The sequence below is a fragment of the Melanotaenia boesemani genome, chromosome 13 (genome assembly GCF_017639745.1).
Source record: "Melanotaenia boesemani isolate fMelBoe1 chromosome 13, fMelBoe1.pri, whole genome shotgun sequence".
Taxonomy (NCBI): domain Eukaryota; kingdom Metazoa; phylum Chordata; class Actinopteri; order Atheriniformes; family Melanotaeniidae; genus Melanotaenia; species Melanotaenia boesemani.
Genome location: NC_055694.1, coordinates 32,705,953 through 32,847,611, shown reverse-complemented (window position 1 = coordinate 32,847,611; position 141,659 = coordinate 32,705,953). Strand labels below are relative to the sequence as shown.

General features: G+C 40.9%; 9 protein-coding genes across 17 annotated transcripts in view; 5 read left to right on the top strand and 4 right to left on the bottom strand.

The window, feature by feature from the left end:
* Positions 1–31,759: 31,759 nt before the first annotated feature.
* On the top strand, positions 31,760–33,808 carry pdyn (prodynorphin). The gene is made up of 3 exons (XM_042003893.1): positions 31,760–32,099; positions 32,450–32,586; positions 33,039–33,808. The coding sequence occupies exons 2-3, from the start codon at positions 32,464–32,466 to the stop codon at positions 33,606–33,608; spliced, it is 693 nt and encodes a 230-aa protein (XP_041859827.1). The 5' UTR covers positions 31,760–32,099; positions 32,450–32,463; the 3' UTR covers positions 33,609–33,808.
* A 6,095-nt stretch (positions 33,809–39,903) lies between these two features.
* Positions 39,904–48,701, bottom strand: gmeb2 (glucocorticoid modulatory element binding protein 2). Of its 2 annotated transcripts, XM_042004900.1 has the most exons (12): positions 48,598–48,701; positions 48,374–48,477; positions 47,454–47,636; positions 44,963–45,117; positions 44,657–44,742; positions 44,407–44,531; positions 44,208–44,311; positions 42,770–42,927; positions 41,699–41,767; positions 41,466–41,603; positions 40,990–41,112; positions 39,904–40,869 (listed from the first exon to the last, which is right to left on the bottom strand). In XM_042004900.1, exons 4-12 carry the CDS (start codon positions 45,100–45,102, stop codon positions 40,250–40,252), a joined length of 1,563 nt encoding a protein of 520 aa, XP_041860834.1. In that variant the 5' UTR covers positions 45,103–45,117; positions 47,454–47,636; positions 48,374–48,477; positions 48,598–48,701; the 3' UTR covers positions 39,904–40,249. The 2 variants fall into 2 exon arrangements, with proteins under 2 accessions (XP_041860834.1, XP_041860833.1); XM_042004899.1 differs by lacking the exon at positions 47,454–47,636.
* A 3,156-nt stretch (positions 48,702–51,857) lies between these two features.
* On the top strand, positions 51,858–59,217 carry tpk2 (thiamin pyrophosphokinase 2). Of its 2 annotated transcripts, XM_042003147.1 has the most exons (9): positions 51,858–52,072; positions 52,156–52,397; positions 54,191–54,254; positions 54,335–54,465; positions 54,559–54,677; positions 57,854–57,986; positions 58,070–58,166; positions 58,248–58,340; positions 58,383–59,217. In XM_042003147.1, the coding sequence occupies exons 1-8, from the start codon at positions 52,003–52,005 to the stop codon at positions 58,292–58,294; spliced, it is 903 nt and encodes a 300-aa protein (XP_041859081.1). In that variant the 5' UTR covers positions 51,858–52,002; the 3' UTR covers positions 58,295–58,340; positions 58,383–59,217. The 2 variants fall into 2 exon arrangements, with proteins under 2 accessions (XP_041859081.1, XP_041859080.1); XM_042003146.1 differs by having other exon boundaries at positions 58,248–59,217.
* Positions 59,218–61,470: 2,253 nt separating this feature from the next.
* On the bottom strand, positions 61,471–72,536 carry LOC121651181 (rho-related GTP-binding protein RhoA-C). 2 transcript variants are annotated; one of them, XM_042003153.1, is made up of 5 exons: positions 72,437–72,536; positions 69,954–70,109; positions 66,742–66,862; positions 66,521–66,651; positions 61,471–62,294 (listed from the first exon to the last, which is right to left on the bottom strand). In XM_042003153.1, the coding sequence occupies exons 2-5, from the start codon at positions 70,107–70,109 to the stop codon at positions 62,121–62,123; spliced, it is 582 nt and encodes a 193-aa protein (XP_041859087.1). In that variant the 5' UTR covers positions 72,437–72,536; the 3' UTR covers positions 61,471–62,120. The 2 variants fall into 2 exon arrangements, with proteins under 2 accessions (XP_041859087.1, XP_041859086.1); XM_042003152.1 differs by having other exon boundaries at positions 72,406–72,510.
* A 687-nt stretch (positions 72,537–73,223) lies between these two features.
* Positions 73,224–82,679, top strand: tpx2 (TPX2 microtubule nucleation factor). Of its 2 annotated transcripts, none has more exons than XM_042003139.1 (17): positions 73,224–73,321; positions 73,829–73,964; positions 75,140–75,253; positions 75,381–75,498; positions 75,917–75,979; positions 76,105–76,230; positions 76,670–76,779; positions 76,882–77,030; positions 77,187–77,358; positions 78,191–78,332; positions 78,482–78,704; positions 78,800–78,895; positions 79,705–79,875; positions 79,963–80,109; positions 80,184–80,295; positions 81,218–81,384; positions 82,496–82,679. In XM_042003139.1, exons 2-17 carry the CDS (start codon positions 73,853–73,855, stop codon positions 82,604–82,606), a joined length of 2,133 nt encoding a protein of 710 aa, XP_041859073.1. In that variant the 5' UTR covers positions 73,224–73,321; positions 73,829–73,852; the 3' UTR covers positions 82,607–82,679. The 2 variants fall into 2 exon arrangements, with proteins under 2 accessions (XP_041859073.1, XP_041859072.1); XM_042003138.1 differs by having other exon boundaries at positions 81,200–81,384.
* A 2,965-nt stretch (positions 82,680–85,644) lies between these two features.
* On the bottom strand, positions 85,645–108,866 carry plod1a (procollagen-lysine, 2-oxoglutarate 5-dioxygenase 1a). Of its 2 annotated transcripts, none has more exons than XM_042003136.1 (19): positions 108,506–108,866; positions 106,439–106,530; positions 106,151–106,284; positions 105,139–105,302; positions 103,336–103,448; positions 103,023–103,086; positions 100,225–100,322; positions 98,742–98,843; positions 98,480–98,611; positions 95,899–96,020; positions 93,774–93,878; positions 93,444–93,569; positions 92,277–92,418; positions 92,052–92,165; positions 91,790–91,855; positions 91,603–91,707; positions 91,324–91,470; positions 88,867–88,992; positions 85,645–87,175 (listed from the first exon to the last, which is right to left on the bottom strand). In XM_042003136.1, the coding sequence occupies exons 1-19, from the start codon at positions 108,588–108,590 to the stop codon at positions 87,020–87,022; spliced, it is 2,193 nt and encodes a 730-aa protein (XP_041859070.1). In that variant the 5' UTR covers positions 108,591–108,866; the 3' UTR covers positions 85,645–87,019. The 2 variants fall into 2 exon arrangements, with proteins under 2 accessions (XP_041859070.1, XP_041859069.1); XM_042003135.1 differs by lacking the exon at positions 88,867–88,992 and adding an exon at positions 88,502–88,627 and having other exon boundaries at positions 108,506–108,864.
* Positions 108,867–110,184: 1,318 nt separating this feature from the next.
* kiaa2013 (KIAA2013 ortholog) lies at positions 110,185–116,783 on the top strand. The gene is made up of 3 exons (XM_042003140.1): positions 110,185–111,496; positions 112,861–113,714; positions 116,622–116,783. The coding sequence occupies exons 1-3, from the start codon at positions 110,539–110,541 to the stop codon at positions 116,667–116,669; spliced, it is 1,860 nt and encodes a 619-aa protein (XP_041859074.1). The 5' UTR covers positions 110,185–110,538; the 3' UTR covers positions 116,670–116,783.
* A 9,719-nt stretch (positions 116,784–126,502) lies between these two features.
* On the bottom strand, positions 126,503–137,749 carry LOC121651180 (polyhomeotic-like protein 2). 4 transcript variants are annotated; one of them, XR_006012403.1, is made up of 8 exons: positions 137,422–137,748; positions 136,366–136,528; positions 134,181–134,259; positions 131,672–131,783; positions 130,199–130,325; positions 129,552–129,798; positions 128,190–128,586; positions 126,503–126,732 (listed from the first exon to the last, which is right to left on the bottom strand). XR_006012403.1 is itself a non-coding variant. In XM_042003150.1 (7 exons), the coding sequence occupies exons 2-7, from the start codon at positions 136,501–136,503 to the stop codon at positions 128,432–128,434; spliced, it is 858 nt and encodes a 285-aa protein (XP_041859084.1). In that variant the 5' UTR covers positions 136,504–136,528; positions 137,427–137,749; the 3' UTR covers positions 127,389–128,431. The 4 variants fall into 4 exon arrangements, 2 of the variants coding, with proteins under 2 accessions (XP_041859084.1, XP_041859083.1); XR_006012404.1 differs by having other exon boundaries at positions 128,376–128,586; XM_042003150.1 differs by lacking the exon at positions 126,503–126,732 and having other exon boundaries at positions 127,389–128,586; positions 137,427–137,749.
* Positions 137,750–140,624: 2,875 nt separating this feature from the next.
* LOC121651172 overlaps positions 140,625–141,659 on the top strand; it is a 19,159-nt gene continuing 18,124 nt past the window's right edge. The window contains exon 1 of the mRNA XM_042003137.1: positions 140,625–140,895. Coding sequence (XP_041859071.1) covers positions 140,753–140,895 — 143 coding nt within the window. The 5' untranslated portion in view covers positions 140,625–140,752. The remainder of the gene's footprint in view (positions 140,896–141,659) is intronic.

Sequence of the window (141,659 nt, the reverse complement as noted above, 5' to 3'; positions counted from 1 at the left end):
TTCACACACAATAGCTGAACCTTGCACCAACCATTTCCTGGTATCATCAACAAAATCATTTACATACAAACATTTTGCTCGGTACCATATGTCATGCTTTTGTGCTTCTTCAGCAGGCAATAAACCCAACAAAACCTTTTGAACTTGGTCTGTTTCTTCAGACAAACTTAGAAATGTTTTAAACCTATCTTTTACCTCTTTTACACACCTTTCATCTTCCTTTAATGCATTAATAGCATGTTTAAATTTAGACAGTTTATTTAATTTAGTCTTTCTTTCCATTTCTAAATTGTTTATTTTTTCCAACAAAGCCTTAGCTGTTAGTTTTATTTCTCTTTTTTCCATTGTAGCACTGTGCGCTTTTACGTCACCGCGCAAGTTAAAATCAAGGTCTGAGTCCGTACCCGCAGTTGATTCCTCTTCTGCCATATTGGCCAAAAGTTTTAAACTTGTTCATAAACGCCCGAAACGTAATGTTTGTGTCAACGCAGACGTCGCGTATCGACGTGACACAAAGTTTTATCCAAAGCTGTTTCGCATCTTCTACCAATGCATTGGTTTTACGCATGTAGATTGATTGTGTGTGCACACACTACTTAGAATGGCCATTCACAAACTTCAGCGCTGAACCACATACCCCACTGGTGCGTTGGCCGGCATAGATGCTCAGATGTCCCGACGTGCGCTGCTGGGAATCCCGACGGCTCCAATGGCTCGATCCGCTGCAGCCATTTGCCCCGACACTTGTCCTAGTCCAGATCCTCTCGCCGCACGCTCCAACCACTCCAATAGCGTCTTTACGCATTGCGTCTTGACACTTGCCGGTGTTGTTATCCAGGTGGCTCCAATAGCCCAATCCGATCGAGACAGTTTTCTACCTAAATGTAGCGTTACTTCTACAACTTGCTACCGGTTGTGATGTTTTCGGCTTTTCCTACGTGTATACTCTTTGCTTAATAATGAATGAGTATTATGAGTAGTTCAAAAGGTAGTCGTATATCCATGTTTCATTTGTCATATAAATTCCAATAGAATCAAGGTAACTTTTCAGCATATAACATTCGAGTGCAGTAGAAAACTGTTTCCCTCACTTCTATCACAACACCTGTTGGGAATGATGCACGGCCTTAAATGACCCCCCATCCTCCTGCACAGGTGCACACAAAATCAAACATGACCCCTACTGGTCGGAGGAAGAACCAAAAAGAAAACATGGCTCCTACATATTGCTTCAGAAGTAAAAAGATCAAACAGACAGAAAATAACTGTTGCTGTGGGCGCTGTGTTTCGTTCACCTGGCAAAGAAGCTGCCCAAGGTTCAATCCCGAGGTCTCCCTGATCCACTTTCTTATCTACTTGCTGAACAATAAGGACACTAGAGCCCACATAATGTTAAAACATAAGAAAGTAACAATCCCTTCCAGTTTTTCCTTGTAAGCAGGTGCTGTGTGTTGCTGACCCGGATCTTTGCTCTTGGTCTTTCCATGGTGAATTCTGACACCACACTTATTCTAGAAACATCTTTCACAGACTATGCTTCTTCTGTTGGCTTCAGCTTTGTGTCTTTCTGCATCAGTTCTCATAGCCCTTTTACCATTGTCTGGGTCTTTATCCAAATGATCCATCCAAGATGGCAGATGGCCCCCCCTCCCCTCCTCAGTCTGCCTGGGGGTATTCTCTTTGTGCAGCACTTGTAGCTTCGTTGTGCAGTGCTTCAGGGTGCTGGCCCTGACACTATTGCATGTCTTCTTTCCGAGCTGTCATCCATTCTTTCACAGATGTCTATGGGTCTTCCCTCACCACCAATGGGCCTTCTCCATGGTGAAACAAACATCAGAGAGCAGCAAGCAGCAGCTGCAGGAACTACGCTAAGGTGGATATCTGCAACCACACTAATGGAAACCCTTCTGCATACTCAGCAGGGCTATTCACCCCTTAATCTGTACACCTCGCCTGAGTGGGGCGGCAAAGGCTGATTAGCCTTCACCTTCACCTGCAGAGGGATTCCAGCTCTCTGGTGGCTTAATGTTCTTGTGTGTAAATGTGCATTTTTTTATTTTAAAAAGAAATAGTAAAGAATTAGAATAAAGCTGAGCTTTTCCACCGTACAAATAGGTTTCATATTGTAAACAAGATGCAACACGACCACACCCATGACCTCTGTCCACCGGGGACACTATGAAGATGATATTGTTAGTTGTCTCATAGCAGAAGTTTGTGGGCTGTTGCTGTCTGGTACATCTAGGAGAGAGAGCAGTATTTCTCCCACCTGGCAGGGTGCCTATGTTTGAGGTGTTGAAATAAATCAGTTGTTTTGGTAGAAACAGCCTATAAACTAATTTAGCAACGTGTTGTTACTTGTCTGAGGTGGCAAAACAGAACCAGCTCTAAAACACTGATGAGACGGAAATTAAACCTTCTTCTCTAGCTTCCATGTTTTGTTTTGGGTTTTTTTTTGTTGTTCTTGTTTTTTATTTGTTTTGTTCTTCTTTTGCATGTATGTGTTTCTGTGAGTGGGATATGAGCAGGGGGAAGCTGTGCCCACTATAAACAACGGAAGCATAGCGTTGGTGGTTGAAATCAAAGGCAGGAAAAAGATCCTCCAAGTGAATGTAATACACTTCAGTAATCTAGTACATAAAACAAAAATAAATTTATTATAGTTACAACTTCATATGTACAAGAGGGGAGTGAAAAACAGGGATTGGATCCTGTTGACAACTAAGTTTGAAAACAATAAAGACCTTGAGATTTTGAGTTAGAAAGAAATGGTCTCAAGGCTGCAGCTGCTGAGTCGTGATCATTGCTCGAGGTTTTTCTCAGATTTACAATAACGGGGGCTGACTTGACTTTTGGGTGTTGAATTACATTGTGGTAATGTAGGCACTGGGTTTTGGCATTAAAGGAAATAAAAGTTTATACTGTAAAATAACAGTTAACTGGATGCACTGATCCATGAATATTTTAAATTCATTCATTCTCTGTACCGCTTAGTCCATTACGGGTTGCAGGGAAGCTGGAGCCTATCCCAGCAATAACAGGCGAGAGGCAGGTACACCCTGGACAGGTCACCAGTCCATCGCAGGTCAACCATTGACTAAAATGGCTGTGAACAACTGCAGAAGCCGTGGAGTAGCCGTAAGACTCCGCACATGCACACGGTGGAAAGTGGGGGTAAGGCACTCTTTTTTTGTCTCTGCGGCCATCAGACATTTTTTTAATGTTTGGCCGTTCTCATTGCTTTTCAGTCTGCTTTTACCGTCTAATGCTTTTTTCTTGTGTTTTCACTAATTTGAGTGGATTTTTATCTACTTAGCTACTTTTTTTTAACTGTAGCTGTGTCTTTTAATGTAAGCTGCTGGACAAAATCATTTTCACCTTTGGAGATTAATAAAGTATTTCTATTCTATATTGTAGTGGTTGCTGTGGTACGGAGTACAAGTTGTTAGAGTAGTAGAGACACTGCACTTCCCAACTTCTGGTCCCAGCCTGGAGCATCACGAAACAGCAGCATCTTGCTTTATGGTACTGCGTGACATGCCAACAACTGGATATCAACAGATGATTCAGCAAAGAAACACAAGAAGACATAATTAACAACATAAGAAAAAGAAAGAGAAAGTAGCCCAGAGATAAGACAAGAGTCAACATCAGGCTTACTTTTACTGACTGAAGAAATCTCAGAGAAGAGACAGGATGAAGATGACGCTGAACTAGCCAACGTTAGGGGAGATCTCAGAGAAGAGACAGGATGAAGATGACGCTGAACTAGCCAACGTTAGGGGAGATCTCAGAGAAGAGACAGGATGAAGATGACGCTGAACTAGCCAACGTTAGGGGAGATCTCAGAGAAGAGACAGGATGAAGATGACGCTGAACTAGCCAACGTTAGGGGAGATCTCAGAGAAGAGACAGGATGAAGATGACGCTGAACTAGCCAACGTTACGGGAGATCTCAGAGAAGAGACAGGATGAAGATGACGCTGGACTAGATGTTGTTAAGGGGTTCCAAAGTGTAAAAATCTGCCAAATTTCAGTAGTGTTGCTTAAAAATGATCTAGGGTTCAGATTGTGAAACAAGGCCTGCAATCATCTTTTCTTATGCTCTTCGTTGGCCCTGTTGGAAAATGTCATGAAGTTAATAAAATATGTGTTGAGATTTATTTATTTTTGTACTGCATACGGTGTAAAAAATGTTTACCCTTTTCTTGCTTTTTTTTTCTTTGCATGTTTGTCACACTGAAATGTTTCAAATCATCAAACAAGTCTAAATATTAGTCAAAGACAACACAAGTAAACAGAAAAAGCAGTTTTTAAAAAAAGGTTTTGATTATGAAGGGAGAAAAAAAATCCAAGAAGAAAGTAAGAAATCACTTAATCAGGACCTCCCTGAAAAAATGAAGTAGACCAAAAGATCCTCGAAAGCTAGATGCTAGATGCTGAGATCCAAAGAAATTCAGGAACAAATGAGAAAGAAAGTAATTGGGATCAATCAGTCTGAAGGAAAATATTTCTAAAGCTTTGGCACTCCTGTGAACCACAGTGAGAGCCATTATTCACAAATGGTGAAAACATGGAACAGTGGTGAACCTTCACAGGAGTGGCCCACTGACCAAAATCACCCCAAAAATGCAGCAACGACTCACCCAGGAGCTTACAAAAAACCCCACAACAACAACCAAAGAACTGCAGGCCTCATTTGCCTCAGTTAAGGTCATGGCTCCACTATAAGAAAGAAACTGGGCAAAAATGGCCTGCGTGGAAGAGTTCCAAGACAAAAACCACTGTGGAACAAAAACAGCATTAAGGCTCATCTCAATTTTGCCAGAAAACATCTTGATGATCCCCAAGACTTTTGGGAAAATACTCTGAACTGATGAGACAAAAGTAGACATTTTTGCATGTCCCATTACATTTGGCGTAAAAGTAACATCACATTTCAGAAAAATAACATCCTACCTACAATAAAATATGGTGGTGGTAGTGTGATGGTCTGGGGTCTAGGGGGAAATCATTTTTTCACATTTTTTTTCTCCCTTAATAATAAAAACCTTCGTTTAAAAACTGCATTTTGTGTTTACTTGTGGTTTATTTTTTTTGTTTGTTTGTTTGTTTGTTTGTTTGTTTTTTCAAATATTTAAATTTGTTTGATCTAAAAATTATAAGTGTGACAAACATGCAAAAAAAAAAAAATAAATCAGGACGGGGCAAACACTTGGTCACACCACTATACATGGTGTACATGTTTAATATGATGACTGATTCTATCTCTTTATTCACTTTTTTTACTTTATCATTTTATTAAACTTATAGTTTTTATTACAAACTCTTGTACTCTTCAAACAAAACCGGTACTGTTTTAATGTGTTTCAGGCTACTGTTAAGAAAAAGGCACAAAGTGAAATATATTGTCACACTGTCTATCCTGCCCTAATATTTATTCACATGAATCCCAGCTGTATTATTATTATTATTATTATTATTATTATTATTATTATTATTATTATTATTATTACTACTATTATTATCTAATGGAGGAGCGCATGGATGCAGCGACTTATGGCTCCCCATTCCAGTGCTCTTTTCTCTTTCTTTTTCTGTCATTTTTCTTTCTTTTGTGCACGACTGGTCATGCAAACATCCCGTACACCTGCCAGATGCTTTTGGATATCGGAAACCAACACCAGATATCTATTTCGAGTGACTTTCACCACACGCACAACATTCCAGACGACATTGCGAGACCACCGGACTCTCCGTGGATTGTCGTCGGGCCTGGAAGGCGGTGCAGACGGAGGAGGGAGAGGAAGCAGAAGCGGGGCTGCAGGTCCGGCGTTATGCTATGGCTAAGAAAACAACCTCACAAGCCACCTCTTCCGAGCCTGTATCTCTCCAACGCCAGATCCGTGGTACATAAAACGGAAGACCTGGAATTACTACTCGCTGGAAACCGCTGTGTCCGGGATTGTTGTGTACTGATTATCACTGAAACCTGGCTTCACCCGGACATAAAGTACATGTCTGTTAGATGTCGACCTTTTTTTCTGCCGAGAGAGCTGACTGTTGTTATCGTCACAGCTGTGTATATTCCACCCGACGCCAGTGTAAACACGGCGCTCTCTCTCTTGCTAAACACCATAAACGAACAACAGCGGGCTCATCCCAACGGTGTTCACATTATTGCTGGGGACTTTAATAAGGCCAAATTAAAGACTGTACTCCAGAAGTTCTACCAGCATGTTAAGTGTGCTACAAGGGGGGAGAACACCCTGGATCATGTCTACACTGACATCAAGCATGCATACAGGGCCGTACCCCTCCCCCACCTCGGACAGTCAGACCATCTTTCCCTCCTGCTTTCCTCAGCCTACACCCCCCTCAGCCGTAGCAACAGGCCCACCACAAAAACTGTAACAACCTGGCCTGAAGATGCACTCGCCAGACTCCAAGACTGTATCCAACAGATAGACTGGGACATGTTTGAACAACAGGAGCTGGAGACACTCACAGGAACGGTACTGGACTATATTCAGTTCTGCATCGGGAATGTGACTGTGGACAAAACCATCAGGGCTTTCCCTAACCAGAAACCCTGGATGACCAGCCAGGTCCGCGCACTCCTCAGAGGCCGCGACGCTGCCTTCAGGTCAGGGGACAGAGCACTGTACAGTGCTGCTCGAGCTGACCTGAAAAGAGGCATAAAAAGAGCCAAGGCGGACCACAGGATGTGCATAGAGTCCCACCTGTCCAGCAACAACACTCGGGAGGTGTGGCGGGGCATACAGGACATCACCAACTTCAGAGGTTGTGATGTGTCGACAGCAGATCAGAGTGCAACACTGGCAGAGGAGCTAAACTGTTTCTTTGCCCGGTTCGAATCTCAGCATAATGCATCTGCTCCAACCATGCCCCCACCCACACCCACACCCCCATCTGGCTCCCGCACCACCCCACTCACCATCCAGGAGCACGATGTCAGATGGGTGCTCCTGGCAGTGAAAACTAAGAAGGCTACTGGCCCAGACAGAGTACCGGGCAAGGTGCTCAGAGCGTGCGCCCACCAGCTCGCCCCCACCTTTACCAGGATCTTCAACCTCTCCCTGGATCAGGCAGTCATCCCACACTGCCTCAAATCTTCCATAATAGTCCCGGTGCCAAAGAAGTCTCCCATCAACAGCCTGAACGATTATCGACTGGTGGCCCTCACTCCGGTAATCATGAAGTGCTTTGAGAGACTTGTTCTTCAGCACATCAAGGACCATCTCCCCCCAGACTTCGACTCCCACCAGTTTGCATACAGCGCGAACAGATCCACTGAGGACGCCATAGCTGTAGCTCTTCACTCTGCGCTGAACCACCTGGAGCAGCAGCAGAGCTACGTCCGGATGCTCTTCGTGGATTACAGTTCTGCGTTCAACACAATAATCTCGGACAGATTATGCACAAAACTGGACACTGTTGGCCTCCCCCCTCTCACATGTGCCTGGATAAAGGACTTTCTAACAGATCGACCCCAGACTGTGAGACTAGGTCCCCACCTATCCTCCACCAGCATGCTGAGCATCGGCTCCCCACAGGGCTGTGTGCTGAGCCCCCTCCTGTACTGCCTCTACACCCATGACTGCAGGCCGGCCCACAATAACAACCTCATCGTCAAGTTCGCTGACGACACTACAGTGGTCGGACTCATCTCCGGGGGTGATGAGGCGGCCTACAGGGAGGAGATCCTGAAGCTGGCTGCTTGGTGTTCTGAGAACAACCTCGCTCTCAACACCAAGAAAACCAGGGAGATTATCATCGACTTCAGGAGGCTCAGCACAGACCCAGCCCCCCTCTACATAAACGGCGAGTGTGGAGAGGGTCCACACCATCAGGTTTCTTGGTGTCATCATCTCGGCCGACATCTCCTGGTCAGAGAATATCACGTCAATCACCAAGAAGGCTCAGCAGCGGCTACACTTCCTGAGAGTCAGGAAGCACAAACTAAACTCCAACCTGCTGCTGACCTTCTACCGCTCATCCATCGAGAGCCTGCTGACATACTGCATCACAGTATGGTACAGCAGCTGCACTGTAGCAGACAGGGAGAGGCTACAGAGAGTTGTAAAGACAGCACAGAAGATCATTGGCTGTCCTCTCCCCTCCCTGATGGACATTTACACCTCCCGCTGCCTCAGCAGAGCCAGAAACATCACAAATGACAGCTCCCACCCTGGCTCTGATCTGTTTGCCCTGCTGCCCTCTGGGAGGCGCTACAGGTGCATCAGGACTAAAACAAACAGACTCAAAAACAGTTTCTTTCCAAAAGCAATAACTGCCCTGTGAACTCCTGTAGGACTTCAAATGTGAAATACTTGGGACACTAACGACATGTGTGCAATACTTTCTGTCATGTGACATGTACAACATATCATGATACGTGCAAGAATACTTTGAATGTGCAATATATTTTTCTGACTTGAATATGTTTCAGTGTAATTTATATATTTTCAACTCGAACACTATATACATGTATAGTATACAAGTATATACGTCATACTTATATCTGCAAATAACTCAAGGAGTGTGCACATCTGTTTATTTTTGTAAATATTTTATACCTTAGATCTTTTATTTATTTATTTATCTTTTATACTGCTTTCTTTGCACTGACATTGGTGATAGCTTAATCTCATTGTATATGTGCATAATGACAATAAAAGGCATTCTGTTCTATTCTATCATTATTATTATTATTATTATTATTATTATTAAGCATCACTTTGAAAGTTGCAGCCTAAGGAACTGTGGGATTTAATAATCTCCTTTTTTTTATAGAATGCTCCTTTGTTGCCTATTCTCAAGGTCAAGAATTAATGGCCACTTAGAAACTACTGTGTCATTTCACTGTTATCAACCTTTGATTGGAGCTTTTTCTCATTTCCTTCATCTCCACCGATGACTTAACATCATGCTGCATTTGTTTTATCCTCGCAGTAGCAGGTTGAAGCTTGGTTCACTTGCAAGTGTGAAAGCAACGAGGAATTGACACATCGTAGCACATTTTGGATAACTTGCTGCCTCTCCAGCTCAAGGCCGGCTTTACGCAGGGGCAAGAGGGGGCAGTGCCCCCTCAAACAAACATTCTGCCCCCTCAATCAAATGCGCCGAAATGGGCAAATCTCTCCAAACGCTCTCTCCCCTCTGTACTGAACTCTGTGTGTCGGAGCTTCACAGGATCCATTGTACTGTCTTCAACAAGTCCTTCCCACCACCACAGAAAACAACCAATCAGTGTTTAGTATGCAAATGAGTTGACATACAGCCTGATCTTGCGGTGTCATATTTCTCCCCCTCGTAGAGAGAGCGGCTGCTGAGCTCCAGCGGTAAAACTTATAGAGTAAAGCTCTGTTAAATGTGTTGTAGCGATACTGAATAAATACTTATAATAACAGACGTATTTATTGCATCTATTCTGTCAACTGGGGTTTGTTTCTGTTCTATTTAAACGTGTCTACGCCTGTTAGTAGGAGCAGTGATCAATCACGCACGGGCCATAGATGTGACTGCCTCCTCGGTACTAGACTGAGGGAAAACGAGCTGCGCATATGAGACCCCTCAAGCTCCGCCCAGCCTTTAGTTCAGCATGCTAGTTTGAAGAAAAAAATAACAGAAAGTTTCACTCTACATTCCCGCTGCTTTCAGCAGTTCAGCTCAGAGCTTCATGTATGCCTTGTTGGTTCTTAAAATTTTGATGAAGGATCATTTAGTTTTTACTCATTTTCATTTATTATTATCATTATTTCCCCCTGAAGGTTCACTGCCTTATTTTGGTAGGGGGTTTAATTTTTTGCTCTGTTATTGTTGTGCTTGATAGTTATGATTCTTTAATCATTATGGTCTATATACAGACAGAAACAAACACACAGATAGTTGAGTTTATTGTTATTAGTTTCAAATTTATTCAAAATGCTTAGACATCTAATGGCTGTCCAATAGGGCAATTGTTATTTTGTTGGTTGTTAAAGCTTTGATAATGGATCATTCTTTTCTTTTTTCTTACTTCATTTTGTTATTGATATTTTCTGTTCCCCCCCTGAGGGATTGCCACCTTATTGTGGTCAGGGGGTTTGCGTGCCTCAGTGACTCTAAGAGCTATACCAGCAGGAGCTTTGGTTTCAGGTGGGACACCCAAGCTGGACAGGTCTTAGAGTAGAGGCCTGACAAAGTGCAATCCATTTCTTTGAAGTTGGACTCCACTAACAGCACAGTTCCGTTAAAGAAACACTTAAAAAACAACAACAAGAAAATGCTGAAGTATGTACTCATAATGCCCCCTTCAAATTTATGCCTGCCCCCTCATGTATGCATTCCTAGAACCGGCCCTGCTCCAGCTGCTCATGCTGGACAGGTCCGTCTGTCCGTCCGTTTGTCTCAGTTTGTTGTCAGTTTGCTGTCAGTTTGCTGGAGGTATCTGTGATGGGTTGAAATCTATAAAACTTGTGGATCCAGCCTCCCTCTACCCTGCATTTTTCACAGTAAACACAGCTGTTCCACAGATGATGAATCATTGATGTGAGAATTTCTTTGACATGTAAATTACAATAAAATTACAGCTCTTGAAAATGTGAATAAATATCAACCTTGTTCTAAATAGTGTAATCGTTCAAACAAACGGTGTGCGTGAGTGCATGTGAGTGAATGTGAAAAGCCTTGGGAGTGGATTAATCATTTATCGAAAAAACAGCAGAAACAAACACTGTCATGTCCTTCAGGAGGCGAGCAGAAACCTCAGTCTTATTTGGTTTGGTGGACCGGAAGCTGCTATTTGACGTGGCTGTCGCCCAGAGACGCTCTTCTCTCTGAAAGCCAGTGCACTTAATACTGATCAACTGTTTAAATAAATAAGAAAAAAATGACTGGTGTATATGATGAAAACACACAGTATCTCATTCAACGAGTACTCATTTATAACAAGCCTCCATCATTTGTGTTACTATGTTTTTACTTTCATCTGTTTCTGCATTTTATTTTATTCAGGCCTATTTGTTGCATCCGATGACTTCTATCAACTTACAGGTTACTGGACTGAAGCTTGATCTTAATCTGCAGTCGGCTCTTTCTTTATGTGAATAATGTAAAATAAGATGAAGATCACATATAAACATTTGACCCCAGTTTTGCCTGTTTGATTCAGCAAGTCAAACATGCAGTTACAACCAGACTAGAGCTAAAACTTTCTGTGATTACGGGGGAGCTGAGGGGAGCTCGGTTCCCCTAAAAAGCAGAGGAGCTCCCCAAAAGACGTTCAGCTGATACTTTGTTAGCACTTTACATTACACCATGGTAATACTATGATAATAATGTGGTAACATAATAGTAATACAGAAGAAATAACTGGTTAATACCCTGTAATTACCAACGTAATAACCAGGTTATATCCTGGTAACACCGGGAACATCATGGTAACAATACACTAGAACTAAAGTTACAGGGTAAGAAGGGACCTGGAACCTATGAGAGGGAAACAAATGTAACAATAAAATAAAACTTTTAAGTACTCCTGTACCCTTATTCAGCTGCTACGCCTTAACGGGTTTTCCATTTTTAAAGTCCTCTTCAATTTGTAAGGTTGTTGTTCAAGTAACTGCCAGTAATGCCTTTTGTCATTGTTTCTGGTGCCGTTTGCAGGAGCGCAGTTTGGTGCAGATCGGATGAGAAGACGTAGAGTCTTTAGACTGTTATAAGTTTAAATTTGCTTGCAGACTAAATGATGGACTGCTGCCCCTAATGCAGAAATATTTCAGACTGCAAGTACCATTCTGAGTGATTATCATCACCAGAGTTTCTTGGTCATCCAGCTACAGGAGTACATACTCTGCATATTGAGAGATCCTGGAAGACATTTAGGTAAGCTACAGAGAATGTTTCCAGGTAATATTTCTACTTTTTGATGTTTGGTTTAATTTAATGTTACCATGAACTAAAATTGAAACATGTAATTGGTCATTTTACAGCCCTTATTCATGTTAGAAACTGTCCATTTGGGTTATTATGACATTTATTTCACTATAATATATATATATATATATATAATGCAGTACATTTTGATTTACAAACACTAAATCAGGAAATCAGGGGGTCTTCAACCTGTGGCTCCAGAGCAGCAAATGGTTCTCTGGACCTTCCACAATGGCTCTTAATACGAGGCTAAAATGCTAATGAGTTAGCTAATGTTTTTAAATGTAGGTATAATAACATGGAGGGTTTTTTTGTTTGTTTGTTTTTGTTTGTTTGTTTGTTTGTTTGTTTTTTGTTTGTTTTTGTTTTTTGTTATTTGTTTTTTGTTTTTGTTTTTGTTTTTTTTAGCAATTTTTCAGTTTGTTTCATGGAATAATTTCATTGAATTTCCACATAATGACATTAAAGTACTGGAAATATGTTTTAATCTATTTTTCTTGTCATTGGGTTGGAAACTATGGGCTTTAAAAAACTAATATTAATTTTCCACAAATATCTACATCCCATAGAAGAAAGTGTCTACTGCAAAAGTTTTATGTTTTTCTTTATTTTAAAAACTAAAAAAAGAAATAAAAATGTGGTTCTTCAAAAATAATAAATTTCCTATAGCAGGTATTTATCAAAAATTCTAAGTTGTCTTTTTTCTAAAAGTCTGGTAACATTTGCGTCTCTAAAGGAGTTTTATTTAGCTGTCTGAGGGGAAAATGGCTCTTTGGATTGGAAAGGCTGCAGACCCCTGCACTAAACACATAAACAGGTTTAACAGCAGTTTTCTCTTTAAACAGCAACAGTTAAAATATTTCTTCATATATATTTATAAAATCAAATATTTATGAGAAAGAAGGATGAAATGTTCAGGATTTACTAACTAAAAGGTAAAAAGTCAGCAGGATGAATTTAAAGCTGTGAAGCTGCTTCCTTCTAAACACAGAAGGAACAATGAATATCAGCATCAGGTGAACAGACAGAAAGCAGGATGAGAATCTCACAGCTTCTAGATGGTGAGGAGAGAGAAATATTCACAATATGCACAATAACTTCCATCCATGCACCTTCACTGCTTCATTATCCAGATTTCTGGATATAAATTCTCTAAACTTTCATTCTTAGCTTGACTGTTTAGCTTCACCTCTGCACCTGCAGCCTCCGCTACCGGGAGTTAAGGGTTAACATCTCGTTTCCGGGTGTAACGTCAGGTCTGTAGATGTAACTATAAACATGTGTGGTATCCACAGAAAGTCCAGAATCTCAGTAAAACCATTTCTATCACCAACAAACACAGTTAAGACAACAAATAATTAAAAGAGCAGCTACACAAAGTCTGAAAACATATGTAAACACAGACGATGTCTTCCCATGAACACGAACAAACGACTCCTCTACTGAAAGCTCACATCTCACAGATTCCACAGCTGGAAGTTTCATCTTAATATGACCAAGATTCACTGAACCAGAGGCAGAAGAAGACCCGATTTATGCTGCACGTTTGTAAAACATAGTTATAAAATATCTGACCTTTGCTGTCTTGACTTAAATCCACCAGGATAAAACCTCATTTAGTTTCTTATTGTCTCATGGGTTTTGACCAACAAATGTCGGTTCTTCTTCTTTCTTAAGTTCCAGACAGAAAACGTCTCTTCATTTGAATAAACCCGCTCTCTCCTGACGCGGGTGAGCTGGAGCCTATCCCAGCATTTTAGCAGGTGAGAGGCAGGTACACCCTGGACAGGTCACCAGTCTGTCGCAGGGCCAACACAGATATGGACAAACAACCATCCACACACACATTCACTCCTAGGGAGAATTTAGAATAACCAACTTACCTAACATGCTTGTCTTTGGATGGTGGGAGGAAGCCGGAGAACCCAGAGAGAACCCACGCATACACGGGGAGAACATGCAAACTCCACACAGAAAGGCCACCACCCCCAGGTTAAAACCTCCCCCCAGCCAAGGCTTGAACTGGCAACCTTTTTGCTGTGAGGCTGCGGTGCTAACCACCACACCACCATGCAGCTTTAAATTTACAGAGAAAATAACTTTCAAGCTGAATTCATTTAAACTTGATGATGCAGGTCAATTTTAGTCATGTTCCATATTTTTGTTCAGCTCTTTAATATTCATCCTTCACCATTCACTTTGCTCCAGGCTACACATTCACATCTTCAAACGTCTCATTGCACACAAAACCAGTGTTTGCTTTTGTTCTGAACCTGAGTCACACTTGTTTATCAAGGCCAGTCTTTCAGCCCAAAAATAACAGCTTACTTAATAACACAAGTGGCCGCTCTGGTGTGGGCATGTTGCTGATTCTGCGGCTGAAGATGACGAATGATGCTGGGGTTGAGCTCATCAGATGTTTAAAAATACAACTATATATATTTGATTTAATAATGGGTGGTACATGCTAGAACTTCCAGACGTTTACAAATAATGAGTAGCTGGAAGGAGCAGTGAACAACCTGAGGTTATCTTGATGGCACAGTTAGAAAATTTTAAGTGGTTCAAAGCTGTGGAAATTAACAGAATTCACTAAAATAATAGTATATAAAAGTATAACAAGGGCATTATAAAAGTTTATTAAATAATAAAAATGGAAAAGAAGAACTAATTACTGGTTTAATTACCACCAACAACAAGAGGTGAGGTTAAGTATACTTTTAAAGTTTGATTTAAGAAAAAACAAACAGATAAATGCATTAATAATAATCACTTTATCAGGTTCACCTTCTAGTACCAAGTTGGACCTCCTTTTTCCTCCAGAACTGCATTAACTCTTGGTGTGATAGATGGAAGCAGGTGGTGGAAACCTTCCTCAGAGGTTTTCTCCATATTAACATGACAGCATCACATAGTTGCTGCAGGTTTGTCGGCTGCATCCATGATGAGAATCTCCCGTTCCACCACATCCCAAAGCTGCTCTACTGGACTGAGATCTGGTGGCTGTGGAGGCCGTTGGAGTCCAGTGAACTCATCGTCATGTTCTAGAAAGCAGCTGGAGATGATCTGAGCTTTGTAACATGGTGCATTATCCTGCTGGAAGTAGCATCAGAAGATGCTCCACTGTGGTCATAAAGGGATGGACATGGTCAGCAACAATACTCAGGTAGGCTGTGCTGGTTAAACCAGGCCACGTTGGTACTAAGGGGCCCAAAGTGGGCCAAGAAAACCTCCCCCCATCATTACACCAGCAGCAGCCTGAAGCATTGATCCAAGGCAGGATGGATCCATGTTTTCATGATGTTTCCAGCAGATTCTGAGCCGAGCATCTGAATGTGGAGCTGAAATGGAGACTCATCAGACCAGCAACGTTTCTCCATCTTCTATTGTCCAGTGTTGGTGAGTGTGTGTGAGTTTGTAGCCTCAGTTTCCTGTTCTTAGCTGACAGGAGGCACCCGGTGTGTCTTCTGCTGCTTTAGCCCATCTGCTTCAAGACTGGACATGTTGTGTTTAGAGATGATGTTCTGGAGTCCTTGGTTGGAACCAGTGCTGATTGAACTTCCTGTTGTCTTTCTATCATCTCCAACCAGTCTGTCCATTCTCTGACCTCTGAGATCAACCAGACATTTGGGTTAACAAGCATTTTAACAGGTAGCCTTGATAAAAAATGGCTGGTGAATTTATTTTTATGTATTTCCAGGTTTAACCTTCTCTTCAGTCACATGACCTCATATCCTGCACTCTCTTTTGCTGTAGCTCATCACTAACAGCTCCAACTGCTCCCCGAACAGGCCAGCTGTGCAGTCAGAGGACCAGATGTGTCCACAACCATCTCAAATCAAGTCTTAAATACTTATACATAGCGTTGTTAGGTGTATTGTTTGTATTGTTGTATTGTGGTTCTTGTGTATGCACAGTTGTATGTTTGTATGTATGTACGTTATTTATTCCTGCTGGGGCCTCTTGGCCAGGTCATGTTTGCAAATGAGAACTGGTTCTCAAACATTTTTTACCTGGTTAAATAAAGGTTAAATAAAAAAAAAATAAAAGAGTGATGACTGAGCATTCAGCTTGTGTCAGATCTGGGTTATTCATCTCCAACATTTATATATGCAAAAGGAAGATTTTGGCAACCAGTGCTCGGATTAGAATCTCCACATGGGCGCTTATAGCCAGTTAGTAGGCTAGTTTATTCACCATTCCAGGTGAAAAAGTAAACCCCAAGGTAACTTTTCTGTCCAGGCAAGTCTTCACACATTCATCAGCCTCCACATATCAGCCAGTTAGGACACTGCTGTTAAACCAGCTCACATCATGGTTACTTCTATTTATTATTTCCTTGTTTGACTTATTCAGCTGCCTTGTCTGACACAACCTCACCTCCAGCAGGCACTAGGCTTCACTCTGAGCCAATTAACCCCACCACCACTGAAGAACATCCACCTCAACCTTCAGTTAGCCTAATCTGCCTTCATCCCTCTTATCACATCATTAAAGGTATAGCATGCAACAGAATTAAAGGTCAGTGACAGAAAATGTAATATATCATTAAAAACTTTGTTTCTATTGGTATCTAATCACTTTACTAGAATAACTGTTTTTATATATTTATAGATTTAATATATTAGAATTAACCACTTATATCTATATGCTGTGGGTCCGTACACATGGAGGCTGCCATATGTGTACCACAATTTTTACTACGGTGTCTCTAAAAGGACAAACAACCCTGTGTGTGGAGCAAGAATCCTCCGCTTTAACACTGCACGACCAGCTTTGTTTGATCGAAGCTAGAGCACTGTTTGGGATAAGTAACGTCCTAAAAGACCATAGAAAAGACAGTACACATATACACATGAAGTAGTTACCTGTAATGCAGCCATTTCCCCGCCTGAGGCAACTGGATCCACTCACACATGAAAACCAGTACAACCGTACACTACTGTGCTAGGTATTTAAAGTAATTTCTGTACCCATCTTTATCACTGTATGTAAGTAATTCTTACACTTTAAACTAAACTCCACATTTGAGTCATACGTTCTTGCATTTGGATTCCTATTTCTTTGAATTGACTATTAAATGTTAATCAGGTATCAATTCAATATCTGTTTTTTTTTTCTTTTCTTTTTTTTTACCATAATTTGTTTAGTTTTGCTTTTTTGTTGTTGTTGTTGCAGGTGTATTTTTGTGTATAATTTAGTTTTTTCTTCCACTTGTTAATTTTGTATTTATTTATTTTTTTTTTTTTTTGTAATTTTTGTATCAAGGATTGTATCCAAAGGTGCAGCAGTTGTACCCTCAGCAGTGCAGTTTATACCTGTCTGGTCTTTATAAGGTATAAACTGCACTGTTGAGGGGAGAACTGCAGGGTGCATGCCAGTGATAATTCTTTGTTCCCTTAAAGGTGCAATTAGATAATTTATTCTCTGAGAATGTAGCTATGTTCAAGTGTGTCCTGCACAAATTCCCACATTGCATTAAAGACCCACGCCAATGCTTATTTGGAACAAGTTAAAATGTTGTCAGTGGTCTTTAAATTGTGATTATAAAGTTTTTGCCAAAAATCACAAAACCTGTGCCCTTTTCCAGGACTCTGCTTCTGCAGAGGATCAGTAGCTCATTAGCAATTTGCCTATGAGTTGTGGGCGGAGTCAGCGCTGCTCAGTGGGAAAAAAAAAAAAACATGTAACATAGGTGCTATGCTGGCCCATGTCTTCTTTGAAGTGTTGACTGCAAACCAACGTGTGGTTTGTTATATTGTGAAGACTGAGAAACCTAATCCACTGCTCTCTCGCGGCAGTTTTGCAGTAAATAATGAAAGCTAACGTGATTAGCAACCCGCTACTGCACGTACGTGTTGATCCACCATCTCTTCGTCCTCAGAGTCAGAACAGGCGGAGAGGGCGGGGCAGGAGCTTGTGGATCAACCCTGTGGGTTTATGATGTGTAAATGTGGATCTGTCTGAGCCCGCCTTTTTCTGCCCGCCATTGTTTCACAATGATTTAAATGCAGAAATACTCAGAAAAGCCATTTTGATCAAAATGTTCTCTAGTGTCAGATAAATGCGACATGAAAAACATGATTTTTACCAGAGTGGTATTTAAGGATGCATAGAGAGGGATGAACCTGCCCTATTTAGTTCCTCATGATGGATTTTGTCCATCATACTGGCTTTTTCAGTAAAAAAAACATGAGGTGTTGTATGTATACAACAATGTAAGAGAAGAAAACTCAATGAAAACAAGCAGCAGCAACTCAGTAACGCATTGTTTCAGCAGCATATCAACACGTAGACAGCAGAAAAAAAAGACGGACACAAAGAAGAAATCCCTCTCCAGGTCGGTCAGGAACTTTTAGCACTGAAACTCATTACAAATTAGATAATGTGATACTTGAACAATTAACAGTTAAAGAATAAGACATGCAACAGCTTTTTCAGCGTATTCAAGCATGATTGACAGAACCACATTATGTCTGTTTGTACAACACGTCCTGTGCACGTGTTTGAGACATGGTTGTATGAGTATTTGTTGGGATTTCTTTGCTTTTACATTTGCTACAATTGTGTATTTTTGAAAAGTTGGATTTTATTAGCTGGAGCCTTGAATTACTTTTTTAATTTTAATCTCCATTAGTGGCTGTAGCGATGAACAATGGATGGCCTGCAGCGTGAATTGGAGTCCAATCTGTGTCCATTCTTGCTGAATACCAGGTTTCAGCTGCTCAACAGTCAGCTGTTGTCTGATTATCTTCTTCATGATGCTCTACACTTTATTAAAAGGAGACAGATGTGAACTGCAGGCAGGCCAGTCAAACACACTCTGTGTGCATGAAGCCATATTGTAGGAATTTTTGCAGAATGAGGTCAGCATTGACGTCTTCCTCCTTGTGTAATCCAGTTTCAGGTTCCAGTTCTGGATGCAGTGGTGGATTGTGCTGAGTAAAAATGGTTGTCCAAGGTCTTCCTGAGTCTGTGTGGTTAAATTGATTACGGTGGCATCGCAGTCTCTCTTTCTGAGTTTGAATGTCATGGCCATCCAACAGTGGTTTCCATCCTTGGCATTTACAAACTGAGATTTCTCCAGACTCACTGAATCTAATGTAGATGCTGAAAGACTGAAGTTTTTTACAATCTGTCGCTGAGAAATATTTTTTTAACTTACAGGTGATTCATTGAAGGAGTTCGACATGAAGTAATGGGCCATGATCCATCCTTGGAAAGACCAAACCTTTGGTGGCTGTTTTATTTTACAGCCAATCCTGACACCCTAACCTGTCACCATTTAATCTACTGATTGCAGAATCTGCCAGAATCATGTTACAGTAGATTCTGTAAACCTTTGTCTCTCACTTTTCTGCTTTTTCTTTGTGTGCATTGCTGTATCAAACTTTAGATTTCCTTATATTTTCTAATTTCTGATTCTTTTTAATACCATCATGTACAGTAGACAGTTAAGTCCCCAAATCCAGAGTCCTTATCCACTTTTAAGAGCAAGCTAAAGACTCAGCTGTTTAAGGAGCATTTCGGCACCTAGCTTAACTTTTCTACTCGTCAAAATTAGTTAGAAAGATTTGTCCATAAGCTGCATTATTCCCAAGATGATGTTGTGTGATGAAATTGTGATCTTGTAATTAAACAAAGGACTATTACAGAGAGAAAGAAAGCACTGCCTCTAGCACTACATGACAGCACCAGGCTCCAACTGGACTCTTAGCAGTCTGACTACCTGATGGAAAAATCTTCTATTGATGAGATAGTGACCATTTGTGAAGACACAGCTAGTCATTAATGATTGTGATCAGGACTGTTTTACAGGACACTCTTATTTTTAGTGACCCTGGGAGTGAATACAGTTGTAGAAACACATCAAAGGACTTTACTGCCTTCTTCTGTGGTCGGTCAACATTAACCTCACTCCAGGGGTCCAGCACCAGAGGTCAAGAGGGACCATTGGACTATATAATGTGTCCTGAGACTGGACTTCACTTCTAACATAGTCAGCTGGCCTGTGTTTTAACTTGTCTTCTGGTTGTGTTTGAACTCCAGTAAACGCTGTGTCTTCTTACCGATCTGAGTGTCTGCCGTTCATGTGAGGAGTTTTCCAAACACTACCGCTGAATGATGACGTCCCTCCTGCTTCTGTTGTTCTTACTCTCAGGTGTAAGTCACTTTGGAGAAAAGCGTCTCTTAAATGACTGTAGATAGAATAGAATAGAATAGAATAGAATAGAATAGAATAGAATAGAATAGAATAAATTCTTTACAAATTTTTATTTAAATCTGTTTTTCTAAAACACTAAATCTATTGATTGTCTTTTACATAGTGATGAACTCATACCTTTGAAAGCAGCCTTCACGATCAGCTGGAAAATGTGAAAAAAAGTTGGCATATGTGGGATTTTTCAGACCTCCGTAATCCATCCAGGGGTTGACTTCTTAACTAATTTAAGATTCTTTAACAGAAATCTTTTCCTTTTGTTTTAACTGTAACTTTACAAGAATCTCATTAACTTCAGTCATTTACTTTAAAACCTTTGGAAGAAATATGCTGTGGTAACCATAGTAACCATTCTGTTCAACGCTGTAATTCCATTTCAGATTTATCTTGTACTGAATGGAAAGTTCCTTTCAGGTGATCAGGCTTTGTTCCTTTCAATGTGCAGGAATGTCCAAATTAACATCTGACCACTTTCTGCAGAGGAAAGCTGCATCTGTATCACGAGACATGAAGCTGTTATCTCATTCAATGAAAAAATACTCAGCTTCTGAGCAGGGCTGGTGCACTGAAAAGTGATGTGGTGTGTACAATCAAACACAGGATTCCAGACTGAGTTTATTTTATATGATGGGAGGACTGGATGTCTTGGTGGAAGATTTGCCTGAAATAATAAGATGCATACTAACAAAGTAAGAACTACAACAGATCAAATTAATTATCTGCATTAACAAATGAAAATTAAATAAATACAAATAATGTGCATCATTAATCCAGCCACTCAGCTGGGTTTCATATTGCCTTTGGGGAGGCAAACATTGGCTAGATATATAAACACAAACATATTTTAAACACCCTAAAATATTGAAAGAAAAGGTAAATTAGGATTAAAGAGTCCACATCTCAACTCACAGAGGGTTCCTTTGTTCAGGTGGTTTTGGAGGGAAAGGGACTGTACTGGCCTGAAGAGTTGGATTATATAACTTCCTGGGCTTGTCAGTGACGTAACAGGTAATGGTGGGTGTGGTGATGAGGTGAGATGGTGGAAACAACTTGTGATTTAACACTGAGTAAAATCAGAGTAAAAAAAGAAACAACAAAAAACTTCCCAGCTGTTGGCCTTGAAACACTAACGGAAGTGAACTTAACCATGAAAACTGAAGGCGTTTCTCACGGCTGGAAACATATTTTGTGTTGGTGACGTTGTTTTCCAAAAACTGTGCTGCAGTTTTTTTTAAATCCATCAACAGATGATAGAACTGCTCATTTACAGTGATGTGGAAAAGCCTCGTCTAACAAGAAATGCCTCATTATAAACTTTTAAAGTGTACTTGATCAAAAGTTCCTCAGCTTTTTGAAGGTCTTTCAAAGTTTTACTTTGGACATTTTCCTCTTTTTCCCCTTATTTTCAAACCAGCCACTGTACCTGACCACTTTCAGTCTCACTCAGCACTGACCATCATTCAGCCATAAAAAGGCTCCTAACTCAGTGTTGTGTTGATGTATACATGAGCAGAAATAACCGTTGAAGATGGCGCAGAGGATGACTGCTGCATCTCAAGCTCTCTGTCCTAATGTTATTTTTTTTCCTCATTTGGTCTCTTATTAGGCTTCTATTTTTATTTTTTTTATTTATTTTTTTGTTATGCAAACTCAGGAATAACCAGAGCCAAATGACAGGAAAACACATACACACACACACACACACACTACAGGGAATAAACCACAAGGATCTGACAAAGGAAACTGAAAACCAAGGGCCGTAAATACACTGAGGGACTAATCGGGAACAGGCAAAGTGAATGAGCTAATCAGACCTGGTGAACTAATGAGCAGAAACCAAAAAGCAATACAGAGCTACACATGACCATGGATACGAAAACCCAGAACATGATGGTAAACCAAGAACATAAACTATGATCATGAGAAAACCTGCAGGTTTTTCACAGAAGAAAAAAACAAAAAAATGCAAATAGAAAACAACAAAATGACTCACAAGATCACAAAAAGAAACAGAACAGGTGCGCCTAAAACCAGCCCTATCAGACCACTGCAGAAGAAACAACCATATCATGGACTGGGACAATGCAAAACTCAGAGAGCGCAACAAATTTAAATGCTGGATGAAGGAGGCCATAGAAATAAGGAGACAAGCCAAGAACACCATCCACCGTAATGAGGGGGCTTTCATGCTGTCCCACACATGGGACTCTCTCCTACAAAGGCCACCAGGTGGCAGGAGGAGTGACCAGCCAGGCAAAAATCTGTCAGATTGCCGAGCTGCCTCCAGAATACCATCAGCTGAAAAAGACATGTCACAATACACATCAGATGATGTTTTCTGAGGAGGACTGAAGTTTCAGTCAAAACATGTCAAGGTGAAATTACAACTCCTTAAAAAACTCTTTGTCAGGTCAAAAAGAATTCTTACAACTACAATGGGAATAAATATGTTGGAGACTGCTGCGCTACAGAACTCCGGTAAGACCAGCGGAGGGAGACTCTGCACCTACGTTCACCAAGTTCGGTGCTGCAACAGCAGAGTCACATTCACCCACTGTTGTCCCAAACTAGAAGCAAGGACTCTCACGTGCAGACCATATCACGGCTAATTATGCAGTGTATCCTATCAGAAACTAATGTTAACAAAGCTCTCCCTTAATTCTGTAAAACTGGAGTACCGAAATTTATTTAAAGGTTCATCCAGAAGCTGGGGATTTCAATCTGGTCTGCTTAAAGATTGTTCTCCCCAAATTTGTACAATATGTGTGTTGCCACCCTACGATGGACAGGCGACCTATCCAGGGTGTACCCTGCCTCTTGCTTGTTAATTGCTGGGATAGAAATTGCTGGTGTTGCCCCACCAGAGGGAAAAATATGCTGGACAAGTTCTACTCCAACTTTAGGTGGGCATTCAGAGCAATACCCCTCCCCCGTCTAGGGTTGTCTGATCACATCTTCCTGCTTACAATACCAGCTTACAAATCCCTCAGGAATAGATCAAAACCAACCAAGAGGACTGATAACACCCTGGCATGAGTAGCCAACTGCAGGACTGCTTCAGCAACACAGATTGGACTGTTTTTGATCACCTGGCTCTAAATTAGTACACAGAGACAAGTCCCACTACTCAAACATTTGCTGATGGCACAGCAGTGGTGGGCAGTTGAAAGCATCCTGACATACTGGATCACGGTGTGGTTCCAAGCGGCTCAGCTGGAGACAGGAGAGGGTTGCAGCGAGTGATCAAAGCTGCTCAGAACATCATCGACTGCCCTCTGCCCTCCCTGGATGTCACTGCCACCTTAGCAGAGCTCAGAAAATCTGCTCTGATCACTCACATGCAGGCAGGGTTTCTGCTGCTTCCTTCTCTCTGGCAAAAGATACAGAAGCTACAGGTGCTAGACAAACCATCTCAAAAACAGTTTTTCCCATGGGCGGTCAGACATACACGTTTGACCTAGGACTTAGAGATAGGGATTTAACAGCTGGTCTGGGAGTAACAGGGGATCTTGAGAAAGAGCTGGAATAATTTCCAGGAAACAGACAGTCCTACATTTCTCTGCTCTCTGATCTGATCTTGAAATGTGTGAAGAAGTTTGCAAAAAGAATGAAACAGCCAAATACTCACATGTTTATTTGATATAGGAAGGTATGAGTAAGCTCTTTTCTTTAATCTTTCTTTCATTTGTCCCCTTTTATACCTTTCTGGATGCAAAGTTGTTGCACAGAATTTAACAAAATACAACTGTCATGCAAAATGAGGTTGACAAACAATCATCGTAATGTGTTGTATTATAATACTTAAAGGGAGATTGTGAAAATAGCCAAAAGAGAATCAGGGTGTGCATGATTTTAGTCAGATAAATCTCCATCAGACAATGTACTATTAGGTTTACAGCTAACTCATAAATACACTGAAAGAAGTATAATTTTCAAACTATTTTGTTCACTTTTAGGTCCCAGGGCCCTAAAAGATTATCTCCACAAACCATTTGGAGTTCCTCACTAAATATTTTATTGTACAGATTACATCATTTGGAATATAAAATATTTTCATGTAGAATCTTGTGGATGCTGCAAGTGACTCCCTGGTTGCCATGGGAATGAAGAGAGAGAAAGTCTTGCTGTGATTGCAGTCATCCCCTAAACTCAACCCTGGAAAAAGTTATTCAAACAATCTCAAAGAAGGGCTGACACGATACGCCAATCATAATGATAAACAGTTTTCTCTGTAAAAATTGTCATTTACATTCATTTAAGTGAAGAATGTTTGATTTGTACTTTAATTTTAGTCTCAAGCTAATTATGATCATGTGAATGTTTTAATAAAATAAGTAATTAAAAATTAATATGATCAAAATAAGATCAGATTTACTGAATAACTCCACTTGTACCATCAACCACACAATAATGTGATTGAGTCTAAGTACTGTGGCTGAGGCAGGGCTTTTCTGTGTGATGAGGGATCTAGGGGTATGATCCAGGGGTGGGAGGCAGAGGGGGGAGGTAGTGGGTTCAGCATCCTGACAGCCTGGGGATGAAGCCGTTCAGCAGTCTTGTGGAGCAGGTCCAAGGGCACCTTTCCCCAGAAGGCAGGAGGTTGAAGAGGGAGTGTACGGGGTGGGAGGGGTCACCAGCAATGCTGATGGCTCTGTAGGTGAGGCGGGTGTGGAAAATGTTGTTGATGGAGGGAAGAAAAGCACTGATGATCTTGCTGGCTTCAATCACGATGCACTGCAGAGTCTTCCTACAGGAGGCAGTGCAGCCTCCGTACCACACAGTGAGGCAGCCAGCGAAGATGCTCTCAACAGCGCCCTGGTGGAAAGAGCACGAAATGGAGGGAAGGACTCATGCACTCAGTTTGCAGAGGAAGAAGAGGCGACTTTAGGCCTGCTTTGCCAGTGATGTGGTGCTACTATACCAGGAAACTGCTCACCTTCTCAACGGCAGTACCACCGATGGACAATGGGGAGTTCAGTGGATGACCTCACCTTAAGTGGACCACAATCTCTTTGGTCTTCTCCACGTTAAGGAAGAGATGGGTGTTTGTGATTGGTTTAGAGCCATTATATTCTGGTAGTTGGCTTCATCATTGTTAGTGATGAGGCCCACTTCAGTTGCATCATCTATAAATTTGATGATGTGGTTGATGCTGTATGTTGATGCATGGTCATGAGTCAGCAGGGTGAAGAGAAGCGAGCTCAGCACACACCCTTGTGGTGCTCCTGTACTGAGATGTTGTCAACCTTCACTTTTTGTAGTCTATCTTTAAGAAACCCCAGCACCCAGTTACAGAGAGAAAATCTGAGACCAAGTGTTTGAATTACCTGGTGGGGAGTAATGGAGTTGAATGCAGAACTAAAATCTAAAAACAGCATTCACACAAAGGCGTTCTAAACATCACAGCTCTGAAATTCATAAAAGTTTTTTTAAACAACAACAATAAGCTACTTTGAGTCACAACATCAGGAGATGCTGGGAATTGAACCCAGGACCTCTTACATGTCAGTCCAGTTCACCAGTAACACATTTATTATTAATTACACATGTGAACAAATCTCCCTAAAGTCATTTAGCAGACGCTTTTCTCTAAAACGATATACTGTGGGCTGTAGCGTCTTGCCTAATAACCCAACTAGAAGGTGTTACTGTTCACCCCTGTGGAATCGAACTTCGATCTACTGCATGGCAGTCAGATGCCCCACGGACTGAGATATATAGGCGTAACGTCCAATCCCTCTGGTGTGTCTTGTGTTCTGATACTGCAATGACAGCATCAGCTACCTGCTGCCACTATTCTGCCTTTCTGACACCAGTAATGCCCACGCCATGCCCACCAATTAAAAATTTTTACGTTTGTCAACATGGCCCATCAGGATCTCTGTCTCACTCCCTGAAAAATTACACTTCTTTTCCCCTCCTGAGCAATCATGCAAACGATGTGATGAATATGTATCATAGGCGTTCACTTGACCTTTTATAGCCACCATGTGGGCGTGGGAAGGCATTCCCTCACATGCACCGCTATAGAGTTGATTCTGATTTAAACAGAAACAGGTGTAGGATGTGCGAGCGCACGCTTTGATAAATCTAAAAGTAGAGGTGCACTGCATTTGCTTTTCACACAGCAGACGCCGCCTGTAGTCTGCTTTTCTACGCACAGTTTGATAAATAAGGCCCCAGATCTCAGTCCAGTAGAGCAGCTTTGGGATGTGGTGGAACGGGAGATTCTCATCATGGATGCAGCCGACAAACCTGCAGCAACTGTGTGATGCTGTCATGTTAATATGGAGAAAACCTCTGAGGAAGGTTTCCACCACCAGGAATTAAGGCAGTTCTGGAGGGAAAAGGGTCCAACCCAGTACTAGAAGGTGACCAAGTGGTCTGTGAGTGTATTTCCATTTTCAATTGAATGAACAAATCTTTTCAAAAATCATGGTTATTAAAGAGTGGGCCATCACAGACTCTAGAGAGCCAAACACTATCCCTCTCCGCTGTAGCTGCTGTCCCTGGAAGTGATAAAGTATGGAATGAGCGCACTGGAGGGGAACCATGCTGTTTCTAATCAAGAATGACTCAACTGCCAGCATGCACTCAGTAATGCAAAGATAAAATGTTAACCACTCTCATTATTGCCCGAACCGATGAATTTAAATCTAAACCTAACTCAGAAATGGGCTAAAATAGAATCTGGGAATGGGAAAAGAATCTGCACCAGCAGGTATTTTTAAGAATGAAGATACGTCAACAAACTGAGACATAATGTTTCACTTTAGAAATAAAATATTCTGTTCAAGCCGAGAACAGTAAAATGTGGTTTCACAACAGTTTGTGTGCTTGTTTCTCCACATATTTGTATGATGGAGGGTTATTTTTATCCTGCTTTAAAAATAATAATAATAATAAAATAGTGTTTGAATAGTCAATGTAATAATCTTTTCCTAAACAGTTCTCCTTGCCATCAATAGAAAATATCACAAAACCAAATAAAGATTGGAGGGGAATCTAGTGGTTAATTTCTAATAAGTTCTTACATTGTTTCACCAAATATATATTGTAAACTGTTAAGGGAGCAGTGGACATGAGGACCCAAATGTAGGCTGATGAGGCAGCAGGCACACCAGTGCAGTTAAAGGTCTTAATGACAAAAACCAACCTTACTGAAGCAAAAGACTATGGAGGCAAAACTTGACATGTCATGGACTAAAAATCTAACAATAACTAACAACCATCAGAAAGCAATGAACTGTCAAGGAGGGACCGAAAGAGCACAAATTTCCCTGAGGACTTTCCAAAGGGATTAATAAAGTATTTCTTCTTCTTCTTCTAAATACACAGAAGGACAAACTGGATGTAGGTGAAGTGAATGAGCTAATGAGACGAGGTGAACTAATGAGCAGAAACCAAAAAACACAGAATTGGACTAAACGGTACAGAAAATGAATGAAGGAATGAATGAAGGAATGAACAGGGAGAACACGGAAACGCCACACAGAAAAGCTCCAGCTGATTTTTGAACTTTTGTACTGTGAGATGCAGGACTAACCACCACACCACCATGCAGCCCTATGTTATAAACATCATCATGTAAACAATATGTTTACAACACCACTGTCATCGTAACGGAAGCCATTTAAGCATCATACATGAAGCTAATCACCATTTAAGGTGGGATAAACTTTTAATGTTATAAGGATTGTTTATAAATAAACAACCAATGGGGTTCCTCTTGTGAGGAAGAGCTGTAAGAAATTGTGGGATGAATTTAAAGAGGTTGATCGGCTCTGAACGTGGCCGATCCTCAGATACGTCCAGCTCATTAAAATCAACAGCAAAACTTTCTTCATCTTGATCCAGGGGATCACCTGCACCTTGACTCAGAAATAGTCAACAAGAAATAGAATGTGGTAGATTCCTGTGGTTGATTTTGACAATCACATGAAGTCTGTTTATTATCACAATCTTTTCCACCTGTTTTCTCTGCCAGTGTTCTTACCAGAGCTCAGTCCCGTCAGAGGGCAGAAGAGACCAGTTTGGCTGATTCCATGTTCCCACAAACACTTGCTGGAGCAGGACCTCAGAATTTGAGAGGTACAGATGGTGACTCAAAGGAGCCACCTGAGGTAAAACATGAGGAGCTTCCTAGCTGTTTGTTCTAAACTTGCCTGTGACACGTGAAGTCCTTATTGCTGCACAAAAATCTGATACTTCATTGACTAAATGTTGGTCTTTCATTCTTAAAGCAGGAGAAGGGGAAGCTGTTCCGCTTATTATCTGGAGGACGGTGTCTTGATGTGTAAGTGGTCTTCACACACAGCAAAGCTGGTAAAAACTGAGCAACCATGTAAAGATGATGCTGACTGGAACGTGGTGTATCAGATTGTTGTTACTTCAGTTTACCAGCCCCATGTGTTGTATCCTGCTCATCACCACCCTTTGTCAGGACATCTTGGGATTACAAAGACCTATGATAAAATACTCAGACATTTCTTTTGGCCAGGTTTGAAAGCTGAGGTAGTGAAGTTTTGTTGCACTTGTAAAACCTGTCAGATTACAGGGAAACCCAATCAGGTTGTTCCTTCTGCCCCCTTGTGTCCCAGTACTGAGTGAACCTTTTGAACAGGTGATTGTCAACTGTGTGGGTCCTTTGCCCAAAACAAAGTCAGGAAACCAGTTTTTGCTAACAGTAATGTGTACTGCAACACGTTTTCCAGAGGCAATATCCCTGAGAAGAATAACTGTGCCACTGGAAAGCTTTAACCAAGTTCTTTACCACCTTTGGTCTCCTATGAAGAGGGCAGACAGACCAGGGCACTAATTTCCTGTCCAAACTTTTTAAACAGGTTCTGCAAACTCTTGGGGTAAAACATGTTGTATCTAGTGCCTGCCACCCTGAATCACAAGGAGCTTTAGAACAGTGGCACCAAACTTTAAAGTCTATGTTACAGAAGTATTTTCTGGATCAAGGAGTGAGCCATCCTGTCTGCTATTTTTCCCAGAAGTTCAGCACTCAAAGAAAGTACTCGAACATCGAGAAGGAAACCCTGGCAATGTTGCTGGCACTACAGCATTTCCAGGTGTACGTGGGATCAACCATACTTCCTGTTGAGGTATTCACCAATCATAACCCCCTCATCTTCCTGCCACGTATGTGTAACAGCAACCAGTGGCTGATGAGGTGGGCATTGATCTGTCAGAATTATAATCTTGTCATAAAGCATAAGAAAGGAAGCAACAACGTGGTGGCTGATGCCCTTTGTGTTTGTTCGTATGGGTGGGGGTGTTACAAGAATGTGGTTGATTCCTGTGATTGATTTTGTGCTGCCTCTCTAGGTGCTCCTCCTCCCGCTAGGTGGTGGTCGCCTCCAGCCAATCAATGTCTGGGAGTGGCTTATAAAAGGACAGAGGATCTGCACATCTGGGCCTTTGGCCACTTGCACCGGGTGTCTGTTGTGTAAGCTTAACTTTTGGTTATGTCTAGTGGTAGGAGTTATCCTTAGTTTTCCAGACTGGCCTTGTCGGGGAGAGCTGCCATTTTGTTTTCCTTGTGGGTTCTTTTTTCTCCTGTTTATGTTGATGGTAGGGTAGTTAAGAAGCAGGTTTGTATTACTTTGTTTCTGAGGGGAGAAAAGTTTTTTCATTTTTAGGTAGAGGGGTTTTATTTGTTGTTTTGGCCTTGGCTCTCCATGACGCTACTGGCCTGTCTGTATTTTAGTTGTTATTAAATAATATTCACATTAAATGGCTGATAATCTTAAGACTTTCCCCCCTGATTGGCATCTTGCAGAGTTGTTACTTCCTTCTTCCACTAGACCTGCTTTAGGGACATAACATACACAGTAAAGGATAAACAATAAAACTATAAATATGCAAGTACACACATATACATCAATGCACATATGCAACATAAACATTACACACCGAACAATACAGTCATATATCAGAAAAAGCCATGTAAACAAGTGTGTATATAAACAAGAAGAAACCTGCCTGACATTTAGGGGTAACTTGTTCCAGAGTCTCCGGCCACCACTGCAAAAGCCTGATCCCCTCTAAACTTGAGCTTTGTCAGTGGTACAAACAAGGGGAGCCACCTTAGTGGTCGAGGAGGGACATAAGTTTGGGATCATTGCTCCAGAAGCTGCTGCAGATGTGACCTCACCCATGTCTTCACCACCTGCAGAAAAATTGAAGTTTAGACATTTATTTGTGGCCTGATGTCACTGCTGTATGTAGTCATTATAATAAATTATTACTGAATGTTACAGTTAAACTTGGTTACTAATAACTGTCATAGTTTAAATAAAGTTTAACAAGGCTTTTATGTGAAGTAAAAAACATCATCTCACCTGTGGTACCAAAGTGGCTCTGATTATTTGAACACCTCACCATGATTATTTTCTAACCTTGTTTTAATCATTTTGGTGCCATCTTTTAAAGCCTAACAGCTCAGTAGTAGAGCATAACAAGTAAAAAGGAAAAATAAAAAGAACTGAGGTGCGTGGTGTTTTTCAAGCCATGTGTGTTATCTGTTGACAAGCCAGAACTACAGAATATTTTTCTGTTGCTATGTACCACTGCAAGCCATCAGTCACTTACCACCTTTACATGACATGAACACTGTGTTTCAGAAAGTGACAGTAAAGGGACCGCGTCCATTAAACACTTTGGAAAGTTGGAAATTAAATTAAATTGTTTAGGCACCAGAAAAATAAATAAAAGAACATGATGAAATTTTAAATAAACTATTTTATAACATCAATCACGCACATCAGACTATGAAACGGGACCCCCCTCCACCAACACACACACACACACACACACACACACACACACACACACACACACACCCTCCCATGCACCAATACTGACACTGAAGGTACTGTAGTGTTCTGTTAACAGGAATAGCCCTTTAAATGTTGTTAGCAGTTAAGTTCAAGTGATGTTATCAAATTACTTTTATCCATTAAGTTTTTCTTCTAGTTCTGCTGCTCCTTGTGTCCTGTTCTTATAAATTACTTTTAGATTATAGTACGTGTTTGCAGTTTGAGCTGCTCATTACAGTATGTGGAAATGTATGTTTATTGATTTTTTACTTAGTCAGTTTGAATGCCAGAAGTCCAGACAAAAAGGGACGGAATGACCCAGCCATTGTGCACCAAGGTGCGGTTTGCAGCTGTTTTCCAAATGAGAAAAAATAATTCAACATTCTGAACATTTCGTCCTGTCAGACTGTTTCCCACGATATCTACAAAACAACCGTTTTACAGGGAGGATTTGGAGGGTTAATTTATCACAGATTATAACGTGGTTAGTTTCAGATGAATTCATGAGTGTGACTGGTCGTAATTCAACAGTTTGATGGTCATAAATTCACCTTGAATCTTCATGGTGCCGAGCTGCACTGAGTGATCCACCAACACTGCAGTGGCCTCATCCAGCTCCGTCACGAGCCGTTTCGTCCTCTCAGCCTCGTTTCCAACCGTTTCCAGTGAAAAGCTTTGGTGTCACAGCAGCATGATCACATCTGGTTCAAATACACTTTTTTTAGACAACCTTTACTTTCTCTCTGTCTCACATCAAACGGAAAGAGCTTGGTGTGATTTACAGCCCCAGGTTTGATCCGGACACCCCAGAGATGGAGTGATGATGATGATGATGATGTGCTGATGGGATGAATGCGCTACCGCTCGTGGGCGTTATTAAAAATTCCCGAAGCAGAGAGGCGGTGGGATTGTTTCTGCAGTACTTTTCCCTCCTATTGGTCCGTTAATGAACGCCGCTCTGATGACACAACCAAGGCTCCGCTGATAAAAAAAAAGAAGAAGAAAGACGTCAAACCGGGCAGCAGAAGCAAGTGTTGGACGGAGGACAGCTAGTTGGTAAATGCGCTACTGCAAGTCTTTACACGGCTGGAAGTATCTGTCCAACTCCTAAGGTACCAGCTCTGCACTTTCTGCTTTAATACATCGCTGAAACTTTCATTTAGACTGCATTTTGGATCTTATGTAGGTGGGTATTTAAAAGAAGACTTGGCAAAGGCGCGCCGTTACGCAGGACGCACAGCTCTATGCAGTACAATAGTTCTTCACTTTTTAATCAACCATTATTTAAACATGATAGATTAGGAATTTTACACGAAATGCAATTTCTATTCGTAATTTTCATTTAATTAATTCTGTGTGTGACTCCTCAACTCTGAACCTGATATTTTTTTCTGTTTTATTTTTCTTTTTGTTAAATTTAGACTAAGCATACCCGTTATTCTTTCCTTTTTATGTGTGTCAGAGATCTGGTGAAGAATGGAGTGGTATGTCCTGGTGCTGATGCTGAGCTTGCCGTCCTCCATCCACGCAGATTGTTCGTTGCAGTGTCAGAAATGCGCGCAACAAATGCTTCGCCCCGACGCCGCCTTCAGCAGCTTGGTAAGGACAACTTCACACAAGGGCTGAAAAGGGAAAGAGAGAAGAAGACGTTTCTGGTTTAAGTATTTGTCGGATTTTCAATGTTTATTTGTTTGCTTTTTTTTTTTTTGTTTGTTTGTTTGTTTGTTTTTCCCCTTGGGGTGGTAAAACAAGACAAGACAAAATTAGACACCGAATCAATATTAAAAATACAGCAAGTCATGTTAAATTCCCATATTAACCTTAAAACTAAACATTTCAGCTTTATTTCCTAAATTCAGAAGTTAGAATACAAAAAGAAACGGAACCAATATTCAGAAACTGGTTATGTGATGTTTGTTAAACATTCAGGGTTTAGTTTTTCCCGCTGCCTTAAAGCCAAACACTAAAAAAGTGAGCAAAGAATGAATGCGTTAAACAGGCTCGTGCACAGGCGGCAGATGACTGTTGACACTCTGGTTTGTGTTGTGCAGCCGTGCAGTGCGGAGTGTGAGGGCGAGCTGGAGAGCTGCGGCCAGCCTCCGCGCCTGGCGGACTTCACCGAGGACGAGGCGGCGGAGGCGGAGGAGAGCCACCAGGCGGACCTGGTCAAACGCTACGGCGGCTTCATTAAGAGGATTGACAAGAACAAGAACAAAATCTTCACTTCCTCTCCGTGGCGCGACAACTACATCATGAAAGCCGAAGCGCTGCCCAAGAAATACGAGGACTTCTTGAAGCGGCTGGAGGCGAGAGACGCGGACGCTGTTCGGGACGCGAACGACGCCACAGAGGATCAGATCCTTCACAATTATGTTAAACGTTACGGAGGCTTTTTACGCAAATTCGGCCCGAAAACAAAGAGGAGTAGCTCCCCGGAGCAGGAGAGCCAGGAGCCTGAGGAGCTGCAGAAGCGCTACGGGGGCTTCATGCGGAGGGTCCGGCCAAAGTTGAACAACCTAAAGTGGGACAAGCGATATGGAGGCTTTCTGCGCCGCCACTTCAAAATCTCTGTTCGCTCAGTGGAGGAGCCCTTTTACTCCTACGATGACTTGAGCCTATAGACGAACCCTGCTGAGGAAGAAAAAACTACAAGGAACTTGCGCAGGTTGACTTGAAATGTCCAAATTTATTGAAAAAGTATCATATGCCTGCCTATCCTACGATACTCGGTTGCCTTCAGTGTAAAAGTCATCTCTGTGATATTTGCCTCATCGTCTGTCATTCAATAAATAATGCTTGTTTAATAAAACCATAAATAAAATCACCTCCCGGTTTGTTCAGCAGTCAGACCGCAAAGTTAGAAAGAAATTTAATGTGCTCGCTTCACGCAGCCCTGGGGAAAAACAACAAATTAACCGAGGCGAAGTACAAGCAGCACCTGAAACAGCCTTTATTAAACTTTTATCTGTGACTTACATTTAAACTGATCACTTTTCTAACTGTGCGTAAATGAGGAGAATACGGACGACGTATGGTCTCAAAATTAATTAATATCATACGATTATGTTCTGTAATTGAAGAGTTTTATCTTAAAACGTCTCTATTTTTTTTAGCTTGGGGATAAAAAACAGATTGATAGAAACTGTCTGAAACCCAAACCAACCATCCAGGTATATTCGGGTTTTCCTTTTTTCTGTTTACAAAAACGTGTAGGGATTTTTTTAAATAGATCAAATAATGTTTTACAGATAATATTATTACTTTGAGTTTTCAGGAGTTTTTTTAAAGATCTGAAGCTGAAAAATAAACATTAAACTAATGTTCTGACGCCACCGTGTGGGCAACAAAAAGTAGGATTTGTTCCTGATAAGAGATTAAAATACGCCCAAGCATTACTTCCTTTAGGCCTAATTTGTTCTTTTTATTGAAAATCTCTGACATTGAAAATGTTTCCTTCCTGTTTGCAAAGAATCCTGCTGCAGTTTTCAGACCATCTGTGAAATATATCGATGTAACTCGCAGCTAATAAAAATCTGAAAAAATAAATAACCAGAAATCCCAACACCTTGATCCTGTGAATGTCTTCATGTACATTTTTTAGTCTGGTTGCCACTGAAAACCAACTCAAACACATTTACAGTAATCCTTCTTTCTGGGTTTAATTGTATGTGTTTGTTTGTTTTTTTATTTAAACAGCCAGTAGATCTGAAAGAATGAAGGGAAAATAATACACCTGCTACATTTTGATTTTTGAAAGTACACAGTTAATTTTAGTAATATCTACTTCCAGTTTAATGAAGTTAATAAAACCATAAATTAATGCAACACATTTTTTTTCCTTCCTTCTTTCAATGCTGCAGCTGTTAATTCTTATTTTAAAAATGGTGCCAAAGTCCTGATTCAGCTTTTATTCCTTAATAAACTATCAGGACTCACTGAAACATACATAAATATACATACATACATACATACATGCATACATGCATACATGCATACATACATACATACATACATACATACATACATACATACATAAATGAAAATGAAAATACATAGTTTGTACAAATGATCCCGAACCCCTTTAAACAAGTTTTTATAATTTCTTTCAATAGTCTTCGGGAACAGTTCTCCAGATTTCTTGAAAGACTTTCCAAAACTCCTGTTTGGATGTTTCTGCCTTTTTTTCCGTTCTCTGTCCAGATGATCCCACTGATTCAATAATGTTGAGGTCCAGGTTCTGGGGAGGTTCCATCCGTCAGTCAGACCTGTTGAGGTCCAGGTTCTGGGGAGTTTCCATCCGTCAGTCAGACCTGTTGAGATCCAGGTTCTGGGGAGGTTCCATCCGTCAGTCAGACCTGTTGAGATCCAGGTTCTGGGGAGGTTCCATCCGTCAGTCAGACCTGTTGAGATCCAGGTTCTGGGGAGGTTCCATCCGTCAGTCAGACCTGTTGAGATCCAGGTTCTGGGGAGGTTCCATCCGTCAGTCAGACCTGTTGAGATCCAGGTTCTGGGGAGGTTCCATCCGTCAGTCAGACCTGTTGAGATCCAGGTTCTGGGGAGGTTCCATCCGTCAGTCAGACCTGTTGAGATCCAGGTTCTGGGGAGGTTCCATCCGTCAGTCAGACCTGTTGAGATCCAGGTTCTGGGGAGGTTCCATCCGTCAGTCAGACCTGTTGAGATCCAGGTTCTGGGGAGGTTCCATCTGTCAGTCAGACCTGTTGGAGGTCCAGGTTCTGGGGAGTTTCCATCCCTCAGTCAGACCTGTTGAGGTCCAGGTTCTGGGGAGTTTCCATCCGTCAGTCAGACCTGTTGAGGTCCAGGTTCTGGGGAGTTTCCATCCCTCAGTCAGACCTGTTGAGGTCCAGGTTCTGGGGAGGTTCCATCCCTCAGTCAGACCTGTTGAGGTCCAGGTTCTGGGGAGTTTCCATCCCTCAGTCAGACCTGTTGAGGTCCAGGTTCTGGGGAGTTTCTATCCGTCAGTCAGACCTGTTGAGGTCCAGGTTCTGGGGAGTTTCCATCCCTCAGTCAGACCTGCTGAGGTCCAGGTTCTGGGGAGTTTCTATCCGTCAGTCAGACCTGTTGAGGTCCAGGTTCTGGGGAGTTTCCATCCCTCAGTCAGACCTGCTGAGGTCCAGGTTCTGGGAAGTTTCCATCCCTTGATCAGACCTGTCATGGATTTTCAGTCCAGCTCTTGTGTAACACCAGGGAGCCACTGGGCACTTCTGAAATCTGCTTGGACACACCAGGTACCACCTCAAGTGGTTGACAGGTCACTGGAGGGGGACAAAATGTCTTTCCAGTCACACATGGATCACTAATTTCACTACACCAGTTTAAAGTTCATTTTAAAGTATTTTTCTAATTATCCATCCTTTTTAAATATCAACACCTGGCTGCACATTTATAGTAAAGATTTTGTCTAGTTCTATGCTAGCACTAGGTTAGTTTCAAGATAATATGGGGGAACCATGTCATATTTAGTTTTCAGCTTTCAGGCTTGGTTTGAGTTGAACTTAGAAGATAGCTATTAAATTGTTTTTTTTTTTTTATGGTTCCTCATTTCCACTTGACACAATAAAACCTGTTAACTCTGTTTTGCATCTGTCCGCAGTTCTCATTTTTTGTTACGCCTTTCATACCCCTGTACTGGGTTGTAACAGAGTATTTAGGGACTACACATCAACTCAGTTAATATTTTAACATTGAAGCTGAAAATAAGCTATAAAGGTGGTCAAAGAGAACCTGATGAGAAATAAATCCTGAAACCAGTCTGATTTTGTATAGGATGATACAGACGTGGATAAAATTGTTGGTACCTTTCGGTTAATGAAAGAAAAACTCACAAAGTTCACAGAAATAGCTTGAATCTGACAAAAGTAAATAATATATAAAAAATTGATGAAATTTAACCAGTGACACTCAGACATTCCTTTTCAACAGGATTATTAAAAAAAAAACTAATGAAACAGGCCTGGACAAAAATGATGGCACCTTTAACTTAATATTTTGTTGTACAACCTTTTGAGGCAATCACTGCAATCAAACGATTCCTGTAACTGTCAGTGAGACTTCTGCACCTCTCAGCAGGTATTTTGGCCACATTTAAGCAAACTGCTCCAGTTGTCTCAGGTTTGAAAGGTGCCTTTTCCAGACGGCATGTTTCAGCTCCTTCTAAGATGCTCAATAGGATTTAGAATAGTCCATGTTTTCCTCTTAGCCATTCTTGGTGTTTTAGCTGTGTTTTGGGTCATTGTCCTGTTGCTAGTAGTGATGGTTTAATGAAGCCCCGTGAATGTGTTGAGGCTTTCTGGCCAATTGCATCGCCAAAAGTGTCATTACTCGAGGCCCCATTTAACAGCTCATTTGGTAGCACTGACATCTGCTGGTTATTTGATGTCCAGCAGTCCTGTGAACTCTGGATTGGTGGAAATATAAACACAATGATGTAACTGTATTGTAAATCTTTTAACCATATCAAAATATATTAATAAAGCCATCCATCCATCCATCCATCCATCCATCATTTATTTCAGCAGTTTAAAGTTAAATCTTATCTTACTGGAACGTATCATATACAATCATTCCCAAACTGCTGATGTATTTTGCTTTATCACCTCACTGTCACCTGGAATTACGCAGAGCATTTCTTGTATTTTCCGCGGCTTTTTCAGCAGCCAAATCACGCGACACTCGCGTGAAACGGGAAAAACGGGTCACGTGATGTTCAGAAAAATAATACGGCCTTCGGGTCAGGCTTCATCTGGACACGCCCCCTTTACTCGACGCAGGCTTTGGGGCTTTTGTGTCAGACTAACATCACTACCTGTTGTAAGACCCTTGACCTGCGACTGAGACCAAGCTTTCTGACACTGGCCAGCACATTTCTCTCTAGAATCCTTGATAGTCTTGAGATTTCATTGTACCTGCACAGATTCAAGACACCCTGTACCAGATGCAGCAAAGCAGCCCCAGAACATAACAGAGCCTTCTCCATGTTCAACAGTAGGGACGGTGTTCTTTTCTTCATATGCTTCATTTTTCTGTCTGTAAACATAGAGCTGATGTGTCTTTACAAAAAGTTCCATTTTTGTCTCATCTGTCCATAGGACATTCTCCCAGAAGCTTTGTGGCTTGTCAACATGTAGTTTGTCTTTTTTATGATTTGTTTTCAACAATGGTTCCTTCTTGGTCGTCTCCCATTAATCCACTTTTGCTCAAACAAGGATGGATGGTGCGATCTGACACTGATGTTCCTTAAGCTTGAGGTTCACCCTTAATCTCTTTAGAAGTGTTTCTGGGCTCTTTTGTTACCGTTCGTATTATCCGTCTCTTTGATTTGCCATCAATTTTCCTCCTGCAGCCACATCCTGAGACAAGTCTTTCCTTTGCTTCCTCTGGTCCATGTTGAGTGTGATACACACCATGTCACCAAACAGCACAGTAACTACCTGTAGCCTATATATAGACCCACTGACTGGTTACAAGCTTGTAGACACCTGTGATGATAATTAGTGGACACACCTTGGATTAACACGTCCCTTTGGTCACATTATTTTCAGTCTTTTCTAGGGGTACCATCATTTTTGTCCAGGCCTGTTTCATGAGTTTATTTTTTAAATAATTCTGTTGAAGCATGGCTGAAAAGCAATGTCTGACTTTCACTGGTTAAATTTCATCAAATTTTTATTTATTATTACTTTTGTCAGATTCAAGTTATTTCTGTGAACATTGTGAGTTTTCCTTTCATTCATTCATGAAGAGAAAGGATGATATTTCCCTCTTATTTCTTACAAGTCTTCCCACCCCGGGCCACCCCATGTCTAGCTTAGGTTTCTACCTTTGATATGTGATGGGAAACATTTTACTTTCTGCTTGTCCAACTTCCCAAAGTATCCTAAAGCCATTGTATGCCTGAGGTGTTGGTTATGTTTAAGTTAAATGGATTAATTGAATAAAAATGCTCTGGGGAAAGAAAAAGGAAACAGAGGCAGAATCTTCAGTTATCACCCAGATCCTCTACTTTTTACATTTTTCTGATAAAACTTAGTTTATGTGGATTCGTTTGACCCTGAACTGCTACTCTTGTTGCAACACTTTTCTTTGTATCACTCCTCACTACTGCTGATACGCTAAGAAAATTTCTTTCAAAATTTTACATTTACATATATATGTATATATAATTAATAGAAAAAATGTACAGGAAAATTAACAATTTATCTTAAGGAATATGAGCTTGGATCGTTTTTATTAACTGCATGGGTGAGGTGCAGGGTGCTCCCTGGACAGGTCACCAGTGCATCACAGGGCCAACACAGAGACAAACAACCTCACTTACTCACTCCTAGTGAGAATCTGCAGACACCAGTTGGCCTAACAAGTATGTTATTGGACAGTAGGAGGAAGCCGGAGAGAGGAGAGAACCAAATAGAAAGGGTCCAGTCGAGGTTTGAACCTAGAGGCTTCTCGCTGTGAGGGGACAGCACCAACAACCACCTGTACTCAAAAACTTAGTGTGAGGCCGTGTGGAATTTTTTTTTTTAGTCTCTGATGGAAGAAAAATAATATTGGACAATAAACGTATCCTTCTGCAGGTGTCTGATCTGTGGTTGTTGCTCCGTGAAACCTGCTCAATATGTAATTTTCAATAATGGTATATTCTTTTCTTGTCATTGTTTCTCACCACATACTGGTCCTCCCTGGCTCCGGTTCTGCCATGTCCTTCTTCCACTTAAAACCAAGGTTTTTTCACCTCATTCTCTTTATCTGTATCATTCCGGACGTTGCTGGGTTTCTCTTCACTGTGTCACCTGAAATGAGTTTAGTCACATCTGCTTTGGAGTGAATTCAGTTATCTTGACTGAAGTTCTTATCAAATGTAGAATATTTAAAAGTGAAAAAAAAGAAAAAGCTTGCAGCCCAGGTTGTCTTCAGCCTTGTTTGTAGAAATTATGCAACATTTTTTGCAAATATTTTTCTTAAAAACTGAGCATTTAATACAAAAAACTAAACAATGCTCCTGCACCCCAGATTAAAGAGTCCATTACAAAACAATCAGTCACTAACGTATTTACAGAACAAACACCTGAAATGCACACTCCTCACACCTGAACAGACTCATGGAGACATTTACGAGTCGGATCCACAGCTACACAGAAGAACTGTGATGACTGAAATGTGCAAACATCAGATGCAAATGAATTCCAGTTCAGTGAGAAGCCAGCCAGATGCTGGAGGACGGGGGATGCAACAGCTGTCCGTCGTCTCACTGCTGCTCGGCCTGCTGCTCCCCCTCTTCCCCTGTAACCTGCTCTGGCTGACCTTCATCATCACCATCAGTCTGGCCTCCCTCTTGAGTATCATCAGCGGTGGTTGCCGTGGCGCCCACCACATTGATGCTGCTGACGTGCTGCTGGACAGCGGCGCTCGGTGATGTGGTCAGCGGCAGTGTCACCAGCTGGAACTGGGGGCCGACCACCTTAACGAAGGCAGGGGAGGCTGCAGAGCTGCTGGACCCCGACGTGCCCTCCTGGCCCGCTGCTGTGGACAGCACGGTCAGGTTGGAGGTGTCGGCTGCCAGCTCGGATCCAGAGAGCGGAGAAGTCAGCAGGGTGTACCCACCGAGGTTGGTGCCTGCCTGTGCTCCTGCAACAGTCAGCAACTTCCCCAGCGGCAGGCCGCTCAGCTGGTTCAAAGGAAGCGTGATCTGGGTGGGAGTGGCGTTGACTGTGGCCGGGCCAGAAACGGCACGGGTCAGTCGGGGACGTTTGGGGGCCTGGGGTGAAGGAACCGGAGTGAGAGTCATCAAAACGTTGTTGAGATGCTGCGATTTGCTCTTCAGCTCTTTGGCTCGCCTCCTGTGTTCATCACACTGCTGCTCCAGAGCTGCAGACGGAGAGGAATCATCAGGACGGACAGCAAACAGCACTTTTACTAACATCACAGTAATCAGTCCAGACGTACTCAGACACTGAAGTAACTGTAATGAAGGATTCTCGTACTGACCGGCGAGGCTGCGTGTGTACTGCTCTCTGTAATGGTCCATTTGGCTCTTATGACTGGCCAGAGCCTTCTTCACCAGGTCCAGCATCCCAAAGTTCTGCACTATGTTGTTGAGTAAAACAGCATCTGAAAACAGAGGTCAAGAACTGGTTCTCAAACAGTTTTTACCTGGTTAAATAAAGGTTAAATAAAAAAAAATAAAGCTCAGTGGACCACTGCAGGTTAGACATTTAAACCTCTACATTTAGCTGAGTAGAGTCCATCTAACTCAGGTCATTACAGCCTCCGCCAGCTGTTACAGTCAACATGAGGACTTCATGTTTTATCCATCAACTTGTAGCTTTCATGGGTGTTTTTTCCAGCCTGTTTAAATAGAACATGGATGCAATCTTGTGTTTATAAGTCACTTTAATGTACAGTGCTTCACAAATAATCCCTTTATAGCAGGTGGAGCAGGTAGCCCCTGTGTGTGTTCTAACCTTTGACCTGTAGTGGTGGATCACCCACTCTCTCCTGCAGCCCCTTCAACACCTCCTGCAACTCCTTCTGGAAGTCCTCCACCACCTCCTCTAGCAACCCTGCCTCCTTCACTGCACGCCAGAACACCAGAGAGTCCTCTACACACACACATATTAAACATATTATAGCTGCTGTTCAAAGGTCAGTGACTTCTACTAGATTGTTTAGTTTGTGTATGAGGGCAGCGGATCACCTCCGATCGCTGTGACCCACTCGGACGGTTCCTCCGACACATCTGGAAATGAGGCAGCTGCTCCGTTCACTACAACACAAACATTAAGAGGGTTGAGATCATGGACTGATGCTTCAGTAATCTGATACTCCTGAATGTTTTCCTCGTCATTATTATCTTTATTATTACAGAATTATTGGAATTCATTTTTATAATTTTTGTGATTTAAAAAATAATAATAAAGGACAAAACATATTTACACAAAACAATAAAATTATAACAAGACAGCAGCAAGATCAGGACAGAAAGCCATAGACCAACATGTCATATACATTTCAAAACTAGTTTGACTTGGATACTAAAAAAAAAGCACATAAGCATTCTGGTGATCATTATGATGAGATGAGATTCATACCAGAAGTTAAAACTCCCCTCTTTAGTAAATCTTACGTAGCTTGTATTATTTTTCCACTGATGAGCAACCATTGGGCATTCCCAAAAATAAATGAAAATATGTTCCCTCTTTCTTTTTTACTTTTTTAACACAGAGCTGCATTTATTAAGAAACTGATGAGCACGTTGTTTCCCATGAAGTACTTGAAACTGACTTTTCTCAAATCAACTACATGTAAATATTTTATGACACTGAAAATACTTTGGACCGCTCTTCCTCACTAGGTTGAATTGCGAGATTTTTCTTTCATGTACTCGTGATTTTATTTATACTATATGAGTCTAGAGATTTAACTTTCAAATTAAAAGTAGGGAAACTAACGTATTGCTAATATTTGTGGTAATAAAAAGTCTTCTACAGGACTTTATTTATCACCAGGAAATTTGCAGAAGATGAAGGTAAAATATCCAGTTTGCAAATATAAAAAAATGGTGGACAAAGTTGAATTATTCAGTCTTTTATTTTCCTATCACACCCTCTTAACACTTGGTCTTTATTCCCTTCATCTTACAGACTCTATGTGTGTGCACATCTTTTCTTTTCTCCCTAGAGGAAATTCAGAGCATCTGCCTGACGTGATCTGTAAGAGATCCAGTTCTGAGACCAGAACGAGCCCAGAACCAAGCCGAGGAACTTACAATCAGCTGAAGAGGTGGCGGCAGACACGAGCTCGGCAGACTGATCGCTGCTGACGGACACTTTGGTTCCCACCAGGTCGATCTTGGTGCTGCGGCAGGTGTTGGAACAAACCTTAGAGTGCTGATAGAAGTCCAGCTCTCCCGAGTCCATGATCTTCCTGTGAAATGAAAGCTGATGAGAGGTTTTTAGGAGATCAGGATGTCTTCACGGTAGTGATGCGCGGGCCGCCTCCTAACCCGCGGGTCCCGCGGGTTACCCGCGGGTCGGGTTGGGGCGGGTCAAAGAATTTTCGCTTCACTGCGGGGCGGGTTGGTGTGGTTTACTATTCTGAAATATCTAGTTCTATCTATTAATTTTATTTTTTGTCAAACTGAAAATAAAAACCTTAATCAGTGTCTACATTTTGTTACTATAATATGTTAGACAAAATATTTATCAGTTATTTAAACACAGGTCACGTTTTATAACGTAATGTTCACGTAGGCGCGTAGTAGGCTACGCAGGCTACGTGCAGAAAGCGCCAAGCAGACAAGCAGCAAAAGATGGAAGAAGAAGTGTTGAATAACATTCGTTCGGGAGTTTACGTCCTTAAAAAGAAGAAAGAGGGTCAAATGGCTAAATCACAGGTTTGGGACAGGTTCAACGAGGTAATCAGTGCAGACAACAACAGCAGCATTGGCTATGTGCTTTATAACACTTAAACGCTTTAAAACACTTTATTTGCCTATTTATGTTTATAGGCTTAACGTTCAAATGAAAATACATTTTGTGTTGCCAGTTTCCAGTGCCAATTTAGGAGACCATATGCACCTTTCTCAGACTAAATAAAAGCATTCGTCAATATCATAACATGTGTTTTAATAGGGCGGGGCGGGTCGGGTCGGGTTAAAAAAATAGAAGCGGAGGTGCGGGGCGGGTTGGTGCGGTCCAATTTTTTTAAAAGAGCGGGACCCGCGGGTCGGAAAAAAACCCGACCCGCGCATCACTACTTCACGGACCACCGTGTGTGATGAAAGATCGCCATCTTCAGGTGCATTTGTCAACTGCAGGTCAATATCTGAAGGAGCAGCTCATAGTCTGATGTCATGTCATGTGATAATCCTCCATCTCATATAGAAAACATATTTCTGCATGAACACGGAACAGAAGCTGGACTTTAAAAGATTAAATTGCAATAATGGTCAGAAAAATTACAATGAGATTTTTTTCCATATCGTCCAGTCCAGCCACACACACACACACACACACACACACGCGCTGTCCACCACTTCGGCTTAGGCACAACTAATGAAACTGATGTGACGTCACAGAAAACAAGAAACTGTTAATGAATCATTTTCTCCAACAATAAACTAGATGTTTTTAAATAAAAGTTGGGCAGTAAAAGAGGCTTCAATAAGTTCAGTTTTCACAGTTGGCTTCTTAAACAGTCCTGACCTGAGCATGGTGCCGTTGAGGCGGATGGCTCTCTTCCAGTCTTTCAACGTGGATTTTCCAGCAAAACAAACAAACTCCTTTGGACTGATGAGCTGTTCATTGAACTGAACGGAGTGGAAAGAAAAACAGGTCAAGCTCCACTTGGTCATAAAACATCACGTAGATTATCTGTAGTGTGCTGGACAGCCGGATGGTGCACCTGGACACACTTCACATTGATCCCAGGACAGACAAACTTCTTCCAGACCAGCGTGGCTTTGACATCTCCACAGGTGATGGGGTAGAAGACGTCAGCCTCCACGTCCACCTCCTCAGATAACTTCACTGCAGATAAAAAGACAGTCATCAAGTCAGCTCAACACATGAGAAGAAAAGAACTTAATACAGAAATTATTCCATGATTTACTAAACAAAATGTCTGAACAAACAGCTTATATCTGCATATTTACCAATAACAGCCTCCTCCTTTGACAAAGAATCTGCTCCGCTGGTCTCAGTTTCTGCTTCCACTGGAGCTACTGTGAGGACGTCCTCCCTGAAAACATGGTTTCAGTTTAGCTTAGCGTTAAAGTGGGGGGGGGGGGGGGGGGGACTCAAACATTTTACATCAGACGGACTTAAATGTTTGTGATGAGGTTGAAGCTCAGAAGTTCTGAGAAAACTAGACAATAACCTCTTGCTACTTTTGTGTGTGTGTGTGTGTGTGTGTGTGTGTGTGTGTGTGTGTGTGTGTGTGTGCAATGTGTAGACATTACCCAGCATTACTCAGCTCTGTAGTCACCAGTACTGCTTTATCCTCCTCCACCACAGACGGGAGTTCACCGGCCACAGAGTCCGGTATGGTTACGATGACGACCTCGCTCATCTCCTGCATGCTCACATCCGACGACGCCATGGAGCTCAGATGGAGCTTTACAACAAACAGTCATTAGCTTTAATGGTACTGGTGTAAAACTGGGAAAGCTTTATTAATGACAAGAAAATGGTTTAAAAACACATCAATGCATTTTCAGATAAGAACCAAATCAACTGTGAGGAGCAACTAGTGGAAATGTTTCCACAGACTGGGAGGCATCCGTGAAGTCACTACTAGAGATGGGACACGGGACACTGAAATTTGTTTCACTCCGTCGAAGCCGACAGGTTTCAAACACTGTGTGGAGGCTTGTATCAAATCTTTGTGACACTTGTGGTTTTGTAGTTACACTGAAGCACTAAAAGTGCAGGGAATTGAACCTTTGGCTTTTTATTTGTTACAAGGAGACGCGACATTCTCATCATTCTGTTGCAAGAAGCTGTCAACTGTGAGAGAACGCTGATGGTGGAGAAAACAAATGGAAGAAAATGATCTTTGATCTCCAGAAAATGGAAACACTTTGTTTTATAACAGGAGAAGCGGTATAGCCGATGTCTCCCTGGACCTTTGCAGAGCTACAGAAAATGAATGGCTGTCCAATAAAAAAATGTTATGTTTGTTTGTGACAAATGTGAGTGTTTAACCAACTAATCATTAAGATCATAGCCTGGAAACTGTCCTTTTTTACCTTTATATTGTCTTGAATGTTTCAATATCATGTTTTCTTATATTTTTACATCTAGGTTCAGTGCCTCATATGCTAACAAGAGCTGGTGTTTAAAAGTAACACCTCTTTAAGCAGCATTTTTGTGCTAAACGTGAAAATGCAGCAACTCTGCAGCCGTTACCCCCCCCCCCCCCCCCCCCCCCCCCCCCCCCCCCCAGCTGAAACCGACCCTTCTGCCGTTGGAATCATTAAAGTGTAACTACACCCCTTGCTTTTTACATAACTCCACCCACTGCCGAATTCTAAAAAATGCCGGAAACTGCAGGGGTTGGGATGTGAGCAAGTGGCAACCTCCAGTGGAGAAATGTGAAGCCTATGCGGAAGTGCAAAAAATTGCAGTTCACCTCTCATCCACTAGGGTTTGGCTCCAAAACAGAGCAAATCCTCATAGACTCCCATGTTAAAAAGACCAACTTCACAGCAGAAATAAACATGTTTAAAGCCTGGTACAAAAATCCATTTTAGGATTAATAGGTCAAGTTTAACTTCATGACAACTGTGAGGGGGGTGAATTTTTTTTCTAACTCATCCACTTGGATGTTATTTAATCTTCAAATTCTGCATAATTAGGAGCGTGTCCTTTTGATTGACAGGTATTCAATATCCGTGGCAAGAAGGGAGAGTGTAGCACAACTGTGGTTTTTAGCCGGCTAACAGCGCGCCTTAGCCCACCTACCTCCGTTAGCTGGTTAGCTACCGTTTGTCGGGGTTAGTTCGGTTAGCTTTTAGCTACAGGCAGCTCAGAGTTTGATGGTTGTCAATCATCTACCCCCACCTTCACAGCCCCCCTCTCAGCTCCACCTCTTTGCCCATTTTTGGATTTTCCAGGACTGACGACGCTACCAAGATGGCGATGGTGGGAACTGCCCAACGAGCTTCACTTTTGCTCTTTAGAAACCTACGAGTGACATCACGGAGGCTCCGTCCATCTTTTATATACAGTCTATGGGTGGGAGGTCTGGGGGCATCAGGGGGTGGAGAGTGGGCGGGGTGGGATACACAGGCAGAAATGATTGCAGACAGCAGCTCAGCTCACTGGCAAGATGGAAAGCCAGATTCAGATGCCACAGAGCATCTTTGAGCTGGAAGACTTCCCCTCCTGAATCTCCTCAGCTACACATGAACCAGGTGGTCCTGAAGCGTATCAGTCTGAGCTGTTCGCGCTGTTAGCAGCTCCAGCAGCTCTGGAAAGATGTGGAGACTCGTGGCAGCAGGTAAAGAATGAAGTCTGGTGTTACTTTTACACCCCTCAGAAGCACAAATCCATCCAATTGCAGGAATATTTAATCAGAAACTCTAAGTTCACATCCCTTCATATGTGTTGGTGGGCGTGGTTTTCTATGCCTGCAAGGTAAAGACCTGTCTACCTGCATCTGGAGGGAGGGGCTGTGGGGTTTTTCAATTTCTTGTGAAGTAGACACGGCGTTACATCACAACAAACATAAACCTGGTGTTACCCTGTAGAGGGTGTTATAAGCCTTTTTTTATCCATGAAATCCGTTTTTTTTTAAAGAAAAAGAAAAATTAATTTCATTAACAGTATAGGTGGTTTACATCACAATTAAGTAATACTATGTTGGTTACAGCTCAAAATACACATTTTAGGGTGCACTACCCCTTTAATACAGCTTCTGTTGAATCAGCTGCTTAAGACTGAACTTACTGCGTTTGAGTTGGAACTGAAATCAACAAGATGTGTTAACCATTTGAAGGTTTATGGCTGCTATAACTGCATCTGACCATGAGACGAGAGTCTGTCTTTCATGCTTTGAATCAGGAAGAATCCCCAAAGCTTCACAAGGCCTCATCTGCCCATCACATGTAACTACATCTGATGATGGAAAGGCTTCATAAAGGAAATAGTAGAATAGTAGATACAGATAAAAATAGTAGATAATAGAAACATTCAGTAGCTACACAGGCACAGTCCAAAAATCTTCAGTGATTTGTCAACAAACACCTCAAACTGACTGCTATGTCCCCTCATTTATCAGTTTCTTCACTTTTTCACTTTTATGAAGCCATGTATATAGTAATAAATAAATAAGTAAATAAAAAGCAAGAGTTCCAAAGTCATCTGAGAGATAAAGGGATCTGGATGGATTATCTGGGACCTTGTCCAGGTGAGATATGTTCAAGACAAATCTCCTGCTGTTTCAAACGGCTCCGTTTGTTAATCATAACAGTTTTTCCGTCACTTATACCCAAAAATCTCAATATTATCTCAATAATTTCCACATAGGGAATCATTGTGAATGAGGAGTATTTCATAAGACTTTCATTCTCGTCATTATGTCCATACATTTTCAGCATTTACTTGTCTAATTTTGACTTAGATGTTCACACCATACAAACTGGATCACACCTGCTTTAGTTTGAAAAGAAAAATGACATTATTACTGTGACAAAAACGGTTCTTCTCTGTATATTCACTAGACAAGGCTGCCTTAAACTGCCTTATTTGTTTGGAATTTAAAACGACTAACTTTTTCATGTAATTTGATGTGCCGTCCACTCCAGGGGAAGACTGGACAGGACGTGCTGGAGCTGTGCCTTAAAGTGTCAACATCATTTATTTCTTACCTTTTCGATAACCAGTTGTTAGTTGATAAAAGCGTCTTGGGGATAAAACGTGAAGAAACGTGAATCTTATCCTGCCACAGAGGTTTCTTGTGTAGTTAGCTGCACTAAATCATTCAAGATAAAAGTGCATTTAATAAATCCATTTAGCTGCAGAGCTCTTCATATTCAATGCACAATTAATGATTTATAAACCTGAATGTGGGGACAACAGCATAAAAGCTTACGTTTTCAGTCAACATGGATATTAGCATTTCTCTTCTGTGTACGTTCGCCTCGTCTTCTTCACCCGTCTAGTAGAATAGTGAACCTACCAGTGCTGCCCCCTGCAGTTTGGGCAGGTGTAATGCTGCATTCACGGGCTACAACAAAGGCCCCCCCAATCCCAAACCGAAAACTTGAGCACTCGCCCTGAGCCCCTGATGACTAAATGACATCACCTGCATGAGGAGTCGAGGGTGACAGGCCACAAGGGCTCGAAATTCTTTAAATAGGATTGGGACAGCACTTTGAGACCTGCACTGCAAGGAGAGAGACGCCAAAACGAGAGGATTACAATTCTTTAAAAAAAAAAAAAAAAAAATGACAGAAGAGAAGTTGCTGCAGCGACGATTTGTCTGTAAGTATAAAACACTGCAGCCATGATTTATTGTCATGAATGTCTGAAAGAATGTGGCTAATAACAACGTAATATCTCCATCAACAGGGTCTGAAGACCAAACCAAAAAATTAATTTGTCTCAGGATAAAACATGAAGCGCTATTTACGGGCTTCCGCAACGCGTCCTTACAAGGATTTGAGTAAGTGTTGAGTTCTTGTAATCCATATAAAAGTAAATGGGCTGAAAACAATAGAAAACCAGTGTTGATGAGCAGCATTTGTGTCTGTGTGCGTATGTGTATAGTGTTATCATTGCAGAAATGGGTCTGCAGAAGGTTGTGACCCCCAGCCAGGCTGCAAAGAAATGGGAAAACTTAAAGAAGAAATATAGGGTTAACCTGTTTAATGTTTATGCACATGGGTTGCTGGGTAACGACCCAGCGCCACAATACTGAAGAACATGTTTCACACGTCGGCTTCTCTCGGTAAACTCCGTGTTTCACGTGACATCGCAGTGATTTATGGGTAATTCCTTAGCGAAAGTTGGCATCGATGCTGACTTATGGAAAGGGGGCAGAAAGGGCTCAAAAATGTCCGCCATCATCCCTTGATCACTCACACAATTCCAATTGGAATACCACTGAACCCTCGAGCCCCTCGCGGGAGCGCGCCCGTGAGTGCAGGAGTGCTCAAGTGTTCCATTTGGGATTCGACCGCCGACTCTGAGGAAAACTTTAGGACAACCAGGTGATTTTTTCAGTTTATAACACCGCATTTTACTATATTACACACATGACAAATGCAAATATTTATAATTTTTTAATTTAATAGAGCATTGGTCATTTTATCACGATTCTAATAAAACGGTTTAAAAAGTTTAAGAACGTTTGTTTGTTTGTTTGTTTGTTTGTTTGTTTGTTTGTTTGTTTGTTAAATTATATAACAAATATATACATTGAGAAAATAAAGTTTTCTTCCTGTAGTGTAAAACAAAATAAATGTGAATTAAATCTAGGTTGCTATTGTTTCAGTTTCTTAATAATTTTTATTTTAATGAACAGTGAAATACAATATATGTTAATGAATGCAAATACAGGACACAAGAATAAAAATAAAAAATATAGATATAAAAAAGGAAAAACAAAATGACAAAATACCAGATTTTCTCCTTTGTTTTCAAATAACATGCTAGGATTATTAGGATTATTTTTCTATTAATTATAAAGTTTAATAATTATGCAAAGAATATAAATTTGTTAAATCAGTAATTACTAGATGAATTGGTGAAACACAATCAGAAAATAATAAAAACAGATTTAACATGAGATTAGGAGAGAAAAAGATGTCAGTAAAATACCAATTATGATCTAAGAAGAAATTGAATTAAAAGCTTTACTTAAGACTAAAGTCTTAAGCTTTCATTAAAAAATGTTAACACTCCCAGCTGCCCTTGTGTCTTCTGGAAGGCGAGGACCATAAAAACTAAAAGAAGATTCTCCATATGTTTTAGTTCCCTGCCTTAGGAATAAAAAGAGACCTGAGGGCCCTGGATGCTTCTAAGCTGAGTGAATGTACTTCCTGTATTCCTGAATAAATGCAAAAATAGATGGTTGTATTCTTGTATATTTGCATTTATGGATATTAAACTTTCCCCATAGCATAATAGGATTATTGATTTATCATCAATAATATTTTACTTGTGGTCATTCTGAAGAAAAAAAAAAAACATCTTCACAAAATAATACAACATCCTAAACAATATATATAAAAAAAACAACACACACCTCACAGGGCAATACCAAAACACATGTACAAGAGATTCTAGGTTAATATTACACAAACTACTGTTTACGCCAATTTTTTTCTTAATTTTAACTTTGAAATAGATTTAGGCTGGATGAAATCTATAAATAAAATTACAAGAAATTTCTTTAACTTTGTTGGTAATTAGATATGGATTAGGTAGTTGCCTGTTTGTTTTTTTTTATCATCCACTAAACAGTTCTAAAAAACAAATTGTATTTGGTAACGTGGTCATCCTTCTCAGAAATAATGATTTAATGGAACTGTTATTATGTTTAGGAGTAACCAGAAAAACCTTTTTTTTTTCTTTTTTTTTTTTTTTTTACCAATGAGAGCATTTAATGGAGATAACAAGGACAAAAGTTGGGTATAAACTCTTAACTCACATTTTCATAACATACAAACTCCAGATGGTATTGCACCAAACATTTTGGCATAATCTCCTGGAGTGTCAGGATGCAATGTTATATTTTATATTTTGTTATATGTCTGATCAATCAAATAAATCAATAAACCTTCTAAACTTTTCTGGAAGTTTAGTTTAGTTAAGTATATTATTCAAAACAATCTTAGAAGCTCTAATTTTGTCTATTTGAAATTGTTGACCTAGTAGGGAAAAAGGCAGTAGCAACAGAAAATTTTTAAATATTATGAAGGAACAGTTAGAATTATAAACATTGTACTTTCCCCCAAACCTAATTCCACTTAAAATAAGACAGATCCAGTTAAAAATAATGCACAATGTTCATCTAGTGGTTGAATCTATATGAATAAGATTTGGAAGAGACAGCTGAGATTTTATTAATTTCTTGATTATTTATAATGTAGATTTGGCAGAATGGGGACAAGCATCCCTTTATTTCACAAAGGATGTGTCAGTTTCAGTAAATATGATGACTGTCGCAGGTAAATATCACAAACAAAAGCAAGTGGAACGCAAAAGGGAACTTAACTTGTTTTGGAAACTATTAAGTCGACTTTTGACCCATGAAGTTGCTGACTTGGTTGCTAACATTGCAATTTTACAAGTTCAAGTTTGTCAATAAAGTTTTCCAAAATAGAAAAAACGGAGCATGCGCACTTAATGCAAGAGTTGAGTTGCCGTTCAGTGCTGTGTGAATGTAGTAAAACTCGTTCTGTGTGGCCTGCGAGAATGTAGGTTAACTCGTTCACCCAGTGGGATGTAAACAGTGTTCTGTGGTGCTGTTTGTTGACATTGAAGTTTAAAAATGGCTTCCGGTCTCTGGTCAGAAAAAATACTCCAACTCCTCCGCAGAATGAATAACTTCTATTTACCAGGTAGCTAAGCGGCGCTGAGTGGACGTAAAACACGTCTTTCACGGCATGAAGGCAGTGGTAAAGAGTCCATCTTGTTCCCACAGGCTCCGGTCGGGCCAGCTGCTTCAGGTTTGAGATAAACGGAGCTCAGGTTGGCTGGATTCCTCCTCAAGTAGCTTCTGTGTTGTCACGGTACCCGCAGGTGTTCAGCCTACCACAGGGGGGCGCTGTGAGTCTCTGTCCCAGTCTGGACTCGTACCAGAGGAGATCGGAGGCTGTGGATGCTGTTCTACAAACGCTCAGACAGGAGGACTCTCTGACCTGCCTTAAAGGATGGAGGGATGAGGTGAGACACCAACCTCCTGTCCCAGTTAGAGGAAAGGTTAAGTGACTGTTCTTTTTATCGGCCCATATTTTAATTAAATCCGGGGTAACGTGTATTCTAAACCATGATGTTATCAGACTCTCACGTGGTTGTGGAGGAAGTGATCTGAAGTTTCAGGTGATCAGTATGATCACGCTGCTGCACAGTCAGGATTTCTTTCTGAACCATAACTATCTATTGGCGTTAATGAATTAACTGAATACTAAATCTCACCATCAGAGGGCTGTGTCTCGGCATAGAGAGGCATAGTTGGGGGTAATGAATTGCTAACAAATAGTAAGTGTAAACTAACCTTCACTTAGGTAAACTTCACATGTCCCAAGTGTCAGTGAATGCAGCATGTAATTTACTTCTATATGCTGAAAATGTCATTGGCTGTTTGTTTTTACAAATTTAACATCTGATGGCCACTTTGTTGTAATAACCAGCTAATTATTTACTAAAATCTAGCCCATTAAAAAAAAAAAAAAAAAATTGTGCTGCCTTTTCTTGGTCAGTGCCCCTGCCTGGCCCCCTCACCCAAACTTTTCTAGACCCGTCCTGCATATAAATCCTACCTATCACCTGTCAACCACCTGGTTAGAGAAGGTCCTGCTCTGATTTGTGTTCAGATCCTGTGCATAATTTACCTTCAGCACATTCATGGCTTCTAAAAGGTAAACCTGCCAATCCAACATCTGCACAGCACCAATAATTTAGAGAAGATGTCCTCTTGTTTAGTCTTGACGCTTGATATCTGAACCTGGTCCACCTGGCTGTATTATGACCAGCAGCTTTTACAGCTGTGTCTCCAGCAGATCTCAGCTAATAATGAAAATAATATAAAATAAATGCAAACAAAAGCTTTAGACTTAGACAACATTATTAGTTACACCAGGGGCAATTAGTCTGAGCAGCCGACAACACACAATACATAAAGATTAGCAAGCAATCATTTCTACTCTGAAAGGAGTTTGTAAAATTAAGATCTAAAGAACACCAGAGTATATCAATGCCAGCTTCATGAAATGTGTTTAGTGTTTCTCTGGTCATTGATTCAACAATTAAAAACTAAAATAGGTGCATGGAAACGAGAGCAGATCACTACGGTGTTGCCTTCATGCACTGGCTTCCTATTTGTTTTAGTGTTAATTTTAAGGTGCTGTTATTTGTGTTTAGGTCTCTTAGTGGTCTTGGGCCAGCATATTTGTCCGTCTGGCTGCACCTACGCCCCTCGTCGTTCCCTCTGGTCAGCTGACCAGATGTTGCTGGTGGTTCCTAAATTACAAAAGAAAATGAGAGGTGATCGAGCTTTTTCTGTTGTGGCCCTGAAGCTCTGGAATGAGCTTCCTTTACAAATAAGACGAGCTTCCTCAGTTCATGTTTTTAAATCTTCTTTGAAAACACACTCTGGTTCTTTGGCGTTGAACCCAGTGTGAGTTTGACGCAGCTTTTCCTGTCTCCTGATTGGATTGTTTCCACTTGGCTTTTAGTGTTTCTGTCTTGTGTTTTACTTGTTGTGCAGCCCTTTGGTTGATCATGTGTTGTATTGTTAAAGTGCTATATAAATAAATAATTTGTTTCCTTATATAAAAATAATCTTCATGCCTTTTTAGGTGTAACTACAACATTTCTTCTTGCTAATGTTTTACTTATGAGCTGATCTAATGACAGTTCTGCCACTTTCTTCTGTCTTGTTGAAAAATCCTTTTATGTAAAATCTCCCCACATGTTGTCAGTTATCAGCTTAACTCTGAAGCATTCTTGTCTTTCAGCGGTACAGCGTGATGCCCAGATTCTCTGACCCTCCTCTGATGTGGATGGAAAGAGCCGCCACAAGTAAGTGTTTGCAGACGGCACTGGCTTCATGTGTCCTGTCCTTGCTGGCATGTTGACCCAACTGTGCTGCCACACTGCAGGTCTCTTTGGGGTGAAGCGGTATGGAGTTCACATAAACGGGTACACAGTGAGTGACACCGGGGAAGTCAGCATTTGGCTGGCTCGACGCTCCAAGACTAAGCAGACGTATCCTGGATTGCTGGACAACATGGTGAACGCACACTGTAACCAACTCTGTCCTAAGTGATAACACAAGCTCAGTTTCCTCCATGGATAAACCACCATGTTGTATTTTTCCTGGCAGGCAGCAGGCGGTCTGGCTGCTGGTGTTGGCATCAAACACACTCTGATTAAAGAATGTCAGGAGGAAGCATGTGTCCCAGAAGACATTGCTGTGAAGGCTCATCCTGTAGCAACAGTAAGGTGAGCTTATGCCAGAGGAAAGCTGTGAAAGGACAGTCTGAGGATATTTGACATGTTTCTTGTTCAAATAAAAGGTCCAAACCAAGACTGAATGTATCCACTAATGAATACAGCGTGTACCATTAATCTAATGTATCTTAACCTTCTGTGATATCAGTGTCCACAACACGTCAAGTTTTACAATAAAGTATTCAACACAGGAGTAGCTGATCTACAGCTGCCTCCATCCTTGAGATAGATGGTAAGATTGTGTTACTGTGAAATATAATAAAGCATTAATTCAACCAACAGAAGGAGCTAAAGTCATAAGAAATATAATAAAGCACGGGCTTCAACAGAATGGGGCCTCGTCAGTACAGAAACACAAGTAGATGGTCGACTGTAAACTAACAGCTGCTGGATCATCAAACAGTGAAGGAATCTTATTGTGATCCCCAAATTTTATTTGACTTTTTTTTGTTATTTATGATATACTTTTTTATTTTATCCCATTCATCCTGTAAACAAGCCCCTTGTACAGGGGACAGCATGAGATCCTGGCAGTACAGAAGATCTTTGCACACACTAGGAAGAAACAATCCTGCAACATACCAAAATCACAAGGAGAAACTCGGCTAAAAGACTGTACCAAGCATCAAACCAAACACAGTTCAAACCCCAAGCAGTTATACGGGAATGTAAGAAAACCATGAGAACAACTCTGTCCACTTTAGAGCTTCTACTAATTTCTCCCCTTCAAGCAAACCACACAAGCAAGGGGTCGTATGAAAGCAGAGACTCTGCTGGTTAGAAAGACGTCTGTCTCATGGTGGGACACAAACTCTGGAGCTAGCCGACAGAACCAGAAATCATGTCTTACTTATGCAGTTTGATTCCAGCTCTAAAAACTCTGCTAATGTTTCTCCTACGACTCTGCCTTTGTTTGAAATAAACAATGATGGTCCTTCTGGTTTCCATGGAGATGAAGGAGGTTTTATAGTGAAGGATTTACTCTTCCTATCATAGACTCTGTTGGGCTTCACTTCTGTCTGGATCCTCATGGTGGTTCTAAGGTGAATGTGGGGCTATCCCTGGATCCTCCTGTCTCTGACCATTGATAGACATGTCCATCATCATCATCAGTCAATGGCTTCCTGAGATATTTACCTGCGTAACACCTGTATTAAAACACCTGGAAAACGATTCAGGTTCACTTATTTAGCTGTTACTTTTTCACAGTTCCTCATCAGATATTACTTTAATCATTTCTAGATGAACTGGGCTGCTGTCCTCTGGTTTCCACTGACAGTCCTGTGGTTCTCTTTTAGGAGAAAATAACCATTTACATTTCCTACTGTTTTCCAGGTTAATTTACTCTGACGCAGTAACACATATCTGGATTCTGACTCTTCTGTAGTAATCTCACACATCTCAGCTTCTTGAAGATTATACATAGAGCCCTTGTAGTTGTGAAGATATACTTCATTTACTTCAGGTATACAATTTCGGACAAGAGGCAGAAAAATGGGTCTCATCAAGAAAAGGTTCCAGTGTGCAGCAGTATGGGTTTACAGTTGTTTCTCAGACCAGTTCAGTACCCGTACCCTCCTCTTAGCAGAATCTGGTTCTTCATTGTCTTGTTGAAAACTGCATGGATGATCCTGGAAGATGTGGTCTTGAAGGCAGCAGATGTGGCTTTAAACTTTTCTGGATTAATGCTGCAGAACCCTGATCCACCCCCATACCACCACAAAACCCTGATCCACCCCCATACCACCACAAAACCCTGATCCACCCCCATACCACCACAGAACCCTGATCCACTCCATACCACCACAAAACCCTGATCCACCCCCATACCACCACAAAACCCTGATCCACCCCCATACCACCACAGAACCCTGATCCACCCCCATACCACCACAGACCCCCGATCCACCCCCATACCACCACAGAACCCTGATCCACCCTCATACTCTCACTAAACCAGGCTTTTGGACTGGTTGCTGACAAGTCTGGATGCTCCTTTTGTTCTTTGCTCCATTTCTTCCATGGTTCCATGGATCTTGGTCTGACCACGGTCCAGGTTTCCACTGTGTATTGTTCCATTCCGGATGCCTCCGAGTCCAGAGAAGCTGACGCTGCCTCTGGACCAGGTTAACATGCAGCTTTTTGGCACAGTAAAGTTTGGAGTGACATTTGTGAATATAACTCTGTGTTTTAGAGCTTCACAATGGTTTCTCACAGTACTCTCTTGCCCATCAAAGTAAATTTTTACCTATATCGTACATTTTACCTTTTAGTGCATACAAACCTGACCCAGGTAAAACGGACAGAAAAACACAGAAAAGAGATGACAGGTGTGCAGCTGTGATTTAAAGCAATGAGAGCCATCTATCCCGACTCGCAGAGGGAGACCAACTCGCTCTGGGAACCACAGCAGCACCCGGAGTGAGGAACAATCAAGAGACCAAACTGGGTACCAGAGTCATGATGGGGATGTTGGTAGAAAGAACAGAACTTCATTTTTATGGTGACTTCCACCAGGTGACTTATTTTATTGTGACTTCCACCTTTTCTGAAAACAAAGTTTTAAAGGATGCTAATGCTAGATGCTAATCTCAACCAAACTGGGCTAGATGAATGTTCTTGATGCAGTTCCATCTGAGGCATCACGGGTGTCCCGTTTCCCCTTTTTCCTAAAATTCCTCCAGTTTGCGGCATTCTGACTGCACAGGTAGAAATATGCAAATCTAAACTTTCTTAGAAAAACATTGTTCTTAAACTGATGATTGTCTCACATTTGGTGATAAACTGGTGATCCTCCATCCATCTTGTTTGAAGTAAGAGCATTGTTTTAATCTCATTACTCGTCCTACATTTCCTGTTACAACTTTTTTTGGAATGTGTTGCAAGTCTGAAATGCAAAAGTTGATGTTAACAAAGAACATGAAGCTGAGACAAATCATGAAGTAACGTGGTTCATAATAAAAATCCTTTATTCTTTTATTACTTGTATTTTACATGCTGCTTCCACCTTTTCTGATTTGGAATCAAATGGGATTTAAATCCATTTGGTTAAAGGAAAAAAAGGTTCAATCAATCAATGTTCAATTTACTCCTTGAATACTAAAATACTTTTGTATATAAGTAGGAGTTTAAGCTTCTTTAACTGAGTATTTGAATCTGTTTTCTAGCTACACCTATGAGGATGAAGAAGGGGTGTTTCCAGAGAGCCAGTTTGTCTTTGATTTGCAGCTTCCACCGGAGTTCAAGCCCAGAGTGGCCGATGGAGAGGTGCAAGCGTTCTACCTGCTGCCGATTGAGAGGGTTAGTTTCCTTAACATGTTAGTCTCGTGATGGATAATATTAGACTTGTGCAGATGTCTTCTGATGGCTCTGTCCTGTTTCAGGTGAAGGAACTGCTGGCCACTGACGACTTCAAACCCAACTCTGCCATGGTGGTCTTAGACTTCCTCATCAGACACTCCTTCGTTGAGCCTGACACAGGTTCGTAGCTCCCTGCACAAGTTTAGCTGGTGAAATTCAAACTGAATCCTCAAGATCTCATGTTGATGCTTTTCATTTCAGAGCCATGCTATCAGGACTTTGTGGCAGGACTCCATCAGACATTATAGCCCAAAGCTGAGGTCAGCGTGCACTTTGTGGCACCTCAGAGATGCCAGAGCCAGGGTTGTTGACTCGCTGGTAACTCGAGGCTGGACAAGAGAGTTCAGAGGAACTGTTAACATGAGGATGTAAAGCTGAGTGATAACAGGAGACGGTACTTAGAGAGTTGGCTTCATCACAGCTGGGAACGTAGTCCAACAAAAACCACTTTATCCTCCGTATCAGTGAAGGTTCTAACAGTTTTCCAGCCTTACGTTTAGAAGATGCTGCAGGATATCACACAAGTAACCACATAGTCGCCACATCTCACATTCTGGTCCTCACTCCTTATCAGTGGATTATAAATACTCAGTACTCAAATGTAAGAACTTGTACTCTGAAATAAACATATCGGTGCATCTCTAGTTTTTTACTTTTATTTATTACTTGCTCAGAATGTCAAACACAGCTGCCTGGAAACAGCCAACATCTTTTTCCACCTTTTGAGCTGAATTACTTCCCTGAACAAAGTTTTTAACCTTTCCCATCATTTCCACTGGCAACTCTCTGGTTGGCACCATGTTTTCTGTTAATCAGCAGCTTTAACTGCAGATATTTTAAGGTATGTTCGACATTCAGCTGTTGATTAGCTTCGTGTGGTATCTGTGACTTCTTTACTTTTTTTCTTAAATAAGAACACCTCAGGAACATCCAGGAAAGCAGATTCCAGACTTTCTGCCTGAGGAATTTGGTAAATGTCTGGATATCTGCAAGAATTTCAAGCATCTCAGCAGGCAGAAAGAAAAAAGCCTGTAAAGAGAGACACCACAGGACAGCTGGAGTTTTCTAGATGTGAGAGAAAAGTATGATCTGGATAAACATGAGTTCTATAAAAAAAACTGCAGCTTAGAAAGTACTTTAGGAAAAAGATCAGGAGCAAGAAGTGAACGGTGTGGTCCAAGTCATAACCCAAGCATGTAAAGAAACCAAAACAATTATATCCAAGCTACATAAAAATAGAAGAAAAACAAAGTATATGAAAGAAAAATGGGAATCAGAACTTGAGATAAAAACTGCAGGTCAGTCATACTTCCACTAGCTCACGGATCTGAAGGGAGAAAAATCTGATGTACACTTCTTTATTACACCAAAGATCAAGAGTACAAAACATTCTGTTAGAGAGACTAGTATTAAAGCAGATCACGTTCATATTTTCAAAAATCCCATCAAATAACACAACTTTGGAAAATAATCCACAATTCAGTACTGATACGTGGTTATAAGATCCCTGTCTAGTACCGTGTATCTGTGTAACCCATGTGGAGGAAACATACAAAGACAAATGCTTATTCAGTAAATTATTAGCTGGTAAAAAGTAAAAAATGGGAAAAGCAGGATTCTCCTCCACAAGATCAATGGGTGCATATTACAGAAGGAATCTGTATGAAGGAAAAGTTTACTTGGACTTTAATTAGACTTTATTTAAACAGAACAGTGACGACCGGAAAGACGGCCGATTGTCTAGCAAGACGATAGAAACATAGATGCTACAAAAAAAGTAACCTCAGCATATTTATACTGAGATTTTTTTTTTGTGTGTGTATTTATTTATGTATATACTCGCTTCTGTACCTATAAAACCTAAAAAACACTTTCAATAAAAACTAAAGTAACAAAAAGCACCAGAGGCAGAATTTGGTCATTCTTAGTTAAATTTATTTCCTTTAGAGTACAGTAAAAAAGATGACTGCAGAAACATGAAGATTAACTGTATTATAAAAGTATATTTCTCCTACAAATAACCAATCCTCTAGGAGCTGCTTGCTTTAAAGAAATCAACATTATTCATGTTTTCATGCGTGAATGACACTGACCTATTGTTTAATAAGTGTGCAAATAATACAAGGTTAGCCAGTAGAATATCACATAAAGTTAAAGGGACATGAAACGCTTTACACTGCAGAGAAAGTATGAGTGAAGCAGCCGGCAGGAAAGAAAACACATCAAGTTTTTTAAAGAAAGGCAGAGCTGCGTAACAGCCACACAGCACGTCTCGCATGCTGAAATTCAGCTTAACGTAGGCTTCAACTGCACTCATCGTCACCCTTCACCAGCTGTTTCCAGTAACTTTTTCCCTTCTTTCTCACAGGGTTTGTTTATGACACCAACATTCAACTCTTCACATTTGCCCCAATCACAGCAAAACCTCTGCAAAATAAAAGCTGAAGGCAGATTTTGTGTAAAGAGCGACAGCTAAACAGGACCAGATCAGAACATGGAGGGCTCTGACGAAACGCTACAGATCACACCAGTTTGCTCAGATAAAACATTCAGATCTCACTCTGAATGAAACTTTGCTGCTGTTTGAGAATCTTACAACATATTCTAACTCTTTAATTCCCAGCTGCAAACATGTAAGAGCAGTAAAACCTTGACTAGGCCTTTCACACACTCTGCAGCTTCAGATATTTGTTTACTCGAAATCAAACTGAAGGATCAACACAAATATTAAATCTTTTCACCCCTCTGCGTCACACATGGGCTTGATATTCTACTGATTACAAAAAGAGATGTTGCATCAGAACAAATGATTTTCATAACTAAGTTTTGCCTTTAAAAGGAAAACTGAGTTTCAGTTAATGCCGTAGGCGAGTCTGACGGAGGACTTTATTCATACTTTTGTATAAGTCAGCATCATATCCTGAGTTATTGAAGGACGCTGGCAGAGAACAAACTTTTGACATTATGTTCGATTGTTAACTGAATGTTTACTAAGTGGAAGCACATAGCCAAGCTAACATGAAAGTAACACACTGCTCCTTGTTGCTATGATTCACTCAAAGTCTTTTTACTGTTCTGTGACAGGGCAGCTTAAAGTAAATGTTAACGAAGACTGGACAGAATTTCCTCTCGTATGTATACAAGTAACTACACAATACATGCATGTTTTTTCTCCCATAGACAACTTTTAATCTAATCTACTTAAAACTTGAGTATATTGCTGGGACGCAAGGATGAAGTAACTTTTATGCAGGGCTGCCATATTTTGATCTTTTTCAAACACCTAATGCTTACACATGAGTTGTTTAGGGAACATCAAGACGTTTTAGCGGCAAAAATATATTTCCACTCTGACATGAATAAACTAATATTTTCTATCCACATACAGTATGTGGTATGAAAAGGTCAATAAATCAAAAACCCGTTTATACCCTAAAACTGGCCTCAGTCAGACTAAAAAAATGGTTTCATCACTGCGAGATTTTCTTTTTTTTTTTTTTTAAATGCAAATAATAAAACTTGTACATCCAAAACTACATTGCCATGAATAAGAAACTTTGAGTCTGCAGGAAAATAAAGGAAAAATGAAAAACTTGCATAATAACAATAATAATAAAAGTTATTACTATATGTAGACCTGGTGCAAAGCATAAATACAGCACTGCCCTTGTTGAGGGTGAGTCATGTCTGAACTGGTTAACTGAGAGACAAGCGCAGTCATGCTGCGAGCCATGGAAGACGGTTAGTAATGCAGGAACACATGGATGGAAACGCCTCCGATCACTTTCACAAACCAGAAAGCTGCAGGTCAGGATGAAGAAGACCATCTGACTCTGAGATGTTTCCCTCTCTGTGTTCTCTGGAGTTCAGGTCTAATGGATCCGCAAGAAAAGATTATAGTCATTTTATTTAATGGCTAAAATATATAACTTTGACTTGAATGATTATTCTCCCTTTTTATTTTTTCCCTTTGGCCTTGTTTGACTTTTTCACTCATCCATCACACTGAATTAAAATCATTGAAGTCACACATCAGAGCCACCCTCCCCTCCCCCACCTCCGTGACTGGAGGCTCTATAGCAGGACGCAGCCGCTCTTCTTTCCCCGCCTCTTGGCCTGCAGCGCTGCCCTGGTGGCCATCTCGAACACCTCCCTCACGCCATCCTTCGTCTTGGCCGAGCACTCCAAGTAACCAAAAGCGTTGATGCGGTTAGCCATGTCCCTCGCCTCTTCCGACTTTACTGGCTCCTGTTTAGACAAAGCAGAATTATGAGGCAAAAAGAAAAAAACTCCACTTAGAACAAGAACAAACAACCAAGTTATGCTTCAAATTATCATCAACAACAATCCTGTTGGGTGTTCTCACATCTTGACTACTGGCCACTGAACACACCACAAAGTCCACTTCCAGCTGCCAGTTAGGTTCTGCTGCATCTAAGTTTGCTTATTGTCACAACTTTGTTCTTTGTGTGGACTTTGAGTGACAACTTATGGCCTTTTGACTGTGGAAGAAAATCAGAAGAGATGGAGAAAAAAGAAACACAGCACTAAGTGGGTGAAATGGTGGATTTAACTACCTCACTGACAGACCCGATGCAGATTCAACAAACCGAATCCGTGTAGTGAAAGGGAGAAAAGACTGGATTAAAATGTGTAAATAACAGTTGTCTAGGCCGCCTAAAACACACCTAAAAAAGACAATATAAACTACCACAGTACTACATGATACATAAAGGAAAAACAAGATGATATGAAAAAGTACAGTAGTCATCAAACGTAGCTGCAGAGAAACGTACCAACACACAAACATCAGCTACATCTAGTCAGAAGCAGATGGAGAGACGAGCCCATTTGTGAGCGTGCACGTGTGAACTTGCATGTGTGGCCATGCAACAAGAAAGAAATGTGTGCTTGCAAGGGAAGAGCCGTGATCACACCGCACCCCGAAGCATCAGTGGGGGACGGGGGGAGCCTGAGGCCCCAAAGGCCCAGCAGGTCCACAGAGCACCAAGCCCAGGACAGCCAAAGCAGACAGAGCAGTGGCTCACTCAGACCAGAGCAGAGGGGCCCCCAGATTTGAGGCCCCCAGCGCAACGGGACAGGGGCACCAGGCAGCACAGGGCAACGGTGAGCAGGCTCAGCGGGCCGCACGGAGGGCAGGCACCCCACAGGCCCAAGAGCAACCCATTCCCCCCCAAGAGAGCCCCGCCCAGGAACCCTCCGGGGCCTGACAGCCCCAGGCAAAACCACCGCAGGCCACGCCAACCCAACACCAAGGCTAGGCATCCCAGGGACAAGAACATGTCCGCAGGTCCCCCCCCAACCATCAGGGCAGCTCAGAGAGGCCAGGGGAATGTGACCCGACCCTCTCCATATACACACACTCACACAACCTCATACATTCTCCCTGAGATCTCTCCAGCCCCCTGATGCAGCATTGAGAGCGCCTCCCAGGGCAAACAGCGCCCAGCAGCATACCGCACAGAACTCCAGGCCGGCACCGAACCTCCACCCCCCGCAGTCCCGAGCGCGTCCCAGGACACAAGGGCGTAGGAAGACCCCCGCCCCCCTGCCTGAGTTGTGTGTGCATGAGTGTGGGCTACTTATACTGCAATTAAAAACTGGAAGGAGCCATGAGATGGTGGTGGTAGCATTTACCTGCCAGGTCGCAGGACCCCCTCAGGGCTCCCTCAGTGTGTGTGTGAGAGAGAACTCTCTCCCAGGCAGCCAACTCTTCAGCTGGCCGCTGTAGGCGCCCCTGCCTCCCCAGGACCACCCAAGGGCAGAAGGGCAAAGGCCCGGCCCGGCCAAGAGCCCAACACACCAGTGCCCCGGACGCCCACCCACCCCTGGCAGCCCACGCTACCACACCAGGGGACCTGAGAACCCCAGGTTGCACACACATATCCTGGTCAGGCCCTAGGCACAGCGCCCCCACCCACCTCGAAGGAGCCTCCAGCGGGAGGGGAGAGAGCGAGGAGGAGAGCAGACCCATGACCCATTCCCCCATGAGCTCTAATCCCCCCCCCTTCCCCACCAGCCCCCACCACAGCAACCTGGCCACCCAGCCACAGACTGTTTGCCGAAAAAGACACCTTGACTTTATTCTGGACTTCAGGAGGAAAGTCAGGTTAGGCAGCTACACAACAGCACACGGAACAGCAGGCTTCCTCCAGGAAACCGCCCTGCCACCATTTCATTGCACAATAAGACGCATGTCTTCTTCTGCTTCTTCCTCCTGTTCTTCTTCTCTGGTTTGTTCCTTTGGCTGGTGACATTTCAGCTATCCTGCTCAACACTGACCCTGCGGTTTCTGGTGTTTTGCTCCATTTGCTGCATCAAGCGACGGATCCATGAGGCCCCTGAAAAGGCACCAACTACGCACAAAAACAAAACACAAGATGGGCCAAAGCGTAAACGCATATGCAGGTGCAAGCATCAATGGGCCTTTAGTCAACAGTAAACATAGTAATAAGTAATAGGCTGCAAAAAAAAAAAAAAAAAAAAAGAGGCTGCAAAATACTTTACAGGTGAAATTAATCCACACTGGTGAATGAAAACATCTGAAAGTGACATCATCTCGGCAAGAAATGCTGATTGGATGGAGGGGACACAGGAAACCAGTTGTGTGTAGGCCTGTCGCGATAAGTCAATTAATTGCACAGTAAGAAAAAATGAGCGCAATAAGTTTGCCTTCTGCGATCATTTTTTATTTATTTTCTATCTTACTTTACCATAGACTGTGTATGACACTATGGAGTATCCCGACTGAACGCTCTGGTTTCTTGCGGGGTGATATCTCTTGTGTCATACTTGACAGCAGCATGTTGCAGCACAGGACCGTGGTGAAGCACTTAACCTGTGCGGGCTGGTACGCCGCATTTGTTTACAGGGATGCCCACTCTCACGCATTTCCCATGAGACTTGCGCATTTGAGTGGCTTCTTACGCTCTCACGCTAAACCTCCGATTTCTCACGCTGAAATACGCATCAATCTGCTAATCGAGAGGTTTGGGAGGATTCCGAGTGGGCCGCGTTACTTTTGGGCTGGTGTCCCAGCGTATGTGGAAAAGGCGCAGTGTCAGTGGCTTTTAGTCAGTGGTGATATTTGCATTATTTTCAGTTCAGTCCAGTTTCAGTCCAAACTTGTGGTGAAAGATCCTGCTCGCCGGTCAGTGGAAGGAGTCCTTCAGCAGCCGACCCGCCTAAACAAGCAGCCAACCCGCCTAAACAAGCTAAGCTTTTTTCAACATTTCCTGGGGTGCAGCAGCTAGTAAGACAGAAATTAACAAGCTAGTTACTGAATCGCCCAGGTTTAGAAAAATACTAGATAAAATGATGATAAGACAAGTATGGCCATTTCTTCCCACAGACAGGGACGTTGTTCTTGTGGTTTTAAAACCATTTTGTTTACAATATACAGTAAACACTCAGCAGACAGGCAGCGATGATTCAGCTATGATGTTTGTCCATGTCTACAAGGTAAATTTATATGGTAAAATAATAAGCAGTGAAGTTACTTTTCAAATGCAGTATTGAGTAAAGTAATTTCATTACAATTTACAGAAGTAATGAGTAACTAGTAACTAATTACTTTTTAAGAGTAACTACCCCATTGTCAGTAGGTCACGCGAGAGTAGGGTTACGTTACCTGAAAAGAAGACATATAAAAATCGATCTTCAAGTTTTATGAATCAACATTGGCTTATTTAATTTAAATCAGTTCAAATGAATAAATTGATTTCTTTAAACCAGCCCTATCTCATAACCAAGGCCATCTTTATGTAGAACAGCTATTCTGTTTTCAGATCTCCAGGCAGTTCTTTGCCATGAGTTGTCATGTTGAACTTCCAGTGACCAATATGAGAAAGTCTGAGAGCAATACCACCAAATTTAGCACACCTGCTCCCCATTAACACCTGAGAACTTGTAACACTACTGAGTCACATGACACCAGGAAGGGAAAATGGTTAATTGGGCCCAGTTTGGACATTTTCATTTAGGGGTGTACTCACTATTGTTACCAGCAGTTTAGACATTAATGGCTGTGTGTAAAGTAGGTTTACACTATTAAACATGCTGTACACTGACTACTTCATGTTGTATCAAAGGGTCATTTCTTCAGTGCTGTCACATGAAAAGATATAATGAAATATTTGCAGAAAAGTGAGGGGTGGATTCACTTATGTGAGATACTGTACATACAAGTGTAGCCTGATCGCCACCATGTCTCCTGATTGCTCATTCTCTTCACCATCTTTATGATTTGTAAAGTGTAAGACAGGATGTCAGGAAAGCTTTATGATGACTCCCTTAGTTTTGTTTAAAAAAGTTTATTGTCCAATAAATAAATACGCAGTCGTCATTTGATCCTCCTTTGGTAGACCAGTTTTGGCATTAAAAGTATGTAACATATATACCCAAAATGTTTTAAAACATGTAACGGAGCTTCATGAGGCAACACCTTCACTGACCTGTTTCATCTTGGCCAACTCTCTGCGCGTGTGATCATCATTTCGCAGGTCTTTCTTGTTCCCCACCAGAATAATCGGAACGTTGGGACAAAAATGCTTGACCTCTGGAGTCCACTTCTCTGGGATGTTCTCTGGATGAAGCACAAGGTGGACATTTTGAATGTGGAGCAGATGTAAATAAAGTGTTTGTTAAAACAATATTACCAAACAGGAAAACTCACCTAAGCTGTCAGGGCTGTCAATAGAGAAACACATAAGGATGACATCAGTGTCTGGATAAGAGAGAGGCCTCAGGCGGTCATAGTCTTCCTGACCTGCTGTGTCCCACAGAGCCAGCTCCACCTGTAAGAACAGAGCATGATGGTACTATATGTCCGAGGACAGTACAACATAAATACATCTATACTGTATGATTCATTATAAAGATTAAAAGTCATGGGCTCAGAGGAACAGACTATCAGTGTAGTTTATTCATCTTTTTCAAAGAAAGTCAGTAACTTTAGCAAACATGGCTATAATACTGAAAACACACTGTTACAGTGCATCATATCAAATGCCAACATGAGCACCAACAGGAGGTGTTACGCTGCAGCCCACATTAAACCACGGAGATCATGGCATGTGGCATCCATCCATCCATCGTCTACCACTTATCCGGAGTTGGGTTGCGGGGGTAGCTGCCTATGCCCTGACTTCCCTCTCCCCGGCCACATTCACCAGCTCATCCAGGGGGGATCCCGAGGCGTTCCCAGGTCAGCCGAGAGATGTAGTCCGTCCAGCATGTCCTGGGTCTTCCTCGGGGCCTCTTTGTGATGGGACATGCCCGGAACACCTCACCAGGGAGGTGTCCAGGAGGCACCCTAACCAGATGCCCAAGCCACCTCATCTGGCTCCTCTCGATGTGGAGGAGCAGCGACTTTACTCTGAGTCCCTCCAGGGGGGCTCCCCTTTATCTCTAAGGGAGAGCCCGGCCACCCTGCAGAGAAAACTAATTTCGGCCGCTTGTATTCACGGTCTTGTTCTTTTGGTCACTACCCACAGCTCATGACCATAGGTGAGGGTAGGAATCAACCGGTAAATCGAGAGCTTTGCCTTTTGGCTCAGCTCCCTCTTCACCACGACAGACCGATATAGAGTCCGCATCACTGCAGACGCCGCACCGATCCGCCTGTCGATCTCACACTCCATCCTTCCCTCACTCATGAACAAGACTGTGAGATACGTGAACTCCTCCACTTGGGGCAGGACCTCATTGCCAACTTAGAGACAGCACTCCACCTTTTTCCGGCTGAGGACCATGGTCTCGGATTTGGAGGTGATGATTCTCATCCCAGCCGCTTCACACTCGGCTGCTAATCGCTCCAGTGAGAGCTGAAGATCACGATCAGATGAAGCCAACAGAACCAACACCAGGGTCCCCAGACTCTGCTTCGTCATCGGAAGACGTGTTGGTGGGATTGAGAAGGTCTTCGAAATATTCCTTCCACCGTCTCACAATGTCCCGAGTCGAGGTCAGCAACCCCCCATCCCCACTGTACACAGTGTTGATGGAGCACTGCTTTCCCCTCCTGAGCTACTGGATGGTGGACCAGAATCTCCTCGAAGCCGTCCGGAAGTCAGTTGGGAATGTCATGATTGCTTAATGCCACAAATAATCACAATATTAAACACCATAATTAATTGATTGTAAATATACCTCAAAATCTTCACTTTCCATAAAAGATAATGTCTGAACCTCATCAGCAGATCAGTTCAACTTCTGTACGGAGCGAAAACAAAGTTAGATCTGCGTGCTGCTGCTTGTGTTGCTTTGTTTTCATCCCGTGGGAGCTGCAGAAGCGGCGTGTCACAGAGTTCCTTTCGAACAAATGGATTAAATCATCCTTTTTTGATTGTTTGAGAAATAAAAAAATAAGAACAAGGTGTTATTGTGGAGGATGGCTAGCCAGCCAGTTAAGCATGACATAAAAAGTTGTAAGAAAGAAAGAAATGCTCTGAATGTTTCGCCACCTGCAGGTTTTCATGTTGAATAAAGTTAAATGCTCAGCAGTTTGGTTAAATGACAATAATGTTGCTCTAACGCTGACATTAAAGCTTATCGTGTCATGTACGACTGGTTGGGTTTAGAGCAAACATGACGCATTCATCATCGTTCACTGAATGTTATCTTATACAGATGAAAGAGACCGAAATATGTCTTTCTGACGGATAGTCCTGCTGCTCAAACATAACCAACTCGGCATGAGGTCGACGTCATTTAGATTAAAGGCCCATTTATGCTCAACGCAGAAGACGGATACGCAGACGGACGGACGTCTTATGCGTCGTTTACGTGCGTAATTTTGTCCGTTTTCAGGGAACTTAGCTTTCCGTTGCTTGATGCAGAAGACAGAGCAAAACAACCAGAAACAACAGCTGTAGAAACTGTGCAAGCTTTTGAAGAAATACTGTATGCGAGTATTTAGGGTGTGTTGGGCGGTCGGAAACAGCTTCATACCGGTGCATTACTGCTGCTAAACGCTGTCTGTAACTGACGTCGGCTCACGGGAACTTTGAACTCAGCACTACACACTAGTGGAGGAACTGACATGGCAACAAAAACACGCATGGAAGTATGAGGACGTGCCGTATGAGCAACGTCTGAAATGGATGTCGCTATTTACGTACATAAGGGAGCATAAATGGGCCTTAAGTGTGCAATATTTTGTAGAAGAAAAATTTAATTCCAGACATGTGGTCTTGTTTCTTTATTTCCACTGATTCAGGATTATTTATGTCAAACAGCAGCTATTCTGCTAAAGGACAGCTGAAGTCTAAGCTAGCTAGATGTTTTTCCTGTTTCTAAATTCTCTATTTAGGTTAAAAAGAAATGTTCAAAAGCATTTTTAAAAAATAAGCCTCCCGGGTCCAGATAGAGGTCCTGCAGCCTTTTCCATTTGTTTTCTCACTGAGAAATCCAGATCCAGAGATCTAATGTAGGATTTATTTATTCTTCACACAGCAGAGGGGGTTACTGTACTTTATTTTTATATTGTTTTGCTATGTTGCCATAAAAAGATATAAATAAATAAAACTTAAAGCCCTATAAGGAGTGTTAATGTGATTTTACACATTTATAGTGTTTTGGAATTAATTAATGCAGAATAATTGTAAAATCGTAATTTTATTTCTTTGGCAATAATCGTACCAAGAAAATCATGACATGGCTACCTCTGGTGAGTTGATCAAATCTACTTAAGTGTCATTTGACTGCCGTCTCAAAGGAACAAATTAAAACATGGTTAAAAGATATCAACAATCTACACATCAGCCCATTCTTCATCTTACATGACAGAACTTATGTTTAAAAAAGCTTTCAGATCCTCAAAGTACATGTTTTCTCAGATGACCCACACCGTCAGTCTGTTAACTTAACATTTATCCTCATAATTACCTGTTTACCATCCACCTCAATATCTGCCACATAGTTCTCAAACACGGTGGGAACGTAGACTTCAGGGAACTGATCTTTGCTGAACACTATGAGGAGACACGTCTTCCCACAGGCTCCATCTCCAACTATGACCAGTTTCTTTCTGATTGCAGCCATCTGAAAGACAACAGATGAAACAGTGTGATTTACACCAAAATTAGAACAAATAAATAAACAAAACCTTCCTTTTTAACCAGAGTGCAGCGATACTGTAAAAGGAAACAAAAAAAACCTTCTGACCCATGACGTGGAAAGGTTGAACAGGAAATACTGGTGAGCGACCAGTGTGAAAACATGATGGAAAATCAGCCAAATGATCTCTTTTGGAAGGTGTATGCGTGACAAACATTTCCTTAAAGCTGTGAGCAAAATGATAACACAGTCTGAAAGTGTCATCACAACATATTACAAGTTCCTGGCTCAGCTATTTGGCAACACTGGTGTTGCTGCAATTCATTACAACCAGCAGCGTTTTCCAGTCTAACCACAATCAGACCAAACGCTATATAGCAACAATGAAAAGTGGTGAATTACCAACGACACGATGAAGCTGGAACAAGGACAGCTGTACAAATGGTTTCTAGCACTCATGTCTTTATACTTTTCTTCCAAGGAAGTAGGTTCACCTACGCTTTCTTATCATCTGGTCAAATGGTCTTCAGGCCTTCTGAAGGACGTTCAAAGTTTTTCTTTGGACATTGTCTTCTCTTTCACTCATTTCTGCTCATTCTTTGTACCTGACCATTTTAAATATTATTTTTCCCTTCTTTTTGTTTAATTATGTGGCTTAACACTGACCAATGAATCATTTAAGTGGAAAAAAAGCTTCTAACTCAAGGGATGAACCAGTGTTGTGTCAACACATAACAGACAACTTAGCCAAAAAAGTTTTAAATTGCATCTTTAGGATCTTTGTTACCTGTCACAAAGACATATTTTGTTCCCATTTCTTTCATTTGATCTTAGAAAAACAGCTAAGAAAGCTGTTTGACAGACAGAAAATATGATTTTAGCAGCAACAAGGTGATTCCCGAAGAGCTGGTTGCTGAAAACTTGGCATTTCTCAGCATGTTGTGCTGTATGTCCTTAAAACCATTGAATGAACTGGACAAGCAGAGGGCAAAAAGAAGTAGTGTCTGGACTGAGACAGATTATCTACAACAGATAAGCAGGATGTGCAAGAGTTGTCCTGAAGAAACAGGAACAAATCCAGCAAAAACCTGACTCAGGACCTGAGAGATGCATCTGGACCTTCAGTTGATCCATCTAAATGAAGATAAATCTAAATGGAGAGCATGGAAGAGTGGCTGCCATGAAGCCATTCGTTAGGAAGGAAACAGGAAGAAAAGGATGAAGTATGCCACATGACAAGAACTGGACCAAAAATCAACGGCAACAGGTCTGATGAAGTGACGAATCAGAGCATGGACCTCAACATTATTGAAGCAGTGTGGGATCATCTGGACAAAAAAAAAAAAAAAAAAAAAAAACAGAACAAAAAGCAGCCAACATCCAAAGATAGGCTTCAAGTCCTTCCACTAGTCTGGATTACTATTCCTGAGATTTAACTTCCATGTGGGCAATGTTGGCACCACACTATGTTTGTTAGAAATAAATAAATGAAAAAAAACACACTCAGTGAACCACAATAAATTTACATTATGAAAATAACGCAACACAATAATAACATTAAAAGCATCACGGTTTTTCCTTCATTCAAAATCCAATGTATTTTATACTGCTTTTAAAGTTAAATATTATAGGTTTTACCATATTGATCAACTCATGGGATTAGGATAGTCTCATCAATCTTTTATTACAAAAAGATAACTGATAATAGAAAGAGGGATTTATCTTAAATTATTGTTCTGTATATAATCGTAGCAGACCGTTCTCCTGCTAAATTACTTTCAGATTCATTGCAATCTTTCTGTAGCCCCTTCATATGAACTTTTTGAGGTTTTACAGAAAGATCTAAACCATAAGAACACATTCCAACACAGTATCGCCACAGATGAGGACATAATTAAGGGTTAAAGCTCATTTAGCAAGTTTACGTTGTATTTTAACTTATCTTGTTCACTAACATTAACCTGTACCGTAAACAGCGGTTTTAATTAACAGCTAAATTTTGGGAGGAAATATTCAAGATATTTAAAAATGTCGACCTAATTTTACTTTATTTGTCAATTATGTTAGTGTTTGAAAAATGTTCTTTACGGAAGTGAAATGTCAGCTAACAGAGCCTAGCCCATCTGAAGAAGCTAACTGTTAGCTTGCTAACTTTACATAGTTTTTGGTACCGCTGGTCCTCTGTCAAGCGAAAACAAGTCACTTTCAAACCGTCTGATACTAACAACTCCACAGACATGCAAAGCAAATGAACAGAGAAGTGTTCCGAAAAATAACTTACAGAGTTTTGACGTTTTAAATTAGATACTCGCCTTTCTTTAGTTTTCCTGTTGGACCCAACAGTCCCACCCCCGATACTGGATAAAGCACCCGGCCAAAATCTCTACTTCCACCCAATGAGAGAAGCAAAGTTATGAGTGACGAGCAAGTTGACCAATCAACAGCCATTTCACAGCCCAGAAACGTAGTTCTGTGTGCGCGTGTGTGCGCGTGTGTGTATCAACAAGATGGGGACACAGATGCCATCACTCATTTTTTAAATCTCTGTGCAAATGCAACGTTATTTATCCAACACTTAAGTTTTTAAATTCCTGAAAATCGCCAGCTCTTCAGCCTAAATTCTATGGCCTTAAAATAAGAACATGTTTTTAGTTCATAGTATCAATTCTAATTATTGTGCATACACAGTTTAACAATAAAGTGCAACAATTCATTGTCAAAAACACCCAATTTTTTGTCGTTTCATAAGTACAGTATGCATAAGCAGTTAAAACTTCACCTTTTCAGTTGATTATCTGAATTGTTTAGCAGTTTACAAAGCATTACAACTAAACTTATATATATATATTTTTTTTATCGTTCCCTTTAAATAACTTTTTGTCGTTTAACATGACACAGTTTTAATTGTATTTTTTTTATCAATCATAATGCATAAAGATAAAGCAAGGTTGACAATTCTTTACGTTTTTTCTGTTCACGCACATATGGTTTAACCATAGATTGTATATAAAAGATTTAACTCGTGTCACGTGGTCAGTTAGTAGGAAGTTGAACTATGTAAGCCAATCAGTGGCGAGCTGTTGCCCAAAAGGTTAGCTATTGGCTGTTTTAAAATGGAGGCAATTTAAACCGTACTGTAGCGCTTCCCTCGACGGTTGCATTTTTTATCTTCGTCGCTGGTAGAACAGAAGTCCACGGTAAGATTTTCAGCTACTTTTAACGTGTTTTGTTTTGCTTTGTTGTTTTTTTTGTGTGTGTGTTTTTTAAATCAGCAAATATATTTCCTACTAATATGCTGATTTCGTACTGATAGAAATACGTAGCCTAAGTGAGCGCTTATTCTTTTATTCGGTGTTTTATGTTAAGAATTAGGCAACAGTTTATTCAGTCGTGTCAATTGTCCGTTTATAGAGATATGTGTTATGTTAACTCAATCTCTGTTTTCTTCGGTAACTCAATCTCTGTTTTCTTCGGTAACTATTTTTAGCTCTAAATTATGAGAAAACTTGAATTTGGACGTGTTTACTATTAACCGTTTACAAGCCATTTGGTATCTTTAGCATAGCCAGTTTCCCCAGTTGTTTCATCAAAACATATATATTTTTATTTTATAGCATTAGTATAAAAAATAACAGCGATATTCTCAGTAAACAAGGCAGTGCATTAATTAAAGATTTGTCTGTTTGATTTGTGTTTGAGGTTAGCTGACGAACAAAGAAAGACTGACTATGGCCGAAAGCGACTCTGGCGATACCTCCGAGCGCTACGAGTTCGACGCCCCGACCCACGTCGTGGATTTCAAGGAGCTGGTGAATTCACAAACCGATGATACGTGGTTTGGTATGTGTCACATTAGTGTGTTTATCCAGCTAGCATTTAATGGGCTAGTTAGCCTCCTATTATCGACTGTTTAAACTGAGAAACGGATACGGAAAATGTCTTAATCTAACTGCATACTTTTTATTGTCATGGAAAAGTTTCTCTCATACAGGAAGTGACCTGTGTTATGGATTATATACTAACAGAGGCCATGTGGTGCGAGTTTACAAACATGTTTGTATTGTACCTAGTGTTTCTTCACACTGCAAGATTTGACTTATGAAATAAATGGACTGTTTTTCGGAAGTTTGGGTGGGGTTGTGCATGGATCAGGTTGCAGCAAACCTTCTACCCACACAGTGAAAAACGGTCATTAGGCTTTCTTGATTTATATTTAAACTAATGTTTTATGCATCCACATCTCGAAATGGAAGTTTAGTGTGTATGAATGTGGCCAGTAATGCAGTGCACCACATGCACATGCTTTCATACTTTTGGCTCCTTTGTTTTGTTTTTTTTCTCCTCTCATTAGTTTGGATTACTGATTTGTTTTTGTTTTTTTGTTTGTTTTTTTGCCAAACAAAACAAATGGAAAGGGTATAGGTGATGGAGGCTTTCACGTTTTTTTTTTTTTTTATTTTTATTTTTTTTTATTATTCCTTTATTTAACCAGGATAAAAACTCATTGAGATTAAAAATCTCTTTTGCAAGAGTGTCCTGGCCAAGCAGGAGCAGCACAGTTACAACAATGGGTTACAGCAACATACTTCCACACATTCACACATAATAAATACAATACAAGATCAATACAAACAAAATTAACTAAAACAATTACAGGCAAAAGATTTAGTTTCAAATTCAGTTAAGAACGACTTAAAAGTGTTGAGTGACACTAAGTCTTTTAGTTTAAGGTGTTTTAATGTTTACTCCGGGTGCTGTCCTGCTAAAGTGAATCGCTGTCATTCCCAAGCAAGCAGGGTGCTAAAAGTCAGCAAAATATTCCATTTGTAAAACTTTATTTGCCATTACATATAGTTTGATTAATATGGTTCCAGCTATTTTTAAATAATTTGATTTATTGTTTTTTTTTTTTCTTCTTTTTTTTTTGCGCATGAGTTAAATAACTGTATTTTAGAAAACAAAACATCCCCTTAGGCTATATGAAGTTAATTTTGCCTATTGCCTCTAATGAGTAGAAAATGTTGGGGGAGCAGATGGTCACCTGATCACTCCTTCAAGACCTGACAAGCTGTTAATGCAAGATGATGAAGGTAGAACCAGCGTGATCCCTGACAAGAATGTGGACTCTGGTCAGTGCTTTTTTTCCCCTCCATAAAAGCTTTATGATCATTTAATCTATTTTTTTTTATTATTTATTTATTTTTTTAAGTCATTTTTTTGTTCATGAAAACCCATCTGGACTGATTGATATTCCAGGCCAGAGCATATCCACATCTCCACCCACGAACATTGTCACATCCTGGGGCTCTAAAACTCAGAATGGTGGCCAACCACGGAAGAAGACTGCTAAAGAACACTCTGCACAGCCATGCAGGTACAGTCCTTTGTTATGATTGCTGCCTGTTTTATTTATCTGATGTATTTTAAGCCTCAAACTGTTTTTACTAACTTTGTCCTGCCATATTTGGTGACTGTATACTTTTTAAATCACAGTTTTTGGTTTTGCACCGCTTTATCGCAACATGCAATTTACAGGGAGGATCTAGCCGTTGTGTTGTCTGTGTCTCAGAGTCTTTGGCATGTTCTTGGAGCTGTATTGGTTTGGATTTGAAATCAACATTTTTTTTTTTAACTAAAAGCAAAGGAAATAGTTTTTAAGATGTGAGTTTTACATGATTATATGGAGTGACTGCATGGAAAATGCATTAATGAATGTTTGTTTCAGGGACTTGCCTTAAAAAGATCTAAATACAAGTGTCTAATAAAATCTACATGTGCTTTATTAATTACAGGGTTTCAAAACGTAAAGAGATGACCACCCGCCCAACTGCACCGCCGTCAAAGAAACAGAAAGAGTAAGTTGTTTGACTGCTCTGTGGCCACCTTCCCTCCTTTGCTAACATTTCTGATCTACACAGAACATCATGCTTCAGTGTATTAAAACCAGTTTTAAGTTTCTAACTGTAGTTGTATAATTTAGAACTCCTGTTAGGAAACCCAGAAGTGGGCAGCTGAAGCTCAGATCTAGTTGTCGCAGGCGTCGCCAACTTAGTGCAAAGGTTTCACCAAAAACCCACCAAACAGCTTCCTCCTCTACAAACACAGAGTAAGTCTTCTAAGTACCAACAACAACAATTCAAGTACATGTTAAAGTCATGAATGATTTATGTAGGAGCAAAAAATGGTTTGGACAATCTGAAGAATTCAGTTTTCCTCCAAATTCCTAATTTGATGCTTTACATGCTTAATTTGTGGGCGTGTGTCAGTTGAATACATAGTGTTTTGTTATAGTTAAAACTTAGTGAGAATGTCCTCCTAACCATAACCATCAATTCAAGAGTTGACAAAAATGAAAATGCAACATTAATAAAGAATGGGATTTAGCTTCTTTTCCTGTTAAAAGTGCAGCATTTTCTTTTTGAATGTTGATTTGTCTCCTCTGTGGTTGTGGCTGTTGGCATTTTGTATAAGCGTCTCCAATAAAAAGTAAGGTAGGGGGAAAATCAGATAAAATATTAATGTCTACAATAATTTCATCCCAACAGGCGAAGCACTTCCGAGGACCTGGAGATGGAAAGAATCAGAAACCTCCAGAGAGAAGTGGCTCTGCATCGCAAGAAGAACGAGGCCAGCTACAAGGCAGCTCTGGCTGGCAGTAAGTGCATGTCTGTCTGAGGCTGAGGCTCGCTTTAATGATCTCAGAGTTGGGTTGTGGGTTGTTTTAAAGTCTCTAAAGCAAGTCTAAATCTCATTTAAGATCCACCACCAAAGAAAATGCTGCTGTCTGCGACTGTGCCCCAAGAGTTTCACTTCAACACAGACACTCGTATTAAGGCGTCCGCTTCATCAAACACATCGCACAAGGCCGTGGACTTCATCCACCAGCTTCGCAAACCCTCCTCACCAGTGAGTAGATGACGTCCACCATCAATCCCTGGTGCACATCTACTCTCTCACACACCTTTAACAGAAATGTCCATTTGTTCCAACTCTCCAGGTCAGCTCACAGGAAAAGTTAACACCAAACACACAATTAATCCTGTCTGTTTGCTTCATTTAAAGGTAAAGACTAGAAGAGGAGCCACAGTACCCAAGCCCTTCAACCTGTCGAAGGGCAACAAGAAGAAGGAAGACGAGCCGGGAACATACGTGTCCATGGCTCAGCAGATCGAGCAGTTCCAGAAGCGAACGCCGCCCCGCTACCATATGCGCAGTCACAGATCCCAAGAAAGAGGTGTGACAGATGCTAAACTTATTTTATTTTAACTGTTTACATTCAATAACCAATTATGTTTGAATGGACATATTTACTATGTGTCCATTCAGTCACAGAATATCAGAATCCGTTTTATCCATCAAGCATGTGAACACAAGGATATTTTTTGGCTGCAGATGCAGCAATACATAGAAAATGACTACAACATTTACTATATGCAGAGCTATTTTAACGTTTTTACACATATACAGTAGAAGTTTCGCGGCTGCAAAACAAGACAAGTTTGTGTTGGTCCAGTTGTTTCATCCTCCACGAGAAGTTTCGTTCACGATGGGGCGGGAGAACCACAGGAGGAATGTCTTGTGTTTTTTATGTGCAATAATCAGCTGATCAGGTTATTTTATATTATTTGGACAAACGGAACTGGTTTCATTGTGGTGTTAAATGTTCTGAGTAAAGAAGGCCATGAACTTGAGAAAAACATGAGGAAATGCTTATGGAGGTCACACATGAAGTTGGATCTCATTTTATTTTTTCATGAACCTCAAACCAGAAGTCTGGGCTTTTTGAGTCGCCCCCTGCTGGCCAAAAAATAGAATACAGATTTAAGACACTTCAGCTTTAGGTTTATTTTTCAGAAATGTGTTTACATCCATCTCTTTTATTCAAAGATGAATTCAGTCGTACCAGTTAAAAGGATAAAACACCCCCTTTTTTCTGTGCTGACATTTTATCTGCCACAAGACAAATGAGGAGGCGGGGTCATGTGGGAGGAGTTGGGATTACAATGAAGTAAAATATTTTCTTTGTTATGCTTTTAATTCTGTAACTTAATCTATTTTTGTCTCAGGGCCATCTCCAGTGAAAGGTAACCCCCATCTCAAGCTCACACAGCCTCACTCCCCTCACCTGATGACACGTCAGAGAAGCCGACCTACAACTATTAAGAGCAGTGCAGAGCTGGAGGCTGAAGAGGTGGAGCAACTTCAGAAGTAAGGACCTTCACTTTGCCTCCATCTTCGTGATGACTCATGAAGTATCTGTCTACATATGAGAGGGATAATCAGTTCATCTGTTCCATCCTGGTTTAGTGTTTCTCTGCCTGCACCAGATACCGTCAACTAATTAATGTTAATCTCAGGTTTAAAATCAAGGCCCAGGAGCTGAACAAGAAGATACTAGAGGGTCCAGAGGAGCTGAAGAGGCCAGCAGTGAAAGAACCCACCGTACCTGAAGGTTTTGAGTTGGAGATTGAAAGAAGGCTGCAGGAGAGACAAGCCACCAAGAAGCCTCAGGAAAGCGAAGAGAAGCCCAACAATTTTAAAGCCAAGCCTCTGCCCAAAAAGGTCCTGGAGGGAGTCGTGGTGAGTTTACCCTCAAAGCTTGCTTCAGTGAAGAGATCATCTTTTTTTCTCATTAATCTTGATGTGTATTAAAGGGAAAATCTTGCCTTCAACAGGGACTGCCAGATAAAAAAGTTCCATATCCAACTGTGCCAGAATCTCCAGCGTTTGCCCTGAAGAAGAGGGTTCGCTTGGACCGCAAGGTCGAGGAAGTAAGGCAATGTTTCTGTCATTCAGCTCTGCTTTGTTCCTTTCTGTCATTCATTACAGACCTGTTGACATTTACTTTTGATTTAATGACATCAGCTGTATGTATATCTTTAAATGTTGGGGACCATGCACAAAAAAAAACAATAGTCACAGAAAAGAAAAGATTTATTCCATTGTACCAGATTAGGCAGCAGCTAATTTCCCTCTGCAGTCCCAGGAGAGGTCAAGCAATAAACACGTCAAAGTAAAACAATATAAATACCATTCAACAGGCAATAAAACTATACACATTCAAAGTGATTTACCTAGTCCCCTTTTAAACTACTTATGCAAAAAATTTTATAACTATCAAAATCCAATGATTTATAACTGCTACCATGTATGTAAAAATCACAACTCTGACGGTGCCCATGGACTAATGTTGGCATCAAAATCCATTTCTAAAAAATGTGAAAGTTTTCAAGGCACGAGGAAGTTTATTTTATTCATTAATCACCCAAAAAGCAGATTGACCAAAAACAAAGCTTCTTTCAGGAATTCTGCTCTCCGCTAGGATCTCGTCTTTTTTTCAGAGCAGAGTTGAACCGATGTTTTTACTGGTGGAGAAACCCGTTCTCCAAACATCTGAGGACATAAGTTCTCAACACTTTGGTCTTAAATTTGGAAAGACAATTGCAGTGATTATACTGTAGCGGTTTCCTGTCGAGTACTTTTAAGGCTTGATTATCGAGGGATCTGACTAGTTTCAAGTTGTCGGACTTGCTTGAGGCCAGCAAGGCAAACTGTAGTCAATGTGTTATTTTGTGTTCAGGTTAAACCGCCATCGCCGGTGAAGGCCCCTCCAGTTCCTCACTTTGGCCTTCCATTCCAGCCCCGGCTCCCAGAACACCACGTAGAAGTGTGTCCTTTCTCATTTGAACAGAGGGAGCGAGAGAGACGAGCTTTAAAAGAGAAAAGGCTGGAGGAGATGCGAAATGAAGAGGTGGAGTTTCTAATCTTGAACCAGGAATCTTAGATGTCAAAGTGAAGGAGCATCTGTTGAATCGCTTTGTTACCTGAATATTTCCAGGTCCCACAGTTCAAGGCCAAGCCGCTGCCAGACTTCGACACTGTGGTCCTCCCGGAAAGGAAGAAGCTGGAGCCCACGAAGCCTGAGCCCTTCAGACTGCTCATCGATGAACGAGGAGCTGTGAAGAACAGCTGCTGGGAACAGATGGTACTGGCACTGCTTACCTGAGCATCCTCATCCTCGGTAATGATTCTGAACCTTGACTGATCTGCGTCTTCCAGGTGAAAGAGGAGCAGAAACATCAAGAGGAGGCTGCAGTATTCAAAGCCAGACCCAACACTGTTGTTCATAAAGAGCCTTTCAGACCCAAAAAGGAGAGCCGGAGTGCCGTGGGTAAGACGAGTTACTGACTGCAAGCTAACAACATGGTTATTTACCTGTCTTTGCTTTGATTATGAGCACTTCATTAAGAACAATAAGTAGTAACGGCGTCGGAATAAATCTGTTTAATTTTAATCAGGTACACCTGAAAGAAGTTGTGAGCCCTGCAGTTTCTACAGTAACCTGAACTAACATCAGTTTTAAGGACAAGTTGCCTCGGCAGATTGAAGTCTTTGACTTGAGATCCTGTTGTTTCGTACAACCATCTCAAACCATGATACTTCCACCACCTTGCTCCACCAATTTTTGTGAAACCTGACATTTTATAAGATCTATGTGAAACTATCAGATTCTGAAGGGTTCACAAACTTTGTCCTGATACAAAGAAAACTGAACTGTCATTAAAATGTTCTTGTGGTATCAACTGCACTCACTTGGCCCAGCTTTCAACATATTGAATACGTCTGCAACAGATCATGATGGATTTACTGAGATGATTGTTTTTTTATTAATTTCTTAGAAAATAGTTTTGGTCCGTTCTGACAAACCTTTGAAAACACACTAACTTCCGGCCGTCAGACATTTTTCACTGTTTTCTGACGTATACGTTGTAGACCGATTAGAAGATGACATGATAGGCGCTTTCAGATCAAACTGTTCGGATGAGTTAATCTTATATCTTCTCTGTTTGCACTCGAGTTGTGTGTACAGCCATCACTCTTCATTCACGTGGTTCACTAAACAGCTTGGCAACAGAATCATTAAATACCTTTAAATGTTCTGAAAGCACCAGCGTGTGTCCAGATGTCCTGAAGAGCGCTTCAGCTTTGTGTGCTGGGGCTGAAGCGCTGCTCAGTGCTGTGAAACTCACTGTGTTCTTGTCTTCACCATCATCCACCATGGCACTCTTGAGAAGACATTAATTCTTCTACAGTGGTGGAAGCCTTTGAGCTGGCAACGGAGCGCCGGGCCCGAGAGTGGCAGGAGTACGAGCGAATGGTCAGCGAGAAGGAGGCGCTGAGGGCGCGTATGGAGGTGGAGCAGAGGCGAGAGGAGGAGCAGAAGGTGAAGGAGGAGATCGCCAGGTTGCGGCAAGAACAGGTGAGACTGGCAGGTTTGATCCTTCAACTCAGTCTTGATTTCCAGGTGTTATTCAGTGCAGACCATAATAACTCAGAGGGGTGTGGGTCAAAGCAGGTTCATCACAGCCAGACTCGATTCATGTTGAAGTGTTAAACAAAACCCAAAATTCCACCGAGGTAACAGTAAAACAAGGCTTCTGATCTTTGTTAAGCAGGATCGTCGTCTTTATTTTAGATTAATTTGTCATTTGAGCTCATACATAAAACGTACAAACCATCAGACATCATTTGTAAAAGGATGTTTCATGAAGTAAAAATCATTAAAGCAAAGTTAGATGAGCTGCACACAACCTTCACACTGCTTCGTACAGAGACTTTAGTCAGAGCATCTGCTGACGAACATTTTCCCATTTCCCAGTGACAACACTGCAGCTGTGCAGCCAGAGCAGCTGCACCCCGAACCAGACAGGAAACACATTGTCTGCTTTAAGCGGACCACGCAGGTCCACTGGAGAGGTTAAAAAACACACACCACTTCTGCAGGACTTTGTTGTTTTTTGGATCTTTTTTAGGCTTGTTTAGACAATCAGAGATTTTCTGCCTCACATTCAGCTCAGCACTGCTGTGTTGGTGCTACAGAACTCAGCAGAGGTAAAAGCTGCCATCAGTCACCACCTGACAGCAGTCAAATATTTAAACCAGATATAAAACTGTATTGAACTTGACATTTATGTGATGTTGCCCTGTGGTTGGGTTGATGAAGTTCAGTATTTAGCTGTTACCATCTAAAGAACCTGAGGATCCTGTCCACTGTATAACTTTCCTGTTATTTAAATGATCTCTGTCCATTCTCTCTCGTCTATCATGTGGGTATTTTTTATTTTCCCTTTGGGTTCTGTGGTATTCTGCTGGTATTTTATTCCACTGAAGCTTTGCAGCAAGAAAGTAAAAGTTCTTTCAGAGCAACAGAAGTAGTGATGGCAGCATCAGGATCTATCGGTTGTCTTGAGCTGTGCTTATTAAAGCTGCAGACTCCTCTTGCTGTGGGTTAAATGTCTGAGTTATACAAAGGCCAGCAGATTGTAGCTTTCTGTGTGATGCAGTCTGACCGTTTTCCTTCCTCTCCTCAGGTGCACAAAGCTCAGCCCGTCAGACACTATAAACCTGTCGCGGTGAAGAAGAGTGAAGTTCCTCTCACAGTCCCCGAGTCGCCCAACTTCTCCGACCGCTTCCGTCTGTGAGCAGCCAGCCTTGCTTTAGTGTATGACCTGTATATTTTACCACTGCAAACATTTGTACTTTTAAATTTATTTTTTTTTGCAGTTAGTTTTTTATGTTGTTTTTTTTTCTCAATAAAAATAGCCATATTCTACTGTTGTTGATGGTTATTTAATTGAAATTCTGACAATGTTTTTTTCTTTCTTCAATAACACATCTGTTTTGGGGGGAAAAAACTTCCTGTTTTGTTGATGTGGAAAAATCTAATCATTGCATTCTTACATGTAGAGCTTTAAACATTGTAGTTGGTATTGTGTTCCTATTATGCCCTTTACTAAAGAAACCACTAACACGGAGGAATGAGGTAAACCATCACTCTTAACACAATGTTGAGGTTTAATCACGACCAAGCACAGCTATTGATCCTGAAACATCAAGACAGACTAACATGAACCTCTGTTTGAAGCTTCAGGGACTGAATGAGTCTTGTGTGTACTGATTTATTAAATTTAGACATATTTTTTGTTAAGACTGGAATATTTAATGAACTTCTAGTAGGAGCCAGTAAGGGTGCATCCAAATTCCCATCACAACTCCTTCAAAGTAGGGAAACATCAGACAGTTCAGTGGTCAAACACAGGAATCTGTATGAAGGCTGTTAAACACTGAGAGCCACTTTACCTGGTCCACCTGTTTAATTACGAGCCAATCACATGGCAGCATCTAGTCATGTAGACGTGGTGAAGACGACTTGCTGAAGTTCAAACTGAGCATCAGAATGAGGAAGAAAGAGGATTTAAGTGGCTTTGGATGGTTGTTGGTCTGAGTATTTACTGGGACTCTCACCCATAACCATCTCCAGAGTTTACAGAGAACGGTCTGAAGAAGAGAAAATATCCAGTGAGCAGCAGTTGTCTGGACCAGAATGTCTGGTTGAGGTCAGAGGAGAATGGACAGACTGGTTGGAGATAATAGAAAAGCAACAGGAAGTCCAACCAGCACTGGTTCCAACCAAGATCTGCAGAATAGCATCTCTGAACACACAACACGTCCAACCTTGAAGCAGATGGGCTACAGCAGCAGAAGACACACCGGGTTCCTCCTGTCAGCTAAGAACAGGAAACTGAGGCTACAATTCACACACACTCACCAACACTGGACAATAGAAGATGGAGAAACGTTGCTGGTCTGATGAGTCTTCATTTCAGCTGAAACATTCAGCCACATCTGATGCTACTTCCAGCAGGATAATGCACCATGTTACAAAGCTCAGATCATCTCCAGCTGCTTTCTAGAACATGACGAGTTCACTGGACTCCAACGGCCTCCACAGCCACCAGATCTCAGTCCAGTAGAGCAGCTTTGGGATGTGGTGGAACGGGAGATTCTCATCATGGATGCAGCCGACAAACCTGCAGCAACTGTGTGATGCTGTCATGTTAATATGGAGAAAACCTCTGAGGAAGGTTTCCACCACCATTTCCAACCTGGTACGAGAAGGTCGACCTGATTTAGTAGATTTAGTTTATCAGAGTCTAAACGAAGCCATGAAAGTGAGAGCAGATGTTTGTGGTTAGATCATCAGTCTACATTCAGTAAGATGACTGACAGCATGTCTGCTGTCTGAGTGATTTCTCTGTTTGTGGCACATAGTGTAAAGATGTTTTATTTAATCCACGTTGACCGTGAGTTTTCCGAGTCAGGGACAGCAGAGAAAACATTTTCCAGTCAGTTCATCTTTATTCGAGTTGTGTTCAAAGCACAGTAACACCAACATGTATTCTTAGACTTGTATAACCTGACAGCTGACCATCAGCACGTTTTAGAAAAGGAGAAAACATGAAATCTAACAAGCAGTGATGCTGAGTCGGGGAATATGGCTTTAACTGGATCAAAGATACAAAAAATAAATAAAGTTTACTTTGGAGTGTTTCAGTTAAACTGCTTTGGAGACAGAAAAAGGCACGTTAGTTTAACTTGCTGTAGTAAATTTCAACAACATAAAAAGGTTTTCCAATCACATTTAGAAAAGGTCCAACCTGAACCGCTGGTGATCTCCTGAGTCTGATTTCTGATCCACACCACCTCCAGACCAAACAGGGGCCCCGATGCTGCTCCAGCATCTGCTGTAAACCACGTGTTTCCACGTGCACAAGAAAATCTGCACCGAATGTGGTGAGTTCAGAAGCACAAAAATAAAGAGAAAATACACAAAAGGCACTCAATCACTTAAAGATGACGCCTCAACATGCACAAATCTGGAGTTAAATTGGCACCAACTGTTAACAGACCAGATGCAGCCAGCTGCTTACGCCTACTCACACTCAAAGCTCCCAAATCGTCCCATGATGCAGCTTTATCTCTGACTTCATTTACCTAAAAAGTCACGAGGCTGGAGCTGGAAATGGCGCCACTGGAGCTGCCAGCGTTCCGGTTAGAGTCAGATTAGTGGAAGGTGATTACAAACATGAAGCATAAAAAAACCCACGGCGGGCTCCGTATGAATGGTGGATGTGGTGAGCTGGGACGGGGTGGTAGACGGAAAGCTCAGCTGGGGCACAGGTGACCTGGTGGTAGCATTAGCCTGTGCATGTGTGAAATGTGTGATACAGTATGTTTACTCTCTTGGATCATTTTGGACAAATTTCATATTACATTAACATAATTTAATTTAATATTAAAGCAGGAACCAAATCAGCCTTTCACCACCTGAAGAACAGATCTAGAATAAGGGGGCTGATGATTCAGAAAAGCTTCTTTATCATCTGTTTTCAGTAGTCTTCACTACTGTAATGGAGTTTTTACAGGTCTCTCTAAAAACTTTCAGACAACTGCAACTAATCCAGACAACATATCACTCCACTGCTTCTGGTCCAGGACATAGATCTGATCTGATGATGCCACGAGACAACAAGATTTGTAAGATCATCTGGTTCCAGTTTGCTTTCCAAACATTTAGTTTTTCTGGAACAATCTGCCAGAAAACCTGATTTACCTGATTCTGGTAAATGAGGTCTCTTATTTCCCACTGCTTTTGATTAAGGTAGAGTTTCACTTTTTGAACATATTTTAAAATGAAATAAAAAAAAAGAGGTGTTGCCATGGTAACCCCTCTCCTGGATGTGGTCTCTGCTTTCTTTCCTGCTCTGCCCTGATATTTCGCCCAGCATCTATCAGGATTCTTCTCATCTGGCTTCTCGTCCTCTTTCCTTCCTCCCTTCTTCCTCTCTACCCTCCTCTCTCCCTAACCAAACAGAAGGAGCCAGAAAGTACCATTTAACATCCACCACCATCATCTGAGTTTAACGTCTAGTTTGTGTCGTCATGTCATCTTTCCTGTTTTCATGCATCCAAACTTTATCTGAACCGTTGATCTTCTTGACTCCTGATGTGCAAATCAGACCGCTGACGTGCACAAGCCCAAACAGCTGTGCACGTCGGCTTGTATTATTAATCCAACCCTAGATGTGCTGCACAGGGGGCATGTTCCTCTACTCTGCATCAACAGCATGGCGAGGCTGACCTGGACTTTCTGATTTTGTGGATCAGTAATAAACGTTTTTCTTTTAGGAAACACTCATTGATAAAAAGAGCCTGTTCAGCACCTGACATCTTGCATCAAATGTAAGGTTGATAACAGGAATATCACTGATAACCACAAGAGGTGGATTCTGCCTCCTGTCATGAATTACTAAGGTAATTCATTTTTTATCGAGTCATTATGAAGTGAGCTAAATTCAGGATTTAATTAACCTTGAAAATCAAATTTTCTGGGTTCCTTTATTTATACTTTTATCTGTTTGCTGTGTCATAAAATCAGTCACACCTGCCAATGTCAACACTGTATGGATGAATTTGCTGTTTATAAGCCAAACTGCTGCAAAGCCTAGTTATTAACTGGTTTTGTCAACCTGGTTAGTGAGCAAACCTCACTGGTCGACGCATCATTTCCAGCTCCAGCTTCCAAGGTAAATGGATCTTATGCATCTGGTAAAAACTCATTTACAGGGAGACTTGTTCCAAACAAAATCCCTGATAAGGACAAATCTAAAGCTACGCGTGACAAGTCTGACGTCTTGGTCAGTGACTCGGATATGATTTCTTCAGTGTCCTTCCCCAAACAGCTTCCACAGGAGTCCCAGCTGAAGTAATGAAGGCTGGGACATTATATTTGCATCTGAACATGACACTCGTCCCTTCAGCTTTGGTGCAGATTCCCAGAGCAGCTAGTTCCACAACAACAAGCCAGCAAGCGCACAGTTAACCAACACTCTGGCTTTTAGGTTAAATTAGAGAAGGCTGATCTTCTGCAGATGACAGCTGGCCACATCATGGCAGTGAGGCAAGACGCAGAATCGTTTTGGACATGGAGGAGATGCTGGAGATGGTGCTCAGCGTGGGTCCTGTTTGGTCTGGATTAAAGAGGAGCTGGAAGTTCAGGGATCCACAAACGACACAGCGATGTAGCGGGTGCCGGCGGTGGTTGGCAGGCCCTCGTGGTAGTGGGTGAGGCGGCCGGGGTGCATGAGGGCCCATCCTTTACGAGGAGCATTGATGGAGCAGTTGTAGCGGAGGAACCTGCATCCGCCACCCTGCAGTCACCAAACAGCAGCAGTTATCAGACACTTCAAGGAGCACAGAAAATATGAACAGAAATCTGAACAAAAAATCGATTTTTACATCCATTTTTCTTTCATTAAGTCAAGCATCTATTTTACTGTTAAAACAACATAAATTCATTTTGAATTCGATGGCAGCAACATGTTTGAACGTTACAGAACGGAACAAAAACCTTGTTCCGTTCGGTAACTAATGTTGTAATTGTGATGCGATTCTAGTTTTGTTCCAGGTCACAGAACAATTAAGGTGGATTTTACTTGATTCTAGAAAGATTGTGGGGACAACTAACTGCACAGGTTGTCTAACATCAACTTCAAGGCGCCCTCACATGCATATCCTTTTCACTGAACTGCACTTGGTCCTCATGAGATTAATTTAACTATCACTATGCCACATTATCTAGAAGTTCTTGTTCACTATTGAACTTTTACTGAGCTTTTATGTTAATGCTTCGTGGTCTGGAAATCAAACTGCTGCTTGAGGCCAAATTTGATTTTTTCGTCTTTTCTAGAGACCATTTTGGAAAAAAGGTTGCAAATCTGCAAAGTCCCAATATCCTGATTTGTTCTAACCACAGTGTTAAAGATATGCACCAAATTTAGTGCTTTTATCACCAACGCCCCACTGCATGGCTTCGTTATTTCCTAGCCTCCTGTATGAAGTCATTTATGTGGCTGAAAGCAGACGCTCTACAGTTGTAAATAAATTTTATTATAATTCCTGAAACGTGTTGCCATTAAATTCAAAATGAAATGTCATTTTTCCAAACTAAAAATGAAAAACAAAAGAAAAAATCAGCTTCAACCTTTTATATTTTTCACATCTTTGTTTTTAGTGACATTCTGAACATCTTTCTGTCATTTCTTGGATAAAAATTATGATTTCTCTTAACCCCAGCCTGGTTTTTCTTCTTTTGGTTAAAATGAATGTACTGTGACCCAAACACTCTGAACTAAAGGCGGATTAGTCCAGTTTGCTGCTGATGCAGGGAAACAACATGGAAGCAACAATAACAGGAGTCTGAGCTTCAGCCGTGTGTTTCATGCAAAGAGACAGACTCACAAACACAGAAGAGAAACTCCGACACTGAATGTAGAAACATGCCAGAAACATGATGAAAACTCCACCTCAAATATGTGATTTTATGTTTCAACATCATGCTTTATCACATCAGTTTTCCACCTGCAGAGTCAACAGCAGCACCTGCTGCATCTGTCATCTAAAACTGTCTCAATTTTAACACTAAGGATGAGTTGAGCAGCACGATGAAAACTTTTTACCAACTTCTCGACACTCACCTGGTAATCAAGGCCCAGTTGATTGAGTGCAAGGTTTATAGTGAATGTGGAGGCGTCATGGTGTGGCCTCAAAAAGGGCTGCTCATCTGGCTTATATCTAACTACAAAGGCCAAGTCAAAATGAGCCTGCAAACACAGAGACAGAGAAGGGTCATGCAAGGGTCAAGCATCGGCACACAGACCGCTCGTGTGGCCCCCGTCACTCAGGAACCCCCCACAGCTTCTGCTCAGGGAGGAAAAGCATCAGTTTCATCAGCATTCGCTTCCAGAGACGGAGCAGAGAAGCAGAGGGAAGAAGCAGCTGCAGATCACCTGCATCGTCATGTCCTGTGGCTTCTACTACCTGCAAGCACTCCTGCATTTACCTGGTAGTCTACGTCTTTGCTGTTGAGAGCTATGTTAACAGTGAATGTGGAGGCGTCGTGGTGGGGGGTGAGCAGGGGCTGCTCGTTGGGTTTGTACCTCACCACAAAGTTCAAGGGATTGGAACACTGATGAGAGAAGACATGCTGGTCAAACACCGGCTGCAACAAGACGAGTTACAACACTCAAATAATCAAATAATTAGAATATTATGTTCACAATACGCTGCTAAATTCATCCTAAAATTATTAAATCACCAATCAAAGATGTCATTGTGTCATTAGACTGATCAATAACTTGATTTTTATTGCAAACACATTTTCTTCCTTTTCTAAAATCTGTTTCTTTGCTAATATAAAGAGGATTTGAATATTTTTATTGCCATTAAATAGAAAATGCTTGTTTCTATCAGCTGGGTTAGTGTGGCCAGCAGGTGGAGCCACAGGCCACCTTTTCAGGCCTCTATGCTCTGAGCCAATCAGGTGTCAGAATAAGAGCACATCTTCCACTGGATAAAAAGACAATGAAGTATTTACTGTTGTCATGACGACATTATGACATATTTTGTGGTTTGAAAGGTATTTGCTAAAATAAAAACTGAACAAAAATGTTTCCTTCTCATCTTCAATTTTCATTTGATCAGCTTACTCGAAACTCCAAAATACCCATGTAAGTACTGGCCAAGTACTACTATATGTCATCAGGTATTTGGATATAGTATTGTAGTCAGTGAAAGTTTCACATGTATTGGTGTTATGGAACACATATTTATACCCTACGAGAGAGAAAAACTGAAACACACACATTTATGACATGAGTAGAGGGTTGTTTAGTTTTCCACCTCCCTTTCCTTAATCATCAAGCTTATTTCTGTTATTGATATAGTTACAATGGCATTTAAATTTCTGATATTTGTAATGTCATATACAAACAGCAGTTTTCATTTCTGACCGGTGTGGTCTTCAAGGCTGGACGTGTGGCATGATCAGAGACGCTGTTCTGGCTGGAACCGGTGCTGACCTGATGTGGTTGCTGAGCGTAGGTTAGTAGTTACACTAAACAGTGATATGAGGTGTCTTAATGTATGATTTAAATGAGTCTAATATTAAGGAAAATGAAGCAGCTACAGTCTTTACTTCATGGCTCAAAGTATCTTTAAAGTCAGATTTTGTTAGACGGTTAAGGTGAAATTAGTGAACATTTAGCACATTCATATCATGGAAGCTGTCTCTTTATACTCAAATCTGATTGGCCAAGAGTGGAGGTGGTTTGTAGAGGACTGGAAATAAAAGACTAACTGGAAAAAAACTAACAAAACCAGAGAGAAAGATGGAGAGAGGTTGTCAGGGACTCCTTTCAACTGTTGTGTTTATGTTTGATGCTTTGTTTTATGCTCCTGTTTGCTGTGGATGGACCTAGTCTTTTATATTAAACTAATAGACAAACACAACATCCAAGTCCTTCCTAACATTCATCAAAATATTATCTGCTGGAGATGAAAGATGCAGTACGTTCAACCATCTTAGGGAAATGAGGACGGCTTATCTGCGACGTGCATTCCTCACGTCTCCAATGACGATTTACTGAAAATGCTGGAAAACAAAATGAACAAAAATATGCCCCAAAGTGATTGATGAGTATAAAAATCTTCCTTTAAGTCTTTCAAATAGCATGCAGTGGTTCTCAATCTGGGGTCTCTGACCCTCCAAGGGGTCCCAATGAGCTAAGGGGTCCACGAGGCTTTGACTGTGTACAGTCTGTGTGAAAATTAAGTCCACACACACCGATGAGCTGGGGTGTGTCTACTTAACCTTTTCATCATTTGGACATTTCGTTCACATGGAAACGATGTTTTTGGAGCCTGAAACACAAACTTTTGAAACCAGGTTCCAACATGAATAAATGAGGGCATCAAATCTGCTTTACAGCAACATTTAAAACATTATTAATGAAAAACGTAAGAAAACTACTTATTAGGCTCAGTTTTTATCCACACACCATGTGGTTTAGTCCATCCATCCATCCATCCATCCATCCATCCATCCATCCATCCATCCACCCACCCACCTATCTATCTATCCACCCATCCATCCATCCACCCACCCACCCACCCACCTATCTATCTATCCACCCATCCATCCATCCATCCATCCATCCATCCATCCATCCATCCATCCATCCACCCACCCACCTATCTATCTATCCACCCATCCATCCACCCACCCACCCACCCACCTATCTATCTATCCACCCATCCATCCATCCATCCATCCATCCATCCATCCATCATCCATCCATCCATCCATCCATCCATCCCTGATCCATCCATCCATCCATCCACCCATCCATCCATCCATGGGTGGGTGGGTAAATGGAAAAAGGTCAGTCTACAGACAAACATGGAAAACACATGTTTCCTTTCAGCTGATAAGAAGCTGTGTAGTGTTTGGAGGACTTACCTTGGTGTAGTAACCAGGGTACATTTTCTCTGTTATCGGTGCCACAAACTCCACTAAGAATTTCTGCCACTCCTTTTCAAAGTTGATCTGATTCATGTGGATATCGATGGTGGGGACGTTCTCATAGCCTCCCTGGATTCTGGTGTCCTGGCAAATGAAGCCATATCAGAAGTTAGTCTGCAGGTAAATCAGCAGGCATTCTATATCACACATACATAAACATAAAGATAAAACTTGCAGGGGGCTTAAGGATGTGTTTTATTACTAATTAGGACATACCACATTGCCTCCTCCTGACCACTTCCCAAAGTTTTCCATTTCTTCAACAAGGTGGTTACAAGCAACATCAGAGAAAACTGGGAACCAGTACACGTCTGGACACGGCTGGAGGACAAAACACAACTTAACAACTCAATTTATCCTCCATCTTTAAACTAACTGGACTTCAGTTTGTGTTGCAACTCACATTCTCAGTCAGCTTGTCTTTCATGATCAGAGAGTAATTCTCATGAATGTAGCGCTCCTGCCAGTCCTGGAAGAAAGACGAAGAGTGAAACAGCTCATTAGAAAATAATTCTACTATCCATAATCTGAGATCAAATATTAATCAACACCTCCTGAACTTCACTGATCTTATGATCCAGTCAGTTCCCGTACAAGAGTTATTAATACTGCATTGACTGAAGCGTCTGCAGCTGATTATCAGACATCTATTCAACACGCCTCACCAGAGGGTTTTCAAAGATCTGCCACAGATCGTTGTGCAGATGGCTGGTCTGGTAGTTTTCTGTCGACAGGATGCGTCCAAACGGCTGCATGTTGGTCACATACATGAAGATTTCCTGACGAAGATGGAACCAGGTCAAACGTCAGCGTGCAAGCTTTATTTATTCATTTTTACAAGACTTCACAGCCAGAGTCTCTGCAGAATTCTTCTTTCCTCTCTTACCAACCTTTTCGCGAATGTTGTGGCAGTAAGCCATGTCAGGGTCTAAGCCGTGCAGAGTGAACAGCTCGTAGTCGCTCAGCTCTGATCGGAGGAGGCTGGCCTTAACCAGGTACACACTGGACACGTATGGGACGTTCCACACACCCCTACAACGAAAAACACACTCAGACACACTTAAGGAGGAAACTCTCGTAGTATTTTGCTAATAAGGCAACGAGACTTCATTAGATCAGAGACTTTACCCCTAAAGACTGAAGTTTTAGTGCACTTGGTTCTTAAAGAAAAAATACACATAGAAGTTCAACCCTTTTAACCCCAGTCAGCATCAGACATGACGTATCCAGCCTCAGCTGTCGGAGGTTAAAATGATGTAAAATGAATGTATGAATAGATATAGCAGCATAAAGGTCGACCAGAAGAAGAAAGCAGAATTTATTACTAACAGAACTTTGTAGAAATAACACACAGATCAACAGTGACCAAACCTTTTCTCATCTCATCGTTCTCTCAAGTCTTGGCTTTCAGGAGAAAAAATATTGTTATTGAAACAAACACACAACAGAAACTATTTCCATGTTTCCACTTTTTCCTCATTTCCAGTTATTCCTGCTACTATTTACCTGCTATCCTCACTAAACCAACTCCAGCTCAGCTGCTTTGTGGCGCCACCGTGCATCAGAAACGTCTTCTTGGCTTTATTCCAGCCATAGAGGAGCATTATTTTTCTTCTTTCACACACACATAGAACTTTCTGCTCACTGGTTGATCTTTGGCTGCTCCTGATTGGACGTTACCGTCAATCTAAGCTCTCTGATTGGTGGAAAGTCTGACAGGAAGTGGCTTCATCATCATGTCCAGGTCTAAATAGAGGTCTCTTAGCAACATAGTAGTGATGGTGATGTTTTTATGATGAAATGTGATAAATAATGCTGTTATCATGGATCATTGTGGATTTACCAGATAGAGTCTCTGAATAAAACTCCATTTGTGGCTGGATTGTAAACCTCCTGGACGGGATAGAAATGCCTGGAAAACATCCGTAGATCAGCTAAAGCCCTAACAAGGATGATTGTCGACGTGTGCACTGCTGCAGAGATGCTGTAGCTTTAGATTTTCTCTGTCCAATCGGCAGCCGTGTGTTTCTGTGTCACTGTTTAACCCTGTAACTCACAGCCTCCGTCCTTGGACAATGTCCACGTAGTCCTCAGACCGGGCATAGTATCCGTCTGCACTGAGCGCTCCCCAGAAGTTGCTCCACAATCGGCCGACTCGAGTTATCATGGGTGCCACGACGGGTCTGAGGAACCATTCCAGAAGAGTTAGTCAACATGCAGCTCTTCTACACATGATCGAATAAATAAATTAATAAATCCATGGGTTAATAAATAAAAGTGGTGCAATAGAAATAAAATGATTGACTGAATGTGGACGTGACTGCAGCAGTCCAAATACATGAGAACCAACAAGATCATAATCATTTATTACTGATAAACGTACTTACAGGTTTTGCTCAACGAGGATTTTCAGTGTGTTCTCGTTCTTTAAGACCACTTCAACGTCTATGCTGAAGAAATAGTCACAGTCTTTGTCCTTCCGGCACATGTCACTGAAAAGAAGCACATGGTGCACACGTTAAGACAGCTGTTCTCTAACGTGGTTTCATCATTGTTCCCCCCGTAGAAGCTCAGTCTGGTCTCCAGTGGGCCGGACCAGTCCAGAACTGCATAAGAACCTACAAATAAAGAAAACTTCACTTTTTCCTTTGTTTTAGCTCAAAGAACTACAACGACATTATCAAGATGTTTATATTTATTGATCTATCCTTTTAAGAGGACACCACAAACAACCTGAAATCTCTGTCTTTCATATCTAAAAAACTTAAATAATCTTTTAGTATGAAATATCTATACATTTATCAAATACATTTAAGATTTTCTTTCAAAAATTATTTATTAATTGATCAATATTATATATTTTTTATTATTTTATTAACTTCACACATAATAAATATATTGTATTACATACATTTCTATTTAATATTACTATCTATATATTAAAATATATTTTTATTTTATTACTATTCTACTTACATTATATACATTCACTTATTTGAATTATTTTACACAATTACACATTTACTCGTGCATTATAAATTCCAGATCAAACTTGATCTAGAAAATCACAAAACACTTCCGGAAGTAAAAAATACTTTCACATTATGATTAAACAAGAACAAAGTTATTTTAAATGTACATACGTGTACATTTCCACATGTGTGTAGTAACTCTGACCACCTGAGCTGATTCACCTCATAACAAAACTGAATTCAGATGTATGAAGTCATGAATAAGTTATCCCCCTTTATTTTCTTCAGTACTCCCTGAACTTTCTCCAAGTTCCCCACGGGGTACACGAACCCCTGTTTGAGCAACACTGCATTAAGGATGTCAAACAGCAGCATTGGTGGCTACTCTGAATAAAAAGTATATCAAGGTTTTGTTTTAATGATTTCTAGAGGTTACCAACTTTGAGCCGTAAGCCGCTTTAGAGTTCATTTTTTCTTCTTCTGTGGTGGATTTACAAGCATGGTATTATGGTGCGTGTTTGCAGTTTTGTCAGGGCCTGCAGCTGTTCAGGGGATTTAACTGCACCCTGATTGGCCGAACACATAAATGCAGTAAGAAAACTCACCACAAAAAAGTAATGAATAAAAAAGCTTGTGTATAGAAAGTGTTATTATTATTAATTCAATTTTATTAATGTTAGCCTATAAAAGAATCCAACAAACAGAAATGATCCAAATTTAAATCCCAGAGATTACAAAGCTTATATGTGAGAGATGAGTTGTGACTTTCAGTAATCTACAAACCACTGACTGGCTGTTATGCCCCAGTTGTCCCATTTGTGGTGTAAAAGCAACTTAGTCTTTGTTGCCCTTTTGGGAAAAGTACCACAAGCCACCAGAGCCAACTCACTGAAAAGAGCCAAGAAACTAAAATGGACCTTTTGAAGAACGGTTCCCAAAGACTCATCTTTCACAGATGAGGAAAACTATTCCTGCGTTCAGTGAAAGAAAGAAACAGCTGCAGTAGGTCTGAAGCATCAAGGAATCTGTGGAATTTAAAAACTGAAGTGTGGGAACTTTTGTTTGTGCCTCAGAAAATGACTGAGAAATTCAGGAAAATAAGGTTATACTGATGGCCAGAGGGGGGCATGCAGCTCATATCAGCTCACCACCCGGGTTGCTTGGAAGTGCAAGTACTAAACCCTGTGATGAGGACCTGAAACCAGGAAGCAGACGGCGGTTGCATCGCCCTTGGGGAAAGTTGCTGCAGCATTCTCTCAATTTTCTCCCCTAGTTTCATTCTTGTGAACTCAAAAAACAAAAAAAGATCTCTGGGACTCGTTTCTGGTTCATAAGTAATTTCCTGATGCGTCTCCAGGGCAGGAATCAGCTGAAACTGAGAGAGGTGCCACAAGCAGATGTTTATAAGAAAAAGCTGTCATACTTCGGAAAACAAGCTTTCTTTGTTTGTTGACTGAAAAACCACAGATGACTTTACGCAGCTCAGCTGAGAAACTGAAGGTGTGTCCTGCGACACCTCTCATGCTTTCGTCTCACTCACAAGGCCTGGTTCCGGGACTCGGCGTCCTCCATCCCCTCATCAGGATTGACGGATTTTACGTCCTGATACAGACTTCCATGCTCCTTCAGGAACGTGTTGACCTGACGTTCATGATGAGGTTCCTGCAAGAAAATGAAAAATTTACTTCTTCTGTGGTGGAGTTCTGTGCTAATATGCTAATATGGTGCAATATGGTGTATTTGCTCATCCACGAGAACTTTTACAGTCAAGTTTGTTCTGTAATGAAAAGTTAAGATTTTAGCTCATTTCAGATGATCTGAATATGAATCAACAGTGTTTTTCTAGCAACTTAAAAGGTTCATTAAGATAAAAGCTGCTGCATGTCTGAAGTGATGACTGAAAAACGTCCTTTCATGCTGCTGCATCTTCCCTACTGCTCTACAGTACTGTTTTTAATTGTTCTCGTCTTTAATTCCCACTATAGCTCATAAAAGCCGTCCCAGAGGACTGGCAGCTCCTGCTCATAACAGAGCCAGCGGCAAGGGAAGGAAAGGGAAATAAAGAAAGAGGAGAAGGATCAAAGCAGCGAATCAGAGAAATAAAAGGTCATTTTCTAATTGTTTCAAGTTAAAACACAAATAAAAACGAATGAGGCAGAAAGACATGAACAAGATGCTGGGGCCACTAAAACCAGTCTGAAACAGCTCGCTCCCAACGTACCAGATAAACTGATACTACGGGGTCTCAGAGCAGGGTCTTTTCTTTGGTTTTTATCTTCATCAAAGCTGGTGATGGATTTTACAACAAGTCTCAAATAAACTTGCATATCAAATCTTGCTCTTCAGCTGCAGCCTCACAGCTGAACCGGGTCCTTGTCTATCCGTCTATTTTCGATAAAATTCCAGGGCATTTTGGTCCCATTTGGAGGGAAACCAGAAACCTAGCTTCTTGTAACTATTAAGCATAATTTATTTTGCTTAATGACTCATTTATAATACTTGTGTCAGCTAAAAACAGACAGAGACAGAGGCCTGCAGGAAAAACATGTAAAAATGTCACTTTTCTTCACTTTGTACCTCACTAATACGATTGTCATGAAGGAAATGAACCTTCGAGGGTCAATCACTGGATGTTTCAAAGCACCGTAAGAAAAAACTACACTGTAGAAAAAATAAAGGCAGATAACCGTAAAACTCCAGTAAAATTCCAAAATAAAATTCCAGCTGTTACCTTCACTTTCACATGGGATCTTTTGTGTTATGCTTTTTAAATTTTTAATAAAAGATGTTAGCATATATAATGATTAAATTACCTATAAATTTGGTCATATCTTCAAAACTACATAAAATGAATCTAAAAATAACGAGTATGAATAATGGGTATGAAATGTGATAAAATGATATATCACTAATACAACAATGAATTTAAAATGTGCTTTATCCATTCCAGTTGGGAAATTCATTGTCATTCATTCATCTCTTGACCTGTGGGACGTCTGGTATCCCAGCATCCAGGGACCAGTTGGAGATTAAGCACCTTGCTCAAGGGCCCACAGTGGTTCACCTTTGTTGCCAGTCTGGGGACTTGAAAGTAGCTAGATAAAACAAAGGGAGCGATAGTGACGCCTGACAAAACGCGGCAGGTGCTAACAGGAAGGGTACTGTTAGCCAGCAAAGCAGCTGTAGCTCAAGCTAGCGGTAGTGTTGCTAACTGTTGACAATTAAACGTCGATATTTTATTGGTTCAATAGGGACGGTCTGTATTGAACACTTTTGTTTCCTTATTTACATAAATGTCCAACAATACACGTCCGTCACACACACACATCAACACTAAATTTAACAATTATGGACTAAATAAAACACAGGGAATACTCCGGCCAGCGAAACTGACCTCCCTCCTTGCTGCCTGCGTGTGTTGGGGTCACAGGTGCCGTTTTTTTTTAAGTTGTGTCTAAAATTTGTATTTCTGTTTTTAAGTATTTAGTTATTTTGCACTTTAAAGTACGGTGTTTGTAGGCCAGATGTTGAAACATGCCTTCTGTTTTTGGTTGACTCCTTGTTTTAATATAATCTGTACATACAGATGGACTCTGAACAAAAAAAATAATTTGCACCAATTTTTGTCTCTTTCTGTCTGCTGAGTGTATTCATAGTTTTAGTTACTATGTTCCTAGAGTGTTTTGAATAAGTTAACATACAATATACCATGACTTAGGGTGTCACATCTACCAAAAAACCTTGTTCATGGTATAAAGGGGTAGGGCCCCCAAAACCTATTTTGCTTAGGGCCCACTGAAGTCTAGAGCCAGCTCTGAATACACACACACACACACACCAGTTGCCCCAACATGTTAATGAAGTCAATTAATTTAAAAAAATCACTTCAGATAAGAGGTGAAGTAACTCTGAATAAAAAGATACCAAACGTGTGTATGGGAAACATCTTTTATGTGATTAAACAAGGGCAAATTAAAAGTAGTTGACGGCCAAATTAGGCTCAGACCCTCCAAGGGTTCAAATTTCAGCTTTTCATCAGTCTTCTAGCTTCTTTTTGTGTCCTCATAATGTGGGATCAGTTACATATAAAACAGCTGTGTTGGGAAATCATCTCTAGTTACCTTGTTGTAAATGAAGAGTTTGAGCCTGTTCTTGGGGTACTGGAGCTTCAACAGGCGTTCGAAGAACACTGTGACAAAAGGTGTGGGCTGCTGAATGAAGATGCCAATCAGAACCAGTGGGTATTCACTTTCCTGTTGGAGAAATAAACACGCTCCATGTAAAACTACCAGGAGACGTGGTTCAGTGTATTTCTAGGGATGGAAAAAACAGCTGAGGCAAATCCTGCACAGACAGTTTATCCATCAGGAGTCATAAACAGACCTTCAGAGCTGCGAGTGAGCACAGATCCTTGTCGCACACAGTGCATCCTGTCTCAAACGTCCATACGTTGGGGATATAGTTACCCAGGTAGTTGATCTGGAGCTGCAAGACAAAGTAATCATATCTCAGCTTAAGAAAGGATTTAAAAAAACACGTTAAAATCATATTTACAAGTTGAGACCTTCAGTCTCAATTCGCTGCTTTTAAAGTTAGCTTATGGCTAGTCTATTCAATGCTAATATTAAGCCTTTTTCTAATCCATCTTTCCGTGATCGCTTGATCCCACAAACCTGAGCAAAGCCACCGTTTGTTAAGTTCTCAGACATTCAGACATGTAGTTTCCCATGGACAGACTTCTAACTTCAGGCCTTCGCTCCAGCTCAGCATCTAACCGAACCTTTTCCACAAACTAAAAGATTAAAACCAGTGATCTGATTGAGTCTGCGTTTGGGTTCCACCTCCAGGTGACCTGAAATCCATCTCTTCCAGATGGCGTGTTTGACTGACAGCTGACTGACTTGTTTGTTGGTCTGTGGCCATTAAAAGCTGCTGTACAGTGATGTTGCTCCCCTGACATCAACCAGACATTTTATCCAGACAACTGCTGCTTGCTGGATATTTTCTCTTCTTCAGACCATTCTCTGGAAACCCTGGAGATGGTTGTGTGTGAAAATCCCAATAAATACCAACAACCATGCCACGTTCAAAGTCACATAAATCCTCTTTCTTCCTCATTTTGATGTTCAGTTTGAACTTCAGCAAGTTGCCTTCATCATGTCTATATGACTAAATGCCGTCCTGTGATTGGCTAATCAGATATATGTGTTAACAAACAATTAGAAACATGGACCTAATAAAGTGGCCGGTGCATTGGCCTGCACCCCTTCTGGTCTGTTAGTTAGTTTTATTTATTACAGTGATGCTCTTGTTCTTCATCTGACCACCTCCTGCCCGTCAGCACGTATTTCTGTTGTTCATTAAAACTCGGACATAAATGTGTAGAACAGGAACATCTTTGAGCTGCTTTCATCGACTTCTGCAATGTGTCACGTCAGTCGTTCTGGAGACACACGTTAAAAAACATGATCTGATTTACAATAGTGTCTGTTTTCATTCAGACTATGAATTTCATGTCTTCAATCTTAGTATGTTTTTTATGTCTGAACGGGGCTGATGAGAAAATGACCCTTTTTCCACTTGATCTGTGATCTCAGTAAACATTTTCCTCATGAGTTTAGAGTCTTAGTCCTAATTGCAGGTCTTGCTGAGAAGAGAATGATGTTTACTTGGTAAACTAAGGTCCCAGCAACAGTAAAAATATCATTAACAAGAGGTATACTTTACGGCAGGGCTGCATTGGGAGTAACAGACCCGGATTTTTCCAAGACTTTACAAATAAAATGGTAAAACTGGAAGTTTTAAAATGCAAGTGCACCCAGTTATGACAAAAAGTCTTTACGCACCAGGTCCACATCATTAATACCTTTGTTGGTCCGTTCCCATGGATGATGGCCGGCAAGGTATCATGCATCACGTTTCTGGCTCTCACTCGACCATTTTCAAACTTCAGTACCACCTCATCTGGAAGCAAAACACATTAATGAGCCAAATGTCACCAAACTGCCAGGTAACGACGATCGCTCCGAACCATTTCATCCAGAAAGCTGTAGAAAGCTTAGGAGTATTTAACCCTTTTGTATCATAGCTGAGGCATACACTTTCTGAGACCTATTGCATCATCTCATGGTAAAAACCAAAAGATGATAAAGATATTATTTATTTATTTATTGTACATTTTTTGAAGGGCTAAATAAGGACTTCATACTAAAATAATTATTTTTTTGTGCCCATACGTCTTAGGTTGGGCTTTAAAGTTTTAAAGAATATGAATGGAACCAGTGGCAATGATATGAGCAAAAAAAAAAATAGCTTAAAATTCCTTTTTGATATTTTGCTTACAATATGTTTAATTAGTGTTATTTTATCTGAATTGCAATTTTATGTTACAAAAATAAGCTTAGAGTAGTAATAAAAGGTTCTAATTGTAAAATATGCATTCATGACTCCAAATGCTTCATGATTGAGGAGAATCATAAAGCGAATGTGTGTTCTTCCCGTTTTTAAGTTCATACTATCAGTAAATGCTTCCTACGTCATGTTCTTCATTCCTGATCCTCTTTTGTTTGTCAAAGTTAAATGCATGAGTGTAGTTGGGGGTCCAGAGAGGCTGCTGTTCATAACAAAGTGTCCACAGTGAATATATTTAATCAGCAAGCAGTCCTCAGAGAGTTCATCCATTTCCCGAATTCTCCGTGCTGTCTGTGTAAGCTTTGACACAGACTTTACAAATTCCTTCCTAAGCCCCGATGATGCTGAGGAACGTTTGCTGAAAGCTTCATCAAAACTGCTACAGCTCAGGTTTGACTCTTCTACAAGTTCACTGTGATGAGATTTAAGCAGTATATTTAGCACATTATCCATCAGACAGTAAAAGTAAGTAGTGAATCATTTCATTCCTAAATCTCTACATAAGACAATTTTAAGCTTTTTTTATTTATTTCGACTAATCAGTGCAGGACTTTTCAAACACACTACATGCTGGTCTGAAAATGAGAGAACTCTGTGTGTGCAGGGACGGGAATAGCTTCTGGTCTCTTCAAAGAGTTCCTCAGGGATCCGTCCTGGGACCACTTCTGTTTATTTCATTGTACATAAACATATTTGCCAAGCATCAAGCTGGATGTTTATTTCTTTTAACATTTGTATACCTACATTCAGTTAGGAGACAGTAATGAGGGACTGCAGTTCGTGGTGTAGGGGTGTACATGCGCTTTGTGTGTGTGTGTGTGCCCATGCATGTGTGATTGTGTGTGAAAGAGATTATAATGAAAGGGATGTTTTAAATTGCTTTACCTTTGAGTGTGTGTTTTATCTTAATATGCATAAATTGTTTCTATAATGTAGAGCAGGGGTGCCCTAGTCCGGTCCTCGAGATCGACCATCCGGCAACTTGTAGATGCAACCCTTCTCCAGCGCACCTGAATCAAATGACTGGCTCGTTACCAGGCCTCTGCAGAGCTGAATGACATGCAGATGACATCTGATTCAAGCGTGTTGGAGAAGGGTTGCATCTAAAAGTTGCAGGGTGGTAGATCTCGAGGACCGGACTTGGTCATCTCTGATGTAGAGCATTTCGTGTTGTTTTCTGCATGCAAAGTGCTTTACAAATAAAACTGGTTGGATTTTGATTTTTCTAATGCAAATTTTCACATTTGTGCAAATGATACTGGTGTACAGCTCTGCACCTACATTAAATCCTTCTCTGAGTCAGTGTGAACCAGCATTTAACAGCATTCATCATACAGTCAGGTAAAAGAAGAAAGTACTTTCCACTTCTGATGTTGATGTACCTGTATAGTTTAGAAAAACATTTAGGTTTTAATCAAATTGTAAAATGAGGTTCAGATAACTTCAGATTAACAATCCACAGTATATTACACTACCAAAATGAGGTGGAGTAAGTCCACCTCATGATCCAGCAGCTGCAGAAGTTTATTAGTTTTCTGTATGACGTTATCAGTCTCTAACGTGGTCGTGAAGGAGTTTTGCTCCACTCTTCTTTCCAACGTTGCTTTAGCTCATTCTGGTTTGCATCACTGGTTTCTGCAACTCTCTGAAGGTCCCACTACAGCATTTCAATCAGGTTTGGGTCTGAAATCTGACTGGATCATGTCAGCATTCTTTTTTTTCATTCTGGTGTAGATCTGCTGCTGTGTTCGGGATCTTTATCCTGCTGCATGAGACAGTTTCAGCCAAGCTTGAGATGGACTCACATCTGACTCCAGAATACTTTGGTATCCAGAGGAGTTCATGGTCCACTCAATGACTGCAAGGTGTCACAGGTCCTGTAGCTGCAGAACACACCCAGATCATCATTCCTTGATCTACTTGGCGGGTGTTCTGTTTAATTTAATTTATTCTCTTCAGTCAATCAGAACGGAATATTTGTCCAGATCATGGTACAAATCCTGATTCCTGTTTTTCCTGCCTGTAACACAACCCTCATCCTCTGGATGATGGATGCCGGATTGTTTATTATCCCTCATGTGTTGCAGACGACAGATTAGAGTAGAAATGGTAAACATGGTAGGAAACACTTTATGTTAACAGCATCATACTGAAAACAGTAAGCAGTTAAAATATGCATCTGTGATAGAAATCATCCAAAAAAAACAAAAAAAAACAACAGCTAGTCAGAGAAACAGATTTCAGAGCACTCACCGAGGGCTCCATGAAGGTTCTGGAATAATCTGCATTTACTGTCCAGGGTAATGTTAAAGAATTTCTGAAAACAGATAAAATAAGAATTAAAACACACAGACTGGATTTTGCTCACATGGTAAATGAAGTGGCGCTTTCCTGCAGACGTTTCACATGAAACACCTGACAGGAACAGGAGGGATTTTACCCGCCGAGTTACTGGAAGGCTTTAAAAATCAAACACATGTGCAGGAATGGCTCCGTCTCATTAGCAGCAGGACAACGTTTATTAACTAAAAACAGCTAATTGCTTCTGTTGTGCAACAGATCTTACCCTTTTATCTGGATCAGTATAAATCTTGGTGAAGAACAGCTGATCACTGTTATTGTCGGCTCCTGTCCAGTTAGCAACCATTTCTTTAATGTTTGGAAGGTAGCCGATAAAACCTGAACAGAGGAAAAATCCAGAGGAATCACACTTGATTGTCAGCATATTCACATTTCTGTAATCATGAAACATAACAGGGAGGGAAAATCAGTGCTTTGTTTGAGTTTTCTGCTTCTAATTAAGCCTGTTGGGTTGAGTTTTTATAGGTCTGTGTACTGCTGATGAAAAGATTGTAAGCATCAGCAGATTGAGCACAGTGTCAGAAACGTGCACAGTCCTGTGAATGTGGGAGGATTAAATAAGATTTATAATCTGATATGCACATCCTCTGAACTACTGAAGCTGCAGTAATATGCATCTTTCTAAGTTTTCTCTGATATCTCTGGTGAGGTCAATCTAATGTTTTGGGTGCTTTTTATTTCATTTTCAGATTTTATTTTTAACAGTTTTAAATCCACAGTAATACTGAGCTCTGGCATCATCCTTGACAGGTTTTATTTTTTTCCAGCATAAACCAACAAACCATGATTGAGTATCAAGTTACACTGAGGTTACTGGCAGCTTACACATTTTTATACCAGGGTCTGGGTGAATACTCGATTCTGACTGGCTGGAGGGTGTCCATTAAAAAGTGATAATGGACACCTATGAAAGAAGTTCTGGTCAAATAGACTTACTGCTGTAAATTATTGCGCTGACTAAACGGTAGTTTGTAACCGTGGCAACAGAAACTCAGGCACCGGGCTGCAGACACACCAGATCATGTCTATGATGGCGCGTCGCTGTGAAAGCAGCTTGCAGGTTTATTGTGCTCCGTCAGTCCAGGAGAGACGAGAATGGAGCAACATTTTGTCGTCCTGCAACGTCCCAACCAGCAGTGGTCAGGGTCCACAAACGTTAAATCTCCGTCCTTCAAACGCCGCTATGGACATGCCAGTATCTTTATGAAATAACACGATCAACAGCAACGTTGCATTTAATTTTAAATAAGTCGTAGCCTGTCTTTCTGTCTTGATTACCTTACTTACATACTTGATACAGACTGAATGGTGGATAACATTATAAAAACGATTTAGGATAGACTTACTAGCTTGATACTAGCTGGACACACACAAGCTGTAAGAGCTGCACCCGCCCTCTGAAATGTGTGTTACGTAACATAACTGCGGCCGACCGAGCTGCAGGTTCTGTGTCAGAGCCGGTTACCTTGGCAACGCGTCACAACAAAATAGTCCACTCAGGCGCTTCTTGTGAAAAACTTACTATTTTACCAGTAAAAACAACATTAACGCATTAATAATTTATTTAATATTTATTTCTTTCGTAAGTGACCATGGTATAAGCGGGATAATGCCCGACGAGGTGTCCATTATCATAAATTAATGGAGTTTGCTTCGCATGGGACGGTTCACGCCTCCGCGTCATCCATTAATTTATGATGGACACCTCGTCGGGCATTAACCCTTACATATCTGTACGGTACAAATTTAAAATTCAAGTTTAAGACACACATTCGTCTGCTATGTTCAACAGTACAACTCAAAAACACAACTGTTTACAACTAAAAATGAACCTTAATTCAAAAAGCAGCTGTCGTTTTAAGGTTTTTCGTACCTATAAACTGTTCAATAAACAAACAAATAAATATTAGATAGAGCTGTTTGACCCTATTCCCTCAAATTCAGTCTGACCCAGGTAAAAACAGTTTCCTCACATCTCCAGAGCTCTGATCTGTCCCAGCTGACGTACCTCCTGAGCCCAGGAACCTGTTCCCCTCCCTCACGTGGGGGTGTTTGTCCTCCAGATGTCGGTCAGGCCAGATCAGGCTCTCGGAGGAGAACACCACCTTGTGTTTGGCCTGCTGGAATTTCTTGAGCAGCTCTTTGGGACCTGAGGCGAAAACCACGTCGTAGCTGTGTCAAGAAGAAAGATTTTAAAAAAAGAGAGAATTTTATTGCTCTGTGTGGCTCAGCCGAGTGAGAAGCCAGCAAAACAAATGAAGCAGTTGCATCTGTAAGATTTAGGGAGTAAACTGCCTGTGGTTTTGTTTATTACATTTCACCATCACACCCACATGAGGGTGCTGACTTGCTTACAGGAAGTCCTTCACTATACTACACATGAAGGATGAAGAATGGTGACAATAAACACTGAAACAACTTTTTAGGCTTTGAAATGAAAAAATAAACTTAATCTGGGAAGATTGGCTAAAACAGTCCACTGACATTTCTCTGAGCGGGAGCACACAGACAGGTGTGTGAAGTCCCAGAAAAGAGGAAAACACCATCAACGCAGCATGTTTCCTACCAGGCAGGTCTTTAGTTTAGCTCCTTAACTAATGATACAGCCCAAATGGAATCACATTTTCCAGGCCAGTCCCCTCAGATTATACTAATTTTCTACAGGTCATGAGGTCTTTCTTGTTATTTTTAACTGCCTATTTTTATGTGAAATTCCATGTTCAACCTTTGTAGAAATAACACACAGATCAACAGTGACCAAGCCTCTTCTCATCTACACATCATTCTCTCAACATGTTTTAATAAATCTTTGTAACTATTTCCTGTTTTCTAAAATGAAATAAGGCGCTGCTTAAGCTTTTTCCACAGTACTGTACTGGGATGTTACTACAAGAAATTGTCTGTCTCTGTAGCTCTGTATGGCAGGCCCCTCATGTGAACACAGTGGCCTGTCGTGCTCTGGAAGGAAGAGCCACCATCTAATCTAAAATATGAATCTGTGCCAGCAATAGAAGGTCCACCTGTCTATAAAAAGAAGGATTTGCTCCTCAGTCTTCATGTTCTGCAGAGCCTCTTTCAGGAGTCGCACTTTCTGGCCGCCTCCTGGAGCTGACATGTAGTCGCCTCCCTTCCATTTCTGCCCGCGGCCGAGAACCTTTAAACACAGACACATCTATCAGCTGCAGCTTTAAGAAATAACACCGGTGCTTTTTAATCAGACTCGTTTAAAGTCTGATTACAGATAATCAAATAATTGCGACAGAGAGGTGTCGTGTCTCTGGCCGAGTTCCTCCTGCTTAGTTTCCTACCTTGACAGAGTAGTTGAAGTGTTTAGCCGACCTCAGAAAGCGCCTGAAGCCATCTGTCTCTTTGGTTGCAACAGTTACTACAAGAAGTTTCTCTGGAAAAGAAAAACGTATGAAGGAATAATTCAGACAGACAATAGTCTCATTCTTCTTTTATCTTTTCCCTTAAGGATGAAGGAACCTGGTTGTACTGCCACTTCTGACTGTTTATGTCGGAGTGTGTACAGAGCAAGCTGTTCACACAGTAACCAAGCAGAAATACAGCTTTAACTATTCATATCATAAACACAGCAGAAATTCTATTGTAAAGAAATATAAAACTTACATCTTATTAAAGACTTGGTAACAGGAGTAAATATCATTGGGGTTAACCTCTGCAGGTACAACTTCCAGCAGCAATTTACAGTAATTTAACAAATTACAGATGTATTATAAGAATATAGGGAACCTTCTTATTTCTTCTTTAAAAAGAAGAAATAAGAATATGGACATGAGTTTTTATTTAAAGAAACTCATGTTTATTCAAACTTAAGTCAAATAACATGTTTAAAAACCTGCTGAATTTAGTTGTGGCATCGACTCAACCATCACTGGGTGGAACATTTCTTTATATATTACATTTTTATTGCCATTAAATGATTTATAGTCAGGTTCTAAATAACAGAGTTGTTCAGAAATTTCTTCATCAGTTTCTGGAAACAGATCCTTGTGTGTTAAAAACCCATCTATACACACCTCCAGATATGTTGTTTTCATAATAACACCTGTTTTTTCGTATATTATCCAAACATTCTGTGACTTTGTTCCCTTAGGACTATATTACTGAGGGTCCTGAAGGCTACTGGGGCCCAAAAGACCCTGCTCAGTTTTTCCCCCCAATTTAAATAGTTTTCTGGTGTAATAATACATAATTTGCATTGTTTTCATTCTTGCACTTGTAAGCATAGTACTGTAAAATGCCGCCCTAGATAATACTGTGTATAATGTGGTAAAAACCAATATATTAGATTTTTTTATTTATTTTTCATAAATCTATAAAAAGATAATTTATCAAACACAGCAGATGGTCACTGTGGAGGACACAGATTTATCACATCCATGATAAATCTGCAAGATAACTAGATTGTTATTATTATTAACTGGTGTCTTATATTATTATAGACAAAGTTTACTCTCACATCAACCATCAGTGTTAGATTAGTTCAATGTTTGATGTACACGGTGCATATTGTGAAATAAATAAATTTGTTCTTTTTATTTAGCCTTCAAATTTAATAATAATAATATAGATATGTAGTTGAATCAGTTTTCACTGAATAAATCTTGTTCAATCTGGTGTCGTTCACTACGCTGTTTGTTTTGTCAAACTACTTTTCACTTCTAGGCAATTCTTAAAGAAGGCCGAAAAAGTAAGATTTTGATTATAACAAGATTTAAACATGAGTGTTTTTTAACCAGATCTACATGGTTTCGTGTTAATACTGTAGAAGCAGAGCTGACAGCCCTCCAGCCTCGGCTGTAGTCCTGTCCACGTCAGCGGAATGAACGTCCGCCTCAACGGCTGGGCTCGTGCGTTGGCACAGGGAGAAAAACGCAGAGCCCAAATCTTGTTTATTTAAACTCGTTGTAACGTGTTCAATCATAATACAAACGTTCTAGGGTAAAGTTGTTACTTACGTGTGTATATTGAATTGTAAGCAACTAATCGTAAGTGAGAATGCGCTACTAAATAGGAGTGTAGTGACAAAATTCTAGTGTTTTCCTTTTAACTAGCTAGCTGTTCGGGCTAACACTATAAACACAGAGCAAGTGGCACGAGCGTCTTTACACAGCTTGTTGGTTAAGCTGCGCGCGACTAGCCTGGAATGTTCAGTTACCGGCCGGTTAAAATAATTATGTAGAGTTAGAGGGGAGTAACGTGCTTTTATTAAGCTGGGAAAATCATTTTTATTGAGCCGAAACCGGCGTGAACACTTGCGTCCTGAGGGTTACCAAACACCGTTAAAATTCAGCTAAATGCGCTGCAAGTGAGTGGACTGCAGGCTGTGTGGGTCGGCATTCTTGACTCACCCTGCGGGATTCGCTGTTCTTCGCTGTTTGCCAGCGTCCAAAGCGCACAGAAAAAAATCCACGGTAACAAATATGATGGCCTCATTTTTTTTATAAAGTTGCGATAAATCTGTTGCAGAGCCCCTGCATGAAGCGATAAGTCCACGTTTTCCGGGTGAATTCCTCCGCAAACTTGTCCAGACTGTTAACTCTGCAAGACTGCCTGAATACTTTCTCTCCCCCCTCAGAGCGTAATGTCTCCCTCCTTTTCTCCCCTGGTCCACTTTAGCCTGGAAGAGAGCGCTGTGTAACATAAGCTTGACGTTTGATGTCTTTGTAACGGTTTTGACATGAACGCTTGTGTTACACAGTAAGTTCATGTGTAATTCAGCAGGAAAAACGCCCATTTATAGAATGGGTGGGAAAAGAGCTTTTGGAAAGGAAAGCCAGAACTGCTGGAGGACATGAGCACTTGCACGTAGACGTTTTTTCCCCCTCACCTACCAGCTTCCTTATATTTTATTCCTTTTATTAATGTGAAAAAAATTGGTGTGTATATATATATATATATATATATATGTATGTATGTATGTATGTATGTATGTATGTATGTATGTATGTATGCAAATTATTTAAACGTTATACTGAGACAAGTACAAAGGCATCATAACAAGTGTTGCCCAAAGTTTAGCTATTTGCTTTTTTAAATAAAAAGTCAAGGCAGGCCAGCTAAAGCATAAAATAGTCATTTTGACAACTAATTAAGTTTTAATACTATCAAAAATGACCTTAAAGTAAAGCACCCTGGAGAGGACATTTAACCCTTTAAAGTTCACATTAAGACAAAGCAAGAGAAAACTTTTCTGTGCAAGTTTCTTTCCATTTGTACAAGAATAATAAGAATCAAAATTGCTGCTTTAAAGACACAAGCCGGTTACTCTTTGGCAAATAATTAAACAGTTTTAAAATTTATGCTGTACAAAAGTCTTTAGCTACCCCTTTTTTTTTAAATATTGTCACGAAAATGAGAAAAGTGTAGTGATCAGCTCAAACATGTTCAACAAAGCATGTTCAAACATGAATGTACATCCTGAGGATGGGGAATGCGATCCATTGATTTCCTTAGCTAGGCTATTATTTACATGATTGGGTTTATGAACAGACTATAAATTGGACTAAATCATTTAATTGATTAAATGGACTACAATGAACTGGACTGAAGGGGGCTGTGTCTTTAAAGTGTGTTGAGATGATTTTGCCTTGAAATGGTGCTATACAGATAAAGCTGAATTCAGTTCAGCAGAGGCAGCAGTCAACAGATATCCTGTCATTAACCCTATTCATTTAGCAAACTTTCCGAATACTTTTAAAAGAGAATAATATAGTTAGCTTTTTTTTAAAAAAAAAGAATGTCGTAAAACAACTTTATGCTTGTGCTTTATGTGTAAGAGATTTTTGTCCTTTTTTAAGAGATTTCATTTTCTGGCTTCGTGTATAAATTTTTAATTGTTCCCTGGCATAATGGTTTTAATATTTTTGTCCATTGTTCTGTCTGTGTTGGATATTTTTACTTAACTACAGTTGTGTTTGATTACATGTACTACTTAGCAATAAGTATGTCCAGTGGGGGAAAAGGAAAAGAAAACTGTCGACATTTGCGACATTTTCGATAGTTGCTGCACCGTTTTGCTTTACGGCAGTTGTGACAAACCAGAAGTGTCAACCACTGGAGGTAAAATCCACGAAGTCAGGTGATTTTTTTCTACCTAAAGCCAAAGGAAAACCCCAAAATAATTTCAGATACGACATCTTAACTGCCGTTCACAACTGCCGAGTGATGTGACAATAAGTATGATGTGAGAATCTTATTTTCGTCAGGTATTTTGTACAGCGCTAGCTACCTAGCTAAACTCATTTAGACAGAATTTAGTCAGTGGGTTTTGGTGTAGCAAACAAGTCAGACTCGATGTGACATCGTAATTTGACTTATAAGCACCCTGGGTGCCGCCTTAAAACGCAGACTCATAACTGGGCTTCCAAAATTGTGTCATAAAATGTGGCTGCAGCAGAGATTGAAGGGGCTTCCGGGCTTGTTGTCAAGTAGCTGGGCGAGGAGACTCCTCATCGGACTGTTGCTCTTCCTCATATTCTACTGGTACTTGGGGGAAAAGCACAGGTGGAATTTCTTCAGCGGCTCGGCCATGCCCGGCGGAGCGGCTGGACAGTGCCTCCTTACTGAGATCTACAGGTGGAAGCCTATCGTTGAGAGAGGAGATGGGCTGTACAGAACACCTCAGGATCAACTGGACACGCCTTTTGTATCAGGTAACGGCCATATTCTGATCGATGTCGACTCCAACAAACTGTGGATATCGGCTTCTTCACAGCCCGGCTCGGCTCCGGTACACCAGACTGACTACTCACCGAGAGTCGCCATCAGTCTGGAGGGTAAGCGGGCCGAGGCCCAGGCCAGCATGCTGTTGTTCCGGAAAGGATCCGTGCTGTCGGTCCGCTGCGCCTCACCAGCCGCTGTGCAGTCACCCCGCGACTGCGTCTCCATCAGAGAGGAGTTCATGGCGCACAGAAGCAGACCTAATGTCTATCTGCAGAGAATCCACATCCATAACCCATCAGACAAAAGCGCCGCTTTGGACGTCTCCAACGGCAGTCCATCCTTTGGTAACAAGTTCTCAGCCAGTGTGGAGATAGTGGACGACAGAGAGATGTTGTTGTCCTCTGGCAGGGTGCCAGTGGAGAATAACCGGATGGTACTGGTGGTGGTGATCACCAAAAAGCTGAACAACAGGATCCAGGTCGCTGCTAAATCAGACTACACAGATAACATTGTGTCTGTGGTGTGGACCTCGGACCCCATTGACTCCTCCAAACTGGAGGAGACCTTCAGCACACTCAAAGATGGAGCCAAAAAAGAGCTGGGGGAGCTGCTGAGAGTCAGTGTGGATGACCTGGTAATGGATCACCAGCACGCCTGGATAGACCTCTTTATTTCAGGTGAGCTGAGACTGTAAAACTAACCAGTGTTTCTCTACAAATCATTAACCTTCATTTCATCACTATGCAGTTAAACCTGCTTTTTAGTTGACGGCAAGATGTTCAAAGATAATTTTTGTTTCCAAAGACTCTTCTAACCACCGAGAGGGAAATATATATGAACTGGTTTTCTGAGTTGTGCGTCTGATGGACAGAAAACAGAATGATGTAAAATTACTGTCATATGTCAACTGTCAATGTTTAACTCTAAAACCATAGCGGTGATGAAACGATGCAGCTTGACAGCTGCAGATCTAGTCTCTGCTCAGCGGTTGCTCGTGCTACAAGGTTAGGTTCTTTATTTTGAGTCATATCATGAGACATATAAGTCTCCTCCATGTTTTTTTGCAAATGTCTACATCCGCAGCTGAGGGCTAAGAAGGAACAAATAGATGTTTAAAAAAATACCTTGATTTGGGCTTTGCTTATATTCAGATGGCTAAACAATCCAAATTCTTCTCAATAAGAAACCCACAAAATGTACATTAACCTATGAAACATTTTTATTTTTTCCTTGTTTTTTTTCTTGTTTAAAAAAAGAATTACATTAAAAGAATTATATTGTTAGTTAAACCTTTGCACAAAAGACCTCAATAACCAAGATAAGAAAAAAAACTAACACTAACTGTCCCAAACTGTCTGAACTCCACAGTGGCAGTTTCAGGTGATAAATTAAGTGGTTTTGATGCAAATAAACCGTAAATATAGAAACTATTTGTATTTGAAAACTATATAACAGATATAGTCCATGCAGTAAACTGGTTAAAACATCAAAGCTACATCCACGTGTAAGTTACCTCAGCGTTGTGGAAGATCTCCTACACTACTGTACAGAAGTCTGGATCCAGCCCTCATTTGTTTTATTTTGCTTCCAAGCAGCCAGACTTTGTTGTAACCTTGAATAATGGTCTTACCCCTTTCAAAGTTTGCACGAGAAAAAAGCTAGAGAAAGCTGGTCTTAACAAATGGTAAAATGGCCACAACTTTTATAAACGCTTGGTATTATATATGCAAACCTGACAAGTTCTAACGTCGCCTCACTTGCTGATGATCCAGGGTTTGTCTGTCACACAGTTTGACAGACAGAAAATTGTGAATTTGCAACAAGGTGATTCTCAAACAGTTATTAGCCTAAAAATTGGCATATCTCAGCATCGTGTGCAGTTTTTCCCTAAAACATTGGAGGAAACTGGACAAGTGAAGTAAAAAGAACATATTGAAATGAAAAGGCTGAAAACCCAAAATGCAAACAGAGGGAGGAATGAAACTCCTGACATACACTGCATGCTAGATTATAAAAATCTTGCCTCTGTTTATTGATTCAGGTGTTGAAATGAGGAAGATCACAGACTCCCACACACCATCCAGCCGCACAGTGAACACCACACTCTACTACATCCTGTCCTCCACCACGGCCCCGCTGCTGGGCCGAAGACTGAACAACGAAGAACGTGCACGACTCGAGTCCAGCCTCAACTACGCTGACCACTGCTTCAGCGGCCATGCCACCATGCATGCAGAGAATCTGTGGCCTGAGAGGGTGAGCAGCACTGCTCAGATCCTGCAGCTGGTCACATTATGGACCCTGACTCTGCAGAAGAGAGGCTGCAAGGTGCTGGTGGCAGCCGGGGCCCACGGGACCATGCAAGGCATGGTGCTCAGCTTTGGTGGCCTTCAGTTCACAGAGAACCACCTTCAGTTTCAGGCTGATCCAGATGTGCTGCACAACAGCTACGCCCTGAGGGGAATCCACTACAACCAGGACCTGATTAACCTGGCAGTGCTGTTGGACATGGAGGGGAAGCCTTTCCTGCACGTGTCTGTGAAGCAGCAGGAGAAGCCGGTGAAGCTGTACGCCTGCGAGGCCGGCTGCCTCAACGAACCCGTGGAGCTGACGTCGGAGATCAAAGGCCACACCTTCCCTGTCATGGTGACCCAGCCCATCACGCCACTGCTCTACATCTCCACAGACCTGCGCCACCTGCAGGACCTCCGCCACACCCTGCACCTCAAGGCCATCCTGGCTCATGAGGAGCACATGGCCAACCGGTATCCAGGCCTGCCCTTCCTGTTTTGGTTCAGCGTGGCTTCACTCATTACTCTCTTCCACCTCTTCCTCTTCAAGCTCATATACAACGAGTACTGTGGTCCTGGAGCAAAGCCCCTCTTCAGGAGCAAGGTATAAACAGCATTGATGAAACAAACTGCAATCTGATCTCATTTGCTCCTTTTTATGTGTGGTGGCAAAGATTTCCTCTCTCTGCTCTGTCTGCTGGTCGAGTCCTCAGTTCTGACTTTTCCCATCTCCTGTGACATGTTTGGAGTGGGTCGGCAGTAGCCTTACACACTTTCCCTCACAAAAGATGTTCATTCTATGTTGATTGGTTTGATGAAGATGTTTCACTGCAGCTGTTTCCCCCAACAAACTGTAAACAATAAAAAATCAGCTGTCAGCAGAAAGCAGCTGCCTTCGTTCAACTTCAGAGACCCTAAAGCTGCAGTTAACTGTTTGGCCAGTGGCATCACTACAGCACAGCACCTGTCTAACTGCATTTCACGTCCATTGTGGAATGTAAATCAGATTTGATCGCAATGGAACAAAAACAAGCACATGTTTTTTTTTCTCAAATTAGGGTTACCTTTACGATAATCATCCTCTTGTTTACCCATTCATCACTGCCACTTAGCCATTAATCACATGTTTTCATTCATACCAGGACAAAGTTAAATTCTTCTTCAGAGGTAACCCATCAGACATGAACCTGTTAACCTTAGTTTTTGTGTTACTTGTTGGGGTTTTTAGAGCGATTCTCTGACATCAAACCCTTTCTAGCTTGTTTCTTCTTTTTTCTCCCAAAAACAGAAACTTATCAGCTGTTTTTTTCCATGCAAGTGTTCAGGGAATTTAAACTCAAGTTTTCATATGTCTCTAAATGGAAAGAAAATGCTCATTAGACTTGTTTCCATCCCCTGGTTTGCAGTAAATAAGCTAGTGTTGAGTGGTCAGCAGGTGGTGGTATCAGCTAGATTCCACATAGCTGTAATAACGGAGTAGTGTCACTAACCAGAACAAAACTTAGAGGAAGAAGACACCGACAAATTTAGTGGCCGAGTACGGAAGCATATTGCATTTGCTTTAAATAAAAAAATATTTATATATTTTCTGACTTAATAAGGATAATTTTATAAAAAGGAGAAAAAAAATTTGCCATTTTCTCATATGTAAGAAGTAAAAAGACGTTATCATGGAGTGTCCGTATTACCGGAGAATGAGGTCTCAGCACAGGTCTGAACACCACAAGATCCTCAGGTATCTGTGCAAAGTCTACAAACAACAATACGGTCGACATAAATTAGAGACGAGTACCTCCCAATGTGTCGGCGCCAAAAAAGTCAAACTGAGTTCAAATCGATGAGCAGGACATGTTTGAGGAAACAAAGGCTTCCCTGGTTTAGAACGGGTTTGTCTTAATGATGCAGCACAGCTCATCATCCTTTTTTTTCTAGTTCGTAAAAGTAAAACAGATTTTTTTTTTTTTTTTGCAAAATCCAAGATTTCCCGAATTAAGATTTGTTAGTTTTAGTAAAATTATCCTAATTCAGAAAAATAGAGAAGAAATTTTTTTTTGGGGGGGGGGGGGGGGGGGGGAATTTAGCAAATTCAGAAAAAAATCTCATTAATTCTCATTAATTAATTATAAGATTATCTTGTTAAGTAAGAAAATAGAGGAGGAGGGCGTGATGTCAAGAATTCAGCAAAACCATGTTTTGGTTTTCTTTTTTTCTAAAATGATCTTGTTAATCCACATAAGCCAAGTTGTGTGTGTGTGTGAATGCAATACGCTTCTGTAATAGTAAAAACAAGAAAAAATGGAGGGATGTCATCTGAAATTTTCAACTGTTGTGATTATTTTATCTCATATATTGGCCAAGTTTATTCTTAGACTCAAACATGACTGGTCATTTCCATCCTCTTTACAGGCAAAAACATCTTTATCTGGGTGGCGTTTGTTTGTTTGGGGCCTATCCCATCAGATATTTATTAGAAACATCAAAACCATATGAACAAAACTTTGCAACAAAGAGAAGTGAATGAATGAAAATCTGAAAGCATTAAAAATTCTTGGATGTGGATTCAACATTAGTGGAAAGATTTGGTGTGTTTTGTTGAGATGCCGAGCGTAGGAAACACTGTTCACAAGCGGCCTTCGCAGGGCAGCTTTAAGTTAGCCAGAAATAAGAGCAGCTTTAATGCTGTAATGTTGGAAGCCATAGAACCCCTGAAGGGCAGGAAAGCCCCACTTCAACAAGAATAAAAGTAAATACAGGATTTACAGTGAAGTCACATGAGCCAGAATACCGGTCCTTTGGAATAAATAGTTTATTGAACTGAATTCACTTTTAGTAGATCAGGTAATTGGGAAGCACAGTTTTATTTATATATATGTGTATATATATATATATATATATATATATATATATATATATATATATGTACATATATACACACACACGCACACGTTTGTTAAAGTGCAGACTAGATAAGCATAAAGGAAAGAAAGAGGAAAAAAAAAATCCTTTTTTTTTGGGTAAGAATCTAACATCTCAACTTGACCTGATCCATCGTGTCTGTTTGACATTTCATGTTTCTTACTGGAGAAAAACTTTACTTTTCATTTAAATGAAATGAGACTCTTCAGAACTTGGTGTAGATTGGTGGCTCTAAAAACGCATATGTCTCTTGTCCTGTACTGGTTTAATGCTGTTGGCCTGCTGGACTCAGAAAAGCTGCAGGCTTAATGTTTTTATTTATCTGATCAGCATGGACTGTGCTCACTTTGCCAGGAGTCTTTTTCTGCTGTTCTTTTTTTTCCTGCCTTTTTTGATGACGTTTTATATGAAATTACTCAATTAAATTAACAAGAAATCTGTGGGTTGGCTTTGGCTCTTTACTGCTCGCCTGTCAAACGCACGCCTCTGCTCAGCATGCATGTTTTTCTCTTTCTCCTGGGAGGTGTTGTGGATGGGTGGGGGCAGTCAGTTTCCCCTCCCAAGCCGATCTAATTTTCCCCTCTGACTTCGTCAGGTCGCCAAGCGTGAGGATGGCTGCTGTGACTCCCTGGATGCTGCATGAACAAAGCTCAACACATGTCAGAGCAGATTTATTAACACGGGGGCGCTTCTCTCAAATATTCAGCTGTCTGTCGCTACCTCCCGGAGATATGCTGAAGATGTCAAAACTTTACATCCTCACCGCTTTAAATCCAGTGTTTGACAGTGTCGGTTCACCTGCTCATTATTTTCTCAATCTGAAAATAAAAATCACCAGTTAAATTATGAAGACGCTTTGACGGGTGCCAGTGCAGCTGCTGAGCTACTGACTTCAGCTACGTTTACATGGAGCAATTTTGATCCAATCGAACGTCCAATCGGAATAAAAATGCGTCATGTAAACATGTCAGCTGGAATCTCCGATCAGGCTGGTTTCAATCAGATAGATTGAATATTTGTCCATGTAAACGTAGCTACTGATACACACAGGTTTTAAAATCCTCAAAAAACAAACAAAACAAAAAATAAAAGTTTTTTTTTAAATGGGAGGATTAATTGAGAGGCTGTGAAGAATTTAGGATTGAAGCTTTGGAATCATGAAAAAGCCTTAAGTCTTGTTCAGAGATGACAATATCTGACATACAGGGTTAATAGTGGAAGCCATGATGGTGTATTGATGAAGAACCTGCTGGTTGCTATGGTGATTCCCGCCTTCTGAGGAAGGAAGCGGGAAAGTAGCACATAGCACTACGGAGCAGATCTGAAATATGACCTGAAACGGTGTGAAAAACTTTTTTTATGAATATGTATTTTAGCGTTTTATGGCAGGTTAAAGTGAAACGTCAGTGTTTAATTTTAATGGGAGTAAATTAGAGGTTTGGGGCATTTTGTGCTTGGAATGATGTATAAGAAACAGTCACATTAGGTGAAAGATGACAAAATTCCTACGTCCTGATGTATAAATCCTACATGTTAATGAGAAATTGTGAGTCTGAAAGTAGTTTAAAATAATTTGAATATTTCACAGGCGTGAGCTCGTAACGTCGCTGCACTCAAATCTTTAAAAAAAGAAATCATAAAACTTAAACATTGTGTAGAAACCGTAAAGAATATGCAGTTTCAGTCAGCAAACTTCCAGACACCAATCTAGGCTTTGAACGGAGTTTCTGTTGTAATGTGTGCCGGAGCTGAAGGGCTCCAACGAGGGCGGGTTTGACACTCAAATTCTGTTGGTCTTTATTGGAATTTTTTTAACCTTTTTTTCAGATTTTGTTAACACCATACGATAAACAGCTACCACAGGTCGTAGCACAGCATTCCCAACAGAACTACAGGTTTTTATGTAATTGTGTATGCAGTATTTTAGCAGAATAGTAATAAGTGTACTGTTGTAAGTCTTGTGGATTGGTGTCCTTGATAATCGATAACATATTTCCTAAGTTGATATCTTTGAATGTTTCAATAGATTTTTTTTTATCTTAATATATTCAATAGGCTATAATGTAGAAATAACAGCAGGAACTGTAACAAATGAATGTGATGCATGCATTGTGGGGGGGAGGGCAGCTTAAATGAACCAGGAAACGAGGTTGAATATCAAATCACTGACAAAATATTGAAGTCATATTGTGTTATGTTACCTATAATACTAAACCCACAAAACAGCTTGTACTCGCTGTTGACCCACTGATGGATCAGATGTTGGCTTTTCCACCAAAACAATCTTAATCAGGAACCTGAAATGTTCTGCCAATTGTGGCATGAAGGGAGATGCAGTTAGATGAGTTCAGCACAGGCAGCTCTTTACATGCTGATCATTTTAGAAAGTGTAACATTATCGGTGTTAAGGGCTGTGTCATCTTAAAGGAATATTTCTTCTTTATTTGAAGCAGGGGTGTGTGAAGTACACAGCAGTCAGAGGGAGAATGAAAGGAAATCTGACTAAAAATCTGATTAAAATAAATGACTTTTGTCATGGCCCTGTTCTGAATAGCTGTTAGCTTAGCTCGTTTTCAGGATTTGTAGCTGATTCTTTAAACTGAGAGTGCTCTGATTGCTGTCTGCTGCAGGTGAGATGCTAACTGCTCAAAGATTGTTTGCCCATGGTGTTTTAAATTGAAGACCTGTTGATGTTAAGTCTTCTGGTTATCCATAACAAACATCAAACTTGATCTAGTGTTCACAGAATACCCACACCACAGTATTGGTTCCATCAGGGTCTTCAGGTCCGTTCTGTCCCAAATCTTCGAACCAGCTTCAAGCTTCAGTTAATCATTTACTGCAAAAAAACATTTTCTTACATTCACCAAGTATTTTAACCGTTAACCTTTCTCCTATTGTTGCACTCTTTAAATATCTTCAAACAAAAGGTGGCTGCTAGACTTTTTTGTTTTTTTTTGTACATTTTTTTGGTTTATTGCAGCTTTGCTGGTTTTTCTGCACATATCTGACAGTTTAGGTTTATTCATCACAGGTTTTTAAAAGGACCAGGCACCAGGGTGAAACAGCCATCACAGCTTACGCTGTTTTCCTGAATCCTGTTAGAAGTCTGATTTTTGTGCCACCTGCTTCCTAAGTTATTGGATTAAACCAGGGGTGCCCAAGTCCATTCCTTGAGAGCTACTATCTTACAACGTTTTAGTGCATCCCTTCTTCAACATACGTGAATCAAATGGCTGAAGTCCCTCATCCACGTCATTCAGCTCTGCAGACGCCTGGTAATGAGCCGTTCATTTGATTCAGGTGTGTTGGAGACGTCTAAAAGCTGCAGGATAGTAGCTCTCGAGGATTAGACTTGGGCCCCCCTGGATTAAAACTATGAGATAAAAAGTCAATCAAAAGTACAACTGCTCTGGTAAGTTAGTGAAGGCAGGATAGGAAGTAGCCATGCTTTCTGAGTCTGCCGGCATGCTGGGACAAAACAGGGTTTGTGTTTTTCCACTCAGCTTTTTGCACTGAGATCCCCGTGCTATAAAAACTAATATTTTAGAAAAATTAGATGGAAGTTTCAACATTTTTTATCATGTTTATTTAGAAAGAGAACACCTTTTTGGACCTAAGAAGATTTTTTTTTGTTGCTGTGATTATTTGCAGTATTTCTCTTGGAGGGCAGCGTGGCTGTGGCGTATCCATCTCTAATGCTAAAACCTTCATTTTCGTTGTGTATTAATAACAACGTTCTTTGTTTTAGGCACAAACTACATATTTATTAGCTGAATAATTTTCACTTAAATCATCACTGTCCACTGCTGTCTAAATAAAAATAGGGTGAAAATGATCATTTGATGATAATGATATGATAATTACCAGCTGCACTCAGTCTTTGTATGTATAGATTCCTGTTAAGGTACAATATACGTGGAGGTGTCATGTTTTTTTATTAATTTCGCTTCAACATGTTTTAAAGCTGATCTGCCTTCTCATTTCTTTGTGTGTTTTATTGAATTTCTTTCTTTAATGTGAACTACTGAGTGTGCCTTAATGAAGAAAGAAGTTAATTTATTTTAGTGATTTGTACTTGAATGCTTTGAAGCAAAGGGAAGGTTTGATTTTCTCTTATTTTGGGGGAGAATAAATCACAGAATTCTTGTGAAAGTGTAATAATGTGTTGTCATTTCATTCCACATTTGAGTAGAAATTCCTGGCTTTACTGATAATTACTGGGTGAGAAAGTTCCTTTTAAAATAAGAATGAAAACCTGCTGTGAAGGGAACCGAGGAGACAGGTCAGGTGCACAGTTCAGCATTATGTTTGGTGAAGCTTCTGACCTGAGGGGTTCAGGATTTAGGGAAAGTCTCGCTTATTTCATTAAGTCTGTGTTAAACTGATTCTTTTATTGGAAGATTGAGAACAAAAAATTGAGGGGATCTCTTCAAATTCAGAAAAGATTTATTCTAATTCGGGTCACAAGTAAAGTAATGTAGTGCTGGGCTCAGAGGACAGATCATCCCCTCTGAGCCCCGAGCACTGGATGTGATCACATTTTATCTTCTTAGGCCGGGAGACTGCCTCGCACAATGGATGACTTGACACGCAACTGTAAAAAAAAACTGTAAAAGGTCAGTTATAGTTGATGTGAGCAGGCCACCCACTGCTCACGCTATAGATTAGGATGTGCTGTTCATTGTGTGTGAATGTTGAATTGAGGTGTGTATTTAATGAAACAGACCTGACTGATAGCTGATGCTTCTTAATCACATCTGGTTCTTGCTTATCCGTCACTATGTACTAGATGTTCTAGCTGAAGGACACCCTGAGCCAGATGAGTTCAATTAAAACACAAGCTTTAAATATTCATAGCGGAACTACATGGGCCTCCCCCTCCCGTGGGCTCACCACCTGCAGGAGGGGCCATAGGGGTAGGGTGCAGTGTGAGCTGAGCAGCTGCCAGAAGCAGGAACCCAGGCGGTCTGATCCTTAGCTGCAAAAGCTAACTCTAGGGATGTGGAATGTCACCTCTCTGGCAGGGAAGGAGCCTAAGCTTCCGGTTCCGGCTAGATATAGTTGGACTCACCTTGATGCACGGCTTGGGCTCTGGAATCACTGTCCTTGAGAGGGGCTGGACCATCTTTCATTCTGGAGTTGCTCCCGGTGAGAGGCGCCGAGCAGGTGTGAGCATGCTCATTGCCCCCCGACTTGGCGCCTGTATGTTGGGGTTTACCCCGGTGGGGAAAAGGGTAGCCTCCCTCCGCCTTCAGGTAGGGGGATGGGTCCTGACTGATGTTTGTGCTTATGCACCAAATAGCAGTTCAGAGTACCAACCCTTTTTGGAGTCCTTGGAGGGGGTGTTAGAGAGCACTCCTTCCGGGGACTCCCTCGTTCTGCTGGGGGACTTCAATGCTCACGTGAGCAACGACAACGAGACCTGGAGGGGCGTGATTGGGAGGAACGGCTCCCCTAATCTGAATCTGAGTGGTGTTTTGTTGTTGGACTTCTGCGCTCGTTATGGACTGTCCATAACGAACACCTTGTTCAGACATAAGAGTGCCCACATGTGCACTTAGCACCAGGACACTCTAGGCTGCAGTTTGATGATCGACTTTGTAGTCGCGTCGTCGGACTTGCGGCCACATGTTCTGGACACTCGGGTGAAGAAAGGGGTGGAGCTGTCAACTGATCACCGCCTGGTGGTGAGTTGGCTCAGATGGTGGGGTGCCGGTCAGGCCTGGCAGACCCAAGCTGCTGACCTCCACTCGGGACATTGTGAGGCGGTGGAGGGAATACTTCGAAGACCTTCTCAATCCCACTAACACGTCTTCCGATGAGGAAGCAGAGTCTGGGGCAGCTGGTGCTGGCTCTCCTATCTCTGGGGCTGAGGTTGCTGGGGTGGTTAAAAAGCTCCTCGGTGGCAAGGCCCCGGGGGTGGATGAGGTCTGCCCAGAGTTCCTTAAGGCTCTGGATGCTGTAGAGCTGTCTTGGCTGACACGCCTCTGCAGCATCGCATGGACATTGGGGACAGCTCCCCTGGACTGGCAGACTGGGGTGGTGGTCCCCCTCTTCAAAAAGGGGGACCGGAGGGTGTTGCCCCAACTACAGGGGGATCACACTCCTCAGCCTCCCATGTAAGGTCTATTCAGGGGTGCTGGAGAGGAGGGTCCGTCAGATAGTCAAACCTCAGATTGAGGAGGAGCAGTGTGGTTTTTGTCCCGGTTGTGGAACAGTGGACCAGCTCTACACCCTCTTCAGGGTCTTTGAGGGGGCAAGGGAGTTTGTCCAACCAATCTACATGTGCTTTGTGGACTTGGAGAAGGCAGTTGACCATGTCCCCCAGGGACTCTTGTGGGGGGTACTCCGGGAGTATGGCGTGCCAGACCCACTTGTATGAGCTGTCCAATCCCTGTACGACCGGTGTCAGAGCTTGGTCCGCATTGCCGGCAGTAAATCAGAATTGTTTCCGAGCTGTGGGTAGTGACCGAAAGAACAAGGTCTTGAATACAAGTGGCCGAAATGAGTTTTCTCCACAGGGTGGCCGGGCTCTACCTTAGAGATAGGGTGAGAAGCTCGGTGGTCCGGGAGGGGCTCAGAGTAGAGCCGCTGCTCCTCCACATCAAGAGGAGCCAGATGAGGTGGCTCGAGCATCTGGTTAGGATGCCTCCTGAACGCCTCCCTGGTGAGGTGTTCCGGGCACGTCCCACCGGAAAGAGACCCCGGGGAAGACCTAGGACACACTGGACAGACTACATCTCTCGGCTGGCCTGGGAACACCTCGGGATCCCTCCGGGTGAGCTGGTGAATGTGGCCGGGGAGAGGGAAGTCTGGGTTTCCCTGCTTAGGCAGCTGCCCCCGCAACCCGACTCCAGAAAAGCGGAAGAAAATGGATGGATGGATGGATGGATGTGAACCATCATGTGAAAGCTGGTTTTTATTGCATTTACAGCAATAATTCTATATTGCAATCAGTGTTAAGAGCTTAAAAACTTAAAAACAGAACAGGGTTATTAAGCAAGCATCATGAAAATATGTGTTCAAATCAGGTGGGTTAGCAAGCAGATACTTCATTGCAGTGTGTGTGTCCTACAGGGTAGTTAACTTCCAGTGTAGTGCATCCTGTTATTAAATATATGAGATATAATATCAGAACGGTCTAACCATTACAACCATAGCTGGTCACATGACTGTCCATCCATCTCTGAATCAGCTCTGCCGAGGACCAGCCAGGTGGCAAGCTACATTTTGGTATATGTTCAATGACCTTTACACCACCACAATGTTCTGTTCAGAGCTGGAGCCCCGAAAAAGGGGGTATAACGCCCGACGAGGTGTCCATTATAATCAATTAATGGACACGGAGGTGTGAACCGGCAATAAAGGCAATAAAATTATGTGTAAAACCAAGTCCTGGTGTATTCGTTCTGTGTAACATGATTGTAGTAGCCTATCAGATGCTATTATGATGCTGCTGCTACTGTTAGACATGTTGTGGTTTTTTCATATTTTACTGGTTTAATGCAGGTTCTTGTGATCTTACTATGTTATTATTATGTATTATATCCTATTATATTCAGTTTAAAGTGTAACTACACCCCCTACTTTCTGCATAACCACCCACTGCCAAATTTGAAAAATGCCTGAAATTGAAAGGGTTGGGGTGGGAAGTTTGGGGTGATCAGGGGGTGTAGAGTGGGCAGCAGTGTTGCCAACTTAGTGACTTTGTCGCTTTATTTAGCAAGTTTTCAGAACCCTCTAGCAAATTTTTTTCACAAAAGCGGCTAGCGACAAAACTAGCGACTTTTTCTGGTATTATTGGAGACTTTTGGAGACTGAAGTGAAAGAACGTATAGTTTACTCTTTTCAATGCTGGGTCGATACTGCACAGGCCCCTCCCCCGCCGAAAAGCACTCAGAAGAGGCTTGGTCCTCATGCTGCAGCAGCAGCAGCACACAACTCTCAGCTGCAGTCAGACCAGGAGATGATCACCTGTGTCACGACCAGGCTGAAAATGAAATGCGCAAACCTGCTGCTGGCTGATCCCGCGCTGGCTTACAGTCAGATAGTAATGTCTATTAATGAAGAGTGTGGAGGAAAACATTTAAAAATTTAGAAGTGCTGTGACATGTTGCAAATTTCTAAATAAAAAGCATACTACACCTAATAAAACTGAACTTAAAAACAAAAAAATAATAACCAAAGATTTTAATTTTACTTTATTTTTTCTGTTCTGAACATTTTTAGGTTGTGTTTTGACCTTTCCCACCACATTCCTCTCCACAGCAGCTTCCATTACAACTAAATGGACAGGTTTATGATGCAAATTATGTGATGATGTCATTTAGCGACTTCTTGCAGCTTTTAGGACAGCCCATAGCTACTTACCTTATTGAGGAGTTGGCAACAGTGGTGGGCGGGTCAGGATATACAGGCAGAAATGATTGACAGACAGCAGCTCAGCTCACTGGCAAGATGCAAAGCCAGATTCACAAAGCAGCTACGCCACAGAGCGTCTTTGAGGTGGAAGACTTTCCCTCCTGAACCTCCTCAGCTGCACATGAACCAGGTGGTCCTGCAGCGTATCAGTCTGAGCCGTTAGCGCTGTTAGCTGCCTATCAGCCGCTCCAGCAGCTCTGGAAAGCCGTGGAGACTCGCAGCAGGTTGTGGCAGCTGCTGGAAGTTGCTGCTGCTACTATTTGAGCGGCTGTCTCTCACCAGATGAGGATCAGCAGGTAAAGAATAAAGTTCGGTGTTACTTTTACACCCTCAAAAACACAAATCCATCAAAATGCAGTAATATTTCATCAGAACTCTGTGAAAGAATAGAAGTCTGAAACTAGCAGATCTACGCCAGATAAGATCACATCCCTTCAATCAATCAATCAACCTTTATTTATATAGCACCTTCTCATACCCCAGGGTACCAAAAGTGCTGTACAGATAAAATAACAACAAATAAAACATCAAGTCATGATAAAACAAACAGTATAAAACAGCAAAATAACAAATAAAAATAAATTAAAAGGCCTAGCCCTGTTCTGTAGGATTAAAAGCCAAAGTAAAAAGATAGGTTTTCAAAAGACATTTAAAATCATTCAAGTCTTTGGCAGACCTCACAGAGAGAGGAAGTCCATTTCAAAGTTTTGGAGCCACCTCAGAAAAAGCTCTGTCTCCTCGAGTGACTCGGCGAGTCCTAGGGACTACTAACCTCAACTGATTTTCCGACCTCAGTGCCCTACCAGGACGGTGGTGGTGAAGAAGCTCAGACAGATAAAGAGGAGCCAGACCACGTAAACATTTAAAAGTCAGAAATAAGACTTTAAAAGAACTTCTAAAAGCGACAGGCAGCCAGTGAAGGGATCGTAGTACTGGCATAATGTGCTCCCGCCGTCTGGTTCCCGTTAATAGGCGGGCAGCTGAGTTCTGAATCAGCTGTAGACGGCGAAGGAGAGATTGATCAATCCCAGAATAAAGGGAGTTACAGTAGTCCAGTCTAGAGAAAATAAAAGTGTGAATGACCCTTTCTAGGGCATCACGGGGAAGGTAAGGATTAATTCTACTGATAAGCCTCAGATGATAAAAACTAGACTGGACTACTGCACAAACCTGCCTGTCAAATTTGAGGTTAAAATCAATCACCAAGGTTTTTAATAAAATGGTGAGTAAATGAGTCCAGGGTGCCAATAACGCTGCTGCATCCTGCCAGCAGGTCAGATTTACCAAAAATAATTACCTTGTGAAATGCAATTTTTTGCACTTCCACATTTCACCGCCGGAGGTTGCCGCCTGGTGATTAGATCATTGGAGGGTTTTCTTTTTATAGTTCTTTTTTTGTATGTTTGGTTCATTTTGAATTAATGTCTTAGAGCTGGTATTCTTTTCTAAGGTTTATGGGTATATGGATTTGGGGGGGTTAATCTAAATCAGAACAGGTGTATATAAGTAGTCAGTTTTGGGAGCTTGCAAGAGAAGGAAAAGAAGAAACATGCACGACAGGTTTCCAGGTTGCTATTTTCTGGATTGTACCATGGACACAGGATGGAAAATAAAATGTTGATTATAAAGTTGTTCCTGGACTCCTGAGTCTGCCTTCTTCCCACCTTTTTGACAATCTGAGCCAGACTACTTTACATACACTGAACAATCACATGATTTTCCTAAGAGGCAAAAAGTATTGTAAAACTGCAAGTATATAAATTAATGGTATTGTATATATAGGAAAAAGTTTAGTATTGCCCATCCCTACTTTTAGCACTCATGACTTAAAGAAAAAAAGATTTATTTTTTGTGATTATTTGATGTCCTGTTCATCTTGAGCATGCTGTTGACACTAAGCTCATTTCCAGGTTGTACAGATCTCACTTCGTGGCACCTCCTAATCAGATTTGCTGAGCTGCTATTTAACACCAACATTCAGCATCACAGTCGCTTCACAACCGATAAATCCAACATTTCATATAAACACAGTAAAACACTGTAAAGAACAAGTACAAATCTACAGATTTTATTTAGTTCTCTGTGTAAACAAACAAACAAACATTTTAAAGGACAAACCTGTTTATTGTTCCAGAGGAGAGCATCACTAACAGTCAGCAGAGCAGTTCTGGCTTGATTTCCACTTTGGTAAAAGTTTAACGACAGAACAGACAGACTCATGTTGTGTTACCACAGGCACTTATAGCAGTCACTTCCTGTGTGCATAGACTTGACCTGATAACCTGAAACATAAGAAAAGTCACGTTTGCATTTATTTGCATTCAGTCTGATTCAGAGCTGCACCAGCTCGCCTAAAAAAGGATGTTTTCAGTGAAGAGGTGTTCACTGAAAAATTTACTCTACAAAGAGAAAAACCTGAAATAATGAGAGCCACAAAAAAAAAAAAAACTTTTTCATGAAAATATCAATAATATATATATATATATATATATATATATACACATACATATATATATATATACACACACACATACATACATACTTGTAAATAAATTTAGGTGTTACGGGGTAAAATATGAAATTTTAAGCTAAATCAAAGCATTTATTAATTGCTTCTGCAAATACCTGACAATTCTTTTATTTATATTCTAAAATGTTATAGTATTTCCAGCTCTTACCTTTCAAGAAAGAAAAAGCATTAAAAAGGGTCCAAATAAATGAGACATAAATAAAAAAAAAACATGTACAGCCTAACAACATAATACATATGCATTTAAGAATATAGTAATAATTCTTTTTTTTTTGTTTGTGGCTCTCTGGTGTTTCATAGAGGAGTTAAATCAGTGCAGCTACGTGTTTCCTGGTCATTCTGCTTCACGAGGTTGGTTGTGTGTGTTCGTATTCAGTGCTCTTTACATCTGTATTGTGGCCAGGGTTCTTTACTTATTTTGGATTAAAGCATCCACACATTAAGATGAGGCCTTTCCAGACAGGTTTTAGATTTATCTTGATCTCTGTGTGCACAGTAACAACACGCTCAGGATGACTTTAGTCCTCAGTCTGGGACAGGGGATCAACAACCACCTTAAATCGTCCTGTTGGATGATCAATACCAATACCACACAAACACCACGTCCCTGTACTGAAACAGTTGATGATGGAGGAAAGGAGTCTGTATATTCCACCAGAACAGATCCATCTGTTAGTCACCCCTCAGAGCAAGATGGAGCTTTTTCTCTCAATCTTCTACATCCAATGTGGCGATTAAGAAAAGTTATAAACTTTTTAATTATATTGTAGAACTGGAAGTTATAAACTATTTTAGAAGAATTATAATCCAGCTCTCTGGACAGAAGACTCACTCTGGACTGTTTGTTGTGTCTGATCCAGGATCATCTTAATATAATGTGATAGCTGCCTTTTCCATAGTTTGCACTGACATTTATGCAAGAAAAGTTTTCCCTTTTTTTTTTTTGCAGCCTTACATCACGTCCCCCCCATAATTGTAGGAATAGTCGAGCAGGATAGTGTTGGATATTAAAAGGTCCTGGATCAGGACTAACTGTAACCGTGCACACGATGCACAGAGATAACACTGATCTTCTAATACAGCAGATAGGTTTACTACAAACGCTGGGCTGAAACAGCAAGCACAGATTTGATCTCTTCAGTCGAACAGCCCAAACCTACAGTAAAGCAACGCTCTATAAAAACTACTTGTATTCTCAACACAGCCTACCTAACACAATGTTTCTCTCCAACCACGGACTGACGTTTTCCTGAAGTAGTGAAGTTGTCTAAAGGTTTAGAAGGTGGGTTTAGAAGGTTGAGAACAGTCAAACTTCTTGCGGATACGACAAATATCCAAACAGTCCTGCTGTGGAAGCTGAACTAACAGAGTCGACACGTGGGACCCTGAGCGCACCTTGTTGGTCCGGTAACAGCAGAGCTGCCTTTGCCACATGTGTGCAGTGAGGTGGGCTACGAGTCTTTGAGCATGCTAATATGAGCAAAGATTTTGAGGGCTGGGCCCAGTTTGATGTTCATGGTTCCCATGAGATGGTCCTCCTTCAGCAGCAGAAGAGCTTGTCCGTCGATCTCCTGTGAGCGGAACTCCTCGGCGATCTCCAGACAACCTGCAGCCGCAGACAGACATCAGTCAGCGTACGGCACTGTGAGCACCATGACACGAAATCACAATCATTATGGACATGGACAGGGGATGTCACGATTATAGATTTTATTGTCAGAGAAATAATCACGATTTTATAATAATTATGATTTGTAGTGTGATTATTATATAACAATCACACTACAAAAGTGCAAAATCACATGAACACTCATTGTTGGTCTTTAGGTTTTATTTATTTTTATCTTTTGATGCAAACAAACAAAAATAAAATAGAAAAAGTTAAATAACCAAGACGTCTCATTCCAACTAAATCCCGTCTGCTGCGTAAATAATAAAGAAATCCTAGCTTTTAAAGTCAATTACATCATCATAACGGTATTTAAAAAATTTGAATGTAGCCACAAATGAAAAAGACCCAGGCTGCTCTTAAACACTCCGTCTCTCTGCTCCACGCAGACGTTTCGTCATGGGGGTCGGGGGGTGTGGATTCACAGTAAATGCAGCTACTGTGTTGCAACCCATTGCATATAAGATTTAACTTTGAAATATTAAGGTCTTTATTTTAGAAACAATGAAAATACAGTTGTTTGATTTTAATATATTTTAATATAATCCAGTCCAGCAGGTTTTAGACGTTTCCCTGCTCTAACACACCTGAGTCAAATGGCTCTTCTCAACAACATGCTGTCAAGTGCTGCCCAAGCACCCATTAATCAGATTTAGGTGTTGCAGCAGGAAACATCCAAAACCTGCAGGACAGGGGCACTCGTGGACAGACTGTGGACACCCCTGATCTATTTGGTTTAAAATAACATGTCAGATTACTTTCTGAAAAGTTGAAGTGAGGTCCTTTTTTGCACTTTGAAGACATATGAGCAAATAAAACATGCAACAAGACGCCCTATGGATGAGAAGACTGCACTGAACGCTGCACCAGTCTCTCCTTCTCATGAGTGAAGCAGCACCCACCTGGCAGGGAGGAGATGAACTCATAGACCTCCTCTATGTTCCACTGGCCCGGGTCACTGGGGAAGAAACCGTGGGGCAGCTCTGAGCCCTGCATTGCAGGAATCCGCTGGGCGGCCAGCAGCGGGGATGGAGGTCTTTTGTAGCCAGAAAGGTCTGAACATTGACTGGACTCTCCTTGTGCAGGGTGGACTGAGTATGCAGTGGAGAGAGGAGGTGTAGCAGGAGGTTTCTGCACAGACGGAGCAGGCTGACAGAGTTGGGGGGTTAATACAAGATCACATCTCCAGTTCCTCTGAGCCATTCTGTTTTCAGTGTGTCCCTGCTTCAACACACCTGACTCAAATTAAATGGATCCAACAGCCTATTAAGTTCTGCACAATGACTCACTAATTTGAGTCAAGTGTGTTGGAGCAGGGAAACTTTTAAAAACTTGCCGGCTTCTGGGCGTCATGGGCAGGAGCTGGACACCCCTGATCTAAGTAAAGATGAACTGCAGCAGGGTCTGTTGTTGCTGTTTTTTAACTACAAAATCCAGCTTACTGCATGTTTTCCTTTCCTGAACTTCAGTAAAACGGCTGTAAAAAAAATCACTTAAGAGTTTCTGTTTGTCTGTTAAACATAATTTTAGAAGTCAACAGATGCCTCACCTTCTTTTTAGCTTCTAAAGTGGTGTTTTTATGGTTTCCGTTCAGTGCTTTATGTTTCTTTATGTTCTCCAGGGTGGTCTTGCGGTTTGGGAAGAGACCCATCCTTTTAGTGCATCCCACATTGTAGCTACAAGGAAATTAAATTGCAAGAAATGTACCTTACACGCAGTGCTTTCATATTTTAAAGAAACTGTAAATACATTTCTCAAACACTTTTGGAGCCAATGCATAGTTTAAAATAAATACTACAAAGTCCAAACAATGGAATGTTGTTTGATTTCATCTCAGTTGAGACCTTCAGCTTCAGAAATCTCCATGTGCCGGTTGTTCAAGCGTGATCTGATCAGATTTCGGTTATCGGATTGGATCAAATCTTGAAAATGGGTTGTTCAAAAGGGAAAGAAGGATTCTGAAATCGGATTGGATTATGTAATCCAATCTTAGTTGCGATCTGGATAAAGCCTTTAGTTTGTGTTGTTCAAAACTTTGGAGTAGGATTTGGATAACTCTGATCCAAGAAAACAGGATTATCCTGATCCCAACGGGCCAGGAATTCAAGGCTGATGTCAGAAAGAAAATGTAGTAAAACCTCAAATTTGATCAAATAACAGTATCTTTTAGGTCATTGCATATGCTTATATTTATATGTTGCACCTGACCTGTTTAACCTTAGTGATAGCGTAGACATTCAGCCTTTTTATTTAAGACGTTTCTAAAATTTCCACAATGTGGTTGTTATTGAATTTGTTTGTTTTTTTTTGTGGCTCAGATGAGAATTCATACAACTATAAATAGAGGATGTTTCTGATTTCTCTGTTTTGTCTTAAAATGTTAAACACTTCTCACCGGCTCTTCTACCGGTTGCTCTTTACACAGCTGGTAGCCCACATCTTTTAAATTCTGCTAATCTGGATTTGGTAATCTTGAAAACTGTGATTCCAGATCAGGGTGATCCAATCCAAAGCTGCTTTGAACAATCGGGATAAAAGTAGGATGGATTACGTGATCCTCCATCCTGAAAAATGTGATTTCCGAATCTGGATAACTTTTATCCAGATTAAATCTCTGAACAACCGGCTCCAAGTAATCTACAAGCATGTTTTTGTTTCCACAGATTCTCTTTAGAAAATTATTATTTTATCAACATGGTTAAATATTCACTTAAGTAGTCGACTTTTTTCACAGTACAGCAAAGTTGGTGGAATCTCTTGATTTCATTTTACATAGGGAACTTTTTACATAAAAATAACCTGAAGAGCTGAGAGGCAAAAAGAGCGATGAGATGTGGGCAAAAACAACATTTAACCCAGAGCAAGTTGTTTTCTTCTATCTTGTCCAACATGCAGTGGGTAAAACCTACCGGCTCTGAATGTGTCAGATACACCTGTAATCAACATCTACATGAAAATAAGGACCAGCCTGAATCAACTGAACTAAAAATTGATAAACTGTGAAAATGGAGAACTGTCTTACCGTTTGGCACACACTGTGGAACAAAACCTCTTGGACCTTTTGAAGATGTAGGCGAAATCCACCCTGCCACACAGCTCGCAGGTCAACATGGGCTCCTGCTGGGTCTTCAAATCTGGGAAAACACACAGTCAACACCATGGCTGTGCATCTTCACTGGCCTCACGATTCGATGCGTTTACGATGATCTTTTCAACGATTCAGTTTCATTCAGCGATGCATCACTATGTGTTGCATCCTCAGTTTTCTTTATTACTGCACATTGCTAATTCCTTCATCAATGAATACAAGCAGTCAGATAATTATGAACTCTGTTTTATTTATAATAATTTCAGAAATCAATCTGAATGTCTGATATTGACAAGCATAAACATGTAAACAATTATGTTATTTTCTACTTCATTTTTTAATTGTATTAATTGCCAGAAAATCAAGAAACATGATTACTATTACTGTGACATTCTGTTGTCAAAAATGGTTAAGCAGCCCTCTAGTGACGAGATTTTTGGAGTAAAGCCATGTATTTTCTCCCTTCAGTCTTTCTGTAGTCAGTTCTGACAGAATGTGGAAGTTAAATGTACTTTAATGTAAATGTACTTTATTTATAAAGCACTTTACAACAACCCAATGGTGAACCAAAGTGCTTTACAAAAGATTAAAACAACAATTTAAAAACACAGCAGAAAACAAGTACATGAGTAAAAGTAAGATAAAAAAAAAAGTAGAAAGATAAAAGAAGAAAAATAGAAGTGTCACCACTCCACCTGATGTTAAAAGCAATCCTAAACAAATAAGTTTTAAATTTAGATTTAAAAAGGCCCAGGTCCGTGATGCGACGCATGTCAGTGAGGAGCTTAATCCAGAGCCTGGGTGCAGCAACTGAAAAGGTTTGGTCACCCCAGTGTCTAAATATGGACCTGGACACGACCTCAGAGCCCTGCTGCACCCACGAACAGTTAGCATGTCCGATAAATAGGATGGGGAGAGGCCATTAGGAGCTTTATAAGCAAACATTAAAAGTTTAAAATCTGTTCTAAAATGGATCTGCCGAGCTGTTGCAGCAGCTAGATAACACCACACACGCATGCAGCAGCAGAATACACACATACATTACTTATCACGATGAATCGCAGGAACGATAAATTTATCAACACACAGATCAGTCGGACACGAACAAGTCTGCAGCTCAAATGTCTCATCTTTCCTCCTGAGACTTCAGAGAGGTTTCATTTCCACTACAGGTTTAAGTTGTGAAGAGCGCCACGCTCACTGGTCTCGTCTGAGTGGAAGCACTGTCGAGTTTAATATGGAACAAAACAACAATGTAAAGGAGGATCTACTATTCTACAGTCGTTGAGCAGATGCTGTTCTCCAAAGCGACTTACATCTGAAGGTGGATAGGCAGCAGTGTTAAGGGTCTGCGTCACCGCCGTAGACGCTGCGTAGCTCCGCCGAGGCCCAACGACCTCTTCCAGACCTGATGTGCACCTCTGCTAAGACTCTGAACCATACTGGACGCCATTGTTGTTTTAAAACAGAAAATACCTGCCGAACTGAAGTGAACCATCAAAAGAAGTCCGACCTGGTGAGTTTACTGACCGATACCACCCTCGTCATACTCGTCCCCTGTGAGATTTGAATGCGGGTCTCCTGAATGGGAGACGGATGCCTTATCCAGCCACTGAGCCGTCCAGCCACCATCTATGAATCTTTTGGGCATCTCAACACACCCACCCATCTCATCTATCACATCACATGTTCTGTACTGAGCCATGCTGTTCTTTAATTAGAGTAAAGGCCCATTTACGCTCCCTTACGTACGTAAATAGCCACGTCAACGTTGTCATGTGTGGCCGTCCTCATACTTCCATGCGTCCATGGTAATTAAGTCAATTCCTCCACTAGTGGGCAGTGCTCAATTCAGAGTTTATTTCCATGAGCCGACATCAGTTTTAGACACCGTTTGGCGCCGGTAATGGACCGGTATGAAGTCGCCCTCCCAACACACCCTGAAACCCTCACATATCCTTTCTTTAAAAGCTCACGCAATGTCTACAGTTGTTGTCCTCGTCTTCATTCTTTTTCTGCTTTTTTTTTTGTTCTCTTCTTCTTCTCTGGTTTGTTTCTTTCCCTGGTCACATGTCAGCTATTTTGCTCAGCACTGCCCCCGCGACTTCTGGTGGTATTGCTCCGTCTTCTACGTCACGTGATGGATAGCTAAGCACGCTGAACACAGACCAAATTACGAACGGCGCCAATGCAGAAGACTGACAACCTCAGAGTCCATTCATCTGCGTATCCGTCTTCTGCATTGAGCATAAATGGTCCTTAAGATGGTGCTGTTGCAGAAGAATGTTTTATCCAGGGTTAACAAATCAATCATAAATTTGAAGATGCACTAAAGCTGGGTGAGAATTCATCATTTTAGCCTGATAACATTACTGGTTCATCAGCAGATGCTTTCTGCTGCCACTGATGCTGGAAAATGGAATAAAGTGCTTGAAGACGTTACCCTTTGATGAGAGGCCGTCCATCTTTGAGTCTGCTGCGTGTCTTCTGAGGCTCTCTATTGAGAAAGATGGACGCTCCACCTGCAGCAAGAAATAAAGATATTTTTATAGCTAACCAAGATGAAAAAGTATGACATGCATCACATAACGCAACCATATTCTGGCTCTTTCTCTGGACACTTGAGTAGGAAAAATGAAAATAAGTCTATTTTCTTAAATTTGATGTGACAGTGGAAAGGTCTCACTGTATAAGCAAGAAATCTAAATAAGGCAACAGTACTGATGACAACAAAGCCACAGTCCTGTTACTGGACGCTCAGCTCTCCTGATGCTGAAGCTGCATCCTGCCAGCCTAAACCTGTAAGCCAAGAGAAATCCTGACATTTCAAATTTATTTTTGCACTAAATATTGCAAATGTTCATGTTCAGTCGGGTCCTGGAGCAGAGGTGAACGTCTCCTGCTATGACTGCAGCATTGAGCGCTAAAGGACGGGGGAGGCGCGGAAGCGGCTCATTGAGAAGAAGTAAATGTCCTTTCACGTCAGTTTCCAAAAGTTTCCAATAACACCAGAAAAAGTCTCTAGATTTGTTGCTAGTCGCTTCTTTGAAATAGAATCACTAGACGGGTCTGAAAACTCGCTAAATATAGCTCCAAAGTAGTTAAATTAGCAACATTCAGCCGAGCTCTGACGTGTGTCTCAATTTATTTGGTGTACCGGAAATGGTGCACTGACATGACAAATGTTCCAAGTTGTTTAGGATGCAAATTAATTAATCGTAATTAACACGTTAAAGTCCCACCCCTAAGACCCAGGCACACTGTCACCAAGCCCCGCCCCTCTCAAACCACAAAGATGTCACAGCAAGGAGAGGCGGAGGAAACCGTCCCGAAAAAAAGGAGGTCGTGGTGAGGAAGAAAAACCCCTCATAGTGATGCTAGGCTGAACGGTGAGTTGATTTTCACCTGTAGCTTGTTGTGTGTTTGTTTACATGGTAGCCCAGTCCTACCAGTCTCTCAGCTACCTAAAACTGGTAGCGTGCGATTCCACCAAAATAAGCTTTTCTATTTATTTATTTGTTTTATTTACTTTCATCAAAAAGTTACTTAAATATTTATTTAACAGATTTTCTGGTCACTTAGTATATTCTTAATGTTTGTCAGTATTTACTGGCGTCACTCAGGTCTCCTAAGCTGGTTTCCTTTTTTTTTTTAACCTGTGTGAAGGACAGATACCGCAGGTCTTTCTTCTCTACTGCTGTCAGACTTTACTATGACCACATGGAAACTGTCTTTACATGTTTATATGTTTGTGTTCATATTTATATACAGTACATACTCACCCTGTCAGAACATATACTGTACATATTATTTATTATGTGTGTGTGTTCTTGTTTGATATCACCTGCGTGCTTCTGCTTACTGCACCTGTACTGCTGCAACAAAGCAATTTCCCCCTGAGGGACTAATAAAGGTTTTTCTTATTCTTAAAAACTTGCAGTTATAATAATAATAAAAAAAAATAATAATAAAAGGTGGTTGAATAAAGAGTTGAATACGAAATCAGTGCTTGTGTGTTCTTTATTAAAAGTAGGTTATTAAGCAACAGTATAACATGGCCATAGCTGCACTTAAAATATATTTTTTCAGTTTTTTGATAATTATCAATGTAATTTTTCTAATGGATATGTTTTTTTTAATATTGCTCAGCTATAATATAATATAATATAATATAATATAATATAATATAATATAATATAATAACAAGAAGGCCGCTGGTTCGAGCCTCAGCTGGGGGGAGGTTGGAACAGTGGCTTTTCTGTGTGGTTTATTCTCCCTGTGTATTCGTAGGTTCTCTCTGGGTTTTCCAGTTTCTGCCCACCCAAAGACATGCATGTTAAGTGGTGACTAAATTCTCCCTAGAAGTGACTGTAAGTGGTTGTTTGTCTCTCTATGTTAGCACTGTGAACCTGTCCAGGGTGTACCTGCCTCTCGCCTGCTAATGGCTGGAATAGGATCTAGCTTCCCCATGACCCTGAACTGGACTAAGCAGTATAGAAAATAAATAAATGAAAAAATGAATGAATGAATGAATGAATGAATGAATGAATGAATAATATAATATAATATATACTCAAACTGTGTATTGCTGACTTTACAGACAAACCAGCAGATGGTCCAGTACTTACAGGGAAAGGCTCGGCACCTTCCTGGATAACGAATCCTTCGATCAGATGTGTGAGAATGTGGGACTTGTCTATAACTTGGGCTGGTTTGCTTTCTCCATTGTGTTGGCTGCTGTTAGTGTTTCCATTCCCCGAGGTCATGACTGGAGCACAGGCCGCCCCAGACCTGTCAACACAAGCAACATGATAAACTCAACTGGATTTAGCCACGTGCATCTGCAGGACTGTGCAAATACACAAAGAATGCAAATATATGGAGGTGTCTGTTGAATTAAGCATGAATATTTTAGCTCTAGTGCATACTGTTACTTTTACACTAATGTATGATGAGGCTTTTACTTAAAACTTCTCAGTTAATCAGCAAATACAATCAAAAGGCCATTCTGCTGATTAAAATTCTGCTTTAAAAGAAAAGCTTTTTTTTTTCTTGTTAAGGAGATTAATTTCTAAAACGTTTTGGCTTGAGCTGATGTGGACAAGCAGGACGCAATGTGTCACATTCAATTAAAAATAGACTGCGTGCTTCGTTTTTTCGGTGTGATGAGCAAAACAACACTAAATTGCCAGATTTCAACTTGAAACTCGGTGTCCATAAAGGAGCAGTCCGCTCAAGCTAACGTGGAGAGCTTGATCTGCCAGAAATAAAGCGTAAACTGCTGATTTGATACCGACATGGCAAAGGATCTGGCAACTTTTTAGCCATTAGTGTTTGTTAGTTAACAGCTAGCTTGTTACAGGGGTGAATAAATTTAACTTGAAGCGTGTTTATTACATGTTTTTAAACCTGGTGATCTGAGAAAGGCTTTCAGTAGTATTTGTCTATAGTTTAAACCACATAAAGTAAATTTAAGAAGAATAATGGACTCTAAACTAATCACTTTCAACAACATAGTTAGCGGCCAAAAATGGGTTGTGTAAACTTTGGGTTAGCCAGGGTCAAATCAATGTAGCCCAAAACCGACTAGCTAGTTACATACGCTGCATAACATAACTTCAGAGGATTAAAAAATATATTTTCAAGATTTTTACTAAAACACAAACAAGCTTCATAGTAGTTACCTTACTTTAACGGTCCAAAACCGCCCCAGAATCAGTTTCAGGCGCCCCGCTCGGTAACAATGGTTGAGGGAAGAAAAGCTCTTTGTTTAACGGCTCCAAATCAAACAAGGCTTTCATTTACTTACAATCCCTTCGCCGAAACGGCGAGAAGCCAGTCTGTCACTTGTTATTCTGACAAATCTTTAGCAAGCAACCGGGACACCCTGTTACACGAGAATACGCAAAGTTAGAAACTTATTCATAGCTTCACCAGGTTTCATCGTTCTCTTTTACGAGCTGCACGCAACACGATTCTGATCCTCTACATCTGTGATTTGCCTCTTTAACTCACAGACGTTAAAGCAACACTTCCGGTATCAAGCTTCAGAGTAAAAGTCTACCAATCGCCACAAAGACGTGAGCTGGAGGGCTTCAGCTCACGTTCTTACACTTGTTTTGAAAGAATGTAGCTTTTATCCTGTTTTTAAATTTGTCAACTTTACTGGAGAGTGTTTGTAGCGGTTGTAAATTAGAAACGGGGTTACAATGAAAGTTCCTTTCTGAATAAATAGATCATTTTTAAACATAACTTAAAAAAAAAGAAAAAAAGAAAAGCCCTCACTTATTCTTTCACATACCACAATAAAAACATATTATTAAATTAGTATAATAATGAAACTTGAACTTTACTGGAGCCTTCATCCTTGTACCTGTTGGGCTGCAGTTCAGCTGTGAAGTAGGATGACCACCAGCCATCTACAGTATCTGAGGCTGAAGTCTTAGGAGAGGCCTTAACAGCCACCACATCTTCAGGTGTCTGTGCAAAGTTAACAGACTAATAACATTACTGTCTACATAAATCAGAGACAACCTCCCAACGTCTCAAACCTGAAGAGAAATTCAAGAGAAAAGCATCACATACATGCTTGATGCATACAAGCAGAACACTTTATCTTATGAAAATGCAGCTTTTTTGTTTGTTTGTGTTTTATTGTTTTGTTTTTGTTTGTTTTTCATCAACTGAGAAAAACAAACATATTATTTGTTTGATTATTAGTAATTATAATGATTCCCTGTGGGATAAATGAACAAATTTTCAGTCATTTTTGGCAGATGTGATCACATTTGATCCTTCACTTTCTTAGACGACTTTAGTGTCCATAGAGATTTTGTTATGCAGTCATTAAGTCTATCCTCAGGTGTGGTATTGCCTGCTGGTTCAGAAGTTTTTCATGAGTACATCCCACGAACTCAACTCTGCTTACAAATGCATTTTCCTTACAAATGTGTCTGTATTTAAAAGGGAAATAAACAGGCAACAGTATACGAGTTATTAGATAGAGATACTGTTAAAACAAACTCAGTTTGAACCAGTCTTGTGTTTTTTCCCTTTAAGACTAATAAAGTATTTTTCATTTCATTTCAGTAAAAAGCTGTTTTTAGAGTAGCACGGCATTTCTGGCCTGAGTGCAGTTTCTAGATAAAATCAAACACATCTAGAGCTAAAATTCATATTCTAAAAGTTCAGTTATGAATAATGATGCTGAAACATTTTCAGATCAGAAATACTTTATTAATCCCTTGCAGGGAAATTCATGAATTTAATGTTGCTTTGATTATTTTCCATTACATACTACATACTAACAACAACAACCAACAAGAAGAAGCTTATTTTAGCTCAGCTTCTTTAAAAATAAAAACATAAAGTAGTTTAAGCTCTGCAAGATCATTCCTGCTAACCCGAGTGAGACGACTCCCAGACAAGCAATATCAAGTCCGGCTCTTTACAAAGATCCTGATTTCTCAGTGTATTTTACCGCTTATGAATAGTTTGGATGTTGGCAAAAACATTTTTAATTAATGTTTTCATAAAATACTTGTTTTATTCATTTTTTAAATAGTAACTATTTCCTATTTGAATCAAAGTTTTTACACCTTGATGCCTGTTGTTGCAAAAATGTGACAAACCCCTTCTGGCCTTTGCTTGTTTATTTATTTATTTATTTATTTATTTATTTTTATCAAACAATTTTATTTTATTTATCTTTATTTGCTTATACACACTCTTGTGTACGTTTTCTTTTTACATTATTTATTTATTGTTTATTTTTATTCATTCATTGTTAGTTATTTATTTAATATTTAATTGTATTGATTTTATTCAAGTCTCTTTTTTTCTGATCTTTTTACTTTATTTACTTTGTGTTTACATTAGTGTAAATTAATTCAGGCATTCAGGGTTAAATTAGCAACTGAATAGGGTTTATCCAGAAAGTCTTATTTAAAAATACTTTCCAGAGGGAAATTGTAATGTAATAATTACATATATATGTTAATTGTACAAGTGTGTGTCTTCGCACTTTGGCATGCTTGTAGAGAGCAAAGGAAGGATTTTCATTGTACAGAGAAAGCTGTGTCCTCACTGTGCCTACGACAATAAACAATAAACTTTGATGTTGTGTTTTTGTTGTTGTTATTTATTTATTTATTTATTTGTTTGTTTGTTTTGGTTATTTTTCATGTACTAGTTTATTTGATAGGGACAGTGCATATTAATGAACAGAAACAACAGATGTAAGCATGCTAGATAATAGCTGACAAAATAATTGGCATCTGTAGTCCCTAGAAAAGAAAAATACACAAAACAATAAGACAATAAAATATTAATACACGGATAAAAGAATAATGCATAAAATATTACATTACAATTGTAAAATATTATTAAAATTGACACAAAATGGGTTTGCCTTTTTAAAATTAAATATATTTTTTTTAATTCTACCACTTTAAGTTTACTGATTTCTTTCCTTGGTAAATGGTCTGTTTTTATATAGACCTTTTACCCAAAGCGCTTTACAGTCACATTCACACACACATTCACACACTGAAGGCGCCATGCAAGGAGCTAACCTCCATCCATCAGGAGCAGGTAGGTGTTCAGGTTTGGAGCTCAGGGACACCTTGACATGAGCTACAGGCCGAGGATCAAACTGGCAACTCTCAGTCTACCCACTGAGTCGCGTCTTTCTTTCCCAGTCAGTGTATTTAAATCCATCTCGCCATCTATTCAGCCACTGTGTAAATAAACAACGCAGTGAGCCTTCATTCTTTCACGTGGTATGATCCTAGTCTGTCCTCGCTTGTGATTGGCCGCTTTGCCGCCCTCTCAACCCTCCCGCCCCTTCTGAAGATTCGGCTCCCCGACGGGGGTCGATTCTTTTTTTTCCACTACGAAGGATCGGAATTTAGAGCTGGTTCGTTCATGAACGACACATTACTCTCCCGGACTCGGTCCTTCTGCAGACTCTGAGAGAACCGTCTGAGGTGGAGCACCATCTGCAGGACAAGTCTCATGTCAAGGCCGGACTTGATGAAAGAGCAGTGTTTCACACCTGGGACCCTGTCCTCGGCCTCTCTGAAAAGAAGATTCCTAAGAAAGAGGAGAATTGCTCCGCGCGCGCTGCAGGATGCGGACTCCGACTGCGAGCTGTGCAGGTGAGACGCACAAATCTGACAGAAAGTTTGGATTCTGTGGACAAAAATCAGAAACTGCGATGTATTATTTTTATCTCAGGAAGGATGAGAGAATTAGATGTCCCTCAGACAGCCTTGGGTGTAAAAAAAAAGCTTCCTTAAGTTGTTTTTGATGCCACATTCAGAAGAGAAGATGCACGCGCACTGTACGCGCGATCACGGATACATATGATTTGTCAAGAATTTATATTTTTATTTTTCTAAATGACTTTTCTTACTCTATAAGTTCACGCGTTTTTCTTCTGAATGTGTCTCTGAGAAAAGCAGCAAATAATCGTTTTCATTTGCTGTTACCTAAACACTCCACTGCTCCTCTGATTCATGTTTGCTCACCATGTTTTGGAGGGACAGTTAGTAACTATATTTTTATATGTGATAAAATAATAATATTATTAATAATGTATTCAACATTAACAAATCTGAAAAAGAGGTCATGGAGCTGGAGTCTTGTACCAAAAGAAATTATTGTCCATACCAACCCTATAAAGAGCTTCTCTCTGCTGAAACCCATAAAGCTTATTTACCATAAGTTTTGCCCTGTTCAATATGCTTCTTGTGTTTATTTATAAGATGTTTTTTTTTATTATTTATATTTTCATTTCTGCTTCTAGTGCTGTGAATTCTATCTCCAAATAGTGTTTATAAGTCTTTGTTGGTTTTCTTGATTTTTGTAAAGCACTTTGAGATACACGTGTTCAAAAAGTGCTATATGAAGAAACCTGACT

What these genes read in the sequence shown, in the direction of transcription:
- pdyn (XM_042003893.1), top strand. Translation starts at nt 32,464, where the DNA reads ATGGAGTGGTATGTCCTGGTGCTGATGCTGAGCTTGCCGTCCTCCATC. An exon ending in ACGCCGCCTTCAGCAGCTTG is followed by an intron (nt 32,587 to 33,038) that starts GTAAGGACAACT and finishes TGTGTTGTGCAG; the next exon opens with CCGTGCAGTGCGGAGTGTGA.
- gmeb2 (XM_042004900.1), bottom strand. Translation starts at nt 45,102, where the DNA reads ATGGCGTCGTCGGATGTGAGCATGCAGGAGATGAGCGAGGTCGTCATC. An exon ending in CTCAACGGCACCATGCTCAG is followed by an intron (nt 42,928 to 44,207) that starts GTCAGGACTGTT and finishes TTCATTTCACAG; the next exon opens with GAAGATCATGGACTCGGGAG. An exon ending in GTGGGTCACAGCGATCGGAG is followed by an intron (nt 41,604 to 41,698) that starts GTGATCCGCTGC and finishes GTGTGTGTGTAG; the next exon opens with AGGACTCTCTGGTGTTCTGG.
- tpk2 (XM_042003147.1), top strand. Translation starts at nt 52,003, where the DNA reads ATGGCTTCCGGTCTCTGGTCAGAAAAAATACTCCAACTCCTCCGCAGA. An exon ending in CTGGATTGCTGGACAACATG is followed by an intron (nt 54,466 to 54,558) that starts GTGAACGCACAC and finishes TTTTCCTGGCAG; the next exon opens with GCAGCAGGCGGTCTGGCTGC. An exon ending in CTTCGTTGAGCCTGACACAG is followed by an intron (nt 58,167 to 58,247) that starts GTTCGTAGCTCC and finishes TTTTCATTTCAG; the next exon opens with AGCCATGCTATCAGGACTTT.
- LOC121651181 (XM_042003153.1), bottom strand. Translation starts at nt 70,109, where the DNA reads ATGGCTGCAATCAGAAAGAAACTGGTCATAGTTGGAGATGGAGCCTGT. An exon ending in TGACAGCCCTGACAGCTTAG is followed by an intron (nt 66,652 to 66,741) that starts GTGAGTTTTCCT and finishes TGCTTCATCCAG; the next exon opens with AGAACATCCCAGAGAAGTGG. An exon ending in AGTTGGCCAAGATGAAACAG is followed by an intron (nt 62,295 to 66,520) that starts GTCAGTGAAGGT and finishes TTGTCTAAACAG; the next exon opens with GAGCCAGTAAAGTCGGAAGA.
- tpx2 (XM_042003138.1), top strand. Translation starts at nt 73,853, where the DNA reads ATGGCCGAAAGCGACTCTGGCGATACCTCCGAGCGCTACGAGTTCGAC. An exon ending in TCCTCCTCTACAAACACAGA is followed by an intron (nt 76,231 to 76,669) that starts GTAAGTCTTCTA and finishes TCATCCCAACAG; the next exon opens with GCGAAGCACTTCCGAGGACC. An exon ending in AGGAGATGCGAAATGAAGAG is followed by an intron (nt 79,876 to 79,962) that starts GTGGAGTTTCTA and finishes GAATATTTCCAG; the next exon opens with GTCCCACAGTTCAAGGCCAA.
- plod1a (XM_042003136.1), bottom strand. Translation starts at nt 108,590, where the DNA reads ATGAGGCCATCATATTTGTTACCGTGGATTTTTTTCTGTGCGCTTTGG. An exon ending in ATGGGAACGGACCAACAAAG is followed by an intron (nt 98,844 to 100,224) that starts GTATTAATGATG and finishes TTTGTCTTGCAG; the next exon opens with CTCCAGATCAACTACCTGGG. An exon ending in GCCACAACATTCGCGAAAAG is followed by an intron (nt 92,166 to 92,276) that starts GTTGGTAAGAGA and finishes CATCTTCGTCAG; the next exon opens with GAAATCTTCATGTATGTGAC.
- kiaa2013 (XM_042003140.1), top strand. Translation starts at nt 110,539, where the DNA reads ATGTGGCTGCAGCAGAGATTGAAGGGGCTTCCGGGCTTGTTGTCAAGT. An exon ending in GATAGACCTCTTTATTTCAG is followed by an intron (nt 111,497 to 112,860) that starts GTGAGCTGAGAC and finishes TTATTGATTCAG; the next exon opens with GTGTTGAAATGAGGAAGATC. An exon ending in AGCCCCTCTTCAGGAGCAAG is followed by an intron (nt 113,715 to 116,621) that starts GTATAAACAGCA and finishes TGACTTCGTCAG; the next exon opens with GTCGCCAAGCGTGAGGATGG.
- LOC121651180 (XM_042003150.1), bottom strand. Translation starts at nt 136,503, where the DNA reads ATGACCTCGGGGAATGGAAACACTAACAGCAGCCAACACAATGGAGAA. An exon ending in AAGGTGCCGAGCCTTTCCCT is followed by an intron (nt 134,260 to 136,365) that starts GTAAGTACTGGA and finishes TTCTTGCTGCAG; the next exon opens with GTGGAGCGTCCATCTTTCTC. An exon ending in CTTTAGAAGCTAAAAAGAAG is followed by an intron (nt 129,799 to 130,198) that starts GTGAGGCATCTG and finishes CAACTCTGTCAG; the next exon opens with CCTGCTCCGTCTGTGCAGAA.